The sequence below is a fragment of the Pyxicephalus adspersus genome, chromosome 10, assembly GCF_032062135.1.
Source record: "Pyxicephalus adspersus chromosome 10, UCB_Pads_2.0, whole genome shotgun sequence".
Lineage (NCBI taxonomy): Eukaryota > Metazoa > Chordata > Amphibia > Anura > Pyxicephalidae > Pyxicephalus > Pyxicephalus adspersus.
Genome location: NC_092867.1, coordinates 49616380 through 49760558, shown reverse-complemented (window position 1 = coordinate 49760558; position 144179 = coordinate 49616380). Strand labels below are relative to the sequence as shown.

Sequence of the window (144179 nt, the reverse complement as noted above, 5' to 3'; positions counted from 1 at the left end):
ATTGATTTTTAATTACAAGCACAAATCATTTTGTTTGTAAAAAAAAATTCCCATTGGGTAGTCAAACCAGAGTATACACCCAGAAGGGCCATGTATTGTCTGAGAAAATCTAAATCCCATTTATCCATAATAACACAAGGCCGATTTGCTTTGACAAGCTCTTTAATGAAATCACTTAGACATCACAACAGACATCCGTCCATTAACATCCAATATCTTCTTGATTCTTGTTTAGGGCAGTCTGAGGCATGATAGGAACAAAAGAAAAAAAGTAAAAATACATTTTTACATTCGCCCACCGCTGTAAGTTTTAATAAGAATTCTAACTTGCCTTGCTACCCAGCCAAGTGACGAGGGAGTAAAAGTAAGGTAAGATAGGTTGTCAAGGATGGAGAAAAGGGGATTTAAGTAAACCCTGTTAGGAAATTACTGGTCTAGTTGAATTTAGTTTTAAGTGGCACCCATACCACCTAACTAATTTTCATAATTAATATTACTGATTGAAACATCCGGGCTGACATTATTAAGTTTCTTTATTAAGAGTCACACTGATCCAGTGTCATCAAAACTATGTGGAGTAATGATCCCAAACAAGTATTTTTAGCAGCAAGCCTAATTGCTCAATCAATAATTGTTGAAGGACACTGACGCAGTGTATTGATGCCTTTGGGTTAGAAATCCTGAATTTATCAGATGGCCAATACCTATTTATTAGACAGATCCTCTTATGGTGGTCTATTTAGCTCTTACTAGCTGCCAATAACCATTTATTAGAAAAATCCTTCCATAGTTACTAGCTCCATAAATGTTTGATAGTTGTGGTGAAGAAGAACTTCAGAAGAGTTAAGTTTCAGGCTCTCTACAAGCCATTTACTACCTTTGGGTTGCATTAAAATGAGTCAATAACAAAAATTATGTTTACGTCTAATGGCACAAATGCCCACAGACACACTCTGAATTACTGCAGAAAGCATTTCCAGATTGATAAAAGCTAACGCCACAAAGGTAGAATTCACTCCATATTTTTGGTTATGGCCAAGGTCTTGGAACTGGATGTCCTGCAAGCTCATATGGATGTGATGGTCAGGTGTCCACAAATTTCATATATTCATGTAGTGCAACCTTGGTTAGCTTACTATAGATACAAAGGAACATATTTATAGAAAACAGGTCATTCCGTAAGCAATGCTGGCTTAGGCAGAGTATAGATTTGAGGTGGCCTTCAATGATGAAGGAACTTTCATACAATTTTGATACTATACCATAGTGTTTGTATGTTACAGTAAATGTTCATACTATAGAATGCACAACATAAATGTAGTCTAGGCAAACTGTATTTGCATGTAGATAATAGTTAATACACTCATACGACATGGCGGCAATGATTAGCAATGTCCATTTCTGGTAAGAGGTTGGATGACCAGGACATTACGCAGCCTAAAAGTGATCAAGGATCTTTTTTTGCACATTCAACAAACATTTTAAATAAGTGTATCTTTAAGTTCAGGTTTAATTTCAAGATTTAAAGTGAACATCTATGAATCATGTGAACTCACTTTACACACTATATTTTGCCATGAAAAGTATACAATTCTACCAAAAATTATTATCTCAAAAAGAACTACAACTTTAAAAATAATTTATTTTACATGTGTTTAAATCATTGCAAAAAGATAAATTATTATGTACATTCTTTTCACATAAATCTATTATCTCTAATTAATACAGTTCCCAATTTTACGGGATAAGAAAAAGGAGGTTCTCACCTTAGGCAAAGATTCCTCCAATTGTGGATGCTGTGATAATTATAAGGATTATACAGCAGATCAGAATCATTATCTTCTTCTGCAGCATGCAAAAGGTGCAAGAAGAGAAGAGACATTTGAGTGAGAGATAAATATGGGTGATTTTAATAAAATTTTAATAAAAAGGGGTCATTGTGGAAGATTAGTATGGTTTAGGCATAGCTAAAGAATAAAGGATGGCACCAGCCTAGTATTTCTGTGACAGATTGTTGATGGAAAGCTGATTAATATGTTGGCTTGTAACATCACTCATTCAGGCCTGATTTATTAAAGCCCTCAAGACTGGAAACGACAGACTATTATGGGTGAACTTGGGTGGGCTATCTTCTCCAATTTTGGACAGATTTATTAAATCAGGTCCATTGTCTCTATTGGCAAGATATCTCATTAGAGTTCCCAATTCTGGCCAAGTGCATTACAAAACCAAACAATGATGTCACACTTCACAATACCAGATGTAATAGAGTCACATCTTTGTTGAGGCTTCGTTGGAAAGGGGCAGAAACTCCAATTACTGCATGGAAATCTCACCACTGGACTAGACAATTTAAGGTTAAGGTGCCCTTTTATTTCGAAATTAAAATGTTAAGACGTTCTGGACTGAATAAAGCAGTATTCTGCTCTTTATTTATTCACCGCTGCCCACGTAATAAAAACCTAAATGTTTGGCCATGTTATATTTTTTAAAGGGAAGATCAGCCAATATGAATTTTGGCCTGTTGATATTGATCCCATGGTCATGTTTCTTGGAATTTAGACATATAACAGAACTGTAGATAGCTGGTGCATAATTTTCTCAAATATTTCAAAACTTTCATTACTTCTGATTTCAGACTGTAGGCAAAGCTCTAAGTGAACATTAAATACTAAAATTTTCGGTAAAAATTGATAATATAAGGCAGAACATTTAAATACTCAGGTATCTATTCTTCAATGCACATTTTTTTATACATTGTGCCAAATGAAAAATGTTGACATTTTCTTGGTTGCGCCTACTAATATCTCTTTACAGAATGATCAAATGATTGCCATCACTATAATTCAATCCCCAAATGGACCTTTGAAATAGGAAATCTCTAAAACATGTCTAAAAAATGTCAAGCAAAAAACAGTGGATCCTTGATTTAGTTTGGGGTGGTTTTATTACACTATTTACAAATGTCCAAAAAACTGCTTCGGGTTATGGACTACAAATGCAGAATCAGGGATGGGGGAGCCACATACACTGACCTCTTCTTTTTCTGGAGGTAAAAACAGAAGGCAACTTGTGTTTCCATGACCCAGATACTCCATGTGTATGACTTCAATTGTAACAAACTCCACACAGGGACAAACTTAGAACAATAAAATGTTTGGCTTTATGACTTGTTTCATGTATCTTTACCTTTTTAACCTATATCTTCCTCTAAATCAAACTCTTAACTCTTGGTGTCCAGCTAGTCATATACTGTAGATAAAAGCTGAATAAGGTCACTCTTACAAGAGTAATCTCATCCAAAAAACTAGATGAGAATTCTTCAACACAAAAGTGCCAATAATGCTTTTTATGTCAACTATCCGTACCCATACGATGACGGGTAGTTTCACATAACTAAAACCAGTTAACCTGGTCCATTTTCCCTTTTGACCTGAAAGATAAACTAGGATGTATTCACAAGGTTGATCGTGAAAAAGCACAAACAAGTTAAACCTCAAAAACCGGTTGGACCAGAGGATAAAGTAACTTTTAACAACCACCCAATGTACCTATGTAAAAGTTCTCATACCCGCATCAAAGAAGTCTTTTTTTTCAATTTATGTACCAACAGCAACTGTGTATTCTTAGCTTCCTGGTCAAATTATTTACCTCACACTACGCAAGGCACTACTAGGACCATGTAATCAAATACATCACACACTTCTACTTCTTTGCAATAAACAACTGGCATTGATTCTAACTTTACTTTAACCCCAAAAAAAAAAAGTTTGGCCTAATATGCACTATTTTCAGCCTTGTAACCCAACAAATCTTCTCTAAACTAAGAAAAAAAAATCTTTGAACCTTGCATATAATAACAAAAAGAAATGCAAGTTACAGGTGTTGGTAAAGGAAGACCAGTTTCCTTTAATTTGGAACTAAAAAAAAATAAAAAAATACACTTACCTTTAATCCCGCAGTCTTTAAGCCATGGTGATCGACTTAAAGGGGCAGCGCTGCACCCTTTTTAAAATAAAAAAAACAACAAACAACGACATTTTACTTTATATAGAAAGGGTTTTCTACCCTTCTATGTAAACTAAAAATGTTGAGCTTAGTACAGTTCCATAGCATTCTACTGCACTTTTGATGAAAGGTGACATTTGATTGGCGGCCATTGGGTACCACTCTTTGCCTATAGCCACTGTCCTTTTTGCCTGCTTATTAAATGTAGAGAATGAATCTATGAGGTTATTTATGCCTCCCATTTGACACATTTTAAGACAAGCAGGTCAAAAGTCCTAACAAAGAATTTGGCTTTACGTGTCCAGGGAGAAGGGAAGTAGAAGGTGTAGAGTATAGTGCAAGTTATTTTTCTTCTTATATACATTTAAAAAAATCTTTTATAATGTGCACATTTGCACATGTCTTGTCTTGTTTTTTTTTTTTTTAATGATTGTGACATGATAATTGTAACATGATTGTGTTGAGGAGTAGGTAGGGCACATGTCCAGGGGAGCCATATTGGATGAGGTCTTCAGGAAGCAAAGGGTAGGTTCAGGAAAAGATGAGTAAATGTGGGAGAAGGCTGGAGGAGGTAGTCCAGGTCTGGATATGGCATCATGGATAAAGTGGTATGCTGTAGAACAGATAAAAGGAACCGTTACAAAATGGTTTTGGGCAATTACGTTAGCCTGCTCTTCTATATGGCACTTTCAATTTCTCATTGGGGTCTTCAGCTAAACTGAGCATGCTTAACAAGTAAGATGACCCCCAAGATAATCGAATGTGGAAGCATGATGGCCATTCTAGCACACACTAGTTGGTTTCTCACTCACAATGTATGTGCCTTCCCCCTTAGTAACCCATCTCCAACATATATGTGTTCACTAATTTTGCATTCCCCTTTTTTGCTTTCTCTGGTTCTTTCAGCATTGTAATGCATTTCTTTTCTTTATATCTCATACCTTATTTTACCTTTTTTTTATTACATAGTTACATAGTAGGTTAGGTTGAAAATATTTGTGGTTGTGATGGTTAGCAGAATACAATGGGTAAATTGTCTCATTGATAGCAAGATTTACTAAAATGATGTATCTAAATATTGGTGAGCCTTTTGAAAATCATCATAAGTGACCCACCCGATTAGAATGTCTTATGTTGGGCACCATGCAGTTAGTATCCCAACACGGAACCCATTATTTGGGTGGGTAACCTTTGGTCTGGGTTCAATTATCCCCCCCACCCCCCAAAGGCTTACCAATATTTGATTGCAACATTTACTGTTTGACTTACGGGCCCATTCATTTATCATATGTTTGTGCTAAGTTAACCTTATTCCAACAAAATTGGATAAGCAATAACACCTAATGCAGGACCATCCTTCCTCAGCAAAATAAATGGAGGATAACCCACCTCTATATTGATTATGCTGAGGAAAGATACTGGATTTGATCTGGACACAATATTGGGCAAAACTATATGGAGAGAACATGTTAGGTACAGGAGTGGTTTGTAATCCACATTGAAAATAATGCCCCAAGCTTGATTTTCTTTTCCTCCCCCCTCTCCCCTCCCAAAACGTTTTTGGAAGATCCTTATTAAGGCTAATCTGGGGTCGTCTGCCTATCCTGCTCCCACCTTCCATGTGTTTTCTGATACCAAATTTTGAAGGGACAACTTGGACATGTAGGGTGTGCTCTGCATGAGTTTATGTCTTAATTCCTGAAGAAGTAAACAATTATCTTAAATATATTTTAACATGATTGTTGAATAAAAACTGTACTAAATTTGTATTAAAGTTTCCAACAATCTTACCAGGCTTCTAAAGCATCTTTTGCGAACTTCAGGACACCCAATTCCTTTGTAACAAAAAAAAAACAAAAACAAAAAAAAGAGGTGTGTATAGTCCAAATCAAATGAGCACCTCCACACATACAATAGAGTGAATGGGCAAAGTCCCCTGATGACAGAAAATGTGTATCTGCCAGAATCAGCAGGTGACAATAAAGGAAAGATCATCTAAAAGTAATGAAAGCCACTCTATCTAAGGACTGGCAAGCTGCAAAATTGATTTTAAATTGGTTTTGGGGTTTAGATTCACTTGTTGTTCAATTTCCTGATTTTTCTTCCCTAAACGTCCAACCAACTTTTGGAGTTCTTGTAATAAAAGTTTTTTCATCAAGAATCTGAAGTTCTTGTTAAGAGTTTTTACTTACAAGTGTGTATCACCAGCACAACGGGGTACCAATCTCAGTGTTTCAGTCCCACAGATAAGCCGATAATCAGTGCCACAATCGCTAGTAGGATAAGTACCACCACAATGATTATGATCATTTTCTAGGGAAGGGAACATCAAGGAGAAGGGTCAAGTACAAGGAGCAATTGTACAAAAACAGTAACATCTTTGTCTTCCAGATGTCACTCATCAGTCCGAAAAAAGCATATCTTTCCTGATAATACATGACCTGGTATAAGAGCACCTGGTAATTTTTGGTTGGCTCAGGCTATAGAGGAAGAAGATGAAGAAGGCAAGAGATGGTGGATGTTTTACCCAAATATATCTATATACCTTTTAAAGTCAGCCTTTCCAGCTACCAACATTTATTCCATCCAAAGCACTCATCTTCTAAACACTCAGCCTATGTAGACGCAAGAGCATTGTTACTAATATGCCTATTTCAACTTTTTGTTAAGTCAACAGCTAAACCCTCACCTTCATCTCTAAGTACTCCTTGGCCATCAGTTTTGGCCATGACTGTCACTCAAAATGGTCTTTCCTAAAGTGTTACAATCAACAAGCCCCCTTCAGTTTCTAAGCAAGAGGCAAAATTTCCCCATACCAGACTTGGCACAGTTCATCATCAGTCCCCTGATGATGTAGCAATTAGCTGCTTGTAATTTATAATTTAATATTTTATATTTTTAGCAGTGGTTTCTGGTAACAATAGTATTGTGGAAGCAATTGGGGATATCAAAGAGATGTTTTTAGGTTGACCTAAAAAAAAAATGTGGAAATGCTAATTCTAGGAAGCATCTAGAAATGCTAATTGATGTTAAGTAATCATACACAATAGAGGCCACACAAAACTTTATTCCATCTCTAAGAAACAGGAGCATTATCCAGATGGACACATTACTCTGTTTGCAAAGGAATTCACCCAGCAGAGGGCTTGGTCATACAGTGGACTGCTGCCTGCTTTTTTGTGTCGGTTGGCTGGAGTATAGATGGATCCCAAGTGGAACCATGCACCTGTAGCTTTTTAGGATAGATGTAGTATACAGTGGTATACCGGCACTAAATTCAAGTACTCTGACACATGTACATGTAGAAATAAATTCCTATTAAAAAAAAAGAGTAGTGGCTCTCTGTAGAGGTCAAACATGCCCTCCTGTTGAGTAACAGCAACTGTTCTTCATTTAACAAAATTCATGTTTCCTGGTGATTAGGAAACTCTGACCGAGCAGCATGTCAACTAAGGTGTTGTATAACTTTTATTATGATGTACCTGGAATATATTAGACTGGGTTCATATCTATATGACCATGGCACCATATATTGAGCACCGATGCATGTTACCACAGGTAACGTGTGGTGCTGCATCATACAGATGTAAATTGTGCCTTAAACTGATATAAACTGAAAGTTTAGTTGGGTTTTACCTTTAAACTTTAGAAATATAACATTCTTCCGTATTGAGTGGCCCAATATACTTTATCTTAACTTAAATCTGGTTGAGCTTTCTCAAGAGAATGCAAAGGATTAAAGATCATCAAGTTGTTTTCTTTATGTGTTGTGCATTCAGTCTACATAGCAAACTGACTGACTACACAAAAGGCATTGCGCAGTTTTAATGGTTGTGACTTACCCTGTATAACAATACCTAAAGGTTCTTTAACAACTTCAATAAACTAGAAAAAGAAGTTCAAAACTTCACCCTGACCATAGGAAAAATGTTACTTGTGTTCAGAGCTAAACTTTGTTGCAAAATAGTATATACAATTTATGATTTGAAAATACAAGAGACATGTAAAACTACCAAAAAAGGCAGGACCAGTAAAGTATCACCATTTACACTCACAAATCAAACTTTCTCCATATGAGCACACTAGAGCCACATGACAAAAAACGGACCATGCCAAAATTCATCAGCTAACGAACCCTGAGCTCTCAACTGTCCATTATTTAAAACCAAAATCCCTCTGTCCCTTTTCTCCTTCGTAGTTGTCCCAGTTTTTGGTCTGATGCATTAATCTCTATAGAAAAATGTGCTGTTTAACCCCCTAAAATGTTATACTTTATTCCTTTGTCCAACCTCAGAATTATTATATTTGTTATTGAGTAAAACCAATATAAAGTAAAAAGAAATGGCGACCAGGTTGTGAACGAACCATCAGTTTCTGGTCCACTAAAGGTGTTTTTGGGGTATGTGCAAAGTTTGTACCACCATTCTTTCCCATTCCAGAAATGTAGGAAGTATGAGGACGTATGGTGGTATTTTCAGGAACAAAGTCCACCACTGAAAATCTTTTGCTACAACTCTTGTCTAATATTGACTGGCATTCCATCAGAATTCTGTGACAGCTTTGCCTAAATTCATTTTTAAAAATCCATAGCTAATCCTTAGCTCTGCACAAAGCTAGGACAAAGCCAGAACACAAGTGAGTTTTTTCTTCCTATACATCCTGAGAAATAAAGATGGAAAAAAAAGAAGGAAGACATTACAGGACAATACAGTCATTGTATTGGAGTGAAGGAAAGTCTAGCACTCTCTCCTTGCAGCACTGGAGTCCCAGGTTTGAATCTTGGCTAGGATACGAACTGCAGGAAGTCAGTATAATCTCCCTGTGATTGTGTGGATTTCCTCTAATATCCCAAAAAAATTTCAGTAACCTTTAACTACTGCTATCCCCTACTACCTAATCCTTGATTCCCCTCTGCTAGAAGATGTGAAGAGGACGTATTTCCTTCATTCCAATTTTTTTTATAAATGAGCCCTGTCATATCTATATGATATGATAGGTCACTATAAGCAGAGCCTAAACCTAAATCAATACAATACTAGCATGATACAATAACACATGCAGGGATCTAGACGCTACTTGGGAGCCATCAAGTTTGCCAAGCCCTGAGTTGCTATTAAGCAATCTAAGTGGTTCTTCTCACCCGCCGGGCCTCGCTCTGATATTTTACGGCTTTCTTTGTGTCAGCCACAGCTCGTTCGACAAAACCTACTGACTCATCCATGTTATTTTCTATACGGTCTATAAGGGAACCCTTAAGAAAGCGTTATGAAAAATAAATAGACAGGGATAGGAAAGAAATAGAAGATAGAAGCCAATATACAAATGTGAATGTGGGTTATGGGATGATATTGTAAAAAAAAATATGAGGAAATGAATATTGTAAGTGTAAGTGAAGAGAGGAAAAACACAGGAAGAAGATAATAAATGGATGTTCAATGGTGAGAAGCATGAGCAGGATGAGAAATGTTCATGGTGGACATGATAGAAAGATGTGAATTGTAAGGGATGTGAGAAGATAGAGTGAGACAATTAAAAAAACAAGAAACAAGAGAAACTTTAGATTCACATAAAAAGAACCATCTAAACTTCTTTTGGTCATATTTTGCCATTTACTGCATCCTAATGCCAGATCTCATATCTAAAGTAGGTCAGTCATGTCAAAGTCCACTGGGTCTTCCCAACCTCACCTTGCGTGCCTTGTTCTGATATTTCACAGCTTTGGTTGTTTCTTCTCGAGCTTTCTCTACATGTTCCACTGCCTTCATAACATTGATTTCTATGTTATCAGTCACCTCCCCCTTTAGTAGACACAAAGGTTTAGTTAGTACACATGGGAAAGAAGGTGGGTTGTCCTATAAAGGCTAAAGTCAGCAAGAAGAGCTGTAGTTACCTGAACTAGGTAGAGCCTCAGTCTCCAAGCAAAGCATTAAAGACAGAAAATAGACACAACTGAGAAATCAAATGGCTTTCCGAGGCCATGTTAGAGTGGCTGATTATGATTCAATGAAATATAGCTATTTACATAGTATTCCTAATCCCTTAATTCAAAGTCACCCAATCCATACTGTCCGTGATGGTTACCTGGTTCTCAACCAACATGGCGATATCCATGAACATGTCATGGAGCTCCTTCAGGCTGCTCTCCAGCCGTACAATGTCCCGGTGACGAGATTCAATTTCACTAAGGGCTTGACGTGAGATCTGTGAGTCGTTAATAATCTGCAATTAAACATTTAAATTTGAATTAGGTTTTAGATACCAGAGCATCTGGCTAGCTGAGTAAGCCAAAACCATGGACATTAGTATGAACTTACCATCCGCTTCTGTCTGATTTCTTTTTTGAAAGCTTTCTACAAGATTTTGGAGTGCGTCTGCGAGAATTCATGACCATTAAATGCACTTTTTCACTTATAGGTCAAGACCAAATAAAGATTTTGGTTTTAGGACCAGATGGGAGTTCAGACATTATTAGGAGAAGATCTAAACCCTCGCCTGAGGTTTCAGCAGTCTATATATCATCATAGTCACATAAAACTAATTCTAAAGATTCTGTGACATCTTGTGTTGATTTACCAACGTACATGTGTACCAGGCAGGGTGGCTACACTGGACCTTTAGGAAGACACTGTGGGAGTTTTGAAGCCACCCTTACCAAAAAAAATAAAAAAACTACATAAAGAAACATTCTTGGTTATGGTACTTATATTGATGATCATTTTAACATTTGGGTTAATAACACTTGAGGAGTTGTCTTTCTTAAGGTTGTCTAACATCTTACCCCAGAAGTGAAGATGTTGGGGTTTCCGCTTTCCAGCATTTCTTCTAATTCGGCATCTGTTGTATTTTTGCCAGCTTGAATGGAAACAAGCAATACCAAATGACAAATGTTAGAATAAATATTTCATAACAATAAAAGTAAAATACCCTATAGAGGCTAGTCAGTACCATGGACACAGACAGAAGTTTGATGTTATATTGTCATACTAGTAACATAGGGCCATCTCCTTCTCCTATCCCGCACACAGCTTCTTTGCTGCTGTACCACCAAAAAGGAGAGAAATATGAAGGCTTCTACCAATAGTTTTCTAGAATTGCTAACTTCATGGACATCTTAGACTGTAAAGGTTTCTAAGCCAAAAGCCTGTAGAAGTTTGTCACTCAGACTGCTGTGTTGGACCACTGCAGAAAGAGTGCTGCTTTCATACTGATAGGCAGGGTCCTTCTCTGCAGCATGCTGGCAGGGAACAAACATTTACTACTCAGGTCTCTTAAGAAAAAAACTGTAACACTTGAAACATTTATTATTTTGATAAACCAGAAATAAAGCCTTGGATTTTCCCCCTTTTCTGTTGTCCATATTGTCAAACAAGTGGATGGCATGGTGGTATACTGCTGGACTTTGGAATTTAGTTAGCTAATATCTTAGGCCTAGCACACACAGATTTTTACTTCTGATCTAATTTGTAATAAAATGTAATCAGATCTGACATTAATCTGAAGTGAATTCACCAGCTCATAAGCTCAATTTATGGTTATGAAGGCAGAACTTTTTGGTGTGTTGGAAGGGTGTCTACAAACAGTTGGGCAAATGCAACCAGGAGCTTCTTTTTGACACCCCATGCCATGAACAGAAGGGGTAAATATCACACATGACTTCCGAATGATTTAGAACTGTTCAAAAAAATAATCAGACTGGCCAGTCAACAACTTAAAAATGGCACTAAATTTACTTATGTTTACCAGTCTAAAAAAATCAGATCAGTGGGCAATTTATCTATATGCCAACCAAACACAGGAATATCATGTCAGTGTAGATTAGTTTTGCATCTTTTTAACTTCTTCTATGAGTGCTTTGGAAACTAGAACATTGTTTCCAGTTCCCTTAAAACTAAACACCAGACATTCAACAGTTTCCTTCATCTGTAACTGAAGAAAGCTAACCACAAAGCATAACCCTGATGGACGTGACTCACTGATCTCCAATTGCCTCTGGATCCGTCCTTTACTCCTCTCTCTGAAGTCCACCTGCGCTTCATTGTACTTTGTCATGACGTCCACAAACTTCCGTGACAGTACAGAGTGCTGCGGAGAAGAGATGGGGATTACTACGGAAATGAAGAAAGGAGGTGTTTTCCATAGTTCTGTCCTAGGGTAACAATGCAGCACAACTAAAGCGGTCACCTTCTCTAAAGTCTGGTAAGCTGTAAAAAGTTTATCTCCTGGGTTAGCTTATCTTTACCCTTTATTGGAGAAGTTGATAGTTAAAGTCTTTAACCAGGTATACATCAGTGATTTTTTACCACTAACCTATAGGTTCAATCAGAGGGGTTCCTTGTATCAGTGGCTGATTGATGTTCCATTGGATGTTGCCTGTCTGTTTTTTAGTCTAACACTATTGGCCAGGATACCAATCATTTTTTTAGCTGTTAAGGTGGAATTGTGAACAAGCAACTGGTTTACTCAATGACAATCAATGTCAGTGGCATTCATTCTCGTTCTTCTTGACTACAAATCATTACTTTTTATAGGAATTCTCTAAGACCTAAAAAATATTCCAGAGAGTTCTTCTTGGGTAAAAAGGTTGAAAAATGCTGATCTAGTATCCTATATTACCCATTGATCAAAGACCACAATCTAAGAAAAGATATCAACCTTATTACTTTAAACAGAAGCTGGTCTCACAGGTAAATTGAGGACACAACCTCAGGGGACATCTTCTGGAATGATCTCGTTTACAGAATATTATCATATGAACAAACAATACCTTTGCAATATGTACATTACTTCCTTAACCACTCACCTGGGACTTCCGTATTCGCAGGTCTGCTGAAGACTGGCCTTCGTCATGTTCTATAGACTGCTCCATTGCTTAGAAAAAAAAGAAACAACAGATTTAAATGTGGGCCACAAATTCGTCAATGATGCAAGTTATGATGAAAGTTAGGTATTCTTGTTATATTATTTTTGTAGATGATAACCTTCAAGTCAAGTTCACATGGACAGTGAGGTTGCAATGTATTTACTGCTTCCCCACCTTTGGTCAAGAGGTTCCATTCAGTGTCTTACGTTGGCCATCTATAGGGAATGAATGGGGGCAGAAGGGGCAGTTTACTACAGATCCATGACTGCCCTTCCAAACAAAACATGAGAATATATAGACTCTGCACACTCTTGCCTTGTAAACTTAGTGTATGCTTTTTTTCTGTCCCGACAGATTTTCTTTATTACACATTCTTCCTCCAACAGCTAAATCTCCTTTATCCACTTAACCATAACATTACATGAGCACCACTCACTCTTTAAACGCGACCGTACGTTATTTGCTGCTTTCTTGATCTCCAAAGTTAAGTTTTCCAGTTCATCTTTTGTTTCTGAAATGAGATGAGCACTTTGTTAACCTAAAAACAATAATTCAATACATTTATAAATATACCTAAAAGATGTAAATTACCTCCTCATATAAACCCCACCAGCCAAGATTCCTTTATTCCTTATTTTATTAGACAGCATCATTAGCCAATAGGGAGGTAAAGGCAGTTGAGAGGGCATGAACAAGCTACTTTTTAAAGCAGCAGCCCAGACTAAAGATGTATGTTTATCTGACAATATATTTTTAAATCTTTAGATCACTTTAACAAGTTGTTTCCATAGATTTTCACATTTGTGTAAATGTTCTCACCGTATGCTCATGATACAGCACATGGGGAATTTGCATGTGGTTTACACAGATCTACTAAATACATTTTAAATTCACCCCAACAAAAACTTTGCAGCCAACACAACTGGCGCAGTGGTAGTGTAGTGTATAAGGATCAGGTCTACGGTACTGTAAAAACTGGAGATGTCCAATGATGCCCTAAATATTTTTAGTAACATAACCAAATCCATCAGATACTGAACTTATTTGAATTGCAGTCCATTAAGAATGACTATGCCATGGGACAGCGTAAGGTGTCACTTTGATTGCCTATAACATTTACATACTTTGCTCAGGGAGAGGTGCCGATAGGATGACGCTATGCAGTCTTTTGGTTTCATTTACATTTTCTGAGATCTTGTCAATGTTCTGCCGGGTCTCCTCGATCTATAGACAGGACATTGGTAAAATAATTGAAGTGTGATAAGTGTGATGGGTAATAGGAAACTGATGAACAATATTATTTAAGAACTCAGGGCCTTTAAAGTCAAATCAATTATCAAGGTGGATAGATTCTGGGGGTGTAGTTTTGTACAAGACAAAAAGCCAATAGGGGGACTGCTAAAATTATCAATACCATTAAATAAATATAATATTTCATGGTGGTTTACCAAAAAAAAAAAAGAACACATATATGAAGAAAGAAAATAAAAAGGGTTTGTAAAGTTATTCTTCTATATATTTAAAAGGCCAATTATTACAACGAAAACGGGTCTGGTTTTGTGAAAGGTGTAGACAAATCTTAGGTAACGATTGGAGTGGGAATTTTAAATCTCCAAGACTGTATGTCAAAGGTTCATAATGAAAAGTTGATTAACAAAAATTAAGAACACTTTAGTAGACACAATAATTTAAAGCAGTTAAAATGTGTTCCATAAAGCATGTTGTTGTATGTGATTTGTGAATGTTGTACCAATTTCTGTTCCTAATTTGTCTATTAGCCTTGAAAATGGACAGAATGTAGCATTAGTATTTTCCCCATTATAAACCAGGGCCATTGTCATTTCTGTTACTTTCTGTCTTGTAGACTAATTCTACATGAATTTCCTAATCTTTTAGTACTTTTGGAGTACTTTTTCCCTACCCTTAACCCATTCATGGTACACCTTGGACTAAGTCTAATTTTAACTTTACCCTAATATAGTAAATCACAAAATCTGCACTAATATTTGAAGGTGTATACATTTATATTATCATTGTCAACTTAAAAAAAAAATAAAATTGTATTTCACAGAAATATTCTCACCTGGGTGAAGAAGTCATCCATAAAGGCCACATTATCAATGGCAATGTCGATATCTTCTGGGTCATCTGTATCCTGGGTCTATGGAGGAAAAAACACTGTTAGTAAAAAAAACAAAAAAAACAAAAAAACAAAAGGACATAAGGTATATTGGTCAGATACTAAAAAAATGGACCAGTTTAATTGAAGTTCTATAAGACAGAGATGGCAGACTCTCATAATGAAACCTGGCTAAAGGGAATGAGTTTCTTGAAATAATTTGATATTATTTGGCAAATGTTTTCAATCTTGAATCAAATCCATTCCAGGGTTGGTGGATCCCCCTTGATAGTCTTTAGCTTTAATAAATCAGGCCCAATGTGTAGAGGAACATTAAGTCACATGGAGATATTGGCCCTGATTTATCAAGGAAGTGTGTGTAAGCTCAGTGCGCGTATACATGCGCGCCGATATACAAAACGTATTTCCATGAGCCTGAGTCTGAGCCGAGTGCTAGTACACTCGCCTTCACTTGTCAGACAGATTCCTACCTTGATAAATGAGCAATAGGGGTCGAGAATATGCCAATTAAGACAGTTAGTTTACAGGTGTGCGATTCAGGAGGATCTGTTAGGCTCTGTCAATGGTGAGGTCATAGCAATCAATTAGCACACAGCTGCTCTCTGTTCTGTGCGCATCTACAGTCTATTACAGGTCAATTTGAATCTTTAATGCTTCATCTTATTTTGAAAGTACTACATTTTTATGTTACATTTTACTCATTGACAAATTTGATTCATTTATTGTTACATTTGTTGCACTGTTTTGACTGGTTTGCTTTGCAACACTGCAAACTAATTTCGATCAAGCTGTATATATACTAATTATCGCTCTATATTATTTTATCACACAATAGTATGAATATCAAAAAAATGTCACCAAGCATTTGTGATCTGATTCAAATTTCATTCTAGTTTGGCTTTATTGAAATCAAATATTTGAAAAAAGGATTGTTGCCAAAGATGTTATAATACATGTATCAAGGAACATTTAGTGATTTCACTTGTAAATTATGCACATATTCCTTTTATGAATAAATTGTCATGGTTTTTTTTTCTTTGTTTTTTTTTTTTTGTTTTATTTTTCTTAGTCTGACATTTGCACTGATGTTGATTTGCTGCCACACAACTCCTCTGTTCATCTGTAGTAGTGGTAGGTTTGTTCTCATTGTGCTGTGCTGCCTGATCTTAGCCCTATTGTATACAAACACTCTTCCACTTCCTGTCCAAACAGGTTGTCAATTAGTTGCCCAGCTAAGTTGCTGACTTATTCTAACACACCAGATTGTAATGGAAGGAGGTCCAGGTTGCCAAGCACAACATCAAACCACTTTGATTGCCAAGCTCACAAGCAGGGTCAAGCAGTCTAAGAAATGAACAGATGTTCTGTTGTTGCTCCAATTAATTTTGCTTATTAAATACTGGATTGTATGCAAATTTTAGGTGTTTACATAAAACAAATAGTACTAGTATCTAAAACTTCCAGGGACAAATCCACTTTGTGCCAAAGAGATGTTCTTGGTTTTCCAGGCTTTCAGGGTGTTTATGCAGGTTTGAATGGCATTTTAGACCTTGGCCAACTATATATTGACTTACTCACCTCAGCTTGGTAGCTTGGTAGTGGAAGCACATAAAGGTGGATTCCTCCTTTAACCAGAAGCAATATCATCAATGAGTGTTGCTTGGAGCCATGACATCAGAAAATATAAGAAGATGGTCTTTCTATCCCCTGGGGAAGCCACTTTTTGGGCGAAACGTGTTGGGATTTAACGGAGACAATATGACCCTTTGAGTAGAATTCTTTATTTTTTATTTTGTGTAGATCACATGTATGGTTTATCTCTTATGTTCATGTAATTCATATGTGTATAATATTTATTTAATGATATAGGAATCACATGTGGAACAAAATTCCTAGAAATCTTTGCTGTCACTAATGTTTGAATCAAAACACATAAATAAATGCACTAAATTTACACAACATCCAGTGCCAAAAGCCTGTCTTTCTTTTTTCTTTTTCAATTTTCTCATAAGTAATTTCAGGCTTGCCAATATACAGCTATCAATCACCTCTTTAGTGAGCAAAATTTCTCTTCATTTTAACTAATACCATATACTATAAGCTGTAAACCTTTATGCACGTGGTTACAAATTTTTTGCTGTAATGAATATTTTCTTGGCGTACTATTATTTAATTTACTGACTTACCATATATGTTTTATATTGGGGTATCAGGAAACACCGACCTACACCTTCTGCCCCTCATAATGGGCACAGCAGGAATACAGATCTGGGAACTCAGCACAGTGATGGTTGGAACCCCTCCTAATGCGCACATCAGGAATACATACATACCCAGGAACTTAGCACAATGATGAAGAGAACCCATCATAATGGGCATAGAAGGTATACATACTGGGGAACACAGCACAGGGATGATCAGAACAACTTCACAACCTATAATAGGAAAAGGAGGTACACAGAACTGGGAACATAGCACAGGGATGAAGAGAACCTATCATAATTGGCACAGCAGGTGTACAGGCTGAGGAACTCAGGACACTAATAGTGGGAATTCCTCATAATGGGCAGCACGGTGGCTCAGGGGTTAGCACTCCGGCCTTTGCAGCGCTAGGTCCCAGGTTCGATCCCCAGCCAGGACATTATCTGCATGGAGTTTGCAGGTTCTCCCCGTGTCTGCGTGGGTTTCCTCCCACATCCCAAAAACATGCAGTTAGGTTAACTGGCTTCTCCCTAACAATTGACCTTAGACTATAATAAGCACATATGACTATGGTAGGGACATTAGATTGTGAGCTCCTTTGAGGGACAGTTAGTGACACGACTATGGACTATGTACAGCGCTGCGTAATATGATGGTGCTATATAAATACTGTATAATAATATTAATAGTAATAATGTAATGGTCAGATGTCCACATAAATTTGGTTATACAGAACCAATAGCCCACGCATACTTTTAAGGGTGCAATGATAATGTATCATTGTAGAGTGTGCACCAGGAACACCCATTACCTATGTCCTTCTATCAAATTCTAGACTGCAGAAGTACAGAGTGTGACTTATGACTCATTATGTATTTGCATTGTCACCTGCATATCATCACATCATGACATCTATCGCTGTGTGTTTACTGTAAAGTTATTTATAGCTTCTCTGCTCTTCTCATTTACAGACCTGTGTTACTCTACCGAGTAAAAATCTGAGCTCAGTCATTGAAGCTGAGCCAATTGTTTGATTCCATGATTTTCTGAAACCCTAAGGTAATGTTTGAAGGGAACTAGTAAATGAGGGTCTGGAAAGAGGAGGATACCAAGAATAGCAAATGAACCAACCCAGGAACTCAGAGCAGAAATTGTGAGAAAGTCTCTCCAAGTTCTATTAAACTGAAACATTTTAAGTGGAATGGCCTTTTAAAGAGGCATGCAAAGGGCAGCAATCCATATGCATCCAATCACAATTGTCAATCATACTTTACTTATCCAATTTTCATGGTTGTTATGAGCTATTACTCTTTGTGCTGTCTTTTTCAATACGCCTGATTTTGTCAATTTCGTACCTTTTAATCAGTCAGGTTGCAGCTCTTTGAACATCTGTGCTATTGGTGCAGATGGTCAGTGGATAATCCCCCTAATACCCATAACACGTTATTAAGGTTTTTACTGTTTGCTGGGGGAGGGGAGAGCGTCAGGAGACAGCTGGGAAAAGAGAAACACAAGACACTTGTTCTGATTTTATTAAATGGCAAATACCAAATTAGGATTACAATATTTCTATAAACAGAATACCCCTAGATAATTGTATTGTAAGGACCAAAGATTGATAAAGCCAAAATGGAGCCCTAGGCAAGGAAAAAACCTTGGCCTCCATCTCTTCAATTGAGTTTAATAAGGATTGCAATAATCACAAAATAAGCTTTTACTAGAAAGGATTTCCCTCATCAGACACCAAGTAAATGCAATCCTTGTGACATACAGCCTTCACCACAGCACTATTTTCCTGGTTCATTGCAAAAGTGTGTGGCTTGTACCTAGGATCCCTAGTCATTTACTATGTCCTTGGCTCCTGGCAAGGGTTGCCTTATGAATAATCTGACTGACTAGTAATAAGAGCGGGCTCAACTAGTAGTGACAAAGGTAAAAAAAAGAATGAGACAACGCCACGAGAACATGTCCTATTTAAAAGAGCTTCCTGGCAACTAGTAGCCCATTGGAGCGCTCCCCAATTATTATTACAGCAATGGGCAGAACTGTGTAGTTCTAGTAAACTAAAAGTTCTGTCTGCCTGATGTAGACACTTTCTGTTGGCTCTTTTTCTGATTAGGCCAAAAGATAATGTCATGAACAGGGGAAGGGCAGGAACTAGCCATTGTGAGAACAATTGCAATGATTAATCAGCTTTTCCCCAATTTAAAAAGGGGTAGTCATACTGGTCGGCCCTGACTGTCCATTGTTGATGACATTTTGGTCACCTGGGGAACCTGGGTGGTAGATTTAGCAGAGTATATTTTCCTTTAAAAGACCTGGTTTGATCCTGTTGAATGGAATTTAAGTGGGTGCACACAATGCCAATACTGATCAACTTAGTAAATTAATAATCATACACAACTCTCCAGAAAACAAAATATTATATAGTTGTGAGTGTTCATTAGGAAACACCAAGAGCAAAAAAAAAATTTGCTGCAGATTCAAAAAAAGTCCTACCAAAAAAATTAAAAAAAAAAATAAAACAAAAAAAGTAGGAAGTAAATGACTTAACAAATGGGTCTAGCTCAATGGCCCATGTCTGGAGGACACAACACAAGTACAAATGTTCTTATAATAAACATTTGCTTAACATTGCTTACAGTGCATCTCCAGGTATACTTTTCAGTCCAGACACCTGTATGGTTAACAACTGTCTAAAAAGTATTCCACGTACAGTGTTTAAAGATTAAGTTTGTTCTAATATTGAACACATTGCTTAATCCTGCCCTGTTTCTGTGAAGCTATTGCTTGTTCGTACACTTAAAATGCTCTGGGCTAATCAGTCATATAAGCTCAAACAGCAGATATTGACGTGAAGGACAGAGGTCAAGCAATACACCCATCATTACCTTCCTGCCAACTGTGAATACACAGATCTCTTTTGTTTAGGCCAGCATTCCAATATGGGAAACACGTACGTCCCTTTCATGTATTTCAGACGTCCATTTATTTATTTTTTTAATGTCTATCTACAGACAGGATAAGTCACGATTTTGGCTTACATAGAGGGACGCCTAAGGAGGCTGATAATCCAGTGTTTCTGAAGTCAAAGGAAGGCTGAGTAGGTTTCAATTTCAGTGAATGGAGAAGTTCAGAGAGGCGTTTGAGTCTGGTTGTATATTTTTAATATATTTCCTCCATCTTTTTTTGGTCGATTTGTGGGCACTATTGTAACACTATTGTAATCAAACAGAAGTGCCAAAACAATGTGGAAGCCTTTCTTATGGGGAACCCTTAAATAACTTTCAAATCTTGGGCAACCCTTGCCATATGTATGATATTCCCAATTCATGGTACAGTGCCTGGTGACCAATGGGATGAATGACTCTTACATTGTTGGCCATGACCAAGTCAGGCAGTTAACACTGACGTCACTGGTAACTGACTTGAAAGGCAAAAAGTGCTCAGTGCTCAAGGAACCCCTAGCAACCTCTGGAAGTTGGTAGTCAATGTCCTAGAGGATGAAAGAGATGTGTTCCCTTACTGGGAGGGACTTCCCTTCAATTTCTATCCTAGTGGTCACAGCCTCTGACAGTATATGGGGTAGCCATCAATAAAATCCTGGTAAAAGTTCTAACCCTTTTGTAAGGAGATATGGATTAAAAATGAACTAGTGAAATGGTGGCTTTACAAAAAAGGGTAAGAGGTAAGTATAGAAACACTTCAATAGCAAGTGTGGTCATTTTCCCAATGTCATCAAAATAAATAAAATATGAAGGACTATTTCTGGCACAAGAACAGGTCCAAGATAGTTGATGGAGCTTGTGTAACCCTAAAGAGCTATAAGCCTCCAGAGCCATTTGAAGGTCATTGCACCTTTCTTGTTGACACCAATGGATTTTGCTGATAAATAGGTAATAGAAATTTGACTTATCTTTGTTGATTATTTGGATGTTAAGCTGCGTACACACGTCAGATTTTTCTCGCCCGATAATCGGCATCGGCCAGATATCGGGCGAGAATCTGGCATGTGTACAGTCGGCGTCGTTCATCGTCCGTGGATCCATCCTGGCGGATCCACGAACGTTGAACGACGACCGATCATAATGCAAGGGAAGGGGGAGAGCGCGCAGCAGGGTACCGCTCCGTCACTCTCCCCCTCCCCTCTCCATAGAGCAGAACGGTGCTGTATGTACAGCACCGTTCATGCATCGTGTAGTCCTTTATCGTGAAAGATCCTTTCCAACGACAAAAATTGCACATGTGTACACAGCTGAAGTTGAGTTGTTATCAAAGACTGTTATAGAACACATGGTAGTATAAGAGACATATTGGGAAAACTTCATAGACCAACAAGACTTGGGTAAATATGTGAACAACTGCTCACTACATATGTGTAAACGTGGACTTTTCAACAGCAGATGGTATATAAACATTTTGCTGTGGTGGGAGTTTCAGCCTCCGAATTGCTCCGAATTACTTGTAATAACCTGTTCAATTCCATAATAAAGTGAAACTAAAGCCTATTTTTAACATTAGTGATTCATGCAGGTGGTAATTTCAGAAAGGGACAGGTAATGTCAGTTCTGCAATAACTGTTCTTGCTAGGTAATGGTTATACAAACCTTGCATGAGAAATGGAAGAGTTGGATTTTCGGTAAGCCCCTGGAATGGAATTTCTAGGCTGTCCTGGGCCTGTCCTAAGCAGTGTCTTGGCAGTCCAAGTAGACACAGCACAGTTATGTGCTTAACTAATGTTGGTTTTACATTTTATGTAATGCTACCAGTATCCCATGCATCTTTTATATGAGCCCACAAGACCCATACTGCATTGTTCCCAGTTGCCAGATGCCAGTTGCTATGCTTGTTGCCTATGCTTGTTGGCAAATAGATGCAAGTCATGCAAAAATAAAGTAGTGGTATAGGAGTAGAAGTAGTTTATTAACCAGATATTGTTGATCAAAAATGTGTCCCAAAGACCAGAAGAAAAAATCTAACAATTAACATATGGAAAAGGGGGCAAGTTAAGGGAGCTTGGAACATGGATATATAGCTACAGTGTATCTCACATTTTGGACAGACTGCATTTCCATAGCTTGTGGTGGAATGTCCAAGCCCGACCTCCATCTCTTCTTCTCAGGTGGTGGGGGAGCCAGGCAAGAACAACAGACATACAGTACATTACAGTAAGGTCACAGAACTGCCTTTGTTGCTGCAGGAAACCACCTTAACCCACACAGGAGAAGAACTGCCATCATACAACCACAAGACAAGCTATATTGAGTCTTGGTGCTCTTAGTCTGCCTGAATCCTTATTTTATTTTAAGAATTAGACTGGAAAAGGGTTAAAACCCCGGCACAGGTATGTATTACTATCACTGTTTTGCTCGGGGGAGGTTAGAATTTCCATTAAATTTTTGTTCTAGAAACACAGTAATGAGCCCAGTGAAGACCAACATACGTATGTGAATGGACCCTCCAATTTTGGATTGTCCCTTATTTTTTGTCTCATTAACAGCGATCAGCAGTACAAACAGAGATTAGTTACTAAAGTGAGAACACAGATATTAACCAAAAAAGTTTCCATTCAAATAAACTTCAAATCTTAAAGTGACCTGGTCTCTAGTTGGTAACATTGGTCTCCGTGCAAGTTAACTATGTATATTTACCTGTCTCATAGATCACACCAAAAACAACAAATCATAGCATGCAAAACTTTTGTCAACCTCCTAGTCATCCATTGTGTTCAGTGGTTCGATCATCTGGCCCCTACATACCATGCCCTGTAGGAATATAAATGTCAGTAGGAGGAACCACAGAAAACAGCTTGAGATCAGAAGAACGATACTTCTACAAGAGTCAAACTTACAGACCTTCTATGTTATCCTTCTAAAAATGCTATTTCCTGGCAGTTACTGCAGATTCATTGCCGGTTTTCTTCTCTACACACAACCTTCCCGAATACCTAAACCTTAAATTGACTCTTAAATGAAACCTTCTAAACTCTGATCCATAGTTACATAGTAGGTTAGGTTGAAAAAAGACATACGTTCATTAAGTTCAACCCACTAGGGAAATAAACATATCCCAGAAATAAAACCCTATAAGACATAGTTGGTCCAGAGGAAGGAAAAAAAAAACCCTGGTACAATTTGCTTGTTATTTTTACTTTAAAGCCTTAATACCCAGTTATATTCTGTGCTTCTTGAAAAACATCCAGCTTTTTCTTAAAGCAATTTATAGTAGTTGCTGAAACTACTTCCTGAAGGAGCTGATTCCACATTTTCACAGACCTTACAGTGAAGAATCCCTTCCTTATCTGGAGCTTAAACTTCTTTTCCTCCAGACGCAAAGAGTGCCCTCTTGTTCTTTGTAATGATCTCAAGGTGAATAATGGGGAAGAGAGTTCTCTATATGGCCGCTTATATATTTATACAGGGTGATCATATCCCCCCTTAAACGTATCTTCTCAAGGGAGAATAGATTCAGTTCAGCTAATCTCTCCTCATAGCTGAGCTCCTCCATTCCTTTTAATAATTTAGTTGCCCTTCTCTGTACTCTCTCCAACTCCACAATGTCCTTTTTGTGAACTGGTGCCCAAAACTGGACTGAATATTCCAGATGTGGTCTTACCAATGCTTTGTACAGGGGCAGGATAATGTCTCCATCTCAGCAGTCTATTCCTCTTTTAATACAAGAAAATACTTTACTAGCTTTAGATATTGCACCTTGGCATTGCATGCTGTTATTAGGTCTATGATCTACCAGAATCCCCAGATTCTTTTCCATTTCTGACTCCCCCAAATGTATCCCCCCTAGACAGTATGAAGGGTGCATGTTGTTAGCTCTCAAGTGCATAATTTTACATTTATCAATATTAAATGTAATTTGCCACCTGGCTGCCCAATCAAAACAGTACATCCAGGTCTGCCTGTAGATTATAGACATCCTGTATGGACTTAATTACATTACATAGTTTGGTGTCATCTGCAAACACAGAAATGGTACTTTTAATCCCAAACTCTATATCATTTATGAAGATGTTAAACAGTAAATGTCCCAACATTGAACTCTGGGGTACACCACTAATAACAATAGACCATTCAGAGTATGAATCATTAATTACAACTCTCTGGATGCAATCTTTAAACCACTTTTCTATCCATTTACAGATTGACTTTTCTAAACCTATTGACCCTAACTTGCATATTAGCCGTCTGTGGGGTACAGTGTCAAATGCTTTAGCAAAGTCCAAGTACACTATATCAACTGCTATTCCATTGTCCACCTGTTTACTTACTTCCTCAAAAAGAGTAAATTTGTTTGACAACTTCTATCTTTCCTGAAGCCAGGCTGACTATCACTTATAATATTATTTTCTAGCAGAAACTCCTCTATGTGGTTCTTTATCAGTTTCTCTAAGACCTTTCCAACTATGGATGTTAAACTAATGGGTTTGTAGTTACCTGGTAATGACTTTTTATAAAGAATAATAGTAATGGCTCCCTTTTTGAAGATAGGAACCACATTGGCCTTACGCCAATCAATCGGTACCTTGTCAGTGACTAAAGAGTCTTTAAAAATTAGAAACAATGGCTTTGAAATAACTGAGCTCAGCTCTTTGAGGACACATGGATGTAATCCATCAGGTCCTGGTGCTTTGTCAACCTTAATTTTTCCCAGCTGTTTCTTAATCATATCAATTCTGAGCAATTGTGACTCATTTAAGGCAGTGACATTGCTAATATGAATTTGGACTCGAGCTCTGCCATTTTCCTTCCTGTACACAGAGCTAAAAAAAATTGTTCAGTAAATCTGCCTTGTCTTTATCCCTAGTTACCAACCCAGTGACATCCTTTAGGAGGCCTACATGCTCACATCTGATCTTGTTGCTATTAATATATTCGAAAAAATTTGGGGGGTTTGCCTTACTTTCCTTTGCAATCTGTCTTTCATTTTAAAGTTTTGCAAATTTTATCTCCTTTCTACATCTTTTGTTATATTCTTTAAAGGTTTCAAATGATGAAGGTGATCCTTCATATTTATATTTTTGGAATGCCCTTTTCTTGTTCCTTATGGCTTTTTTAACATCAGCTGTGAGCCACATAGGTTTTAATTTTAGTCTCTTAAACGTATTACCTATTGAAATATATTTTTCAGTTTGCTTTTGTAGAACAGACTTGAAACATTCCCATTTCTGTTCTTTGAGGACAATATTGTCTCCCAGTCCAAGTCACAGAGAGCCACCCTTAATAATGGAAAATTTGCTCTCTTAAAATGAAATGTTTTTATCTTTCCTGTTTTTGCTTCCTGTTTACAGCTTACATTAAATGAAATCATATTATGGTCACTGCTACCCAGATTCTCTTTTATTTGCACATTTGTTATAAGCTCTGCATTGTTAGAAAGAACTAGGTTCAGCAGAGTATATTTTCTAGTTGGGGCTTCTATAAACTGTACCATAAAATTATCTTGTATTACAGATTTCCTTCCTTTTGCTGTTCCTGTAGTGCCATTACTCCAGTCAATGTCAGGGTAGTTGAAATCTCCCATGATTAAAACACTTCCACTTTTTGCTGCTTTTTCTATCTGTGCTAATAGTTGATTTTCAATTTCTTCCTTAACACTGGGTGGCCTGGGTGACTCCCCCAATGAAAAGTCCGCCCAGTGCTCTATGAACCCAAACCCCTCCCCTTTTGCACCAGGACTAAAGCCATGCGTTTAGCTGCCTAAGCTCTCCTTCTGCCTATCCTGTGTTGCGCATGGCACAGGCAATATTCCAGAGAATATTGCCTTGGAGGTCCTTTTCTTCAGCTTAAAACCTAGTTCCCTAAACTGATTTTTAAGGATCCTCCATCTTCTATCTATATTGTCATTGGTTCCAACATGGACCAAGACAGCTGGGTCCTGTGCAGCCCCTCCCAGTAGTTTGTCCACTCGGTCCACCACATGCTGAACCCTGGCACCAGGGAGACAGCAAACCATTCGGTTGAAGGGATCTGGGCGACAAACTATTCTATCTGTCCTCCTGATCATAGAATCTCCTATGACTACCATTTGTCTTTTCCTTCCTACGTTTCCCTCCTCACCACTACTAGATGTGCTGCTCTCCCGGGTGTTAGGGGTAGCAGTAACATCTAGAGTTGCCACCACTGGGTCTGCCACCTGCACATCTTCACATAACTTTGCAAACATGTTGGGTTTCTCAAACACAGGGCTGGCCTTCCTTTTCTGGGGGCACCTACCACTCTCTCTTGTTACATTCACCCAACTCCCTACATGCTCATCCTGATTTACCTCTCCACCCTCCACATCTAAGCCTGCTCAGTGAGCAAGAGACCCTTCTCAATGTGATCCAGTGATTTCAGTGTTGAAATGCGCTTCTCCAGCTCTCCAATGCAAGATACCAGAAAGGCGACTTGCTCACATTTGTCACAGCAGTATTCACCTAGGAGCTGTTGCCTCATTTGTTCATACATGTGACAGACTGTGTACTGAACCAAACCTTCCACCTTGCTACCACTCATTTTCCCAGTTACAATTTTTGTTTACAAGGAGTTATAAAAGTCTACTTACAGTTTGTGGTTACTATAAGGATTGAACTCTTTTTGTTTTCTAACTCCTAAATCATCTTGATTCACAAGCCAAACAGTGAGTAAGCTTAAGATGAGTGCCCCAGGAACTTAAATCACCTGTCCACTCCCCCCTAGAGGTCAGCAAGGAAAAAAGCTGTTAAAAACAAAACTGACAGAAAAACAGTCTAACAGACACAACTCCCAAATGCACAATATCAGACTCCTGTTTTTTTCCAACTCCACTTGATTAAAAATTCATTTGTTTCACAACATTAACTGCTAACCCATTCCTAATGGTGACAACATGCAACAGCAAAACCCCACAGCCTTATAGATCATTGACCAGCTGAAGCACTGGCTTGAGGCTTTTAGAGCAATTTAGATAACCCATAATATATAGAGAAAATGGGACTTGTTCTTTGAGAAGGACTCTATCCACATGTTCATAATCATTCTTGCTACATTAATCACTATACACTCCTCTTTCTGTCAATACTGCAATACATACCACCCATGGGCCTATTATTCACTGCCCACCAACAACTCATTCATGAAGATGACGCCTTTCCAAATGTCCATGCCTCAAATAGAAAGTTGTCACTACATTGCTATCCTTCCTCTCATCCCTGTTATGGAAATCTTCCACCACTCAAACCATGTCATTTCTCAGACACCTTCATTTCAATTCCAAGCAAACTCATAACCCCCCCAGCCTCATTTACCACGCTGCAGTCCAGCAATGAAATATACAAATATAAAAACATTTAAATTGTTTGCATTTTATATATATATATATATATATATATATATATATATATATACACACATATATATATGGTATATAACATGGTGAGCTCCTTAGGCTTACTTTCATTGAACAGTCTCATCTACATCTAATAAACATGTTTCAGGGAACTGCTGGAAGAGATGCAGTTAAACTCCAAACACTGAAAGGACCTCAGCATTGTGACAATGCTTATTCAAAGTATTGAGCGGATTAGAAGTTGTGTGGTGATACTACTGAAGACTAAATGGCGGTGTCATCCTCTAAATTCCATGCACCAAGGGCAGGTTAATCAAAAAAAGGTGGTTGAATAGAAATTAAAAATTTTCAGCCTGGAAAAGCCTTTTAGTTATTTAGCTGCATTTCTACTGAGTGATTTTTACAGGATTGATCAGTTGTTATTACAAGGCTATAAAAACATGTTTTTTATCATGAGAAAACAGCAGGATTCTTTATGAATACAATTCCTTCCCCTAAGGTGTTTCCTTGTTTACAGCCACTTAAAGGGTGGATTCAATGGTTGGCTATGTCACGTCATCCCGTCTCATGTGCTGCCAATACATATCTCTGGAAAAATGACAGAGAAACAGTTTTCTTTTCCTACGGAACTATCATTGTATTAGGATGAACAGAACACAAAATTCTGTGCTGACCATCCGCTGCTACTGCATCAGTGATTGGAACCTGAAAAAGAAGAACCGTCCTGCCTGCATATCAGATAGCTGAGTTATGGATGACTTAATCCCATTTATCAAATAATAATTATAATATTAATAATAAAATTAAATAAAAATAATAGTAAATGTGAATTTGAAAGCCAACTTCAAGTGATAACAAAATTGACTTTAATATGGCTTTTTGCGTCCCATTCCAACCCATTCCATAACAAAAAAATTACAAGAAATCTCTCCTTCTAAGACAAAGGAAAAATTGCCAATGTGCTTCAAAATAAATGACCAATATTGGTAGAAGACAAGGAAAGTGAGCATACTCCTTTCCCCTCACTTCTTTCTCAACCCAAGGATGGCTCCACCATTGATGATGACCACTTTGTATGGAAACGTTGCCTTCTGTATACCAAAACAGTTGTCCCACCAAATCAATATTTGCATTAACAAGCATTGATTATGAATCTGATATTGTAAGCCAGAGGTACTCAACTCCATGAGGGCTACATACATTTGGTGTTCTTAAACTCTTTGTAAACCATTCCTAACAAATTTACTAGAATTTGTAAGAGAAATACTAAAAATGCGTGCAGGTTCTGGTCCTCAAGGTACTCCAATGTACACAATGAGCTAATGAAGTTGGCTTGAACAAGTCACTTCTAAAAGAAGAAGGTTTGATTTTTAAGCTAATGTTACAATTGTCCTGATTCTAAATCTAAACACATGGAAAGAAATACCGTAACTAACAGTCATTATATGACACTTTTGTTCTTGGGTTTATATAAGATTCAGGTTGTTCAAATGAGGTAGAAAAAGGGTGAAGGACCCTTTTAATTCTTCCATGGGACACAGCAAGTCCTTGTTAAGGTGCGTACACACTTCCAATTTTTATCGTTCAAAACGAACGACGAACGATCGATTGGGCAAAAAATCGTTCGTAAAAAAGTAACCAACGACGCCAACGAACGAGGAAAGTCGTTGGAAACGAACGACCGGACCGGCGGATCGGATTGGACGACGATCGTTGAACATCGTTCGTGTGTACGGTCGTTCGGTGATCGTCCATGGGCTGAGCATGCGTAATGAACGAACGTTCGTTCACTTTCCTGTCGTGCACATAGTTCCTCTATCGCTCAAACGATCATATCTATTGTGTGTACAATATCTACGAACGATCGTGTCGTTATCTCTATGTCCAGGATCGGTGGTATACGATCGTTCGTAGATATCGTGCAGGATCGTTCGTCGTTCGTTTTCCAACGATAATAATTGGAAGTGTGTACGTAGCTTTACACCCATGTTTGTCTGCATGCATACAGGAATGAACACCATAAAGAATAATACCATACTCAGCCTTATTTATAAGAAAGCCACATATAACCACCATCCAATCACCTGGTAAAATGTTTAACTAATTCATCTCCTGCCCCTGTACACCTTGTATGGAAAAGGATACATTTTACATTTCCTCTATGTGCCTAGTGAATTAGCAGTGGCATGCTCAATACTTGTAATACATATAAAAAAACTTTTATAAAAAAGTTTTTATAGCCAAAGATATAACATTATATTGTTAGCTCTAGTTAATGACATGACTATGGACTCAATATATATGTATTGCTAAATATTTTTTTTATTATGATTTTTTATACATTTTTATTATTGATTTTTATGTATTTGTTATTATGTATTTTAATATGTATTCCTTGGAGAAACTAGTTTTATAATGTACCATTTGTACCACATAATCAACTATTATTATCATAGACAAAACAAAACAAATTCTATTCAAGAATTTATGATGACACTAAAAAATGTTTCTGCCACAAAACGCATAATAGTGACATAAAAAATCTGAAAATAGTAATAATCTGCAGTAAAATAAATAAATAAAAATATATCTGATGACCCTGTTGTGAAGGTCCACGTTCAGGCACATTATGTTGGGTGACAACATTTTCCTTCCAAGCACTGTTACATGACCTTATTGTACCTTTTAGGTCCATCGCCAACCAATAATGGGGAATTTTAGTGCTATTTTAGTTCTATAGCAGGAGCAGGGGTAATGAAATAGTGCTGGCAGGGGGTATCCGAGAGGTGTTTGAGATAAACAGAGAAGGAGATTGTGAGATTCTACTCTCTTTAGGTGGCTTCAGGTGTTGCTGGCCCCTTGCTCCCTTCTCTTCATAGGATTATTAAAAAAACTGAGGGCCCATTCACACAGTTGATGCATATTTTTTGGTGCATTGTCCTAATTTGGCCCTATGGACCCTCAACCAGTGACCCAAGCACATACTTGACTTTTTAACAGCCCAACGCACCAGAAGGAGGTTGACATGTGCTGGAGTCTATTAAATAGTCATTTGTGTGGTTTCCCATTAATAGGGTGCCCTTCAAAATGCAAGGCCATTGTGTTTTGCAAGCGAACGTCAATGCTTGCCAACACACAAGGAAATAGGCAATGAACTTTAAATGATCTGGTTTAATATTGAGGGTTATATAGGTTGTTTAATTATGTAATACACCAACATATCAGCTTTGATTGGTTTTATGTTATTGTGCATCACCTGTTTTAATGCCATGTAGTCCAATGACAAAGACTGACAGCATGAAACACAGTCATCGAAACGAGTCGGGAAGATAGCGAGAAGTGACATTAAGAATTAAAGCTGCAGGACTATCATGGGGAAACCAGAAGGTTATCCATGTTTTTTGCTTAAAACAGGTCACAAACTAAAGGTCTCTTCAGCTTATGTGTGACATGATAAGATTGGCCGCTTCATAATCCTTTCATGTCATTATGTCACATAACCACTCAAGGCACAGGTGGTGGTTCTTTGCAGAGACCATTTCCTAAAGCAACTAATGTAAATTAAATTAAAATAATTAGCAGATCTCAGCTGGCATGTTATGGATTAGGCTCAGGATTTCTGTGGATGTTATTCAAAATGACCAGGAGTAGTAACATCTTCTGAAGGGGGCTATACCAGTTTATAGGGTGCACTTCTTTTTTTCAATAGTACATAATTACATCTATTGATATGTTTATTGAATAAATTATTGGGGGGAAAAGGGGGGGAAAAGTGTGCCTTTTATTAAACAAATATAATCAGCTCTAAATATGATCAGCTTTAAATAACTTTTAATCAATAATTATCATGGGGTGTATATACTTTATCACATGGCTGTAATTGAATTTCTCTTGCATTGCTGGCCCACCCAATATTGCTGTGTAAGTGATCCTGAACAAAATCAATGGGGAACTAAGGCCCCTTTCACATCCACCGAGAAAAACTGCAAGGTTGGCCACTCCAGTGCTCAGTTCTTCAAAAAGCAAAGGCCCACCAGATTTATGCTTTTGGGAACCGCGGCATGCCCTACCACAGCCAAATACAAAAAATGGATTCCAGCTATTCCCATTTACTTCAATAGGAGGTGCCAGGACTGCAGTTGAGCCAAAGAATACTGCAGCTCACAAAGGGTCTAAAATTGCCATTTTGCAGGGTTGGCCATACTCACCTGTGACAGCACTGAGGCTTGGCAATTGGCCCTACTATCCCGAGTCCTATGCAGCACCACAGAGGCTTGGCAACACCAAGAAGAGCATCCCAGGCATTATCACATGTTCCAAACATAAAGGGGTGCAACCCTCAATAATTGAATGCCAGGGTATGTATCTGGAAATTCTTTTACAAGCTGAACCAGTACTTTAGTAGTTTTATAACCCTTATACTCCGTGACGATTAAACTTTATTTGGTGCAATGGCTCCGTTATTTCAGAACCCACAGGAAAAGGTGTTGCCAAAGTTTCATTTCCTGATACTGGTGCAGATATTTTTGGGGGACTTTTTCCTAATACTGCATGAAAACAAAGAAATGTATAATATCCATGCTGGTAAATGATGTGCTTTACATGCAGTTTTTCTACAAATGGGGAACTGCCAAAATCTGACGGAACTCAAGCTTGCCGATTACTTCCCTTCAGAGCATCTTCTTGCAATGTGTGCATGTTTGTAATTTTCCATATAGTCTTATGTGTGGAAGATTTAGATTTACGTTAGATGAAGCGAAAGAAGGCAAAGGTTGCCTGTGTGCTGCATATGTTTTTTTTTTACAATCTTTTCAACAAAACTGGTCCTCAAAAATTGAGAAGGACCATCGTGCAGAATGTTCTGCAAAAACAATCTGTGTCCAACCGTGTTTCCAACCACATTTTTGAATTAGTCAGTAAGGTTGCCATCATTTGGTTTTTCAACACAAAGCTTCTACTCTTAACAAAAGCACCTACACATGTATGCTACCATTTAGGGGCAAAGGAGGAGGGTAAGTAGGTAGACAGTTCAGAACAATAGACATACTTGCCCAAATTAGGTTCGCTTACATATTGATGAACATCCTTGACATTCTCCGATCTTGTATGTTGTGAACCAATATGGGTGAACATTAGAATGGGAACCTGGCAAAGTAGTGAACCTGGAAGGTGGTGAGCATCCTTATTAACTGGTGGTTGTTAAAGGTGGTACAGTCCCAACAACCAGCCAATAGTAACATTGCTTGCTTACTACTTTGTTACTTGCTTGGTTACTTAGTAATCATCTAGAAGCCTGTAAAGATGAGGTGTTCTCATTGGCTGGTGGTTGTTAGAGATATCATGGTCTTGAATGGAAATTTAGTGCTCTTACAGCTGTCTTTCAACATTGATGACTAGATGACCAACAAGAGCAACAGATAATAGTTTTCCAATACCAAGGATGTAGAAGAGCACCTGACACTTCTCCTGTTTTGGTAATTTTCACTGTCAACCAAATTGATCACTTTGGTTGATGACGATCAAGCATCTGTATGGGGACTCTTCAATCACTTTGTCCTATAAAATCTCGTTTGATGTAGGTGAATGTTGCCTTCCAGACCAGAGGTTCCCAGCCCCTGGTGGGCTGTGGCCATTTGGCAGGTGGGCTGCGAGAGCACAGGGACCAGTGGTAGTCTGCGGCTCAGTCTCCCATATAGATCGCAGGCTGGGGGCAGTGAGCGGGTTGTGTCCAGACACACACAATTCGCCCACCTCCCCCAGCCTGTGATCCATACTTCTGGGTTCTGGCATTATGACATCACTCAGGGGGACGTTTCTTCTGCTTTGAGTGACACGGGACTCTGGACTGCGCATGCATAGATTCAGTGGTCCGTGAGCTAAAAAAGGTTGGAGACCAGTGTTCTAAACAAAGAAATGTCATTGAATAGGCCCATCTTAGGCACTGATCCATCATCGGCCCATCAACATTGTCATTGAATTGGACCATCCAACATCCATGGACACCTTATGTTTGGTCATTCACAGTTCAAGGGCTGATGTACCACCTTGTATTATACCCGGTAATAACAGTAAATTGTCATGTGATCAGTTTACTGGTAATTACCTGGTTGGTTCATGAAGGTGTTGAGTGAATTTTATTTTATTTTTAAGGTTTATATGTTTTCATATTTACTGGGTTTACAAAACACAAATATTAAAACATAATAAAGGATATTATGGGCAGGTGTGGTGCAAATCCAGCAAGTAAGTTATAATATATTACTGGTTAAACCTGCAAGGCTTATCCCATTGATGGAACTTCCATTCATTTCCAGTCCCAGAAACACAGTAGGAAGTGAAAAAATCTTTCTTCATTAGGGTTAGTACACTTTATTAATAAAACAGGGAATTAGACATTCCCTCATGGGAATCTTCCAGGTCCATGTGTTTCAACGGCAGTAATTGACATTCCCTAGTGGGAATGAGATTCCCTGCTTTATAAACAGAGGCAACACAAATAAAAAAAATCCTAATCCTAATCATATGAAAAAGGCAAATGCTTGAAAAATTACATCAGGTACCCATTACCTAATGCAATGCGAGATAACACATGGTAGTGCATTACTACACTGTAATCATGGGCAAAATAAATGCCACCATAATGGGAGAATGCACATGTTCATTGACACACATCGCATTCCATGAAAAAAAGAGCTGTGGATTCAGTCATGTGACACGCATGTACATTAGATGATCACATCACATGCACTGCCATCAGATTTTACATAGGATGATCACATGACTCAAGTACTGCCGTCAGATTTTACATTAGATGATCACATGACACATTCTAACTGGCCACTAATTTTTTTCCGAAATGATCAAATGACACACCTCAACTCCAGTAAAATCTATTGGAAGTTGATCACATGACACATACATATTGGCCATCCTTTTTTTTTCAAGATAATCACACGACACATCCATACTACCAATAGATTTTACCAAAGATGATTACATGACACACTGGTACTTCTAATACATTTTGCCATAGGTGATGATTTTACCTGAGATGATCAGCACTGACTGTACAGAGCGTTATCCCCGTGTATTAGTCGGGTACATTGGTCCCCAGGTATCCTATGATTGGTTTCAGGGTAGGTGGGCAGCCTGTCTGATACCCCAGGGTGACCGATGACACCATATCCTGATCCATAATACACAAAGTGATACAACCTTCAAATCACAAGAACAGAGGGGTGCTGGGACCTGACATTTTAGCATCAGATAGGATAGCTGTATGATGTGGTGGGATGATGATAATAATGAAGTCTGGGCTGTCCTATGACATGCTATGGTTGCTGTGTTTATATTTCTATCCTCCAGAAAGTCACCCGACCTGTCCGACTGGTCTAACAAACCATAAGTGTCACTTACCGCTCGCAGCTGCTCCAGTCGGTCCTTCATGGTTGAGAATCAGGGCTTTATCTGTCTGTCAGTCACACGGTGTCCCGGCTCTAGAAATTCACACTGTCTCCTATTGTACACCGGATCTTCCCAGCCATCATTCTCCTCATTCAGCGGCGGACATGACTGTCATACGAGCTAGAGGTCACCACCGACTGATCCGCGTGTGTAATCGGGGTGTCCTGCAGACCGATCCGGAGAACTGTCTGTGTTTAGAAATCCTGTCAGTCACTGACACTGATCCGGGCTTACCGAGAGCTCTACACACTGCTAGGCCCCGCCCTAATCTTCTGGGGACCGACACAGGGCGAGGATTCTGATCATGTGATGTCACTGCTTACCTGACCAGGTGTGACTCTAAACAGCCACGTCTCCAGACCTGAACTACACGGGGCACAGAGGGGTGGGAGAAACAGAGAGCGGAGGGGAGACCTGTTCTATGGCACATAGAGTGGGGGGAGACCTGTACTATACAGGGGCCACATAGAGTAGGGGGGACCTGTACTACACAGGTGGCACATAGAGAAGTGGGGAGACCTGTACTATACAGGGGACTTAGAGAGGAGGGGAGACCTGTACTATACAGGGGGCATATAGAGGGGGGGACCTATACTATACATAGAGGAGACCTGTACTATACAGGGGGCACATAGAGAAGAGGGGAGACCTGTACTATACAGGGGTCACATAGAGAGGAGGGGAGACCTGTACTACACAGGGGGCATATAGAGGGGGGGGGGGGACCTATACTATACAGGGAGCACATAGAGGGGGGGACTGTACTATACAGGGGGCACATGGAGAGGGGGTGTACTATACAGGGGAAAAGAGAGGAGAGAGGACACAGGGGGCACATAGAGGGAGGGACCTGTACTACACAGGGGGCACATAAAAGGAAGGGAGACCTGTACTACACGGGGCATAAAGAGGGGGGTACCTGTATTATACAGGGGGCCCATAGAGAGGAGGGGCTGTACTATACAGGGGGCACAGAGGGATTGGGTCTGAGAAGGTTAGGGGAGAGACCTTTCATAAACAGGCAGCACATAGAAAGGAGGAGAGAGAGAGAAAGAGAGAGGAGAGGGAGTGAGACATGGGGGGAATGAGAGAGAGAGAGAAGAAAGGGGGGACAGAGAGAGGACAAAGCACAACAGAAAGCCTACCATTACGTGGACCTGTAATGGGAAATATGAGGGCTACCACCAGTTCCCCAACTGCCATATGCTTATTCAATGTCTTCACAAGTTGGTGAACCAGATACTTGGATATGGCATGCAGGGCCTTTCATACTAGATGTTATTCCAGGTCAATCAATACAATAGTAATGCCATAGGGTGAAATAATAAGGCCAATAGAGAATGAAATTACCAAAGAGAATTCTTACCAAAGAAGAAAAATTTTTCTTGGTAAGAAAAATGAAAGTCAGTTCAAGCTACCCTTAATTTTTTTCAAACAAACAATAAAAAAGAAGGAGGTAGCATACATAGGGACCATTGGCAAATATGAACTAGCCCCAATATGAACAGCATTCAAGTTTTCCACACCTATTCTGACCATTGAGGTCCCAGGGAAATATGAAGTCCCATGCAAATATCCAATGACACCCCACATCCTATAACTACACCTGTACAAGGGTCATCATTTGTAGAAGAAAATATGTTAGAGGACAATTGGTAAGGACACCAAATAAATACCAAATGGATGGAATGAATGGCAGATCAACTTGCAGGGGCAGTGTGCAGGGGTACATTGATAAGTGATGGTTGGAGGATGATGATTTACCCTCAGCACAGAGGGAGAAAGGCAGTGAGGCTTCTGTAACACTGCCTTCCTCCACGCACCCCTTCAGCTATCAGAGGGGAAAGCCAGCGACATATAATGCAAGGAAGGCATTGTTACAGAAACATGCATTCAATTAAGCTATTCACATTCAAAATCTAACAAATATTGTTGACTGTTGTTTTGGCATTATACCAGACTAAGTACGACTTAGTCTTAGGCAAACAAATTGATAAATTAAGTGACTTGACTTGAGACTCTCCTTGAAAGAATTCTTGGGGACTTGAGACTTGACGTCAATGGACTTGGACTTGAAGGGTGACGCCTTAGTCCAACCACTGGGGCTCACACTGGAGTATTTTTGTGCCTCTGGCAATGGCTGAAGCCTACACACTCCTGGGAATAGCCAGATTACCAAGGGATAATCCTTCAATCATCCGTCCTTAGATGCCTCTTATTGCAGATATCACAGTGGAAACATAGATTATCCTACCTATCCAGGGGAAGGAACTCTGTATACCAGGGCTGTGTGTTCATACCTTCATTAAAGAGGCCAAGGCATGTTGTGTGACAATTGGTAACTTTATTTTATTTTTATTGAATTTGATGAGGGTAGCATAGGGTACCAAGACATTGCCTCCAAGCCATTCACCAAGCTTTAAGGGTTCCACCTTAAACTATATGAAAGATCATAAAGGAGGTGTATTTTCCTGTAAAAGGTGGCAGCTATGTGGGTGGTGATCCAAACGTAGGGTGTGACCATCATCCTCACAGCCTCACCCCGCAACAGAGGTTTTAGAGCTTGCCAAACAATGTTTTCTGATCTCCTAACCCAGTGTTTCTCAACCTTTCTAACATTCTAACCCTTGAAATAACTTTCAGGTATTCATGGAACCCCTTCTATGATCACCATATCCACAGCTTACAGTACATTAGTGTGGTGGTCAGGGGGAAGAATGCTTTTTACATTGCTGGTTCTAGGAAGAATGTCACCAGTACAGATAGACAGAAAGATCATCTGTGTCACCCAAACTCACCCCAGGGTCACAAATGGCTCACTACTCAAAGAACCCCTAGCAACCTCCGGAGGAACCCCAGGGAAATCTGGTTGAGAAACATAGTCCTAACTATTGCCACACACGCAGGTAGTCTGGCACGCTTTGATAGAAACACAAACTGAACTGCGGTTGCATGTCCAGTCTTTAACTAATAGTATAGAGATTTCAGAAGGTAGATATAGCTCAGGGTTCAGCTAAGGGTCTCGCTAAGGGTCTCCTGAAAACATATGACTAGGTACTTAATTTCAAGAGAAGCAGACCTGGCGTCTGCTTCTCTTGATTGACTTGGGCTCATAGGAGTTGCTTGAAGGACACCAATTACTACCCTGCCTGACACCTCTAAGGGTTTGTGCAGGGTTCCTGTTGGTAAAAACTGTTACAAACCACACCTACAGAAGACCTCCAACCGTGCCTCCTTATTCAGGATCTCTATCACTAATAACCTTGTCATCACCAAGAAAGGAGTTATGGGCTAGAAATCCCAACCAATGCAATGCCATTGGTCTAGAAGTTGTATACGAGAGGGTGCTGAGAAGTTCCTGGCTTTGCCCCCTTCCAGATGAAATAGAAAAATGAGTGTGGGGGCATATGACAGCCTAATATCTTAGTATGTAACAGTGCAAATATCAGGTCTTTGTGATTCCTAAAACTGTTTTTTATTTTAGTGAGAAGCTGTGATGCCAGAGGCAGAAGCAAGTTTCACGTTGTTGGAGTTACAAGCCATCATTAAATTTTTGTTTCTCCAGGGAAAGTCAGCAAAGGACATTCACACTGACATGTTACAAACATTAGGGGAGAAGTGTCCTTCAAACAGCACTGTCAAAACCAGGATATCTCGTTTCAAGACTGGGCATTTCACCGTTGAAGATAAGCCCAGCCGTGGGCGCCCCCCAATCTCAGCTGACCCGGCAACCTGCGATGCTGTCCATGAGCTGATTGTTGAGGACCGGCGATAATCCGCAAAAAAGGTAGCCCAGATACTTGACATCTCATGGGAGTGTGTTGGGTTTATCACCACCATTCTAGACATGCGCAAGCTTTCAGCGAAGTGGGTGCCGAAATGTTTGAACAGTGAGCAGAAGAAGAAACGAGTTGAAGCATCCAAAGCCGTTTTAGCCCATTTTAAAGATGCGCACAGAACTTTTTGGCTAGGTTAGTGACTGAGGATGAAACCTGGCTCCACATCCATGATCCTGAAACCAAGGAACAGTCAAAGGAATGGCGCCACAGTGGGTCCCCGCGGCTGAAGAAGTTCCGAACCCAGAAATTGGCCAAAAATGTAATGGCGTCCGTTTTCTGGGACAAAGACAGTATTCTGTTGGTGGACTACCTACCTCAGGGCTCTAGTATCACTGGACAGTCTTATGCTAACCTCCTGGACCAGCTGAAAGAGGAAGTTAAGACGAAACGCCGTGGAAAGTTGACCAAAGGGATCCTTTATTTGCAGGACAATGCCCCTGCGCACCCGTCCAAGGCTGTGGCTGCCAAATTGAACACCCTGGGTTTCCAATTGGTCCACCATTCCCCCTATCCACCTGACCTGGCCCCTTCAGACTATTATCTGTTCCCGATTTTGAAGAAACACCTGAAGGGGCAACGTTTTGAGGACATTTCTGATGTCAAAGATGCCACTGAGAGCTGGTTTGCGGCCCAACCAAAGGACTTTTATTTGAGCGGTCTAGAAAAGCTGCAACTATGCTGTACCAAGTACATCAGTCTCAGGGGGGAAATATGTTGAAAAAGTGTTTTTTTCATAACTCTGGCTCTCTTCTTTCTCGGCAAAGCCAGAACTTCTTAGCACCCCCTTGTATTTCCTTGTTAGAAGCTATCTTCCTAGAGTAGTATAGTTCTTTGGTCCAAGAAGGTCTTGCAAAAGACAGCAGATTATGGGCTTCAATAACTCTACCTTATCAGCCTATTTGGTAGGACAAATACCAGTCTAGTGACCTTTTTGCTGAGAAATAAGTCCTCCTTGGGTTTCTTTACTACTCACTGGAAGCGCAGCAGGAATATTGAGATGAGCTTAATGTTCAAGTCAACCCTACTTGTGCCACCAAGCCAAGTTCATCTATTGAGTATTCACCAGAGGGGACATGATACTGTATTGTTTGCTTTCCTCCTGGTGGGGGAATCTTATTAGACTTCAGGAAAGTCCCGCTGGCCAAAGAAAATGATAATAAAATGATTTTTATAGTTCCCATTATTTTCATGATAACAGATAGGGGGCTTCACTAGCTACCGAAGGAGAAGTTGCAGATCTGCCCTAACACAATCTGCATTGAAAAGCACAAAGACCTAGAAATGATAATACTGGCTCCATATTCGTGCATGTAATCAAAACAGAAATGCTTTGTATAGCAGTTTAATCAGCATTTTGCTGTGAAGGAGGAAGAACCAAGGAGGATTAAATATCAGAGATTATATCTTCTATCTGGGTTATCTGGGTTTCATGCACCAGCAGGTCATCCACTATTATTTAAAGAAAACTACAACTCAGTGTTACTCATCTGTGCACAATCTTCAGTAAAAACTAGGTTTGTTTTACTGCTTGCAGTTTATTTGATAGTTTTGTCATAGATACACTTTTAGTCATACAAAGTATTATTGCTCTCTAGTGGTCTATATTAGGTAACAATTCACAGATATCGAATTTTTTAACCAAGTGTCCCAGGGTTTTAATGGTATTTTCTGAACATGTTATGGACAAATTTAAAAAAGTTAACATTTAGATTGGTCAATGCCTCAAATCATCTGCAATTAAGTCAGCCTCACATATTTAAACATTTTTATTTTTAATTACTTATTTGTGTTCAGTCTTACCTGGCAGGAGAGAAGTCCTGTTTTTTTTTCTTTTGCTGCAGCAACACTGAAAAGTCTTGTCCCTCCCCCAGCCTGTGATTGGTTACTAAAAGGAAAGCAGACTTCTGATCTAAGCACACCTGTTTTTTTTTTTTGTTTTTTTTTTTGTTTGTAATTCTGCTCTGTCCTATTAGAATTATATTTTTGATATTACATATGATGGATAAGCACTTTAGTGCAATAGGATGTCTCTCTACTCCGCTTCTTTCTCCTCCAGTTTAGGTCCTAGCTCAGTAATTAGGTTTATTTCTCTACTAAGAGAAGGAAACCTTCCCTAGGAACAGGAGGAAGCAACCAATCACAAGTAAAAAGAAGTTATCCTGTACCCAATCACTGGAATTGACACCAAATGAGGTGGTGGATTCACAATTAAGTCAAGTATCAGGAAAATCAGAAAAATGGTGAGGGGAGGTTTGTCTTAAAGATGTAATAGAGCCAGCAGGGCCACATAGCCCTGGACCTATGACCCAGCCCAGTCAGGACCTGGGTCTTAGTTAACCTGGAAGAAGATAGGTAACCACAACAGCTAGAAGGGCTTGGAGGCCTGTCAAGGTGTCTGTTGGGGAAGTTATTCCCAAATGAGGATGCGATAGAAAGACTGGGGCCTACAAAACTGTCATGGGATAGGTTGTACGCCAACTGTCATGGGATGGGTCAGCTACTACGCTGACTGTCATGGGATGGGTTGTTCACTCCAGTAAGGAAGGCTGCTGCAACTCTGGGAATTGCTAGTCAGCCAGACTAGAGGATGATGGAATAGGAGGATTATTTGGCACCACAGTTTGTGGTTTGTTTGTCGACATTGAGCACCCCATCCCTATATCCTGAGGGTGGCATTTATTCAATAAATACCCCTAAATCAGTGTTTCCTAACTAGGTTTCCTTAAGCAACGAACAATTTGTGCCTCTAAACAATTTAATTGACACAGACTATGATTTATTTTAGTGACACTCTTCCCACTAACCTTCATGCTCATGAACTTTTAAAAACATTCCAGGGTATGACCAAATATTACAATTTTATACCTTTGTAATATTTATTTTATATGCCCTCTGTTTATGTGTAACCAGGCTTGTAATTATGTACCCATTGTGTTGACCAGAAATCAGATGCAAATGATCCTGTCTTAGTGATCATGACAGAAACATCATTTGATGGGCAGCAACCTAATAAATCTAGTGTATGTGTATTGCCACATTTGGAGGGAACAGTTTTAAATCCAGTATCTTAACTACCATACCATAAAGAATCTTGATGTGGCTTCCAGTGTTGACAAAGTCGTAGTAGTTTAGGTGAAGGGCTCATGGGTTATTATGAAGTATTTTACAACAAAGAGGGGTTGTAAAACCAGGATAAAAAACAGTGTTTGGAACTCAGTGGGAGAGGAGTGTCAGGATCCAAACCCAGGGATGTTTCTGTGTCTGGCTGCAGCTCTGTATACTGTGTCACTTGAGGGTTTGCCTTTTGCACTCTGTTGCATATTTCTGTTTTGTTGTCGGATTTCTTGGACAAAAATACCTTGATACTTGGAATCTTGCTGAACCTTGAACTCCTGGCCTCTCCCATGAACTTCCTATTTAAACCATGTCTCTGACTTCCTGTTGCCAGATTATTGTGCTCTGCCAGTATCTTGCTCATTCTACTACTGTTACATTGCACTCTCCAAAATGCTACCCGTGTACTGACCCTTGGCTGCTGTTTAAACGACTACTCTTCCTGGCACTCCATCTCCAACTTACACCACTGGCTACCGACCTCGGCTTGTGCTTTGACTACGTTTGTGATTGCCCCTTATCTGCTACCGCTGATTGTGCATAGATCCTGTGTCTGCTTGCTGTTTCAGCCACTGGACTCTGAGCCTGACCCCTGATCATTACAGAATAATCTGGCCTAAAACATGGAGTCCGCTGTTGCAGCTGCCGTGGCCCCCTTCAGGCAGCAAATTGCAGAGTTGCAAAAGTTTGGTGTTACTTACCAAGAAAAGTTTTCTGAACTACAAAATGTGGTAAGAAGTCAACAAGAAGAGATTTGCAGAGGCAACTACAGGAATTACATCTCGCCACAGACTCCAACACACGTATGCCTCTACCTCTCAAATTCAATGATGATCGCAGACAATACAGAGGTTTCCTCAACCAATGTTGTATTTATTTCCAGGAACAATCTTCTGCATTTACCTCTAAGCGAAAAAAAGTACTGTTTATTATTAACCTCTTGACTGAGGAAGCCCTAGCTTGGGCCTCCCCTCATGTGGAACAGGACAGTGACCTTTTAAATGATCTTGGGGAATTTATAACTGCTATGAACCAAGTGTTTGATCCTAACCGCTGTGCTATGGCTGAAGCTAAGCTGCACAGCCTGCGGCAGGGAAAAGCTCTGTTGTGGAATATACAGCTGAGTTTCGACGTTGGATCGCTGAAACCACATGGAACCCAGCGGCACAAAAAAGTCAGTTTCGCTGTGGGCTCTCTAAACAGGTTGAGCTAAGATGAGCTCACCAGAGTAGAGACCACTAATGATCTTGAGGCCTTCATCCAGTTATGTATCCGGATTGATCGGAGAAAGAAGGAAGGAGAAGGAGAGAATTGGGTAGCTTGGAAATAATGGCGTCGGGCGTTTTTCTTTTAGTCTATCTGCACAGAGGGGCCCTAAAGTTTTTTTCTGACCCTGACACTCCTTAACCAATGCAGATTGATACAATAAGGAAATCATTTCCACTCAAGAGAAAGAAAGACTCTGGAACCGGGGGAAACTTTATGGACATTGACTTCGCTCAAACCCACAATAATAAAATGAGAAACAAAATAGCACCAATTGATATGGAAACGGTTGATGGCTTGCCTTTCTCTTCAGAGCCTATAACCCATGAGACTGTTCCTCTTAAACTTCAGGTTGAATCAGACCACCGCGAGATCATCAGCTTTCAGCTAATAGCATCACCTAAGTTTCCAATCATTTTGGACATTCCTTGGTTTGCTGCCCATAATCCTTCTATCAACTAAGGAGCACGGGCAATAATTTTTGCATCTGATTTCTGTAAAAAAACATTGCCTACAGGGTTGTTCCTTTAACCAGGACACCCAAGTTAAAGTAGCACATCCTCTGCAATATAACAAGCTGCCGTCACAATATTGCCAATTTTAGGATATCTGTAACAAGAAAAATGCTGACCAATTGCCTCCACATCACCCTAATGACTGTCCCATAGAGTTGCTACCTGGAGCTGAAATACCTTTCGTCGCATTTATTCTCTGTCTGAGCAAGAATTGAAGGTTCTTATACCCCCTAGCATTCTAATTTTGTCAGTTTTTTGGTGCAAAAAGCGATCCTATTTTTTTGGATAGAAATTTTTGTTTATATTGTGGGCCTGTAATTCTTAGGATTAACTCCCGGGTATAATAATTATATTTATTTATTATATTATAATCATAAATTATAATATAATACATAATTATAAATCATAATTTTAAAAAATATTGAAATAAACCACAACAACAAAATTTATTAAAAAAATATATTTTATCAAAAATTTCTCACTTAAATTTTCCAAACAAGGGTGCAATATTATTGATTAATAATAATATAAATTAAATGCAGATTTTAGAAAAAAAAAATATTTACATTTTTAGTAGACATTTCGGGTGTGGTAGATTTTGAAGCAGGGTGCTGCACAAAGTCCAACATCACAGTCAGGACATGTCAGACATGACCGTCAGAACATAGTTTCTTTGCGTTTTTTCCTTCCTCTGTCATCGGTCTTTGAGCAGCAAACCACGCACATCCTTGTAGGTGCCGCCTTTTTCTGGGTTGGTGGGATGTATTCAGTGACTGGTCAGGCGTTCTGGGTTGACAACATTAGAAGCAGGACGTCCAGGTCTATTCATAGCCACTGATGGTGTTTTTGTGGTTCTTGATTATAGATTTCGAAACTTGCAAAATGAAGTCCGAATGATTCACAGGCCTCTGACTATTTTTTTTTGTACAGAATGTAGGCGTTTCATAGGCACTGCTCAACTAGATGCATGAAAATCTTTTTGTAGTACTTTCTTTGCTGTTTCCTCATCGTTGGGTAGAATGTCATGGCTTTGTCAGCTCTGTCGACACCTCCCATGGTGTTGTTTTAGTCAATCACCACCTGTGGCTTCATCACTCGTGTTGGTCGAATAGCTCACTATTAGATTCGACCGCTATTCAGTCGAATACTGCATAATAATTCAGGTGAACGAATGTCGAATTCGAACTCCATTAAAGTCAAAAGGGAAAAATTCGGAAGCTTCTACAGCCTATAAATACGTTAAAAAAGACATGTCTAGACACCCCCAGCTCTGCACAATGCTTTACAAGTAAAAAAAAAATAAGAAAGGCTTTTATCTGTTCCTGGCAAGGCCATTTTATGGGGCAGTCAAGGGAACATGCCGGATTTATAGGGGTCTCCGAGTAGAGGCAGAGAGGGCCACAAGGGGGTTCCTCGGGTCCAAAAATTAGCCACCAGGTTTCACCACTTTGTTACAAGCCACACACAGGCTTCAGAGTACAGGCAGAGGTCCCTGAGGGAGGTCTTTCAGTCAAAAAATTAGCCATCTACAAAGCTCTGTTATAAGTTACAACTGACAGATGGCAGCAGCAGGAGGAGGAGGCAGTGGGCACTGAGACGGAGCGGGGACCGAATTGGTAACTGGCATCTAGAGCTGGGTGTAGTGCATCATCATCTAGATGGCTGTAATACCATATTTAGGAATGGAGTACTGACAGGTGGCAACAGCAGGAGGAGGAGGCGGTGGGACCTGAGATGGATCATGGACAGCATTGGTAACTGGCATCCAGAGCTGGGTACTGGGCAGGCAGCAGCAGTAACAGCATGAGGAGGAGGCGGTGGGCCCTGAGAAGATGAAAGGACGGCATTAGAGGTTGAGGCCATCACCTATATGAACAGTGTAGAAGCTGTATCTATTGCAGACATGAATGAATGAACGAGATTCCAATCTGGGCAGTGGGCAGGCGCCAGCAGTAACAGCATGAGGAGGAGGCGGAAGGCCCTGAGACGAAGTATGGACAGCATTGTTACCTGCCACCTAGAGCTGGGTACTGGGCAGGCGGAGGCAGCAGCAACAGCAGGAGGAGGAGGCAGTGGGCCCTGAGACAGAGCAAGGACGACATTACACTATTGACAGTGTAGAAGGTGCAGCTATTGGGATTATTGAGATTCCCACTGTCCCTACAGTGGTGGTAGGCCCTGAGACAGAGTGTGGATGGCTGTGTTACTCCTCCTGCTCCTACTGCTGCCGCCTGCCCACTGCCCAGTACCCAGCTCTAGATGCTAGACTAGACTCAAGCTCAACATGGTCCTCTTTCCCCAGTGATTCCGCCAAGCCCGTTCCCTTTCATGTGGTTTCACTACATAGTAGGCAGGGACAGATTGGAATCTCGTTCATCCATTCATGTCTCCAATAGCTACAGCTTCTACACTGTCTATATAGGTGATGGCATCAACCTCTAATGCCATCCTTGCTCCATCTCAGGGCACCTCCTTCTCATGCTGTTACTGCTGCCGCCTGCCCAGTACCCAGCTCTAGATGCCAGTTACCAATGCTGTCCATGCTGCGTCTCAGATCTCACCGCCTCCTTTTCCTGCTGTTCTTGCTGCACGCCCCAGGCTTGATCAATTTGAGCCATCAGGATGCAGGTATACTTCCGATGAGCCAGCTGATTAGAGTGGGTGGCATCTTTAACCCTGAAAGCGCAACTTGAAGCGGAAGTGGAAGTGCATGTCATTCACATCAAATTGGTGCAAATCTGCCAGATTGGCGCTGTAGAAATTCCCTTCTATGATGTCCAAGCGCACATTAGGAATTGGGTACTCTAGCACTTTACCAGCTTTTAATCCAACAGACATGGACATGTTGCATATCACCAGACATTTGGGGTTCAGCATCTCGGTGAGCCGAATAAACAGGTGGTCCAGGTTGGTTTTGTATATTTGCAGTGATTGCTCATGATACCTGATAGCATCCTATATACACGAGTTGATGATGACAACGTCGGGCTGAGGTCCATGTTCGAAGGTCGCCAGCACGCTCTCTATGTACTCCGAAGAGACACGGGTCAGGAAATAGAACTGTACAAGGTGGTGGTCAGTTGGGTAATGATGCACTTCATGGTAAATTATGCCATTGTGCATTTCACCCAGAGATCCCCCAACGTGTCATTTGCAAATGCCATCTCACCCTTCCCTTTCAGCTGCTTCTCAGTCTGAAACTCATCATTCTGCAGTATTTTCACAAGATCCTTGTTGACGGATCTTTGAATAGAGTCTCTTAGGATGGCCACATACTTGTTGTGAAGAAGTATCCGAACGTCTGCTGAGCTCAATAACTTCATGGCTCAATGTGGTCATCCAGGACCTCTCGGTTCCCGTTAAACATACCGGGGTCTCCCATCTCATCCCCCCGACATATACAGTGGGACTGCTGTCCCACTTCTCAGTTCCGGGCTAACATACACAGAAATTCAGTCCGATAAAGGGTGGTACCGATGGATGAAGCAGAAGACGTGGCCTTCTACATTCAATCACAAATTTCAGATTACACACTTGCATTACACACTTCGGGGTGTCATTAAAGATTCACTACAGCCAGCTCTAGATGCCAGTTACTAATGCCTTCCACACTCTGTCTCAGGGCCTGCTATCGTGTGAAAGCACATGAAAGGGAACAGGCTTGGCTGAACAAGCTGGGAAAGAAGACCCTGTTGAGCTTGAGTCTAGTCTGGCATGTTGAGCTGGGTACTGGCCAGTGGTAATGCGGCAGCAGTAAGAGCAGGAAGAGTAGGCGGTGGGCCCTGAGAAGTGTGGATGGCATTGCTAACTGGCATCTAGAGATAGGTACTGGGAGGAGGAGGCGGTAGGCTCTGAGATGGAGCAAGGACAGCATTAGTGGTTGAGGCCATCACCTATATGGACAGTGTAGAAGCTGTAGCTACTGGAGACATTGCTGTGCAGGGGACTACCTTTTCCTATCTGCTAGCTGTAACTTTGTAAAATGCATCATGAACAGTATTGTTAACTGGTATCTACAGCTGGGTACTGGGTACTGGTCAGGCGGCAGCAGTAACAGCAGGAGGAAGAGGTGGTGGGCTCTGAGACAAAGTGTGGATGGTATTAGTAACTGGTATCTAGAGTAGGGTACTGGGCAGGCAGCAGCAATAACAGCATGAGTAGAAGGTGGTGGGCCCTGAGACGAAGTGTGGACCACATTAGTAACTGGCATCCATATTTAGTTACTGGGCAGGCAGCAGCAGCAGAAGGAGGAGGTGGTGGGCCCTGAGACAAAGTTTGGACAGCATTAGTATCTGGCATCTAGAGTTGGGTACTGGGCAGCAGCAGTAACAGCATGAGGAGGAGGCATTTAGCACTGAGATGGAGTATGGACGACATTAGTAATTTTCATCTAGAGTTGGGTACTAGGCAGGCAGCAGCAGTAACAGCATGATTCGAAGGTGGTGGGCCCTGAGACGAAGTGTGGACGACATTAGTAACTGGCATCCATATTTGGTTACTGGGCAGGCAGCATCAGTTACAGCAGGAGGAGGAGGCGGTGGGCTCTGAGACGGAGTGTGGGCGGCAATAGAACCTGGCATCTACAGTCGGGTACTGGGCAGGCGACAGCATCAGTTACAGCAGGAGGAGGAGGCAGTGGGCTCTGAGACGGAGTGCGGACGGCATTAGTATCTGGCATCTAGAGTTTGGTACTGGGCAGGCGGCAGCATCAGTTACAGCAGGAGGAGGTGGGCTCTGAGACGGAGCATGGACGGCATTAGTATCTGGCATCTAGAGTTCAGTACTGGGCAGGTAGCAGCATCAGTTACAGCAAAAGGAGGAGGCAGTCGGGTCTGAGACGGAGTGTGGACGGCATTAGTATTTGGCATCTACAGTCGGGTACTGGGCAGGCGGCAGCATCAGTTACAGCAGGAGGTGGAAGAGGAGGTGGTGGGCTCTGAGACGGAGTGTGGACAGCATTAGTATCTGGCATCAACAGTCGGGTACTGGGCAGGAGGCAGCATCAGTTATAGAAGGAGGAGGAGGAGGCAGTGGGCTCTGAGATGAAGTGTGGACAGCATTAGTATCTGGCATCAAGAGTTCGGTACTGAGCAGGCGGCAGCATCACTTACAGCAGGAGGACGAGAAGGAGGCAGTGGGCTCTGAGACAGAGCGTGGACAGCATTAGTATCTGGCATCTACAGTCGGGTACTGGACAGGCAGCAGCATCAGTTACAGCAGGAGGAGGAGGCGGGGGCTCTCAGACGAAGTGTGGATGGCATTGGTATCTTGCATCTAGAGTTGGATACTGGGAAGGCGGCAGCAGTAACAGCAGGAGTAGGAGGCGGTGGGCCCTGTGACGGAGCAAGGACCACATTAGAGGTTGAGGCCATCACCTCTATGGACAGTGTAGAAGCTGTAGCTAATTGAGAAATAAATGGATTAACGAAAATTACACTTTCCATACCTACTATCTAGTGAAACCACATAAAAGGGAACGGACTTGGTGGAATCCACAGGGAAATACATACATTTTTTATCATTTGTGGATATCTAGCAAGTGCTATCACAGTTAAATATATGTATTTGTTTCACATAAATAAATACATTTTTATGGGTTTTAGGATACATACCAAGAGCTATCAGAATAAAATATCTGTATTTTTTTGTAGAGAAATATATAATTTTTTATGGCCTTTTGGATAGAAACCAAGTGCTATCATAATTAAATTTCTGTATTTTTTGTATAGAAATACATCAATTTTTATGTCTTTAGGGATATATAGCAAAGTGGGATCAGAACTAAATATCTGTATTTTCTGGAGAGAAATATAGAATTTTTTATGGTCTTTTGAATCGATACCAAGTACTATCAGAATTAAACATCTAGATTTTTGGGAAAGAAATACCGAATGTTTTATGGCTTTGGAGATATATATACAGCTTTTTAATTCTGATACCACTTGCTATCCATCAAAAAAGCCATAAAAATGTCTGTATTTCTGTAAAAAAAATACAGATATTTAATTCTGATACCACTTGCAATCTATCAAAATAAACAGAAACATTTCTGTAAAACATTTCTGTATTTCTGTAAAAAAATACAGATATTTCATTCTGATCCTACTTGCTATCTATCAAAAAAGCCAGCCATACATATTTTTAATTATGAATCACAGCTCCATTACAAGTGATAAATCAAAGTAGATAGAGGCTGAGGCCCTGAGGGAGATGCTCCGTAAAATTAATTTGCACAGCTTCATTGCAAGGTATAGGCCTCAGAGACAGAGTAGAGGTAGAGGGCCACGAGGGGGAAGAGTAGAAGGAGATGCCGATGGCTGTGAACGTGCTCTTCCCATCAAGGTGTCAGCAGGCTGTGCAGCAGTTGACAACTAATCAGTACACTCTGCAGAGGAGGTGTTAAAGTCATTGCCGATCCAAGCCTTATTCATTTTATTAAAAGTGATTCGGTCGACATTTTCTGTCGAATCCGCTTGTCACTCACTACGCCCACAGCTGCACTGAACGCTCTTTCAGATAACACACTTGCGGCTGGGCAGGCAAGGATCTGAATCGTATGTTCTGCCAGCTCTGGCCTCTGCTCAAACTTGGATACCCAGTAGCCCAGTGGGTCCTGGCTTTGCTGGTTGCAGATGTCCCATGTAGAGCTCAGGTATTCTTGCACCATGATTGAGTAGCGCTGCTAAGTGTTATTGGCTATTGCTGCACGACTGGCGGCTTGCTTTTGCTGAAAAAAAGCCTGCATAGTTGGGCTTAGACGACCTCTACTCCTGCTGCCACCCATGCCGCTTAAAGCAGTTGTTTGGCTCCCATGGCTGGTGGAACTGCCATAGGGATCCATGTTGCTGCTGCTGGCAGCCGGAAAGGCTGAGCACGAGTCCCTTACAAGCATTTCTTGGTAGTGCTGCATTTTAGGTCCCCTGTATTGGGGAAAGATGAGTTGTTGTATCTCAGGCTTGTAACGTGGATCCAGTAATGTAGCAATCCAATAGTCATCAGTCTTTATTTTTTTGTGTTGTATGCGCGGATCTTTGGCTATGCACTCCTGCATGAAGGCTGTCATGTGGCTCAAACTCCCCACAGGTTAGGTAATCCTGGACCCACACTCACACTGTCCACAAATGCTAGTATTACAGTTTTTGGAATGTTTCCGAGAAAGAGGTTTTCGTGGTTGGCGGGGAAAGGGGCGTGTCGACCTGTCACTTTTAGTTTGACGAAAAGTACATACGCTTTACTACTACCAAGTGTGGCATCAATAAAGTGTTCTTCTTTCTTTTTCACCCTCAACTCGCAGCCGTGTCTTGTGTTGTAGGGAAGCGCTAAAAATACTACTAGCTCTTGTAAGAGCTGCCCAACTATGGGGAATTCAGCTTGGGGAGTCGCTGGAGTAACTCTACAGGGCCACCTGGACTAGGACATCGCCAACGGCTGATACCGTTAGGCCTGTGTCTGGGACTGGGATGAAGAGGTGGTACAATCACTTGACCCAGGCTGGGTCATGTACTCCACTACCTCTTGTTCATGGTGTGATAATAATGGACGCCCACTAGCAACAGCAGCGATTCTTTTTCTTGGGTCTGCAGCTAAAAACAAACTCATACCGCTTTGCTTGCCACCCCTGCCAAAGCTGCACGTTCCTCTTTGGCCCGACATTGTAGAAATTTTTTGTGTAGCTTGACACCCTGCAAAATATTTTGTAGCTAATATGCTTCACAAAGTTAAAATTTGTACAGTAAGTGTATTTTTTTTATTGGTGGGGGGGTTGACATAAAAAAATGCATGTGCGCTGTGTGTGTTGTATGCAGCACTTTCCTGCAGCGGTGACGCTTGTAATATGCAGCACAGTATACAAAATATATCTGCAGTATACACTGCATCTGTGTGTCTGTCTCTCAGTACAAGTTTGATACTGTGCACGCAGTCAGGGAGGGTACCCTGCCTTTGGCTGCCTGTATGTTAAGCTACGTACACACTTCCAATAATTATCGTTGGTAAACGAACGACGAACGATCCTGCACGATATCGGCGAACGATCGTATAGCACCGATCCTGTACATGCAGATAACGACACGATCGTTCACAGATATTGTACACACAATAGATGCGATCGTTTGAGCGATACAGGAAGTGACGTGCACGACAGGAAGTGAACGAACGTTCGTTCATCACGCATGCTCAGACCATGGTCGATCAATGAACGACTGTACACACGATAGATGGTAAACGATCGTCGTCCAATCCGATCCGCCGGTCCGGTCGTTCATTTCCAGCGACTATTCTCGTTCGTCGGCGTCGTTGGTTACTTTTTTTACGAACGATTTTTGACCAATCGATCGTTCGTCGTTCGTTCGTCGTTCACTTCCAACGATAAAAATTGGAAGTGTGTACGCAGCTTAACACACTGACTATCTATCTATCTATCTATCTATCTATCTATCTATCTATCTATCTATCTATCTATCTATCTATCTATCTATCTATCTATCTATCTATCTATCTATCTATCTATCTATCTAACAGTGAAACACTCTACCTATCTGAGTACAGTAGATTTCAGGACTGCACCAATACAGTACAATCCAAAAATCTATCTGACTAATAGTGTGAGTGTGACACAGTCTAACTAAGTAAAGCACTTATTTTTACTTTGACAAAGCAAGCCAAGCAGCACAGAAAGGTTTCGATGCTAGCAAATCTCTGTCAGGAGTGGTAAATGCAGGCACGCCCTGGCCTTATATAGGCCAATGGCTGCCTGTGTGGCAGACAGTGACAGACAGCCAATCGGCTGCCTGCCACAACAAACATGGAGGGGAGCATCCCTGTTGTTATTGGAGGGCCCTAGGCATTATGGGGGAGGTCCCTAGACACTGTGGGAGGGTCAAATTTGGGGCTTCGAATCCAACAAAATTCGGGTCGGGTCAACCCGAATTCGAACGGTCATATTCGTGTCGAACATTAGGACGACACGAATTCGAACAACAACACCATTTATCACTTCTTTCCCAAGTTTTGTGTTTATCAAAACAGTGGAGGCATCATGGCCATTTCATGGCCTTTCTTGCCTTTCTGCCAGGCAACAATTACCCCTGTCTTCAGCTTCCCTTTTGCAAACAGTGATGGCATGTTGCGCCGGTTAGCCCTAACAGTTCCAATAGGCATCTGTTCTGTGTTGCAGAAGGAACTCATAAAGCTCAGGAGAGGTGTAGAAATTGTCAGTTGTGACACAATAGCCCTGATCTAGCAATGGCTCAATGAGGGATAGCACTGAAGATGTTGCCAATCCATAATGGCTGTATCTGGGGTTGAACTGTGTCCCTTTTCCAGTGTACAGTACTGTATTCCAAATGTAGCCAGGTGAGGATTCGAACTGCATATACATTTTCACACCAAATTGTGCTCTCTTTGACGCAATGTACTGCACCCAACTGAGCCTACCCTTGTAAGCCATTAGACTTTCGCCAATGCTGACATCTCTTTTTGGCACATAAGTTTGCTGGAAATTTTGTAAAATTGTCTGAGACACTTCCCAAATTGTCTTCAGTTTTGGTGCAGGATGGGTAGTCTCATCAAATTCTTCATTGTTTGCAAAGTGCAGGTACTTCATGATGAGGGAAAAGCGGTATTCTGGCATGACTGTGCCAAAGAATGGAGTGGCAATCATTTTATTATTGAACCAGTACCACTTCTGCATAGGTTTGCCCACAACTCACTGCAGGATCACCAAGCCAAAAAATAGCCAAATTTCATCCTTGGACACAGGTTCCCACTTTCTTCTTCTTGCAAACCTCAGGTGTGGAGCACCTTGTTGTCCAGCGTACCTGCACAAAACAAAATAAAAAAGGTATTTTAGGATATGTTCTTTTATAGTGTGACGGTTGCAAGTAATATGTTAGCAAACACAGAGCAGCATATATGTTTGCATAAAAAAATTAAAAAGTTAGCAAACACAGAGCAGCATACATGTTTGCATAAAAAAATTAAAACGTTAGCAAACACAAAGCAGCATACATGTTTGCATAAAAAAATTAGCAAACAATTTCAAAAATTTCAAAAAGTTAGCAAACAAAGCAGCACACATGTTGGCATTGAAAAAATTTAAAAAGTTAGCAAACACAGAGCAGCATACATGTTTGCATAAAAAAATCAACAAAAAATTTCAAAAAGTTAGCAAACACAAGAGCGGCTTACCTGTTTGTCTCCGCAACAATTTTTTCGATAACTTCCTTGGTCAAAAACAACTTCAGGTATGCCAGGGGGTCGTCGCATTCAGCCTTAATTTTCATCCCAGGTGCGCCGGTGAATGGAAATCTTGGCGGTGCTGCCTGGTCCACATCAAGGTCCAGAATTGTCACTCAGTTCACTTTCACTGTCTGATGACAAATTTCCTGGTGAATCACTATCGCTCGATTCCACAAGGGACTCCAAATCACTATAGCTGCTTTCAAATTCTTCCAAAATAGTGCTTGCACCGACGAGATGCCTTTTGGATGCCATGTGGTCTCCAGCAATCAGTCAGGAACAATCAAGGTCAAAGACAAAGTAATTAAATGATACATTCAGGAAGTGATTTATAAGCTATCAAAAGGTCAGATCAAGGTCAGGGCTAATAGTGGGCAAAATGTAAATCAGGTCACTGGGCAATGGTGCTTGGTGCACTAAAATGTGTTTTTATACTTTTATTTTGTGTTTTGTTGTGTATTTTACTGTGAAAAAAAATTTAAAAGCAGATTACATAGCAATCTGCTTTTAAATTTTCCGCCCCCAGAATCCATCACTCCACCACATCACCCGTATGATGTCACAGATCTTGCCGGGCGATGCGATGGGGATGTCCCCGCCCTGCTCATTCCCCTAGATCCACCAACGAAGCTGCTGGCATCACCCGGGGGCTGCGAGCGTCACATTCTCCGGGTGATGCGAGCAGCTATAGTAAATTCCGGGGGTGATGCCAACGGGAAATCGGCGCTGGCATCACCCCTGGAATTTACTATTGGTGATCACATCCGCGGTTAGATGTGATGCACCATGGAGAAATCCTGCCTGGTGCATCGCATCTAACTGCGGATGCAAGCAGCGGCGTGGCCGGGACCCGGGCGGCATTTAGAACCAGAATACTCGGTGATCTGCTTTTAAATTTCCCATCCGGCAATGCCCCCCGACAGACAGGCCCCCCGGCATTACAATGAGATCGCCGCTGGAGCATGGGGCAGAGGCAAGAGGGGCTCCCAAAGTTACCCCGAGTGTGACTCGGGGTGGATAAAACTAGCAATAAGCTGTAACCCCAAGTCACACTCGGTATTACCGCTGGGGGGGTTAAGGAGTACCTGGATGAGAATATAGAAAAAGGTTATATCAGGCCCTTGACCTCTCCAGCAGGGGCAGCTCTGTCCTTTGTTTAAAAGAAATACTCTACACTCCGCCCATGTATTGACTACAGGGAAATAAATAAGAGTACAGTTAAGAACCAGTATCCTCTACCCTTAATCCCTGAACTACTGGAAAGACTTTGTTCAGCTAAAATGTTTACCAAATTAGACCTAAAAGGAGCCTACAACCTCATCCGGAAGGACAACAACATCCTTATCCATTCATGAAGGTGATGAATGGAAGACTGCTTTCCGAACACTACGAATCCTTAGTTATGCCCCTTGGCCTGTGCAATGCTCCTGCTACCTTCCAACATTTTTTAAATTATGTCTTCATAGATGTATTGGATGTGTTTGTCATTGCTTAATTGGATGACATCCTTTTCTTTTCAGATGATCTGGAGGAGCACCGTAAGCATGTTTGTATTGTCCATGAGCGACTGAGAAACAATCAGCTTTACATCAAATTAGAGAAGTGTGAGTTTGAACAGACCCAGATCAAATTCTTTTGTTACATCATTTCTCCAGAAGGGCTGAGTATGGACCCCACTAAGATCAAAGCAATAGTGGCCGGCACCAACAAACCTAAAACAAAAGAAATTCAAAGATTTGTTGGATTTGCACATTTTTACAGAAAATTCATAGGGGATTTTTTCAAAGTTATTGCACCAATACACTTAATATTCTCGTCTACTGTCTTCAGCAGAAAAGAATTATGATATTGGAAATAAAGAACTGCTTGCCATCAAAGAAGCCTTCCTAATGGAGACACCTCCTTGAAGGGGCCAATCATCCTGTGACTGTTCTCATTGATCGCAAGAATCTGGAATTTCTCCATCCTGCCAAAAGGTTGTCAGCCCGACAAGCATGATGGGCTTTGTTTTTACCAGGTTCAACTTTGTTATCACGTACAGACCTGGATCAAGGAATGGCAAGGCTGATGCCTTATCTCGAAACTTGTCCAATCCCCTTCAAGAAAGCAACCCAGAACACTACAACCAAAGAGCTTCAAGCGCTTAATAAAGATGGTTACAGTGATGATTCACTGCTCTGCTATCCACCAACAGATATTCACTTAACCTTTCAGAAAGGGTTCTGGAATCAATCCAATCATGTATATGTTCCTGAATCTGCTAGAGTGGAAATTCTTAAGCTGGTCATGACTCTAAGTTTGCAGGACATTTTGGGGCCACAAAGCCTAGAGAACTTTTATCACGTTCCTTTTGGTGGCCTAGTTATAAAAGGGATGTTAAGAACTATGTTGCCTCTTGCCCGACCTGTGCCCGAAGCAAGACTTCCCGATCTTCTTCTGGGGTTACTTCAGCCACTCCCCAGTTCCATCTCGACCTTGGGGGTCCATTTCTATGGATTTTATAGTGGATCTACCTCCTTATAAAGACATGACTACTATATTAGTGGCTGTAGATAGTCTCACTAAGATGGCCTATTTCATCCCAGCAAGAGGAGTACCCACAGCTGAACAGACTGCTAAACTGATTGTTCAAGAAGTACTCAAATTACATGGAATACCTGATAATGTAGTGTCTGACAGAGGGGTGCAATGTACCTCAAAATTTTGAAAAAGCTTTTGCTCAGCTCTAGGCATCACTATTAATTTGTCTTCCGCCTTTCATCCTCTGTCTAACGGTCAGATCAAGAGGACCAATCAAACTCTGGAACAGTACCTGCAGTGTTTCGTCAGTTATCTCTAAGATGATTGGGTGGACTATCTCCCAACAGCAGAATTCATATCACAATTCTAAACACAGTTCCACTTCTCAGAGCCCAGGTCAACATCCGTTTTTTATGCCTGCTTATCTCAACTCCAATACCCACTGTAACTTGCAGATTAACAGCCTTATGTGATGCTCAGAAGAAATTAATTGAGATTTTGAAAGAAGCTCAGAAAAGGTACAAGAAGACTGACGATAGACACCACAGAGCAGCTCCTACCTTTCTAATAGGTGACAAAGTCTGGCTGTCTACCCTCTATTTAAAGACACATGTTCCATCCTCCAAGCTGGGACAAAACTTTGTGGGGCCTTTTCAATTTACAGCTCAGATTACCCCCGTAACATTCCACCTAAAACTCCCAGGCAGTATGAAGTTTCACCCTGTCTTCCATGTATCTCTTCTAAAAACCATTTTATGAAAATCCCTTCCCTGGAAGAGTTCTGCCACCCCTTCCACCGGTTGATGTACAGGGTAAAGAAGAATTCCTTGTTAAGAGTATCCTTGATTCCAGAGTTTACAGGAACAAACTGCAATATTTAGTTCAATGGAAAGGATATTCTTGGGAACCTGAAGAAAATGTGCACGCCCCCAGGCTGACAAAACAATTCCAGCACAGATTTCCTCACAAACCAGGTCCTCAGATGTCCAGAGGCCGTCCAGGAAGAAAGGGGGTACTGTCAGGATCCGAACCCAGAAATGCTTCGGTGTCTGGCTGCAACTCTGTCTACTGTGCCACTTGAAGGTTTGCTTTTGCCCTCTGTTGGATTCTTTGGACAAAGATATGACTCATTTCAATGAGCATTCAATAAGCAGCAATAGGAAATCATCTGCAATTGCAATCAAACACTGCTCTAAATGGACATAGGATGAGCAGCATAGGGGGATGAGTGGTGTTGTATACAAACCATGCTGTGGTGGCCCTTCAATTATCATTTTTATATTATTTGCATTAGGAATATCATTTGCATTTGGCAACAAACAATCACTATGTGTATTGCATATAAACACTGCTACCACTGGGGACACAGGGAGCAATAAATGGGATGGTATTTGGAATTGCATTCAAACAATGCTATAAAGCAGTGATGAAAGATTACTGGCGCTGTATATGAACAATGCTGCAGTGGGCTTCCAGGACCTATAAACTAATACAATTTTGTTGCATGTGAAATGTGCCTGTGTAATCATGTCTGACATTAAAGCTCCTACAAAAAAGCCAATAACTTTGCAGTTTAACCTCCCTATTGGTCTGAATAATAAGTATTTTAATGTCAAATGTGAAAGTTTAATGTCAAAGCGGTACATTTAAAAATACTTATTTTAAATTTCTGCCAGCACCGATTAAGGATGCTTCGGACACGCGGGGACCAGTTAAGTTTTAAAACTCCCTTCCAATTCCACCACTCAGGAATACCACCAGGGAGGTTAAATATGTTAATGTTCTGCTTGCTGAACTGTCTTATGGCCTTCACAATAAATGTGTGAACAGTGCTTTTTAGATTTTGAATAAACCTCAAGCACCCAGAAAATTGATCTAGAGAAATTTCATCTGATATAATGTCATTTGATATAATCCTTGGGAATTTGAATTGTGTTCATTTTAAGATAGTTTTGCCATTTTGTGGGATTGGCATGCCTCAGACCCTTTCCTCATGGATGGTTGGAAATTTTGACACAGTACTGTCTGAACCAGGAATAGAAAATAAATGTTGGCATGGTCCCTGTCTTTGTTGGATCTAGCATGGTGCCTTCATACCACAACTAAGAAAGCCTAAGCACCATTCCAAGATCACAGTAGCCTAACGACCTAACGGTTTTAACAAGCACATACGCATTGGGGGGGGTGGCAACACACAAGCTCATACACGTTAGGGGGGTGGTAACACACAAGCTCATACACATTGAGGGGTTGGCAACACACAAGCTCATACACATTGGAGGGGATGGCAACACACAAGCTCATACACATTGGGGAGGGTGGCAACACACGACTTCATACACGTTGGGGGGGTGGCAACACACAAGTTCATACACATTGGGGGGGTGGCAACACACAAGCTCATACACATTAGGGGGCTGGCAACACACAAGCTCTAATACATTGGGGGGACGGCAACACACAAGCGCATACACATTTGGAGGGGGGGGGGGGTCAACACACAATCAATACAAATATGTAGTACTAAAATACAAAGGATTTGTACTTTAAACTAAAGAACTTATATAGATATACAGATACAAATCTCTGGCGGCAAATACAATACTTACAGAAAAATACATACAGTCTAACTGCAACCCATCAGGATTAAGGGTACAAATCTTTCCTAACATTAGACACTCTGATAAGGATAAAACAGTGGGAGGACATTTTAAAAACATGTTCCAGACAATGGATGCAAATGTTTATTCACTACTATAAAATGGAACATGTAGAATTAAATAGGGAAATTCATAACATTCTTCACTAAAAAAAGGAACTAATACAATCAGAATCCTTCAAGACGAGAAATGCTGAATTTGAAACATATTTGTATAAATTGAATAATAAAATAATAACCAAAAAGGAAAGTAAATTTATGAAAGATAAAATGGCATTTGACTCTAATCGAGCATACAAATGGGACTCACACAAACCTAAATTTACACAATTTAGACCCAATTTTACTAGAAATTATGATATTCCCAGAAGTACAGAGGAGGAATCGGAAGCTCAGACTAGTTCTCAGGATCCCAAACTTAGGACACTACAACTACGTCCCAACACATATCAATGCACTAAACGTCCCAAAAGTCACTTTTTCACCCACACAACCACAACTACTAAACAACGACCGTCAAATAAATCACCTGACACTTCTAACGTTGCTGCTCCTTTGGGAGTAACTCCTTTAATGAGCAACCCCAATGAACCAGTTGCCTCACTGGATCTCCACAATATTGATAGCTCTCCGGTAGTTAAACCAAACATGCCCATACAATCTCCTTTTTTAGGACGGCACTCCCCCTACATCACACCAATTTAAACAAAATGGGACCAATAACTTAATATCTATCCAAGACTACTACACTGATACCTAATTAAATGTTATCAACTTCTCTGTTTATCAATTAACAGACATAGAATTAAAAGTACTTCAATTAGGACTTAACTTTTGTCCCACTCAACAACTTGATAAATTTACATTTATTAAAGATTTACACCTATTTGTGAGAAAAATATTTTTTCAGACACTATACAATCGGACAATGACAATGAAAATTATGAAAAGATTGAACTACCGTTAGATAGCTCCCCCTCTATTTTTTTGAATATGAATCAAAAGGCATTTTGAATAACACATTAACTATCTCTCAGAAGGCTATTCCTTCTATTACTGCCATTCCAAAGGTAAAGAAAAAATCTAGTAAATTTCCTAATTTAATATAAATCCCTTTAATTCAACATTTGTGAAAAATGTTACAAGGGACATTGCTAAATACAAGGTAAAACCTACCCAACAAAGTAACTTATCTAAAGAATATAAAACTGCTCTTTCGTCATTGCAAAATAACCCCTCAATTACTATTAAACCAGAAGATAAGGGGGAAATACAGTGGTGTTGAACAACTCCCAAAATAAACAAATGTATCAAATTTTTTTTTGCAGAATTCACTGTGGTATCAAAAGTAGAGATAAGCGAATTTCCCAAAAACTCGATTGGCCAGTTTGCCAAATTTTTTGAAAAGATTTGCTTCGATCCAAATTTGTTTGCAGCGAATCGCGTTAAAAACATCCATTTCCGGCCTGCGGAGAGCCTTGATAGAGGTGTAGAACACTGTGGCTAGCAGTAACACGCATAGGGAGTCTGCTGTGGTAGTGAAATAATACTGTGAGTCTGTATGACATGCAGATGACAGGCGTCACTATTAGAATCACGGCACACTTCACTTATTTGGGCAGTCACAGGGCCAAAACTGACCAAATAACTCAAGTATGAACTCAGCCTTACAGAACCATGATAGCGTCAAGAAGAAGCGTACTCATTTTACACCCTCGTCAGCTGCTTCCACATAGATGTCTACAGAACCTGTTCTATTAACCAGTTATACAAGTCGAGTGTCAGCAGTATGTTTGTGTTGTCGTCACTGATTATTTTGCCTTTCCTTTGATCCGTCAGAACAGTAACCCACAAAAAACGGATCCTGTCTGTGGAGCATATGCCTTCACTCGGTCAGCATTTGCTCAATAATCCATCAGTATTGCTAATGCCAAAAAAAAACAGGAGTGGATTCAAAACAGAGATGACACGTGAATGGAATATTTGCATGCCTTCTGTGTTTTGTACCCACTCCTGCTTTTGGCTACCAAATCATAGGCCAATTCTGATGGGACCATACAGGCCTTACAGCTGCTACACAGATAGGATCAGTTGTGCGTCTCTTTTTTCATTCCTTTTGACAGATCAGAAAAACGGTTAAATAAATAGTGATGTCATTCAGGCCAAAAAGTCAATGACATATGACATAGTGGTGAGGTGGAAGCAGTATGAGGAGACCACAGAGTGGCCCATTGACAGAGCCTGGAGGTGGCGGCAGCAGCAGCATCAGGAGGAGGCCACAGAGTGGCACAATGACATAGCCTGGAGTTGGCCACAGCATCAGGACGCTACAGAGTGGCACAATGACAGATTGTGGAGGTAGCGGCGGCGGCAGCAGCAGCATCAGATGGAGGCCATAGAGTGGCACAATGACAGAGTGTGGAGGTGGCAGCAGAATCAGGAGGCCACAGAGTGGCACAATGACCGAGTGTGGAGGTGGCAGCAGCATGAGGAAGCCACAGAGAGGCACAATGACAGTGTGGAGTTGGCGACAGCATCAGGAGGCCACAGAGTGGCACAATGAAAGAGTCTGGAGGCGGCAGCAGCATGAGTAGGCCACAGAGTGGCACAACGACAAATTGTGGAGGTGGTGGCAGCAGCAGTATCAGCCACAGTGTGGCACAATGACCGAGTGTGGAAGTTGCAGCAGCATGAGGAAGCCACAGAGTGGCACAATGACAGAGTCTGGAGTTGGCGACATCATCAGGAGGCTACAGAGTGGCACAATGACAGAGTCTGGAGGTGGCGGCAGCAGCAGCATCAGGAGGATACCACAGAGTGGCAAGGTGACATAGTGTGGAGATGGCACCAGCAGCAGCATCAGGAGGATACCACAGAGTGGCAAGGTGACATAGTGTGGAGATGGCAGCAGCAGCATGAGGGGACCACAGAGTGGCAAGGTGACATAGTGTGGAGATGGCAGCAGCAGCAGCATCAGGAGGATACCACAGAGTGGCAAGGTGACATAGTGTGGAGATGGAAGCAGCAGCATCAGGAGACCACAAAGTGACGCGGTGACAGAGTGGGGTGGTGGGTAGCAATACCAGTACCCGCTGGCGAAGGTAGGTGAAAGAAGGAGCACTTGGCATCTGATGTGTGGCATCAGGGGGGTGGCAGCATCAGAGTAGTAGCTGAGGCAGGTAGCCAGAAGAAACCGGTCTTTTTTGTCAAGGGTTGGGTGAGGCGGCATGGATCATCTAATCAGATGCATCAGGCATTGGTGGGTGGAAATCCTGGCAGATCCACGCCTGATTCATCTTGACAAAGGTCAGTCTCTCCACATTTTGGGTAGACATGTGAGTTCTTCTTCTTCTTCTTCTATAGGCTAACTATGGCCCCGCTGCACTAAACACCCGCTCTGATGCTACACTACTAGCCCAGCAGGACAGCTTATCCACGGCAAACTTGCTTATCCACTGGACTACTGGGCAGCCACAAATCCAGTTTGGCTGCCCAGTAGTCCAGCAGATCTTCAATGATGGCTGGCAGGGTGCACTCCAAGTATGCCACCACCTGCTGGTTCAGGTTCTGCTCTTCATGTCTAGCTGCTGGTGAGTAGTTTCTTCACTATGCAGGTGAAGAAAGTCAATTGATTACATAGGATGTCCCTCTAATAGTTCAGTTTGTCCTCCCTCTCAGTGGGTGTAAAAAAGGCCCCCATTTTGGACCGGTTCCGAGGGTCCAACAAGGTGGATAGCCAGAAGTCATCCCTCTGCCGAATGGTGACAATTTGGCTGTCACTACGCAAGCAAGTAAGCATGCAGCGGGCCAATTGTGCAAGTGACTCGGAGGAACTCCCTGCCTCCATCCCCACTGCATACTGTCATGGTGTGTCTGGGTCCTCTGCCTCATCTTCCTCATCTCCCTCTTGCTCCTCTGGCTGCTCCTGCTCCTCCTCCCCTGTCACCTGAATAGAAAAACCACCCATTTCGCTATACATTGCCTGTGCTCCAATGTCCTCCTCCTCCAGTTCAGCCCCCACAGGGCTCATGTGGCCGTGAGATCTAGGTGCCAGGTCTCCAGTCCCCTGACTAGCCAGATTTACCAGCATCTGTTCCAGGACATGAAGCAGTGGAATGACGTTGTTCATCCCATAGTCCTGGCGACTGACAAATAACGTGGCCACCTCAAAGGGCCTGAGCAAACGGCAGGTGTCACGCATGAGCTGCCACTGGCTGACATCGAAATTAAACATGGAAGTACTCCTATCCGCTTGGATCATCAAGAAATCGTTGATGGCCTTTCTCTGTTCGTATAGTCGGTCCAACATATGGAGGGTGGAATTCCAACGGGTGGAAAAGTTGCATATCAGCATGTTGGGGGATGCCGTTCTGCCGCTGCTGCTCAAGGAGAGTGCGCTTTGCGGTGTACGGCTGAAGTGCATGCAAGGTTTCCTGGCCATTTTTATGCTGTCTTGCAGATGGGTGGAAGACTTCAGGAACCGCTTGACAATCAGATTGAACATGTGTGCCTTGACGCAGCGCTGACACCATGTACTTCCTGTTGACGGTCACCATGATTCGGATTTTGAGTTGTCGCGGAGAAAGCCAGGATTCGATTTCTTGATGAATCTCACGGAGCAGTTCCTCCCCTGTGTTACTCCCTTCGCCCAGGCAAACCAGGTGCAGAACAGCTTGACATTGCCGTGCCCTGCACACGTGGAATGCTGGAGGGTCACTGTGAATTGTTACTGCAGTGGAGGCTGAGGACACGGTGGAGGATGTAGAGGCAGAGGAGGACGTTGTTGCAGAACCAGCGGCGTGAGAACATGGAGGCAGAAGTGTCACCTGGCCAAGTTGCTGGTGTGGCTTTGCAGGAACCACATTCACCCACTGGGCCGTAAAGGACATGTATTGTCCCTGACCGTAGTTACAGCTCCACACGTCGAGGCTGCCTTGCACTTTGGCAGACACTTACAGGCTCAAGGACTGGCCCACCTTCTGTTCTATACTGACAAGGAGTAGGAGGAGCAGGAGCATCTGGACCAGCAAAAATGGAAATGACATACAGCTCCCTTCGGCTGAGGTGGTGGAGCCTTGACTGCCTAAAACCCAGTGCGTGCCACTGGGTGATGCAGTGGTTGCTGCGGCAGGCTGGACCACCACATCGGAGCCACGGTTCTCCCAGGCCACTTTATGGTGACACTGCATATGTTGACGCAGGGCCGTGGTGCCAACATTGGCACCCTGGCCACGCTTCACCTTCTGCCCACATATTCTACATATGGCCATGTTAACCCCCTCTGGCAGCTTAACAAAAAACTGCCACACCGCCGAGTAGGTGATTTTCCCCCCAACACTCCGCACTGACTGACTTCTACCGCTGCTGGCTCTGTGAACCCCTGCACCACTACTTTCCCGGCAGGTAGGCTGCTGCTGGGCAGTAGCTGCTGACTGTCCTCTACTAGCTCGTCCTCGCTGTATAGTGGAGCTGAGCCTACAGCATACAATACTTCTGTGAGGGAACAGCAATGGACAGAGGCAGGTTGAGGACAGGTGAGGGCACAGGGCCTGCTCCCGGGTCATGCCAACTAAGGGTTGTGTCTGACGAACCCACGGACTGGGGTGTCTGATGTCACTTGGGATGAAGTGGTTGACCGAGTTAACCAATCAGGAGCTCAGGACTCTCGCTGCGACTCCTGCTGACAAGCCCCCTTACTCTGCTGTGACCTCTGCCTGCGCCAGAAACATTTAGGCATTCGCATTGGTTGCAAATTGAATTTTTTCTGAAATTCGGATCGAATTCCACTTCGTCAGCTTCGATTCGCTCATCTCTAATCAAAAGGTTCCTTTTTAAAGTACTCAGTGGAATTGTTAAAAATTTGAGAGGTACTGTCTATACCCACTAATGCAATATTTGTGTCTATTAATGTCGAAACACTTTACTCTAGCATTCCCAATGATTTGGGAGTACAAACAATAAAAAATTCTTATTAGAAAGATACATATCTACATGGGAATTTAATGAATTCATACTCAAATTGCTTTTTTTAATTTTATCAAGGAATTATTTTGTGTTCCCCTACCTACGCCAACATGTATTTAGGTAGATGAGAACGTAAGGTCTTTTTCCATGAAAAATATTCACCTTATATGATACATATTTTCCTATAGAAGCGTTTTATTGATGACATCTTGATATTCACCGGCACGGTGGATACATTTAGGGAATTTTTCTCCTGCCTCCAGGATAATTCTTGTAACTTAAATTTCACAATGCAGTATGATTCTCACCAAATTCTGTTTTTGGATATTAATATCATGAAACAAGACGACAATACATTAGCATCAACATTATACATTAATCCACAGTGGGTAATACCATTCTCTTTGCCACTAGTGCACACTACCGCATACCGCATTTGCAATATTTGCGAATTCGCAGGAACTGTTCCACCAATATAGAATTTACTTTTTAAGCCAAGCAATTACAACAGCGTTTACTTAAAGAGGTTGTAGCAAGAAAATGTAAAAAAAATCTTACCAAAAGGCAAGTGCAAAAAATAGGCAAGAGTTTTCTTTTCCCAAACTCATTTAGAACAAAAACAAAATACAATGAGATTTATTACAGAATTTAATGCTAATCACATTGATATTTGCAGGATTTGTCAAAAACATTGCATCTAACTGGTGATCCTACTATACCAAAAAATAGTTTTGGATAGACCTCAGATGGTTTTTAGAAAAGCTCCTTCTTTGGGAACTAAGATTGTAAGAAGCCATTTCACACCACGTATATGTTAATCGACTTCTAAAGCATTACCTTAACCTTGCCAAGCCTGCTCACAATGCAAATATATTCTACCCTCTATTTACATTAACCTCCCTAGCGTTCTAATTCCTTCCAAATTTCCATGCAAAAAGTGTACAATTTTTTGCATGGAAATTTATTTTTCATTGTAGGCTGTAATTCTTAGGCATAACTCACTGATATTTATTACATTTATTAAATTTATTAATAAACTTTAAATAACAAAACGCAAAAATCTGTTAAAAAAAAATTTCAACATGTAATGTAACTGTATAGTAGCATATATATATATAATATATATATGATATAATTATATATATATATTATGAAAATTTCTTTGTATTGGACTCAAAACAGCTATTTTGTATTGAATTCAATACAAAATTATTTGAATTTCCCGCCGATCCTCCCGCCGGCACTGACGGATGTACCAACGTCACTGGGAAACCCCGTAGATCTCGTCTCTGCACTTCGCGGCTGGAGATCGAGGAGGAAGGATGTGTTCCACAGAACCTGCAGGGACCAGCAGAATGCCAGGGGACAGCGAGGGAACAAGGTAAGTGGGTTTCTTTTTAGTTAAAAACCACCCCGAGTGTAACTCGGGGAATACAGCTAGGGGGGTTAATAATAAACTCATGTTTTCGATTTTTGAAACGATTCTGTCACGGTAATGCGGGGCAGGATGGTGGACCCTCTGTGTCACCAGCTCTGTTGGCACAGAAGTGCACAGGGCACAGAGTCTAAGCAGCTGCCCGGTCTTCACCAGAGCCTCTAGAGGTGAGAATGTTGCACTGCGGGCAACTGCCAGGTTGCGGCCTCCATGCACGCTGAAGCAGGTGACGGCTGACAGACAGACAGGAACAAAACGAGGTACCAGAGTGAAATCTAAAAAAGTAGTGAGACAAGCCAAAAAGTCAGGGCAGGCAGTAAACAAGGTTGGTGAGTAAACAGGCAACATTTCATAAGACCAACTATAATTCTTTTGGAATCATATATTTGGCTTTTTGCCAATGTGGAAGCTATTACATTGGAAAACAAAACATCAATTTAAACGTAGATTTTCTAAACACACTTACTTAATACAAAATGGAAAGATTACAACCCCCTTAAGTAGACATGTAGGCTTACAGCATAATTTTAATGCTGATATGATTTTTGTATGTTTTGTAGTTTGTAGCATTGCAACAGATACTCCTAGATACCCCGGGGAGGTGACTGGAACAAAATCATATTACAAAAGGAATCCAAATGGATCTATACAATAAATGCGACTAGTCCTCCTGGACTTACTGGTGTACTCAGTTTCCAAACCTTTTTTGTAATTAAAGGTCAATATGACTATTAGGAATTTCTCTATTGATAACATTAACAATATAACATTTTTTTGTTGAGTTACAGCTTACACTTGTTTTTTTACTAATTTTTGGGTGGTGAATCCAGTTTTTTGCTATCACATCCAGTTTGTACGATACAGGGTACCCCTAATTTTTGTCAAAAAACATACAAATTTTACATACAATGAAAAAAGAACAATACAACAATGGTCAGCCATTATATGTACATCCCATCTACCCCAATACTGTCCTTCCATGACCATCAAATCTTGGTGGAATCGTTCACCTTGCTCGTCACTGACTGCACCAAGGTTTTCCGCAAAGATGGCTATGCAGTTCCGGAAAGATGGCTATGCAGAAAATGCACTTTGATGCTCATATTGCAACCAAGCATTTTGTAGCTCTCCAAACGTTTCCGGACAATTTCTGTGTAATTATTTGCTCATGTGTTTCCAAAAAAGTCCTTGACAATGGCTTTGAATGATAACCAAACATTCTTTTCGACTTCTGACATTGTCCTAATGAAATGTTCATTTTTGATGAGCTGCCGAATCTGTGGACCATCAAACACACCGGCCTTTATTTTTTCAAATGACAGGCTAGAATATGCCAAAATGAGGTTCTTGAAACAGTTGCGTTCAGTTGGCAAAGCTTTAACGAACTGCTTTATCAGACCCAGTTTCATGTGCAGAGGCGGGTATATAATATTCCTTCTATCAACAAGTGGCTCATGAAAAATGTTTGGATCACCTGGTTTTAGGGCAGATCTTGCACAGATAACAAGGATAATTGGTGTATCTGCGTTGCTTACCAAGAAGGAAGCATACCATTTTAAGGTCAACACAGATGACCCAATTGTGTTGGTAATATTGCAATAACTCAATGACTCTCTTTATGTCTGCGTATTCTTCACAAAGGGAAACTGAATGGCCAATTGGGACTGACTCAAATATATTGCCATTGGGAAAGAGGAAACACTTTAGGCTGTGCTTTGAGCTATCAATGAATAGTCGCCATTTAGTTGAGGTATAGATTGGAATTACCAATTCCTCCATTAAACCAGGTATGTTATGGCAATACACAAAACCACTGTCAGTTCTAAAGTACAGCAGAAACGAAATTTCTCTGGTCGAAAGTACAATACCTTTATTAGTTTTTCAAGTAAGTTTTTCTCACGCAGTTTTGATGCTAGGAGTTCGGAAGCCTTTTTTGATATTCCCAAAAACATGCCAAATCACTCAACTCATGCTGATCAAATCCCTTACAAACAGAGTCCTCTTCAATTTCAAACTCTTCATTATTGTTGTCACCTAGTACATCACCATAATCATGTTCTTCAAGAGAGGGTAGTGTAACTAAAACTGGCACTGGGATTTCTTCTGAATGAGCCACTGGGCGTATAGCTGATGGTAGATTAGGATATTCTATGTTACATTTATTTTTCTTGTTATATCCCGAAGCTTTCACTATACAAAAGTAACAGTCACTGAAATGATCTCCTGGCTCTCGCCAAACCATAGGTATACCAAATGACATCTTATCACACGTTACCTTTGTCCACATCGGTAAACCCTCAACACACTGTTTACACACCTTATGAGGGGCCCAAGACTTATCATGATCACCAAGTTTAACTTGAAAATATGCCAAATAGGCTTGCTCTAAAAATGTGCTGATGTTCACCCTTTGACTGGGAATGGTGAAACTGCCTCAGATATAATAAAATTAATCAGGGTTGTGACATGATCTGAAAGAAAGAAAATATGTGTGTAAGTGGAAAAATACATTTTGCCTATTCACTACGTAGTGCAGCGCACAACCTCTGACCGCACTGTTTTGCATCTAAATGAATAGCCTATACAAATCCACGCTACAGTAATCGCATATATATAAGCGGTAGAGAAAAAAACTTACGTGATAGAAGAAAAATAACTGCACTTTCAGAATCAGAATACCTATTTTAGTGTAAATAAGCTTAAAAATTAAAGTCAACAAAAAACTTGTTCAAAATTGTTCCCAGTGTTATTTATTTAATTATATTCAGGACCATTTTTCTTAACTACCTGGAACTTTGCCCTAAATACTTTAATACAACCAAATATACCCCCTAAACATTAGGAACTTTTGGAACCTTTATGAGGATTTATAACAACCAGCAAAACTGTAAGTTCATCTTTTTTTTTAAATTCTATCATAAATATGTAGAACATTGAAAAAATATTCCATATTAATTTACATATAGTTATATAGTTACGTAGTAGGTTAGATTGAAAAAAGACATAGGTCCATCAAGTTTAACCACTAGGGAAATAAACATTTCCCAGATATAGGACCTATTAGACATAGTTGGTCCAGAGGAAGGCAAAAAAAACCTCAGTACAATTTACTTCAACAGGGGAAAAAATCCTTCCTGATTCCATGAGGCAATCGGATGTTCCCTGGATCAACTGTCACTGTTATTTTTACTTTAAAGCCTTAATACCCAGATATATTCTGTGCTTTTTTAAAAGCATCCAGCTTTTTCGTAATGCAATCTTTAGTAGTTGCTAAAACTACTTCCTAAGGGAGACGATTCCACATTTTCACAGACCTTACAGTGAAGAATTTCTTTCTTATCTGGAGCCTAAACTTTTTTTCCTCCAGACGCAAAGAGTGCCCTCTTGTTCTTTGTAATGATCTCAAAGTGAATCATGGGGAGGAGAGTTTTCTATATGGACCGTTTATCTATTTATACAGGGTGATCATATCTTCCCTTAAACGTCTCTTATCAAGGGAGAATAGATTCAGTTCAGCTAATCTCTCCTCATAGCTGAGCTCCTCCATTCCTTTTATTAATTTAGTTGCCCTTCTCTGCACTCTCTCCAATTCAACAATGTCCTTTTTGTGAACTTGTGCCTAAAACTGGACTGCATATTCCCTCTGTGGTTTGACCAATGCCTTGTACAGGGGCAGGAATATGTCTCCATCTCTGCAGTCTATTCCTCTTTAATTACAAGAAAGTACTTTGCTAGCCCTAGATATTGCAGTTTGGCATTGCATGCTGTTATTAAGTCTATGATCTACCAGAACCCCCCAGATCCTTTTCCATTTCTGACTCCCCCAAATGTATTCCCCCTAGACAGTATGAAGCATGCATGTTGTTAGTGCCCAAGTGCAAAATTTTACATTTATCTATAATAAATGTCATTTTCCCATTGGCTGCCTAATCAATCCACCAATAGTGTACACACGCTAGATACAATCGTTTGAACGATGCAGGGAGTGTATTGCAGAAACATGCATGATCGCTGAATGACTGTATACACGATAGATAGCGAACAATCATCGGCCAATCAGATCTGCCGTGACATTCGTTCATTTCCAATGACAATCCTTGCTCATCAGCGTCGTTGGTCAGTCGTTGGTCACCTTTCTTGTGAATGATTTTCGGCCGATTGGTCACTCGTCGTTCTCTTCCAACGATAATTACTGGAAGTGTGTACGCAGCTTAATACTATCCTTGGCCAATCACAATACAAGGTTCTTTGTAAATGGCCTGCGACAGAAGGCATATCAGTCAATAAGAGCCACCACTTACCAATACTTACTACTAGGCCTTTTAAAAAATTGCTGTAAGCCACTCATCACAACTAATAACCACACTCAGCTTCACCTGTGAAGCTGTGAATATAGGGAAGAAACCACTTTAACTACTGACAGTTAAAGTTGGAGGCAGTCAAGTCAAAGGACATAGCTGGCCACTCAAGGGTGACCTGAAAAAATGTGTTTAGCAGCCATGATCCACTGCAACTGCATACAATCACCTGCACAAAATGGTTCCCAACTGCTTATATTTAGTTGGCAAAGTTTGGGAGAGCAGTTGAGTCTGACTGCAGGTCTTTACCCAAAAACAACCATGGGGAGGTTTATAGCAGCCCATAGTAGAGTGCAGCAGACTAACATGGCATCCCATGGAGTGCAATGGACAGACATGGCATTCAGCAACTGATCCATTCCACTCATTGGTCAAAAGATCAGATGTTTGGTATGGGGGTACTATACTATACTATTTTTTAGCTACCCAGAGTGTGGCTCGGGGTTACCGCTTTCAGCTGTTTTTTTTACCCCAAGCCACACTCAGGCTTACCGCTCAGAAGGTTAAGGTGCATCAAGTTCATATGAGCAGTAGAGGGTGCTAAAATTCACTTTGTATTAGTTAACTCACAATGCAAGTCCTAATAATTAATTCAGTTTTTGTTTTTGTTTTTTAATCTTTTAGTAAGGGAGAGACATGCTATTTGTTCCAAGTGAAATAATTATAGTCAGAATATATCTGGAATTAAATTGGTATATTTATTAGTACATAACATACATAGGTATATATTATATTTTTTATCACAGAGGTATATTTTACAATACTGTACAGTTACAGGAACACAATAAGAAATTATGATACAAGAAAATATAATGAATTATAGAACGACAGATTATACAGGTGACCAATGAAAGGCCTAAAACACTTTTTAATGTTGTGTCCCCCTTAGGTATATCAGCTGCTGCCTTGCCCACTCAATTGTTCCCCAAATCCCCTGCTGGCATAATAATTCAAAATAAAAAACATTATAGCCAATTAGATTTCTTTTTTGATTAGGGACTTTGAACATTGATATGCACACAGGAGCTAGGATAAAGTTTGTGTAGACTGAAATGTCAGACATCAAGGGGCTTGTCAGCCATTACTCTCAAAATCAATAATCAGGTAAAGAAGTTTATTTGCTCCCTTTTGTCATCTTAAGTAACAAAAACAAATCCTTGGATTGGAGAAAATAATATTCTGATTTCATATAGTGAATAAGATTCACTGACCAAAAGAAGGCCATCATTTTGTTAAACTACAAAATGACATTAGGGGGCATATGATTTGTATTGTGTAAAAAGAACTTTAAAAAGAACCAATCACCAATCTGAATAATGAGCATATCTGCTATTATTTGGATATAATAGCGCAAGTTTACCTCTCATGTGGGGGGTGTCAATACCGTATATTCACTTGTATTCTCTCCCTCTCGCAGCAGAAATGTCAGACTGTATGTCCCCATGGAGGATGACTTGTTCTATGCCAGATCTTGAGTAGACAGCCTCTTTGTGGGCATAACCACCTGACATTCAGTTCTGCGTTGATATGATTGGAGTAGCTCTCACATTCAATACTCTTATACCCAACTTTTGCCAGGGTGTTTCCCCACAATGCTGACAAGTAACCAACACCTATTTGTTATTAGCAATCACCATATGCTGGTAACAATTCTTTTTTCTGCAGTGTCTTATATTTACCTCATGTTTAAAATCAATCCCCACTCCCTCCACATCCTTTCACTGCATATATTGCCTGCCTTAATACCTTCTAAAATATGTCTATGATCATATTTCCCTCTGAAATTCTCTTCTATACATACTACCCACCATCGTACCCTCCTCACTCCTCTCCTGTACATACTGCCAACCATCGTACATTCCTCTCTTATACATACCTCCTACCATTGTACCCTTCTCACTACTCTCCTGCACACACTGCCCACTATTGTACCCTCCTTACTCCTCTCCTGTACATATTTCCCACCATCGTACCCACCTTTCCTGTACTCACCTCCCATCTTTGTGTCATCCTTATTCCTCTCCTGCCTATACTGCCCCCCATCGTACCCTCCTGAATCCTCTCCTGAACATACTGCCACCATGGCTTCCTCCTCGTTTCTCTCCTGCACATAACTCCCACCATTGTACCCTCCTCAACTGCAAATACTGCCTGCCTTCATTCTCACCACACTCCTGTCCTGTTCTTACTGCTCACCTTTAGACTCCCCACAATCCTCTTCTGTACATAATGCCCACATTCATCCCCTCCACACTCCTCTCCTGTACCTACTGCTCACCTTTAATACAATATAAAATGAATACAATCTGAGAGATATGACTACACTATTAATCCAAGAAATAATGGAGATTCAGTTTATTACAGATGTTCACTGGTTCTTTTTAACAACCCCACATAAGTACATGAATCCACAGTTAAATAATCACATACAAGTTGGTGGGAGTATTATTTAATTACATGAGACAACAAAGAGAGTAATAGTAATGAGTCCATAGTGGTCAATATTCAGAAGAGAATCCTTGTTTTTCTTTAGAAAGCCAATGCTCTCATAGCCTGTAGAAGAAATACCTTAGTTAGTACCTAGATATAGAGGACATTACCATATTATAATGTCTGATTCTAAATTTAACCTTTTTAAATTGGACCCCAATTTATTCGCTTGGGAATAAATTGATGACCAGCATCCTTTAATCCATCTCCTGAGTCCAAGCTGTCATGGATACAACCCCCCATCAGACACAATGATATGGCTGAACATGGGTTGAATAATGTTGGTCATCATTCAACTCCTAGAGCATCTGCAGTTTTGAATCAACACACAAATCCTACTTGCACATTAGGAGAAATGCTTGTCAAAGTGAGACTAATTTTGCCATGTAGTAATATACCTTTAGCAACTTTGAATTTATTTACAAAGACCCATAGGTCTCCCTGAGGGTCAGGGGCTCAGTTTCACTTACCACTAGTGTAAGCTATTTATCTCCATACTCGTTTAGGGACAGACAGTATCCAAGTCAAAGTAATAAAATGACAGCCATTCTTGAAGAAGAGTTCAGTATTATCAGCCTCCTTTATTCTACCATGATATTGTCTCTTATATATTTACTGATTTGTCACACTTACCTCTACTTCACTAAAGCGCAGGCATATCTCTCCTGCGAATACAGGCAGTTCTGACAGTTCTGTTTTATCAGTTTGTCCCAACCCGCTGGCCAATCAGAAAATAGCTTCTTAAACATCCCTGGCTAATTAGCTAGCTCAGACACAGCACTCAGTGTTGGTGCACAGTGTCTCCTGTAGTGCTGAGCCCCTAGCTTCCTGAGCTAGTTCCTGTATACCAGTTTATTATTACAGTGGTTCCTATGTCTAGCTCCTGTGTTAACTCCTTGTTGCCCAGTCTTATGTTTCCATCCCATTCCCTTGTGCTGTTCCAGTTTACCTCTCAGTCCGTGGTTATCATCTGCCTCCTGTTGCTTCCAGTGTCTCTTGTGTTCCATTTGTCTGCAGTGGCCCCTGTGTCACTGGTGTCTGTTTCCTGGATCCCTGGTATTTGATCCCTGCCTTGTGACCTGACCTCTTTTCCTTGCTGCCTGCCTTGACTCCAGCCTTCCTTGACTATTCTTCTGCTTAGTGATTTGGTACTGTGTAACATCCCGCCCACCCTGGTGTGCCTAAGGACCACAACCTGGCAGTAACCAGCAGCGCAACATCCTTACCAGTAGAGGCTCTGGAGAAGACCTGGTTACCGCTTAGACTCTGTGCCTTGGTCCTTCTCAGGGCTCACACCACTTCCGTGCAAGCCCCCCCTAGTGGCCCTATCTCCCCAAGCGTGACACTGATATAGTCAGTAAGGATAACATTATGGGCATTATCTGATTTATTAAAGCTCTCCAAGACTGGAGAAGATAGACTAACATAGGAGAACCTGGCGGATATAGCAAATCTGGGATAGATTTCTTAAACAATCATTTGCTATTAGTTGGCAAATGTTTTCAATCCTGGACCAGATTCATTGTCGATTTGCGGGAACACCCAGATTCACCCATGATAGTCTATTTTCTCAAATTTTGGAAAGCCTAACAATTTTAAATAACATATGGTATTCACCTCATCTGGTTCCTGTAGCTCCTGGTAGTTTAGATCAGTATTCAAAAAGTCCTTAGACTCCCTCATGAGTGAAATCTAAAGAAAAAAATAAGAAAGAAGGAAAAAACATTCAATACTCAATTTGCATACCTTATATGTTACTAGATTTACATTTTCAATACACTTTGCCATGCTAAGAGTCCTTCTACTTCAGCTGATATCTTGATGAGAACAAGAACCTGTTGAAGAGCACCTGTCTTAATCTGTAGATTCAGCGAACTATGTAATAACATCTTGTTAAACGAAGAAGTTAAGAGAGCAAGATGAAGAAATTCCCAACATTATTATCATCATTCCCTACATGGAGTCTATACCACCCATCACTGTGACCCTTACATCAAACATATCCTTAAAAAAAAGAGAAAGAGTAATCATAAGGCACTCTCTAGTGAAAGAAAGGAGAAAAAGGCAGGTGAACCTGCTTTGTGCCCAGCCTGAATGTGTAGATCTCTTGGATCAGAGGTAGGCAAACTCCGGGCTTTAGGCCGGATACGACATAGCCAGTATTCCAGCCTAACGCCCCCCTTAGTTATCTATTGTTGAATCCGGTCTAATTGAATTGTCGCAATATCGCGAGTTCCCGGGATATCATCGAGTTCCCTCACAGTAAGCCCACTTACTATGCCTAAAGAAAAGAAGCAAAGCGCAGCTACCAGTCTCTGGAAGTTTGACCTTAAACGTCGTGTCTTCGTCCAATGCGGCCACAATGCGCTGTGTTTAGTGTGCAATAACACCAACAGCACTTTCAAGTAGTGGAATCTCAAGGGGCATTTCGATGCCAAGCACATGCAGACGTACAGAGACATTGTGGGTGAGCGGAAGACTGAGGCTGCTCGCTTGCAGTCACGGTTGGAAAAAACCTTTCCTTGGACACCTTGTTTTCTCTGGCTTAGTGTGCCTTCCTGACCTCCTGAAATGTCTAATAGTCCAAGAAGTTTGCCGACCTCTGTCTTAGATAAAGAATGGAAGGAATGCTTTTCCAGTGGCACTTTCAAAATATTTTAGTAGATGTCAGCTATTAACCTGTGTTTCTTTCCTATTTAAAGGGATCATGATTGTTTTCAAAGTGTATGTCAGAATATCCAAGTCTGCACTGAATCATAAGCCCTTATAGGTCAAGTCTGCATTGTAAGTGTATTCTTATTAACATCCTTTTTTGGAAACCAGATTCTTATTTATTTGGCATGTGATGCAACTTATTCCTCAACCATGACATGTGATACAACTTATATTTGATTTATTATTTTTAACTTTGACAGCGCATAATATACTGATATCAACTGTAAGGCATATGATGTTATTTATGATTAGATGTGACAGTTTTTACCTTTGCATTATAATTTTTTTTTTTTACTATGTCCCTTTGAAACCTAACAAAGGATGTAATTGCATTATTTTTCTAGTGTGTTGTAATATCCTCCATATCCCCTGAGGAAGCCCAATAAAGGGGCAAAATGCGTCGGGAGAGAGACACATGAATATAGTATTCAAGTACTATTCAGACAATTAATTTTTGGAATAGAATATAGTTTAACCAAAAATAAAAAAAATCTATACATTTTGAAAATATTTTCTAAGTGCCACTGGAAACGCCTTCTGTCTTCCTTCTATTCTTCATCTAAGAGATCTGTACATTCAGGCCTGGGAACAAAGCAGGTTCACCTGCCTTTTCCTCCTTTCTTTCACCAGAGAGTCCCTTATGATTACTCTTTCCCTTTAGTTTACTCATTGGGGTTATTTTTTAAGCGCCCCCTTTCTATTCATAAGGGTTTAAATCTCATCCTTCTGTTAATAAATTTACTTAGACACTATGAACATATTAGGCCCCCTTTGGGAAGACATTATGTCTCAAAATGAAGAGAGTTGTTTATCATCTGAATATGACGAAGAAACAAGTAAACCATTAATTCAAAAATGTAAACAATTATTTGAAAAAAGTCCATTATGTTTTGGCATATAAAATTCTTTAACAGATACATCACAGAGAAATGTAATCCTGTTGGATTACGGATTCAAATATTTCCAAATATCAAAAATCCAGAAGCAATCAAGAATGAATGGGAGTCAGCTTTGAATCACTTTCCAGAGAGTTTAATGCAAATACTCATGAATTATTACAAGAATTAGATAATCAAATTAGATTATGAACTGACATCTATGCATACTCAGTATTCTAATATCAATAATTCAGCCCCATTCCAAGAGAGATATAATTCCCTCAAAAAACATCTTGAGAGAATCAACACAGATTTTTATCACAAAAAAGATTTGAAATTTGTTAAAGACGTGGGATGTGGGAGAAAAGTGAGCAGTTCAAACTCAATTGACACAGATAACACTAACGTGAAGTGTCCATCACTACTCCACCTAGAGCCTCTGATTTGGAGGTCCCCAATGTGGTTTACAATTCTGTTTTGGACAGGAATTCCACTGATATCACATGAGAACCTCACACCTCTCATTACATCTCCCTTCCTGATCTCCCACCCACCTTACCATCCTTTCTATACTTACCTACACCTGTTGATGCAAACACACAACTAGTAGGCACCCCCAAAACCACCAAGGCTTTTTTAGACCTTCACCCACCTCCTCTCCCTTCACCTATACTAAGGACAGGTCCCATGGATAGATATGTAAAGAAACTTCCACAAACAAATGAGAACTTGATGTGATTAATCTCTCATCTTATAAACTTACTCCTGATGAAATTCAACTTCTCAAATACAATTTAATTTTTGCCTTTCCTCTAATTTGGACAAGTTTGAACTAATTAGGGATGTCAATTTATTTGCTCCTAATTTAGCATTGAAAACAATGTACAATAAATCTGTAACCCTTAATGAATTTAAGATTCCATCGGAAATTAGTAGTTTTAACACACAAGATTTTAAAACCATCAAAATCCTTCAAGAACTCTTGGAAGAAAATAGACAAATTGAAGCAGCTTCACCACCCTTGAACAGCTAACCTTTTTGGTCCCTCTACTAGACGTCCACGATCAACTTTCTTTCCTACCTTTACGCCTTTTCCACACATACAGACTTTCATCAATGTAGTCTCTCAAGATATAAAAGAATTACAAATTTCCACTGGAGATACAGGCAACAATCTTTCCCCTAACTTGCTTAAGGCATTATTATTATTATATATTATTTCTAATATCGTCATCAAACCATCAGACAAAGGGGGAAATGTAATCATCATGGATAGAAGTAAATATGAACAAATGTGTCTCGCCATCTGGATAATCCTGAATGGTAAAAACCGATTGCAGGGAACTTAGTTGACCAATTCTATAGTGAAAACTATGACTGTGTGAATCAGGCTTTTTCATGTGGAGGTATTGATAACAATATGCGCAAGTATCTATCTACTGAACACCCAGTTATACCTACCTTATACTCATTACCCAAGGTATACAAGAATTTAGAAACCCCTCCAGGAAGACAAATCATTTCTGGTGTAGGCTCTTTTACATCAAATGCAAGCGAGGTAGTGGATATTTATTCACGACCTCTGGTTATGAACCTTCCTTCCTTTCTGTGGGATACTCCAGACCTATTAAGGTTTCTATCTCAACTACAATTGTCTCTAAATGCTACATTAGTTACCATTGATGTTGAGGCGTTGTACAGTAGAATCCCCCACCACAAAGGATTGGAAATTAATAAAACAGCTTTGGACTCAGCTTACCATATAAACTCAACTTTCAATGAATGTGTTTGTTCCATTCTTATATATATGCTAACAAGGAACATATTTATATTTAACAACAAATATTATCTGCAGACACAAGGTGTGGCCAACATGTACCTTAAGGTTTGGGAAAACAAACTGTTCTCCAATCCTAAAATGAACAGCTATCAATCCTTCATATTGACCTTTAAAAGATATATTGATGACATCTTTTAGTCTTAGTGGGTCAGAAATTCTACTACAAGAATTCTTTCAGGTTTTACAATTTAATGAATATATTCCTAAATTTACTATATCTTTTGACAAGGAACGAATACCATTATTTGATATCTATATTAAAACACCGTGGGCAATACAATACTACACATGCATAGTGCTGCGTAGTGCCATTTTCTATTAAAAGTATTCCAATGAGCCAATATCTTAGACTAAGGAGAAATTGTACAAACTGGCTGGACTTTACGAAAGAATCTATAGCCCTACGACAATGGCTGCTTGCTAGAAGCTACAGCAAAAAAAATCTTAAGAGAGCCTACCAACAAGCAATCTCAAAAGACTCTGGCTTATCTTCCATACATCCTCTTCATCAGAATCCAATGTAAGAATTATCATGACATTTAACAACCAACATTTAAAAGTGCAAGAAATATTAAAAACGCACTGGGTGATTCTTCTTAGCGATCCAAAGAAATCAAAATATTTAAATCTGTATCCTAACATATAACCTATAGAAATTCTGCCTCATTAACAGACATTCTAGTATGTAGCCATTTCTCTGAATCCTTAGGTGACCTTCCTCGGACGTTGGGGCCGGGCACTGTGAGATGTGGAAAATGCTCACAGGGCCCTTGGCTCAACGAACAGAAGGGCCTCTTATTACCAAACAATAAATGGCACAAGATTAAGCATCATATAAATTGCACCACCTCAAGGGTTTATTTATCTCGTTACATGCCAATGCCAGTTATATATAGGAAAAACTAAAAGAGAACTTAAAAAAGGTATATACGAACATCTGTAACTCATCAACATAGGAAAAATGACTACCCCATTTAGCCACCATGTTGGCATGGTACACAAGTTCAATACCAACATGCTTTCCTTTTCTGTATTGGAGAAAGTCCACCACAACCCTAGGGGAGGAAACATTGATTGTAGCCCTTTAAAGAGCAGAAACTAGATGAATTCAGACTATAAATGCCACTGTCCCTCCTGGCCTTAATGATGTATTGTCAAATAACCATTGTTACTCCAATGAATTCAATATTTCTATATTTACCTGAACATTGGAATCACTTTATACGGAAGAAGGAATTGTTTCTTATCATATGTACACTTGAACATCATACTGACTTTTAGCGATTATGTTTTCGCTAGTATACCCAAAAAAGTATTTTCTCCAACTTATCTATCTTTGTTTGTCTTTTTCCTTGGCACTAAATTGGATAGCCATAATTATTTTATTGGTTAATATCAAGATTGGATGGTTATACCTATTGTGTTGGCCAATGCTAACATTGGTTAACAAAATGAAATACGCTACTATACTCTTACATTTTGATGTGTCCTAGACATGAATTTGTTAGATGATATTTGTATCTAATTTGTAAAAGAATGTGGTTTCCTCATCTATTTTACAATAACCCCCCTAGCGGTAATCCCAAGTATGACTCGGGGTGGAAAAAACTTGCAGAAAGTGGTAACCCTCACACTCGGGGTAACTTTGGAAGCCCCTCTTACCTGTGCCCTACGCTCCAACGGCGATTGGACGATCCCACTGTGATGCCGGGGCACTGGTCCTTTGGGGGCATGGCAGGGTGGGAAATTTAAAAGCAGATTACCGGGTAATCTGCTTTTATTTTATTTTTTTACAGTAAATTACACATAAAAACAAAAAATAAAAGTATAAAAACACATTTTAGTGCACCAAGCATCATTGCCCAGTGCCCTGATTTACATTTTGCCCACTATTAGCCCTGACCTTGATCTGACCTTTTGATGGCTTAAAAATCATTTCCTGAATGTATCATTTCATCACTTTGTCTTTGACCTTGATTGTTTCCAACGACAATTGTTGTTGATTTGAAAGCAGCGATAGTGATTTGGAGTCCCTTGTGGAATCGAGCGATAGTGATTCACCAGGAAATTTGTCATCAGACAGTGAAAGTGAGGACGATTCTGAACCTTAGGTCAGTGCTGTGCGCACATGGTGCTCTATTGACCTTGATGCGGACCAGGCAGCACTGCCTGACTTCCATTCACCGACGCACCTGGGATGAAAATTGAGGCTGAATACAATGACCCCCTGGCATACCTGAAGTTGTTTTTGACCAATGAAGTTATCAACAAAATTGTTGCGGAGACAAACAGGTCTTGTGTTTGGTAACTTTTTGAAATTTCTTGCTAATTTTTTTTTGTGCAAACGTGTGCTGCTCTGTGTTTGCTAACTGTTTAATTTTTTTTTATGCCAACATGTGTGCTGCTCTGTGCTAACTTTTTAAAATCTTTTGCTAATTTTTATTTTCATGCAAACATATATGCTGCTCTGTGTTTGCTAACATATTACTTGGAACTGTCACAGTATAAAAGAACATTTCCTAAAATACCTTTTTTATTTTGTTTTATGCAGGTACGCTGGACAAGAACAAGGTGCTCCACACCTATGGTTTGCAAAACATTTATTATATATATTATTTGTGAGCGTTTACCAGGAAGATAAAACACATATTAAAAATAAAAGTACATATGTTATAATTAATATTTATTATAAATATATAATAAAATAAATAAATATAATTATCATACCACAATATAAACAACACATTTCTATGCAAAAGAAATTGTATCATTTTTTTGCATCCGAAAACTGACAGAATTAGAATTCTAGGGGGGTTAACTTCCTTTTTTGGAAACCAGATTCTTATTTATTTGGCATGTGATACAACTTATCCCTCCACCATGACTTGTGATTTAATATTTTTAACTTTGACTGCACGTAATATACTGATACACTTTGTGTGGCATATGATGGTATTTATGATTAGATGTGACAGTACTTACCTTTGCATTAGAAGATGTTTTTGTTTTTTTACTATGTCCCTTCAAAACCAAAAAACAAAGATGTTGTAATATCCTCCATATCCCCTGAGGAAGCCCAATAAAAGGGCGAAACGCGTCAGGAAGGTGGACACATGAATATAGTATTCAAGTACTATTTAGACTTATGAAAATCAAAGGTGTATTTTGTTATCTGTGCAACTATATATATTTTTAATCCTTTGTAAGTGCCACTGGAAAAGCTTTCTGTCTTCCTTCTATTCTTCATCTAAGATATCCTTCAAAAATATAGAAAGAGAAATCCTTTTGTTTTCCGTGAGCCATTATAAATGATTAGTGAATTTTTTTTAAACCTCCATAAGAGAGTATGCTTAGTATGCAAACCTTTTTGGTGAATATTAGAAGAGAAGTCTTTTTATAAGACTGTGAATCTGACACTTACAACACATTCTTTGGTGGAATCTTCCAAGTCCATTTGTATTCAATGGCACTGAATAATTCTCACCCACAGAATGTTCAATGAACATCAGATTTACTGTTTTATGAATAGATGGATAGTGCTTCGAAGAAGAGGAAAAGAAGAAAAAATGTTTTTGCCTAAAGTTCAATTTTAAATGAAAAATATTTGAGGATCTACATACCTTTTCTAATAAGGGATCATGCCCAGGTTTATACTTCTTCTCCTGTTCTATATAAAGGACAGCATCATGTACCGTAAGGAAGAAGATGTCATGCTTAATTGTATCATCAAAGAAGGAACAGATTTCCAGTTTCCTGAGTACAGCATCTGTAACAAGACGCGATTAGCTCATAATAATCCATAACAACCAATCGTATTTTAGCTTTCATTAGTTTAGCAAGTAGAATATAGATTTTTATTTGGATGCTGTGTGTGAATGCACTTCAACATCCCTCTTTGGACAGCTAATTTGACTGGTGTTGTACGTACCTTCACAGGCTGCAATGTAAACATCTACATCAATTCTCTTGAATTCTTTATATATCTAGAAAAGAAATTGGACATTATTTGAAAGTTAATTATGCCCAAGAAGTACTTTTTATTACTATTTTTTGATACCTTCAATGTGCTGTTCACTGTTCTCCGTGCTGCAGAGAAGGCTGCACATAAAGACCTGCGGTGCAAGGTTCTCCCTGCCTCTACTTCATTTTCTGATCTATGCCTTATCCACCTCTTCTGCTGTTTTTTGATTATTTCTCCAGCAGACATCAGATCACCATTTATAAAGGGGAAGCTCTAACATGAAGAAGCTAATCCCTAATCCTTTACTAAGATGACAGCTTACATACCCACTTCCCTACTGTGAAGTGATGAACACCTAATCTTCAGGAGAAGAATAGAAGAGCCCATCAACTACATAGAAACCAGTCAACACACCATGCTGGTTGCTCCAATGGCTGATGCTCTTCTAGAGGCAAGGTAAGTAAGGTCGGCCAAACAAACAGACAGAAGAATTATAAAATGCACTTTACTGAATATTTTGCAATATAAACAAACTTATGGTTACAGGTTCTGAGGTATTGGATGTTAAAACATGGTAAATGCAATAGGGAAATGTAAAATACAAAGGGGATAACAATTTCCAACAATGGACACAAGGTGGCGTCTAAGGTTTGCCTGAAACCCTTGGCAAAATGTTCAAATATCAAATGTCACTTCTCTGTATATAGCTTAAGAAGTCTGCAAGCTCCTCATGATGTGTCTCCCACAATTGGATGCACACGGTGGGTTGCATAAACACCCACACAGTAGGGAATCGGCCACCCTACTGGAACTCTAGGGCAGTGACAGCCGACAGAATACACCTGATCACAGTAGCTGAGTGTTTCAGGAACCACTCATGCTTTTCTGGCCCACTGCTGCCCAAACGCCATATTGACTGAGGGCGACAACACAATCTGGCTGCAGCTCACATGCTCAGCTATTGCTGCCTCATCAGATCGGGTCACACTTGCCTCCTCCCCCCTGTACTCCTTAGCATTTATCACCTCTGGGCTTGTCCATTATCCCTGAGAATTCTGGGTAAAGCAATTAAAGTGGCCAGCACCAATACATTTAAAAGGACCACTCCTGTCAGTGGGGTCAGCACCTCTACCTCTAAAGCTACGTACACACGTCAGATTTTTATCGCCCGATAATCGGCATCGGCCAATTATCGGGCGAAAATCTGCCGTGTGTACAGTCGGTCATTCATCGTGCACTCCCTTGTCGTTGGAAAGGATCGTGAAAGATCCTTTCCAACGACAAAAATTGGCAGTGTGTACGCAGCTTAACACTCCTGCATCCTGGAGTGCTGGCCTCCCCACTACATTCTCACAAGGAGGCTCCTAAATCACTGTCTATTACATGACCTGGCCGAACTGATGTCATCTTTCCACACTCCCCCTTTTTTTTCTTCCTTCCCCTTTTACCCCAATAAAACTCTCAGTCTGCATTATGGAACAAATTGGCCTTGCTGGGCTTTTTTTAAAAAAAACAACATTATTATATGCATAGCCTTCAATAACTTCAATAACTTCCATAACCACAGCATAATTTTACAAATAACATTCCCCATCTTTAAACTAGTGGCACCCCCCTACTAGTTCCAGGTTTTTGAGAGCAGTGACTTGAACAAACACCTCTTGGGTCTTCCCCTGGAATGATCCTCCTGTTCTCAGGGAGGCGAACTGGCCTGTCTTGGGAACTAAACCACTGTGTCTAACCCTCCACCTCCTGAACCTCTGAGGCCCTACATCTAAGGTAGGTCCTCCCACCACCACCACCACTATAGTCACTCGCTTAACACCTGCCCCTGCTATTACAAGGAAGTGAGGCTCTTTACTTATTCTGGAATGTTCCCTCTTCCTAATTGACTCTGATCTAAGATAACTTCTGTTCCACCCCTTTCCAACCTCTTTTGGCCTACTCAGCCTATTGGCCCTGATTCCTATCCATTTATTTTCCTATCCTATTCCCATCTCCTATCTGCCTCTACAGTACACCCAATCATGGCCATCTTTCCCTAAACTCATTTTATTTCCTCCGGGTACAGGCTTTTCTATATTGTTCGTTTTAACAAAAGTTGTTCTCCCTTTTCTAGCTCTTTGAAATTCTGGCCTAATGGCCTGTGGATGATAGTGATATTATCAATACTTTGCCAGATCCATTGATTTTTGAAGAGGAAATTTTGAGCAATTACTAGCTGCATTACTTTTTTCAAAATAGATGGATATTTACCAGCTTTAAAACTTTTACGGCAACCACATCCAAGAATGTTATCTGGCTGAAGTCGAATATAATGCTGTGAATGGACACCTTGGGCACAGAGACTTTGACAGGCAGGTCAGCATTCCAATCTACTTGGATCTCTACTTCATTTGTTTCAATTCCATCATCATTCTCAGGTTCATAAGGGTCCTCTGGATCATCACCTGACTCATAACCCAGGTTGTCAAAGCCAACTGGACTAATGACTCCATTCTGAAGATATATGTGAGATGATTTTTATTATTATAATGAAAAATGCAATATATCATTTTGGTTAACACACCCAGCTTTTTTTTGTCCTTGATCTATGAGCCGCCTGATAATAATGATAAGCCAACAGAATAACAGTATATTTGGAGAAAGTTGTCTACCGAATGCACAAACCAAAGAACAGAAATGTAAAATAATGCAGCTTACTGGTTCCTAGATGTGATAACTAAATTAGATTATCTTTTTCAGGATGCTATTTCTATGAACCTCATGTCTGAAGGAGATGAACAGAGGCAGACATGTTTGAAGTCCAAGATATGTGTCAATCATGGCTTCCTGCATAGATAAAAGAATAATATCCACTCAAGAACCCAAAATGAAAACAAATGCATTTACCACATCTAAGGTTTGGCAAGTAAGGTTGCCAACACTTGTGTGCCTATACAGGCTTCAATAATTGGAAATCCAGTCCTGCCAATACCAATGTTGTTAGCTCCAGTTTAAGACAGGTTATTGGATTGAACTTCAACTGGTCTAACCACAAAATTCATTATAGGCTCAGGTAATCAGACTCCAGAATGTAAACTCACCTTTGTGGCTTTAAGCTCTCCTTTCTTGATAAGTTTCTGAATTTTCCTAAGGGCTTTGGTCCTTTTTGTGTAAACTCGGACACAATCAAAGCCAACCTGCCAAATTTAAACAAACAAATACAACTTTGATGAATACTGGTGAGACTGGTAATATCTTTCACTGGTGGTAATTTTGGATTTGCTGGCGAAATGAGTACACAATGACATCATTCATCTGGGTATCTGACACTGCATTGGCCTAACTATTGGCTGCTAGACCTGGAAACATGCAGGTCACATGTTGTAAAAGTGTTGGATATTCTTGTTGTTTGCAAAAAAGCAAGATGCTGTGAGGCAGACTAGGTAAGGTGTATAAATGGTGGTTAGTGGATGTCCTTTAATTCCTGACCAAATTGAGTGCAGAAATTATTTACAAAACCACAATACATTAGTTTATGTATCATGAGGAATGTATTCCCCCTTAAAAAAAAATCAGCAAATGCTATTTAGAAAATATGAAATGTGATTTGATTAATGGTGCTTTTACAGTGTTGATGGTCTGCTACAAGTATTATAAAGCTTTCAACAATGTATTTAAAAAAATAAAAATAAAATCATTCCATTTATCTCTAATACAGGACACTAGCTTAAAAATTAAATACATAAAAAGATACATAATATGTAATAGAATAAACAATGAAATACATTTTTGAATTATAATATTATTTATTAAAATATAATAACAAAAATAACAATTGTAATAATAAGAGCTACAAATAGAAAAAAGGAACCATGGGAAAGGAAAAAGAAAGAGGTTTGAGGCTCTAGGTAGTCAAAGGTTATTATGTATTAATATACTGCAGATTCATACATAATTATTTAGCACCTCCAAATGGTTGTATCCCCAGTTCTGTTAATCTTCACAGAACTGGGATATTGCATTCTATACAGATATGCACTACCAATGGTACGTTGTAAATAACTGTAATTTTCGAATACGTCCCGCAACATTTCACCACGGTTAGGCTTCTTTAGGGGTACAATACTGTATACAAGATTTGTGGTATATCAACTGACCGGTGGTGGTATCTATTGGTTTTTAATGAAGTCAAATCAATAACACATGAAGATTCAAATCAATAGGATGTGAATCAGGAGGATGAATAGTCTAGTGGTATAATTATCTGAAGTGCAGTTGCAGAGTTCCTGATTCATATCCAATTGATTTGAATTTTAATATTCTGGCTCATTAGCTGGACATGTTTAGAACTAATATGCTAGATGACTTGACCGAATACATTTTTGAAACCCCACAATTGAATATGCAACATTAGAATCAATCTTTCTACTGTTCCTTTTTTAACCTAGAGCATTTTCAGCTGTAACTTCACTAAAAATCTATAGATACCACCATCGGTCAGTAGATATACCACACATTTTGTATACAGTATTGTACCCCTGAGGAAGCCTAACTGTGGCGAAACACATTGGGACGTATACGAAAATTACAGTTGTTTACAAATTACCGCTGCTAGTGCATATCTGTATACCATGTAATATCCCAGTTCTGTGAAGATTAACAGAACTGGGGAAACAACCAATTTGATGTGTTAAAAAATTACACTGGGGAACGCATTTTTTGTTGATTTAGATCTTACACTTGTTTTTTAATAGTTTTTGGGTGGTGAATCCAGAAATGACCCCAGTTTTTTGCTATCACATCCAGTTTTTAAGATACATTGTACCCTCCATGTTTGTCAAAAAACATACAAATTTTACTTGAATATACTGTTTATTTAAATTTCTTTTGTTCCTACAAAGGATTTATTGTCACTCTGACATTTTTTTTACAGTAAAACATTTGTATTAATTCAAAAGTAATTGAGTTCAAATCTTGGTGGAATTGTTCACCTTGCTCATCACTGACTGCACCAAGGTTTTCCAGAATGTTAGAAAGATGCTCATATTGCAACCAAGCTACAGTTTGTAGCTCTCCACGAGTTTCTGGACAATTTCTATGTAATTAATCGTGTGTTTCCAAGAAAGTCCTTGACAATGGCTTTGAATGATAACCAAGCATTCTTTCCGACTTTTGACATTGTCCTGATGAAATGTTTATCTTTGATGAGCTGCCAAATCTGTGGATCATTAAACACAGCGGCCTTTATTTTTTCAAATGACAGGAAATGCCAAAGGAAAGGAAATGCCAAAATGAGGTACTTGAAACAGTCTCCTTCAGTTGGCAAAGCTTTACCAAACTGCTTCATCAGACCCAGTTTCATGTACAGAGGCGGGAATATAATATTCTTTCTATCAACAAGTGGCTCATGTAGAATGTTTGGATCACCTGGTTTTTGGGCAGATATTGGAGGCCAATAACTTTCCACCCAATACCACTCATGAGCTCTGCTGTCCGACATACACAAATAACAGGGATACTTGGTGTATCCACGTTGCTGACCAAGAAGGAAGCATACCATTTTAAGGTCAAATTAGATAACCCAACTGTGTTGGTGATATTGCAATAACTCAATGACTCTTTTTATGTCTACATATTCTTCACAAAGAGGAACTGAATAGCCAATTGGGACGGACCCAAATATATTGCCATTGTGAAGGAGGACACACTTTAAGCTCCGCTTTGAGCTATCGATGAATAGTCGCCATTTAGTTGAGTTATAGATTGGAATTCCCAATTCCTCCATTAAACCAGGTATGTTATGGCAATACACAAAGCCACTGTCAGTTCTAAAGTACTGCAGAAATGCAATTTCTCTGGTTCGAAAGTACAATACCTTTGTTCCTTTTTCAAGTAAGATTTTCCCAGCAAGACTTGATGTTCTGATGTGTTCTGAAGCCTTCTTCGATAGACCCAAAACATATGCCAAATCACTCAACTCATGCTGACCAAAACCTTATGAACAGAGTCCTCTTCAATTTCAAACTCTTCATCATTGTTGTCACCTAGTTCATCACTATAATCGAATTCTTCAAGAGAGGGTAGTGTAAGGAAAACCAGCACTGGGATTTCATGTGAATGAACCACTGGGCGAATAGCTGATGGTAAACTAGGATACTCTGTTACATTTATTTTTCTTGTTATATCCTGAAGTTTTCACTATACAAAAGTAACAGTCACTGAAATGATTTACTGACTCTCGCCAAACCATTCCCTTTGTCTACATCCGTAAACACTCGACACACTGTTTACACACCTTATGTGTGAGGGGCCCAAGACTTATCTTGATCACCAAGTTTACTTTGGAAAATATGCTAAACGGGCTTGCTCTACAAATGTGCTGATGTTCGCCCTTTGAATGGGAATAGTGAAACTGCCACAGATGAATCAGGGTTGTTTAGGCACTTACGACGAGATACAGACAAGCCAGACCAAGATCTGAAAGAAAGGAAATAGGTGTGTAAGTAGAAAAATAAATTTTGCTTATTCACTACACAGAGCAGCGCACAACCTCTGACCACACTGTCTTGCGTGTAAATGAATAGCCTATACAAATCCACACTACAGTAATTGCATTACCCTCCAGAGCGGTTAATTTCTGTCAGGTTTTATATGTCTAAAAGTGGTACATTGTTTTTCATTAAAATTTATTTTACAGTATAATAGAGTGCAGTATATATAATAGTTTGAGTATAATAAAGTTTGAAACGTCAAAAAATCATGTCAAAATAATAAATTAAATAAATTTAAAAAAAAAAATAATTTTTAAAAAAATGTTTTAAAAAATAAATTTTATACTCATACTATTATATTATACTGTAAAAAAAAATGTTCATGAAAAACAATGTACTGCTTTTATACTTGTAAATCCACTGTTTTGCATTCAATACAGTTATTTTCTATTGAATGCAATACCAATAGATTTGAATTTCCTGCCCCGTCCTGAACGGAACATCCGCACGTACCGTCGTCACAAGGAATGCCTACCGGAGGAAGGAATAAGAATCGAAGGACGATAGGGGATGCTGGCGGATCAGGTAAGCGCTTTATTTACTATTGTTTTCCATAGGTTTACTTATCCTGAGTGCGGCCAGGGGTTACCGCTTCCACCATCTTTTTTCTAGCTCGAGTAACACTCGGGGTTACTGCTGGGAAGGTTTACATAGGCGGTAGAGAACTGCACTTTCAGAATCAGCATAATCAGCCAAGAAAAGATTTGTTTAAAATTATTCCCCAGTTTTATCTATGAATCTGAAGTATACCAATACATAATTAACCTTTGACTACCTCGAGCCTCAAACCTTTTTTTTTTCCTTCTCCACGATTCGTTTTACTATTTGTAGCTCTAAAGAGGGTGGCTCCCACACACAACCTTTGGGAAGAAGAAAAATTACTCAATATATTAAAAAAGTTTGTTAAAATAAAAAAATAAATAAATAAATATATATCTTAAAAATAAATATATATTATTATTACTACAATTTTTTTCATATTTTTTAGTGGAGGGAATGATTTAGTGTTAAATTTACTTAACTTCAATTGTTGTTTTAAATTCATATGACCATGAGAAGAATGTGTGAATATTTTACTCACAATTCGTTTAATGCCATTTTTCAACCCTTCAATGTTCCCATAGAAGATACCGCTGGAAAACCGAATAATTTTTACTCCATCTGGCTCTATAAGCTGGAAAAGAACCAAATTGTTGATTTAAAACTTTGAATTTTGAATCTTTTATTAGTTTGAGTTAATAAAATATGTGTGGAATGTACGTACACTTTTGTACAGTTTTATATTTTTGTAGAGATCAGTGTTGGGCACATTTCCTAGAGAACTGCAAGAAGGGCTAAAGAAAAAAAAAAAAAAGAAAAAAACTTGAAACTGTACACAAGTTTCAATCAAAAGCAAAAACAAAAAATAAATACAATACAAATAAGAACACTATTTTCAACAAAGTACCGTAACCTAAACATGTGTGCCAAATAAATAAATAAGAAAAACCAAAAAATCCAAGCAAAGGTTAGTTGAGAATTTTTGATTTAGTAATTTAACTATGAAATACATTTAGCCAGATCACTTTGTTGTTGTCAAAACTAAAAATTATAAGAAATATGTTAATTATTAAAGTTCAAGTGAGCATAATATTTATTAGGACATATGCTAGAGCGTACTCACAACTGGACTCTCAGCACGACGGTGAGCAACCCAAACACCAACCCGGCCAATAAGCCCAAATCCAAACCCAGGATGATGGCCGCAATACAAGTGAACACCCAGATCAGCTAAAATGAAACAGAAACATTAGATATACTGTATGTGCAGGGATTACATTGATTACTGCTTATGATGACATAGATTTAACATTCAAATCTATTAAAAAAGGAAAAATAGGGTTTATTATAAAAAAAAGAATTGTAAATGGGGAAGCTGGGAATATCTTTTATACATCTCAATATACTATAGTGTTAACACTTTATGTTTCTGGCATTACCAAGTCACCAAGTCTGGTGTTACAATATTTTTTAATGCTCTACGTACACATATCTCTTCTCACAACTGCTGAACACTATCTCTCCCCAACTGAATGAAAGGAGCTGTACACACCTGTGTCCTGGAGCAACTTTTCCTATCTGGTTATTTATTTGAGACTACACAAATCAGATGGGATTCTGAACCCCACAACCTAAAATCCTAACTTTATATCTTGATTGAACTTGACCTTGAATTTTCATCCTGTCTGAGATACCTTTTCTGCTGTGACTGATGACAATAGAACACTTCCAATACTTTGAGATGTAAGTTTTAATCCTACCAGAACATATGTGTGAGTGAATTCAAAAGCTAGTACTATCTTCTACATAGTATGGGAAAGGCGCCAGGAATAGACTACTTTAAGCCTGAACCTATTTACTTACCATATCCCTACAAGGGGATATGGTAAGTAAATAGATCAACATTTTTAACACCACATTCATTTTTCACATTCCTATAAAGTGATGTCTTTTTGACACTTTACAGTTCACCAAATATTCCATCATTTTGTTTTAATCAACTAGCATGTAACTATTCCATCTAAACTGATATTTCAGTTGGGCTTAAATGTTCTAAATCTTTACATTTATTTTCAAAATTAAGGCCAGGTCACATCTATGCCCCCATGCTGGTGCTCTATGCAGCCATGGTACTGTGCGCTGTGCTCAGCTTTGCTCTGCACTTCTCATCTATTTGGGTAAACTGCACAGGTCAGTTGACAAAGTGCGGCGGGAAAGCAATCATGACAATTGAATCGATTTGTGATACTTACAGAGTCCCATTTATTTTCTCTCCACAGCTTCGGTACATCTTTGACTTGCCAGAACATCCCTTTTAGGTTGGCTATGCAAATGGCAGCCAAGACAGACTAAAAGGAAAGAAGGAAAGAAGGTGAGCTCCTCCCTTTCACTTTTCTTATACTGTAAATTGCCTTAACTCCACGCCATTCAACTCCCAGTGCCAGAACAAAGGGGTCTAATTGGCTCAAAGTTCCATCTAGTTCCATTATACCAACAAGATTCCACAATGCATGAAGCTCTTAGTATCAATGTTTTCTTACTGGGAGCTGGGGGTTATTTTTGCCCTACCAATCATAAAGGTAGTAAAACAGTGGTTTCTTATATTTTCTTGGAAATTACACTTTATATGGTCCAGGTTGATCAATGCATTTTTAGAGTCTTTTTTTTTCAATTTTTGCCCATGCACAAATAGCCTTACCTTTTGTAGAGGTTCAAGTAGCCGGCCGAGTGCCACTATTGCAATTAGCACGACTCCAGCTGAAATCAAGCTGGCCAACTGATAGAAAAAACAAAGAAGAAAGCTGAATTGCAACCATTGATATTAGGTAGTCTTTAAGGTTATTGAACCTGTTAAATGAGTAACTGTAAATTCTTTAGTTATGGGAGAAGACTGGAGTAGTCATGGCCTTTGGTTTAAGATTGCAATGATGAGATCTACCTAATTGAGTTTTGACAATGGGGTTAATTGAACCAGTAAATAGAAATTGAAAGTTATAGGTTACTTTCTTTGTTTTTGGGGTTGTCCTTTATTTCAACAGTCATGGTACATTCATTGCACAGACAGCTCTTTTTGGTATTCATCTGGATGCCTTAAGTTAGCATCCAGCCTTGTCTATTGTGGCTGTGGCCAGGCAGTTGAAGAAAACGCATGACTGATCTATACAAGCTGTCATTCATTTAAAAAGATTTGAGATGTGTTCCCTACATTCCCAAGTTTTAGGCAACAGGAAAACTGTTTTCTAGATATCAATCAGAGGTCAATATTTACACATTTTCTGATGTTCTGAATTTCAAAAATATTTACCTGGGTTTTTCCACCAGTGCCCTCCTGAATGGCAGTCCGTGACAGAGCGGTACTGGCACAAAAGCAGGAGAAGATGCCACCAAACATATTGCTGACCCCATGGGCAATAAATTCCTGTTAAAAGAAATATATGAAATTATTTAGTCCATTTGTGCTGGTTTAGGAAACAAGTTACTTTTACGTAATAGCAAATTCAAAAATATTTTTTCTAGTTTTACATTTACAAAAAGGGGTGCTAAGTCAGGTCACAAGGAGCATTTTTACTTTGGTGGTGGGCAGTTGTTAATTCCTCATTGAATGGAAATACAATAACCTGTACTGGCAGCCCAGCCTAGAATAATGGTGATCCACCCCTGTGGTGTCCATGCCCATGTAGTGTCCATGAAAGCCAGGGCTCACAGGAAGTTGGTTGAGTAATTTCTTGCAACCCAAAAAATGAACCAAAAACTGGGGATAGGGGAGGATTCAGATATACTTCCTGATTTTCATAAATGGGTAAAGGGGATAAAACTACAAGTCAATGGCAATGCTGCCCACCGTGTAAGTTAGCCACTGGCTGGAAGCAGGTTGCTCACATAAAAAATGGACAGAATTCCCATTTGTTGTTGGTTGTTTTTACTTCTAACAACCACCAACTTATTTGGACACTCCCTGGTATTTACCTTTGCTGAACACATTCAAAATTTTACAGAATAGGTTCACCTCAAACTTTAAAGAGGAATTACCAAAACTTTAGCAAATGAATCTTAAGCCCACTCACCCATTTGGTTGATTTCAGATACAGTCACATACACCTTGCAACTGTATGATGTGCTGATGTGCATTATTGAAAAGCTTAGCAGTGAATGGGCTCTCAATTGACTACCCTTGTGATGACCATTTAATTGTTCAAATCAAAATATGATCAAAAGGGATATATCCCTAAACGGCAAAGCCGGAGAAAATATCCGCCGTTTTCTTCACATTATACATTATGTGTGCACCAAGGGGGTACCAGCATTCCTCCTTAGCCTTGTCAAAAAAAAGGCGTTTGATTCAGTCCTATGGCCATACTTCATGAACCTACTAGAGAAGTGGGGATTTGGCCTGCATTTTCGCAGTTGGGTCACGGTCCTGTACCAGTCCCCTAGAGCATTTATTCAATACATGAGTCACAGGTCCTCATATTTCCCTATTGGCAGGGGGACAAGGCAAGGGTGCCAGCTATCACTTTTACTTTTTGCGCTAGCAATGAAGCCATTGGCCCAGATTATAAAAGGACACCCGGACATATCAAGCATTCAAATAGGTGATAAAGTACATAAACTTAGCCTGTTTGCTGATGACGTTCTTTTGTGTCTATCCACCCCCCCGGATCTTCCTGCCAAATCTAATCAAATCTAATCAAATATGGGACGATTGGGTAAACTGGAAACTGGTTACACCCCAATGTCCACTATTGTTGGCAATCCATTGTTCTGCTGGGATTTGAACAGCCGCAGAACTTCCAGTGGTGGAAAGAACATAATCTATATCAAACATTTCTATTTCTCAGCCCAAGAGGTAATTTTAAGGCTAAAGAGACCTTAGAAAAACACCAGGTCCAAGACTCAGAGTCCTTCCACCTGATGCAAATCATCCACTTTAAAAGCACTAAACTAAGACATTCAACCCCGGGGTGCTCCCTATCGCCCTACGACACTATTTGTACTCAAAACCCCTTAGTCAAAGGAGTGGTTTTATTATTATTAGTTATTAGTGACGGCTTAAACCTCAGCGTCACCGTCCTATGTGCCACATTGGGAGGGGGACCTCGGTGTCCCTGGGACAAGAGAATTGGGAACAAATATGGGATACCACAGCACACTGCAGCATCAATGTAGAAGTGAATTAAAAGCTATTGATGAGATGGTACATGGTCCCGATGAGACTGGCAAAAATAAAACCTGACCAGAGTCATAAGTGCTCCTGTGGCGGTGTACCCTGTACCACATTTGGTGGGAGTGTCCCAAGATACGAACATTCTGAACGAGGGTATACCAAATAGCCTATACTGTCACTGGGAGGGCCTTCCCCAAATGCCCTGTGGAAGCCCTGCTTAACTTACAACCTGCAATGAGCACCACAACACAGTTTCATTTGCTGACACACTTATTCACTGCGGCTAAACTGGTAATAGCGAGAAACTGATGGTCCGCCACCCCTAATATAGCGCAAGTCAAACATAGGATGTCATGGTTTTTGGTGAATGAAAAATTGAGGGCTACTCTCACTGACACTGTGCCACGTTTTCAGAGAGTATGGTCATCTTGGATAGAATATTATTTGCCAGTGGGCTGGGATCATACATCCCTAATGCTTTAAGGAAGTTATACTGATTATGTAATTTATAGGCTACCAGGCATAGAGTTTTCATGATATGGGTTGATCTGCTCAATTTCCCTTCCCTTAACCCGCACCCCCTAATGAACCTTCTCCATTCCCTCGTCTTTTTAATTCTCTCTCCCCCCCCCCATTTTTCACCCAGCAGCAGCAGCTACACATCATCCGCTGTTTTGTACTTAAGCCCAAAAACTTATGTGGGATCAAGTGCATAAAGAGATTGTTAGGATACATTAGGAAAGAAAATCAGTGGCCACAGCAATAATGTGCAAACAGAAAGCAGGAGAAACAGTAGGTGATTATGCTCGAAGGTTTAGGAAAGTGTGGAAGGAAGAGGCAGCTCTAGGATTAGGAGGAGATTTGAATGTGTTTACACAGTCACTGATTAATGGATTAACCCCTGAACATGCTAAAACTGCCAAAATGAATATTGATAATTGGAGCAAATTACCCCCGCAGGATATAATGGGACAATTGTTAACTAAAGACACGGCAGGCTGCTTTGAGCTACCTAAACCGTCAAAGCCCCATGTGCTCCGAGATTCCATTATTCAGGGAAACCTGGAGGGTACAGAGGAAAAAATAGAGGCAAAGGAGATAGACAGGACAGGAATGACAATAAAGGATATGGAAATGTTAAATGTTAATGTTAATGTTAGGAATCAAGCATGTTTTGCCTGTGGACAGGAAGGTCATTGGGCCAGGAACTGCCCTACACACCAACAGCAGTCAGTACAACAGCAACCACATACCACGCCAATGCACCCACATTCAGCTAACAATTACAACCACCCTGCCCCAAAGTACCCCATACAATGGGGAGGCAAACCACATCAAGCATAGGGATGCCCACAAGAAGACTGCACCACCACTATGTTACAAATCTCTGACCAGGCTGATGAAAACTCAATAATCACATTAAAAGTAGGACAGTTCCTGACAGACTTCTTAGTAGACACAGGAGCGACTTGTTCTGTCTTCCGATCCTGGTCAGGTCCTTCTACACCTGGTGGGCCCTCTGTGGAAATAAAAGGAGTCATCCCCCCTATAGGGCACACACCTCATATTCCCATATGTACAGTACATGGAGGATACATTACACATCAGTCATTCAAGGTATTACCTAGTTGTCCAGTTAACCTGTTAGGAAGAGACCTGATGGGATCTCTGGGAATGTCACTGGTTGTTGACTAGTGTTGTTGTTCGAATTCGGGTCGTCCTAATGTTCGACCCAAATATGACCGTTCCAATTCGGGTGGACCCGACCGGAATTTTGCTGGATTCGAAGCCCCGAATTTGACCCTCCCACAATGCCTAGGGACCTCCCCCATAGTGCCTAGGGCCCTCCAATAACAGCAGGGATGCTCCCCTCAATGTTTGTTGTGGCAGGCAGCCGATTGGATGTCTGTCACTGCATGCCACACAGGCAGCCATTGACCTACATAAGACCAGGCCGTGTCTGCATTTACGACTCCTGACAGATTTGCTAGCATCACAACCTTTCTGTGCTGCTTGGCTTGCTTTGTCAAAGTGAAAAAAAGTGCTTTACTTTGTTAGACTGTGTCACACTCACATTATTAGTCAGATAGATCGTTGGATTGTACTGTATTTGTACAGTCCTGAAATCGACTGTACTCAGATAGGTAGAGTGTTTCACTGTTAGCTTGATAGATAGATAGATAGATAGATAGATAGATAGATAGATAGATAGATAGATAGATAGATAGTGTGTTACATACACGCAGCCAGAGACAGGGTCCCCTCCCTAACCGCGTGCACAGTATCACACTTGTACTGAAAGACAGACACACAGACACAGTGTATACTGCAGTATATGGTTTGTATACTGTGCTGCATATTACAAGCGTCACCACTGAAGGAAAGTGCTGCATACAACACACACAGCGCACTTGCATTTTTTGTGTCAACCCTCCCCCCAACAAAAAAATCCACTTACTCTACAAATTTACAGATACATATAGCATATTAGCTACAAAGTATTTTGCAGGGTGTCAAGCCACAAAAAAAAAGTTCTACAATGTCTGGCCAAAGAGGAAAGGGCAGCTTTGGCAGGGGTGGCCAGCAAAGCAGTATGAGTTTGTTTTTAGCTGCAGACCCAAGAACAAGAAGCGCTGCTGTTGGTGGTGGGCGTCCATTATTACCACATCATGAACAAGACGTAGTGGAGTACATGACCAAGCCTGGGTCAAGTGATTGTACCCCCTCTTCATCCCAGTCCCAGACACAGGCCTTACAGGTTTCCCAAACAGTCCATGATACACCTGTTCCTCCTAGTTTATCAGCGGCTGGAAAGTCTTGTGTACAGCAGTATGTACAGGAGTCTCACTGGGGGTTGGAGAGGCGGAGCTACAAGCCTTCTTTCAAGATGCTCAATTGTTTCAGTCATCTGACGAAGAGAGTCAGTTCACAGGCTTTCCCCCCACTTACTTTTCACCAGAACACTCTGAGCCAGACGAGCCAATTCATACTGGCTCCATAAGGCCGCTGCTTCCTTTCGGCACATATAGGGAAACTGTCTCTTCTGATGATGATGATGATGTCCTTGATCCGACATGGGGCCAACAAGGAGATCATCATAGGCAGGAAGAAGAGGAGGAGGAGGTTGCAGAGTGCCCTCAAAGGTGGAGAGGGAGGAAGAGGGTAAAAGCTGCCCACACTCTGCATTCTTCAAGTACCAGTGAGGCAAGTCATAGACGTAAGTCGTCGGAAGCTGTCACCACAGCTATGCCTCAACAACTGCGGACTGCCACCACGACCACCAGCTCCAGAGCACCTTTCGGCCCAGTTAGATGTTCGCCAGTGTGGGCATTTTTTAATGTCCAAAGTGATGACAACACTATGGTCATCTGTAAACTGTGTGCTCAACACTTGAAATGAGGCAAAAACCCAAACAAACTTAGAACAAGTTGCATGAGCACTCATTTAAAAAGCCACCACCCAGTAACCTGGCGGGAACACCTGGTCAAAGCACAGAGCTCTGTGCAACCACCTCTGCCCAAAAAGCAAGCTCCAACTGCTTGATCTTCCTCTGCTGCCTTTCCTCCTTTTGCCACCAAAGTTACTCATGCTGCTGTTAGCAATTTGAGTGGGGCATGTAGCCGAGCATTACCTTTTTCAGGCTCCACCAGCGGTGAGCAGGTGCTCCAATGCAGATCAGCTGCTGTTTGTCGCATTGCTAGCAGTCAAGAACAGGCATCATTTCCATCCCCCACAACTTCTACCCCATCATCCAATCTTTCTGTGGTTAGCACTAGCAGCATCCAACCTTCCATCCCCCAGATGCTGAAGCGCAAGAGGAAATATGGCCCAACTGACCCCAAAACAAAGCTAATCAATGCGGCAATTGCACAGCTGATTGCGTTAGAGCTCCTCCCTTACCGGCTGGTGGACTCCAATGCGTTCCGTTACACATTCCTCTGCGCGAACCCACAGTACGTTATGCCTAAGCAACAGTATTTTGCAGAAAAACGTATTCCTGATTTGCATGAACACGTGCAAAGCAATGTGTCCACGGCTCTGCAGCACTCTGGCAAGGTGCACCTGACAACCGACAGTTGGTCGAGCAAGCATGGAGTGGGAAGATATATTTCCTATACAGGTCACTGGGTAACTTTGGTGGCAGCAGGGGAAGATGCAGCTGCAGCAAGGCCTGCATACCTACCTCCGCCCAGAGCACATGCTATTTCCTCATCAACCTCCACTTCCACCTCCTCCTTTGACTCTTGTGTCTCAACCTCTTCCTCCAGGGACACTTTGCCATGGAGACCAAGCACCTCCCATTGGGCAGCATCTGTTCCCCGCCAGCAAAAACTTGCAGTTTGCTATTTTGGTGCACAGTCGTTGCCACCCAGTCTTGAGGTTGCGAAGCCTGGGTTCCCTCAGCCACATGGGCGCAGCCATTTTAAGTGCCTTGCGGGAGCAGGAGGACATATGGCTAACTCCCAACAGACTTCAGCCAGGCAAGGTCATGTGTGACAACGGGGCCAATCTGCTGGCAGCCCTGCGTTGTGGGAAACTCACACGTACCTTGCCTGGCTCAGGTCATGAACCTGATAGTACAGCGCTTCCTTCGGAATTACCCAGGCCTCCAGCCGCTGTTGCTGAAGGCCAGAATGTTGTCATCGCATTTCCGCCGGTCGTACACAGCCAGTGCCAGATTGGTGGATTTACAGCAAAATCTCAACCTGCCAGTGCACCGGTTAATTTGTGATGTGCCACACGTTGGAATTCCACCTTTTACATGCTGCAGCAGCTGGCTGAACAACAGAAAGCGGTGGTGGATTACGTGGCAGAGTCTGTTCATCTCAGGTGTTTACCTACACTACCTTTCTTCAGCCCTGCGGAGTGGCTGTAAATTGAGGACTTGTGAACTGTATTGTCAGCTTTTGAAGAGGCCACCAGGATGATCAGCAGAGATCAGGCCTGTGCCAGTGACACCATCCCCATCATACGCCTGCTGGAACAGATGATAGTGGATCTCAGACACGACACAGAGCGGACGCTGCATCAAAAGATGATGTTTCAAACATCATCTCGGACATGGGTGTCTACTAGGCAAAGTGCACCACAAATCCAAGGAAGGAGGAGGTGGAAGAGGATCAGGAGGACATTGCAGGCATGGGAGAAGGGGAGGAAGGGGCAGAAGAGGATATTGAGGGTACATGGCATCCATCCACTCAAACACAAGAGGGCATGTTCCGTTGATGGCAAGACCAGGTGGAGGAGGAGGAGGACAACCCTGTGCTGCTGTTCGACCCACAGGAGTGTGAGTCCAGAATTACCTCAGCTGTGGGTAGTTTGAGCCACATGACAGCCTTCATGCAGGTGTGCATAGCCAAAGATCCACGCATACAACACATAAAAACAAAGACTGACGACTATTGGATTGCTACATTACTGGATCCACGTCGTCTAAGCCAAACTATGCAGGCTTTTTTTCAGCGGAAGCAAGCCCCCAGTCGTGCAGCAATTGCCAATGACACTCAGGAGCAGTACTCAGTCATGGTGCAGGAATGCCTGAGCTCTGCATGGGACATCTGCAACCTGCAAAGCCAGGACCCACTGGGCTACTGGGTATCCAAGCTTGAGCAGTGGCTGGAGCTGGCAGAAAATGACATTCAGATCCTTGCCTGCCCAGCCGCAAATGTGTTATCTGAAACAGCTTTCAGTGCAGCTGGGGGTGTAGTGAGTGACAAACGGATTCGGCTCTCCGCAGAAAATGTATTCCGAATCACTTTAATTAAAATGAATAAGGCTTGGATTGGCAATGACTTCAACATCCCCTCTGCAGAGTGTACTGATTAGTCGTCAACTGCTGCACGGACACCTTGATGGGAAGAACACGTTCACAGCCTTTCGGCATCTCCTTCTACTCCTCCCCCTAGTGGCCCTCTACCTCTACCCTGTCTCTGAGGTCTATAACTTGCAATGGAGCTGTGTAACTGGCTAATTTTTTTTTACCGAGCACCTCCCTAAGGGCCCTCTGCCCTTATCTACTTTGAGGCCTATATCACTTGTAATTGAGCTGTGTGATTCATAATTAAATATTAGTATTTTTAGTAGAGAAATACATACATTTTTCTGTCCTTTGGGATAGATAGCAAGTGGTATCACTTATCAAGTGGTATTTTATTTACAGAAATACAGAAGTTTTTATGACTTTTTTTGATAGATAGCAAGTAGTATCAGAATTAAATATCTGTATTTTTTAAAGAAATACAGAAATTTTTATGGCTTTTTTGATAGATAGCAAGTGGTATCAGAATTAAACATCTGTATTTTTTTTTTACAGAAATACAGAAATTTTTCTGTTTATTTTGATAAATTGCAGGTGGTATCAGAACTAACCTCCTGGGCGTTTCACTGATGTCTAGATTTCTGTACCAAAAGCGGTACACTGTTTTTCATTAAATTTTTTTTTTAAATTGTAGACCTGTAGCTTACAGAAATATGTCCAAACAAGGGTCTAGTAGATATCCTGAATATAAAAAAAAATTTGAAACACACAATCATGTAAAAAAAAAAAAAAAATTACTTTAATAATAAAATTAAAAAAAAACACAAAAATCAGCTTAAACAAGAATGAATAATCATTCAAAAATACTGAAAATTCAATAATTCTGTATACTGTATAGTACAATATTTTTCTAAAACACCTCCCTAGTGTGGTAAATTTTAAAACAAAGTCCAACGTCACATAACTATAGATAAAACCACATAAATATATTTTGCATTATTTTGTATTGGATTGGATACAGCAGTTTGTATTGAATCCAATACAAAATATTTGAATTTCACGCTACGACCCCCGTCGACGGGCGCATGCACTGACATCATCAGGAATCACCAAGGGACGCGTACACGAACACCAAGTGTTCTAATTCTTTCCGTACTTCCATGCAAAAAGTGTAAAATTTTTTGTATGAAAATTTATTTTAGATTGTAGGCTATAATTCACCGAATTACTCCATAATTACTTATAATTCACCGAATTACCGAATAACTCTAAAATTGAATACATTTAATAATAAAAAATTTTTTTTATAAAACAAAAAAAATAAAAAAATAAAAAATATTAAATGTAATGTAACTGTACAGTACCTTTTATAATATATTTATAATACAATTATATATATATATTATATAAAGATTTCTTTGTATTGGACTCAATACAGCTTTTTTGTATTGAATCCAATACAAAGTGATTTGAATTTCCCGCCCCACCTCCCGGCCGCACCAACGCTTGCAGCGACGTCATCAGGAAACCCCGGAGATCATCACTGCACACGCCAGGTGAAGACTGAAGACAGAAGATGTCTCCGGAGGAGCTGCGGGCACAAGGTAAGTGTTTTTATTCAGTTGTAATCCAATTGTAATACAATGTTGTATGACAATCAGATTGCACTGTAACGCATGTTTAAACTTTTAGCTACCCCAAACCTGGAATGGGGAAAACGCTTGTAGCAAGTTTTCTTTCCAACCGCTCAGGTGGGTAAATATCTGTATTTACAGAAATACAGACATTTTATGGCTTTTTTAATAGATAGCAAGTGGTATCAGAATTAAATATCTGTATTTTTTTTACAGATATACAGACATTTTTATGTTTATTTTGATAGATTGCAAGTGGTATCAAAATTAAATATCTGTATTTTTTTACAGAAATACAGACATTTTTCTGAATTTTTTGATGGATTGCAATTGGTATCAGAATTTATTATCTATATTTTTTTAAAGAAATACAGACATTTTATTGGCTTTTTTTGATAGATAGCAAGTGGTATCAGAATTAAATATCTGTATTTTTTTAAATAAATACATACATTTTTCTGTTTATATTGATAGATTGAAAGAGTTTGCATAAATGATTATAACTCTTGCAATCTATCAAAATAAACAGAGAAATGTATGTATTTCTGTAAAAAATACAGATATTTCATTCTGATACCACTTTTTTTTTTTTTTTTAATTCAGGCTACAACTTGCATCTTACATCTATCAAAAAAGCTATAAAATGTATGTATTTCTCTCCTAAAAATACAGATATTTATTTATGATTCATAATTAAATATCAGTATTTTTTAGAGAGAAATACAGATTTTTTTTATGGCTATTTAGATAGATACCAAGTGGGATTAGAATTAAATATCTGTATTTTTTTTTTACAGAAATAAAGAAAATTTTATGGGTTTTTGGATATATACTAAGTGCTTTCAGAATGAAATATCTGTATTTGTTATGGATAAATATAGAACATTTTTTGGCTTTTGTGATATATTACAAGAGGTATAATTTAGGGTACCTCTTGCAATCTATCACAAAAAACTAAAAATGTCTGTATTTCTGTAAAAAAATACAGATATTTTATTATGATAGCACTTGGTATCCATCCTAAAACCCAAAAAAAAATTCAATATTTTTCTCCAAAAAATACAGATATTTTATTCTGATCCCACTTTGCTATAAATCTCCAAAGCCATAAAAATGTCTATATACCAAAAATCTAGATATTTAGTTCTGATAGCACTTGGTATCGATCCAAAAGACCATAACAAATTCTATATTTCTCTACAGAAAATACAGAACTTTAGTTCTGATCCCACTTTGCTAAATATCCCTAAAGCCATAGAAATTGATGTATTACTCCACAAACAATACAGATACTTAATTCTGATAGCACTTGGTAGTTGGTATCTATCCAAAAAGCCATAAAAAAATTTCCACTCGGATTCCACCAAGTCCATTCCCTTTTAAGTGGTTTCACTAGATAGTAGGTATGGAAAGTGTGATTTTTGTTAATCCATTCATGTCTCAATTAGCTACAGCTTCTACACTGTCCATAGAGCTGATGGCCTCAACCTCCAATGCGGTCCACGCTCTGTCACAGGGCCCACCCCCTCCTACTACTGCTGTTACTGCTGCCGCCTTCCCAGTACTCAGCTCTAGATGCAAGATACTAATGCCAACCACACTCTGTCTCAGAGCCCACCACCTCTCCCTCCTCCTGCTGTAAATGATGCTGCTGCCTGCCCAGTACCTGACTTTAGATGCCAGATACTAATGCCATCCACGCTCCGTCTCAGAGCCCACTGATGCTGCCGCCTGCCCAGTACCAAACTCTAGATGCCAGATACAAATCCCGTACACACTCGGTCTCCGAGCCCACCACCTCCTCCTCCTTCTGCTGTAAATAATGCTGCCGCCTGCCCAGTACCAAACTCTAGATGCCAGATACTAATGTCGTCCACACTTCGTCTCAGTGCTAAATGCCTCCTCCTCCTCCTTCTATAACTGATGCTGCCTCCTGCCCAGTACCCGACTGTTGATGCCAGATACTAATGCTGTCCACACTCCGTCTCAGAGCCCACCACCTCCTCTTCCACCTCCTGCTGTAACTGATGCGGCCGCCTGCCCAGTACTGAACTCTAGATGCCAGTTACTAATGCTGTAAACACTTTGTCTCAGAGCCCACCACCACTTCCTCCTGCTGTTATTGCTGCCGCCTTACCAGTACCCAGTACCCAGCCAGTTAACAAGGCTGTCCATGCCGCATTTTAGAAAGTTACAGCTAGCAGATAAGAAAAGGCTGTCCCCTACAAAGCAATGTCTCCACTAGCTACAGCTTCTACACTGTCCATATAGGTGATGGCCTCAACCACTAATGCCATCCTTGCTCTGTCTCAGGGCCCACAGCCTCCTCCTCCCAGTACCCATCTCTAGATGCCAGTTAACAATGCCATCCACACTTCTTAGGGCCCACCGCCTCCTCCTCCTGCTTTCACTGATTCTGACGCCTGCCCTGTACCCAACTCTAGATGCCAGTTACTAATGCAATCCAAACTTTGTCTCAGGGCCCACGCCTCCTTCTTCTGCTGTTACTGATGCTGCTGCCTGCCTAGTACCCTACTCTAGATGCCAGTTACTAATGCCGTCCACACTTTGTTCCAGAGCCCACCCCCTCTTCCTCCTGTTGTTACTGCTACTGCCTGCACAGTACCCAGTACCCAGCTTTAGATGCCAGTTCACAACTCTGTCCATGCCGCATTTTACAAAGTTACAGCTAGTAGATAGGAAAAGGCAGTCCCCTACACAGAAATGTCTCCACTAGCTACAGCTTCTACACTGTCCATATAGGTGATGGCCTCAACCACTAATGCCGTCCTTGCTCCGTCTCAGGGCCTACCACCTCCTTCTCCCAGTACCCATCTCTAGATGCCAGTTAACAATGCCATCCACACTACTCAGGGCCCACCGCCTACTCTTCCTCCTATTACTGCTGCTGCCTGCCCACTGCCCAGTACCCAGCTCTACATGCCAGACTAGACTCAAGCTCAACAGGGTTTTCTTTGCCCGCTGATTCCGCCAAGTCCCGTTTCCTTTCATGTGCTTCCACTTGATAGCAGGCTCTTAGACGACCTTTGGAAGGTATTAGTAACTGGCATCTAGACCTGGGTGTAGTGCATCTTTAATGACACCCCGAAGTGTGTAATGCAAGTGTGTAATCTGAAATTTGTGATTGAATGCAGAAGGCCACGTCTTCTGCTTCATCCATCGGTACCGCGCTTTATTGGACTGAATTTCTGTGTATTTTACCCTGGAACCTGGGAAGTGGAACAGCAGTATGGTTCTATTTCCAGCAGGGACAGCAGTACGGTTCTATTTCCTGTTTCTTTGGAGTACATAGAGAGCGTGCTGGCCAACTTCCATCATGGGCCTCAGACCGATGTTGTCATCATCAACTTGTGTATATTGGATGTTATCAGGTATCATGAGCAATCACTGCAAATGTACAAAATTAACCTGGACCACCTGTTTATTCAACTCACCAAGGTGCTGAGCCCCAAAAGTCTGGTGATATGCAACATGTCCATGTCTGTTGGATTCAAAGCTGGTGAAGTGCTAGAGTACCTAATTCCTAATGTGCACTGGGACATCATAGAAGGGAATTGCTACAGCGCCAATCTGGCAGATTTGGACCAATTAGATGTGATTGACATGCACTTCCACTTACGCTTCGAGCTGCGCTCCAGGGTTAAAGATGCCATCCACTCAAATCAGCTGGCTTATCAGAAGTATACCTGCATCCTGATGGCTCATATTGATTAAGCCTGGGGCCTGCAGCAGGAACAGCAGGAAGAGGAGGCGGTGGGCTCTGAGACGGAGCGTGGACAGCATTGGTAACTGGCATCTAGAGCTGGGTACTGGCCAGGCGGCAGCAGTAACAGCATGAGGAGGAGGCAGTGGGCCCTGAGAAAGAGCAAGGAGAGCATTAGAGGTTGAGGCCATCACCTATATGGACGTCGAAGCTGTAGGTATTGGAGAAATGAATGGATGAACGAGATTCCAATCTGTTCCTACCTACTATGTAGCAAAACCAAATGAAAGGGAATGGGCTTGGCGGAATCAGCGGGCAAAGAAGACCCTGTTGAGCTTGAGTCTAGTCTGGCGTCTAGAGCTGAGTACTAGCCAGTGGGCAGGCGGCAGCAGTATCGAATAGTGAGCTATTCGACCAACACTATTGTTGACCCAAAGGGAGGGATTAATGTCAATACAACCTTGCAACTGCCCTCTTTGGATTTTCCAGTTCCTGACAGCACATGGTCCCACCGGACCATATGACGTGGGATTCCTGGACTGCACACCATATACAGCACTCACAAAACCACATACACCAAAATACCAAAAGCAATATCCTTTAACTAAAGACAATTCCTTTAACTATCCTTTAACTAAAGAGGATTCCTTAGCACCCATGACTCAATTTTTCTGCCAGCAAGGCATTCTTAAGAAATTCTGCTCTCCTTACAATACTCCAGTAAATCCTGTCAAAAAGCAAGATGGCTCATACCGTTTTACACAGGATCTCAAAGCCATCAATGAGTTACGCCCCTGACACCAATCATGTCAGATCTTACTACCATCCTTACAGCAGTATCACCTGAGACCCAATTTTACAGTGTTAGTGATTTGGCAAATGCATTTTTTTCCATACCATTATCGCGTGAGACTTAGCCCCTTATGGCTTCATTTTTATGGGACAACAAATATACCTGGTGCCGCTTGCCCCAGGGTTTTGTTGACTAACCCGCACTCACAGTGCTGGAGTAGTAGAACGGATGAATAGGACATTAATTGACAAACTTAGGAAAGCAACTGGAAGGACATTCCATAAGTGGGACCAATACCTACCAGCCGTGTTAGCAGAAAAAAGAATGACACCCAATACAGGTAATAAGCTATTGCCCTTTTAAATGTTAATGAGGGGCCCATTCCCCACCCCTTGGGCCAAGGAATCTTACTACAGGGAGACTTACAACAAATTCAGGATCAATATGTAGCTAAGTTAATTGAACAATTTAACAGCAACTACGGCGATATCTCTATTTTTTTTCCTCTCCCTACAGATCAACCGACAAACCCAGTCAAGCCCGGAGACGTAGTGTTGGTCAAAGCTTTGGACAAGCACCAATCCTTGGATCCACCCTTTGGACCTCCGGTCACCGTGCAAGCCATGACTAGAACAGCCGTGCTTACCAGTGGAGGACCCACCTGGATATACACTTCAAGAGTGAAAAAGGCACAGTTGATCCAGCACCAAGATGATGCTTCTTGATCCACAAGTATCAGCCCGGATGCTTGTCTGCAGTTTTGGAGCCCTGATGGTCATATTCTGCCTTGTTTGGGTCACAACACTATCACTCTCAAGATTTGCCCTTCATTTGTCTCCAATCAAGCCATAGCCTAAAGAATGACTCTACCTTGTCCATGCACTGGTGAGAATTTGAGTATAGTGACTGGACTGACTTCCGTGGTAACATATGGGAACATCTTGCCAAAAAAATATATAATAGCTCTAGTTTTTGCTTATCTGATATGCATAGTACTCAAGATATGTTAACTTCTTGTTTGATTGCTGTCTCCACTCCAGTCAACATAACCCGTATAACTTTTGCAACAACTGTAAAACCTATGATTCCTGGGAAAAATGTATGATACTTACACATACTATAAATATTACCCAGGGAGATGTATGTTACCATATCACTTGTAACCCCTCTGAAATACCCCACTGTAGGATGCCTGTACTAAGGAGAATCACTCAGCTTCCTCAAGTTATGTATGCCCATGTACCTGAAGCTGTCTATTTGTATGTAAAGGAACAAAGGTAAGAGGTCCTTTGTAGTTATGTAGAGTAGTTATCCTTTGTTGAAGGATAAAAAGAGGGAAATGAAAGTAGCCGAGGAATTTTGCTGAGTCTTGAAGTGAAATATTTTTGTACTTTTGTCATGTTTTGTGGATGATTGAATTATGTTGAAACTAGTTGTACTCTTCTGATCAGTAAACTAACTTCGGCTTCCCCCCTTTTTGCCTTGAAACTCCCCCTTTCCTCCCTACGGCCATATATCTGTTACTTTGACAAAAATATCCTGTTCTAAGAGAACCACAAGGACATTTGTCATGTCTGCTAATTGTCTGTAGTCATGTGATCATACACTGATCATCCCTTTGAACTGTTATATAAACTGTGTGCAAACAATAAAGTTTTTAGAGTGATCTAACCACACATTAGGTTGCGTGTGTTACGCTCTTCCAGCGCTGTAAAATGAAGCTATTCAAACGAGGGAAAATTGATCTGGGATCAATAGGAGATCGCCTCACGCATAATTTTTCTGGCATCTTTTGTTGAGCTTCAGAATGGAGATAAATTTAATAGATTAAAAAATTATGATTCAGTTTAGATTATGGGTATCAATATTCTTCCTACCTTAGAGACTTTACGAATGCCAGTATGTTGATAGGTTTTGATGACTGTCCTTTATAATGTATGGCAGGGAGTCTTGTGCCAAGAAGCCACCATAATTACTTTTTGTGCTTAAAAATGGCTTCAATGGATTATTTAACATTTTTATCTTAGCCAACTGTATTGAATGCCTGATTGGCACAGAGTGATGGACCCAAGTTATGATTACCATGCATCCAGTTCTTAATAATGACCCTTACCTGATTTCCATCTACTGGATAGTTATGTTTGGTGCCATAGACCTTGGCCACAGACACAGCCACAGCATAGGCCACTATCCCAATGGAAAATGCAGATCCAATCATGGACTGAAACATAGACACATCAGGAGCGATGGGACTTATAAATCTAAAACAAGTAAAAGGAGTCACATATTAAAATGAAAAAAGAATTTCATGGGACAACAACCATTTATAGAATTGGAAAAGCATAAAATACATCAAAATATGTTATTTATAATTTTATCACTTAATGGAATCAAGCATTGACAGATGAAAACTATTGTATAATATTTGTATACATAAATATAAAATATTGCATATGGATATTTTATTTTTTCTTTTCCAACCAACAGGAAAAGCTAGTTTTTTTTAGAAGGTTAATCTTAAACGGACATCAATAGACAGGAATTCAGTCCAACCAAAAGACAAATATTCTGACTTACCCACTGGGGATGCTCTGGACGATGCCAGCTTTGTACCGCTGTTCAAAGTTTGCTCCATAGGACACCCCAGTCGCCACCACAGTCTTAGGAAAAAGAAAAGGAAAAATAGTCAAGTGTATAAATTCCTACCTTATAGGACAGGTTCTAGAGCAGGGGTGCCCAACAGGTGGATCGTGATCTACCGGTAGATCGCAAAGGCAACACGAGTAGATCACGGAGCCCTGCCTTTCAAAATAAACTCTACTGAGGAGTTATTAAGTCCAAGTTTTTATTGTTGGCAGATCATTTTGACTTAGTCCCTTAAAAGTAGCGTGCAAGCAAAAAAGTGTGAGCACCCCCTGTTTTAGAGTGTTTATTGAATTTTCAAATATTTCATTACAATGGTAGATCATAGTGTGGCTTTTGCACAAGTCATTTCAACTTGGTGTCAAGGCAGGAAGTGAAATTTCCCCAAAAGGCACACAGACATAACACATTTTAGGTGTAGGAGAATAGGTAGAGCTTGGAAAAATGTTTATTGACTACAGGACCCAGCAGGTGCTAGGGCAAACAGTGATAAATCACTGAAGTGTCAAGGCCTGAAATGACTACCACCAAGTATAATGGGCAGCAATGTTAACCCCCAGCTAAAATCCTAGTAACAGTCAGTGCAAGCAAACCCAAAAATAAACCAAAAATAAAATAAATATGGTTTCTTAGGATTTATTTGTCCTGGTTGTAGCACCCAGAGTAGCACCCAGTTTTCCTTCTACCTCTGAACACTTCATTCCCTGGCCACTCTTTTTTTTCTCTGGCTGGGAGCAGGGATTAATGTGGCCTAAAGGGGCAACAGACCTCAGAGGGAGCAGGACTAGACTCTCCCCAAACAGATGTCCATGAACATAGCTCATTTATATACCAAAAATCCAGTTCTTATCTAGCCGAATGACATTTTAGATTAGTGTTTCTCAACCTTTTTAACATGGAGGAACCATTGAAATAAATTTCAGGTCTTCAGGAAAACCCTTCTGGAAATTACTATATCCACAGCTAACAGTACATTAGTGTGGTGGTCAGTAGAAAGAAAGCCTCTTACATTGCTGGCCACTGAAAAGCATGTCACCCTTACAGATAGCCAAAAACATCATTGGTATCTGGTAAACTTATCTGAGAGATCCAAATTGCTCATTCCTCAAGGACCCCTAGCAACCTCTGGAGGAACCCAAGACTTACACAGAACCCTGGTTAAAAAACACTGTCTTAAATCCTCTTTTTTTCTCCTGTGGCCTGAGAGTTATCTAAAAAAACGCCATAAATTATCTTTTATTTAAAATGAAATTCAAGTCTATTTCCCTGCTTACCACAACAATCTCAATTGGAATAGGAACTCTGAGTTTATGCTTATACCGTTCATTTATTTCCTTCACCACAACACATACAAAGAAAGAGATAAGTCCAGCAATGAGGTCACAGATATTGGTTTTTGCAATATTCTTGAAGATGTCTATAATGGTCTACAAAGTAAAAAAAAAAATTGCATTAAAAGTTAGTAGATCTTGTAACATTAAAACCAGTGGACATCTAATCAAAATCTATCATGCACTAGAAAAAACTACCAGCCTGGCCAGGTTTAGGGTGAGGTGGTGCACTTAATAGATCTGGAGAAGACTGTGTCATCAGGAAGGATAAAGTAAGGATACAGATAGCAATACAAATGTAATTGTAATTAAGACCACCATATGAAAGGTTTGGGAGTCTTCAGGTCTCAAAAAGGTGCTGGTAGGAAGGCTAGGTGGGCAAAAAGATCAGATCATTACAAGTCTGTGGGCATAGTCCTCTTTCCCACTATAGGGAGCACCTAGAAGAGTAATAGTAATAGTAACTCCTTACTTAAGCCACAAAACATTTTACCCATGGTTTCTAGTTAACCATGAGGGGGCAAAAAGTAATTGAAAAAAAATCCTTATTTTCCAAGTAGTGTTGCTGTTCATATTTGGGTCAATTAAAAAAATGTTCCTAAATATATTACAGATATGCCAGCGTTTTACAAATGCATCTGTCCTTCTGTAACAGAATTAGCAGAAGTGTAATTTGAATGTAATAAACATTGTAAAATACAATACTTACATAAATAATTGACAGCACTCCATTGTAATTTTTTGTGGGAACATTCAAAAGTTGTTTTATTTGTGACACCAGAACCTGAAAGGCTGCAGCAGTTGTGAAGCCACCAACCAATGGCTCTCCGAGATATCGTACAATAAACCCAATCTGAAGAACGCCTAGTGCAAGCTTCAGAAAGAAGAAATACATAAACAAAAGTTATCCTTTTGGCTTTAGAAGCACAAAAACAGAGGAAAAGATAAAAACTGTCCCCACAGCCCACCCCCCATGACCCCCAGATCATACCAAAACCCTGGATCATATCAGACGACAACTCAGAATATAACACTGCTCCTACAGGCTAGGGAACATTTTTTTTGGTCAGGCAGCATATAGGGATGAGCGAGAAGGCCTCTGACAGTCTCGCAAAAATTTCCTCGAACTTCCGGTGGGTTCCCGAAATTTCGACAAATCGATTTCGCAAATTCCATCAAGGTCAAAGGGACGACTTTAAACATTAATAGCAAAGCCCCTCTACATGTTAGAACCACAAAATTTATATTTTTTTATATATATATATATATATATATATATATATATATATTATATATATTTTTTTTCTTACTTTATAGGTACTTAATAGGCAAGTGAAAGAGAACAGTGTCAACAAGGAAAAACACAAAAGTTCCAAAAGACCTTGTGGTTTTCCAGAAAATGGCAGGCAAAGTGACAGCTGCATAATATCTTAACGCTATATAAATCCTGTTTATTAATAATAATAATTGCTAGCTGGCATCATTACCTGGATGACATGTGTTAGGAATGCCACCCATAAAGTTGTGGTTTTCCAGAAAATGGCAGGCAAAGTGACAGCAGGCAAATAGGATTTTTGCATGATGGACAGCGTCCAGAAGGCAGCATAAACATTAGGACATTGAGAAAGAGTGAACTCAACCCATTAGCAACAGTCTCTGCCATCAAAACAGCAGGAAAATGCGTTGTTTTTTAATCTACGCACCCCTTTTGAATTTACATAGCTGCATGATATCTTAACGCTATATAAATCCTGTTTATATTTATAATAATAATAATAATAATATTAATAATTCGTAGCTGGCATCATGACCTGGATGACATGTTAGGAATGCCACCCATAAAGTTGTGGTTTTCCAGAAAATGCAAGACAAGGTGACAGCAGGCAATTAGGATGTTTGCATGATGGACAGCGTCCAGCAGGCAGCATGAACATTAGCACATTGAGAAAGGGTGAACTCAACCCACTAGCAACAGTCTCTGCTGTCAAATTTAATGTACCCCTAATAAATTTACATAGCTGCATAATTTGTTAACGCTAAGAAAATCCTGTTTATTAATAATAATAATTGCTAGCTGGCATCATTAACTGGATGACATGTGTTAGGAATGCAACCCATAAAGTTGTGGACAAGTAGTGCGGTGGCATTAGGCAAAAGGATGGAGGACCAGAGACGGAGCGTGGGTCAGCAAGAGCAGTAGCAGTGTGTGGCCTCTGGTCAGCTATCGCCAGGGAGACTGCATTGGTAGGATCATGGAGAGATGGGTGTAGTGCATCGTCAATGACACCCAGAAGTGTACAATTTTAGTGAATAGAGTACTGACCAGCGGCAGCAGCAGCAGCAGGAGGAGGAGGCGGTGGGCCCTGAGAAGGAGCGTAGACTGCTTTGGTAACTGACATCTAGAGCTGGGTGTAGTGCATTGTCAATGCCACCCCGAAGTGTGTAATACAATTTAGGTGAATAGAGTACTGACAGGGGGCAGCAACAGCAGGAGGAGGCGGTGGTCCCTTAGAAGGAGTGTGGACCGCATAGGTAACTGACAGCTAGAGCTGGGTGTAGTGCATCGTCAATGCCACCCAGAAGAGTGTAATACAATTTTTGTGAATGGAGTACTGACAGGCGGCAGCAACAGCATGGGGAGGAGGCGGTGGGCCCAGAAAAGGAGAGTGGACCGCATTGGTAACTGACATCTAGAGCTGGGTGTAGTGCATTGTCAATGCCACCCCAAAGTGTGTAATACAATTTAGGTGAATGGAGTACTGACTGGAGGCAGCAGCAGCAGTAGGAGAAGGAGGTGGTGGGCCCTGAGAAGGAGTGTGGACCGCATTAATAACTGACATATAGAGGTGGGTGTAGTGCATCATGAATGGCACCTGAAGTGTGTAATACAATTTAAGTGAATAGAGTACTGACAGGCAGCAACAGCAGCGGGAGGAGGAGGCGGTGGGCCCTGAGACAGAGCGTTGACCGCATAGGTAACTGACATCTGGAGCTGTGTGTAATGCATCGCCAATGCCACCCCGAAGTGCGTAATTCAGTTTAGGTGAATGAAGTACTGACAGGCGGCAGCATCAACAGCAAAAGGAGGAGGCGGTGGGCCCTGAGACGGAGCATAGATGGCATTGGTAACTGGCATCTAGAGCTGGGTATAGTGCGTTGTCAATGAGACCCAGAAGTGTGTAATACAATTTTTGTGAATGGAGTACGGACAGGCGGCAGCAGAAACAGCAAGAGAAGGAGGCAGTGAGCCCTGAGATGGAGCGTGGACCGCATTGGTAACTGACATCTAGAGCTGGGTGTAGTGCATCGTCAATGCCACACCGAAGTGTGTAAAACAATTTAAGTTAATGGAGTACTGACAGGCGACAGCAACAGGTGCAGGAGGCGGTGAGCTCTAAGAAGGAGCATGGACTGCATTGGTAACTGGCATCTAGACCTGGGTGACGTGCATCATCAATGTCACCCAGAAGTGTACAATTTTAGTGAATGGAGTACGGACAGGCAGCAGCAGCAACAGCAGGAGGAGGGGGCGGTGGGCTCTGAGACAGAGAATGGATGGCATTGGTAACTGGCATCTAGAGCTGGGTGTAGTGCATTGTCAATGTCACCCAGAAGTGTGTAATACAATTTTTGTGAATGGAGTACTGAACAGGCAACAGCAGCAACAGTGGAAGAAGGAGGCGGTGGGCCCTTAGATGGAGCATTGGCCCCCATTTGTAACAGGCATCTAGAGCTGGGTGTAGTGCATCGTGCATCGGAGTACTGGGCAGGCGGCAGCAGCAACAGCAGGAGGAGGAGGCGGTGGGCCCTTGGACGGAGTGTGGACCGCATTGGTAACTGGCATTTAGAGCTGGGTGTAGTGCATCGCTAATGACACCCAGAAGTGTGTAATACAATTTTTGTGAATGGAGTACTGGGAAGGTGGCAACAGCAACAGCACGAGGAAGAAGCGGTGGACCCTGAGACGGAGCGTGGACGCCATTAGTAACTGGCATCTAGAGCTGGGTGTAGTGCATTGTCAATGCCACCCCAAAGTGTGTAATGCAAAATATATGAAATTTGTGAATGAATATATGAATATGAAATATATGAATAAATGTAGAAGGGCCAGACCAAGAGGTTTTGTGTGCCAGCACTGTTGCTGTGGTCTGTGGTGCGTGGTCTGTGAAGCGTTAGGAAGGTAGACAATATTGCTAGTTTGCATCATGAAGTGGATGACATGAATGCCAACCCTCAATCTTACAATACTTATCTGAAAAATTAGGCAAAGGCAATGGTAAATATTAGTGTGGCATTACTGGGGGTTTTCCTCTGCTGTTGGCCTCCCAGAAGCAGCAGAAATGTAAAGAAAATTGCTAGCTGGCACAATGGCAGGCATGACACTGGCGAAGAATGCCACCCTTGGACGTTGCGATAACTATCGGAAAAATTCAACCAAGGCAGGCTCAGCTGACAGGGTGTTTGGTGATAGACAGCCACAGACTGAGCACAGGAGCAGTGTGGGTTCACAGAGGCATCTTGGTTGGCCAGTGGGTACTTGTGTCAGTCAATCAGTGACATCTGTAGTGGGGATATGATAGTTGTTAGTAACCCACCTTCCATTGATTTTCAAGAAGGTGAGGAGATTGACATTTTCCATTGACAGTCATGATCGGTGGTCCATGATCGGTTGTGACCACTTAGCCAGTGGCACTGAGGGTTCTTTCGGAGAGAACACTGGATGCCGGGCACGAAAGAGGCTTGATGGCATATTGTGCCAACTGCGGGCAGATTTCAAGCCTGTTTACCCAAAAATTAATGGCATCACTACTGTCAGGATAGGCATCCTCCTCATAACTGCTGTCGTCAACACCACCAGCCTGAAAAGAGCCAACGTAATCGTGCACCATGCGCTTCATCAGTTCTCGATGGCTGCACTTCACTTGTTTGAGGTGGCTGCATCAGGTTTCGTCAGGCATCCAAAAACCCCCCCCCGCCTTGGCCTACACTTTTGGATGTGTCCGGCCTGCTGACACTACTGCTGATACTGCTGCTGCCGCCACTACAGGAGTATATGGTGGAGGCGGTGTTCTGAGCTCCCTGTGTGGAACATGGTGCATGAAACTCCTCACACAGCCGGTTGCATAAAGGCGGGTCACCTTTTCTTTATCTTGCACTGGGTTGGGTAGAAACTGTGACATTTTGTCTTTGTAGCTGTGATCCAGAAGGGTGGCTAGCCAGTAATCAACCTGGTTTTTGATGCTGCAAATGCGGGGGTCCCTCCGTAGGCATTGCAACATGTGGACACACATATGAAAGAAGGGTTCCCTGGGCTCATCCTCCTCCAGTCCCTCAGTAGGTGCCAAAACATCTTCCTCCTCATCACCCACCTCCTCCTCTTCAAGCTGCAGCAGTTCATGTTGTTCCATTGCCGGCACAATGCGTGGGGCGTGACAGCACAAATGCAGGTTAGACGGGTCCTGTCCAGCAGCCCCAACATGGTCTCCCCATCATCATCATCATAATCATCTTCCTCCTCCTCCTCTTGAAACTCCTGATGCTGGCCTGTGTCCCTTCTTGCTCCTCCTGATGCTGGCTGTGTGCTATAGAGTGTAATGTCACCCTCATCCTTTTCCCCCATTTCTTCCTCTCCTCTCCCATGGCCACTTTCCATCAGCCCACACAGGGTATTATCAAGCAGAAAGATGATGGGTATGACATCGTTCCAGCTTGACCGCTCCCGACTCACAATGTTTGTGGCCTGCTCAAAGGGGGCCAGTACCTTGCACAGTGTCTCCATCTGCAGCCACTGGTCACTGCTAAAATAGCTCGGTTGTGTGGCTATACCAAGGGCCCCGCTGTCTTCATGCACCACGCTGACCAAGTAATGGCGGATGGCCAGCTTTTGCTCACACAGATGCTGGAGCATGTGCACGGTGGAGTTCCATCTAGGTACAGTGTCACAAATCAGTCTATGCGGTGGCAGCCTCTGTTGGTGCTAGATCTTGCTAAGCGCCGTGGCGGCAGTAGGGGAGAGGCGGACATAACTGCAGATGGAGCGAGCCTGTCTCAGTAAGTCCTGCAGTCCTGGGTACGTGCGGAGAAACTTCTGTACCACCAGGTTCAGTACGTGCAGTGCACATGTGTTATGCGTCCCATGCGCAGCGCGGCCACAAGTTTGGCCTTGTTGGTGCACACTACGTTGCCTGTTGTGATCCGGGGGGGCATCAGCCAAGCCTCAACCTCTCTATGCAAAGTGAACAAGAGTTGTCTGGCCGTGTGACTTTTCTCCCCCAAGGACACCAGTTTCAGCACTGCCTGGCAACACGTGTGCTTGAGGGAGCCGTAGTGGCGTGCCTGCTTAACCACAGTGTCCTCCGCTGCTAGCCTTTCAGGAGGAGTGTCGAAAAGAGAGGGTTTGCAGGTAGAAGGAATGAAGGAGGAGGAGGAAAAGGACTGGGGTGGCCCATGCTTTCCCACCACACCCCTTGGCGGGGGTACCAGGTGCTGCAATGCCTCTTGCAGACTGCCACCCACTGAGCAATGCAAGGCCACCCAGTAAGCAGTGAAGGACAGGTAGCGTCCCACTCTGTGCCTGGTTGTCCAGCTGTCCATGGTGACGTGGATTTGGCTGAACACCGAGAATGCCAATGCCTGGGAAAGGTTACCCATTAAATGTGCATGTAAACTGGGTACAGCTGTGTGGGAGAAGTAATGCCTGGTTGGTATGTTCCACCACCGCCCGGCACAGGCTATCAGGTCACGGAAGGGACCCGAGTCCACAATGCTATACGGCAGTAGCTGCAAGGCCAATAGTGTGGCTAGACATGAATTGAGCTCAATGACTCTTGTTGGTTGGGCCCATAGCCTGATGCCTTGAGCAGAACTCTGATAGAGTGAGCTGAAGGGACTGGAACCTAGGGGAGCTGAAGCCGAAACCTGCGGCCAGAAGCTGATACTTCCTCGCAGCTGGAAGTCTGGCTGGCACCAACCTCCTGAGACCTAGTAGCAATGACAGTTGGAGGAGTCAATGGAGGTGGAAGAGGAGATGATGATGTGGTTGCATTTCCTTCGCAAGTACTTTGGTTTGTGGTCCTTGCGCATGTGGGAAAGCAGGGATGTTGTACTCAAATGTGATCTAGCCTGTCCTCTGCGAATCTGCCTGTGGCACAGGATGCACTGTTCCACTGCTTGTGCCTACTCGTCTGTGTGTTCTTTGGGACTAACATGAGGCAGATTTGCATCCCCTTCCATCCCCAGTCTGTTGCTGCTGTTGCTGCTGCCTTTCCTTACATCTGTTTCAGAACTGCTGGTGGTTCCCAGGTAACATCATGGTCATCATCATCCTCATTTTCATCTAAGCCAACCTCTGCAAATGCAGCCACTGATGCAGAACCCTAGCACAGCAAGTGCTGACCACACTCTCTAAGGGGCTCAAAGTCTGCCTCCTGCTCTGAAATTCGCAATGACAGATCCTCAGGTTGTTTGTCAAACAACAAGGGAGAGTCATCGGGAGGTTCAGGCACCATAGCCACGCTAACTCCTGTCTTTGCTCCTGTCATGGCTGTGCTGGAAAGAAGAGTCAGCTGCAGAAGAAGAGCCTGCTGCACTTGAGGTCCCTGAGACCCAGTCCACAATACTCTCCACATGAAGTGGCTGTATGATTGTAGTCTGCCAGCATACTGGTGCTCCACACACATCCCTGACCTGTTTGACATTTTGTGCTGCTGCCTCTAACAGTTTGCTGCTGCTGCTGCTGTCCCACAGTTGCAGACTCCCGGGGTGTATGGCCCCTGTCAGATGCGGCAGGTCACCCAACGCCACGCCGTCTCCTGCGTCTACCTCTCATCTTTTATTTATTTGGGCAAAAATGCACCTGTACCAAACGGTCTTCTTTGGTAAATAGCAAGAGGTATCAAACAATTAAATATCTGTATTTTTTGAGAAATACAGACTTTTTTCTGGCGATTTTGATAGATAGATAGATAGATAGATAGATAGATAGATAGATAGATAGATAGATAGATAGCAAGTGGTATCAGACTGAAATATCTGCATTTTTGTTGAGGGTAATACAGACAATTTTCTGGCTTTTTTAATAGATAGCAGATGGTATCAGAATGAAATATTTGTTTTTTGTTTTTTTTAGAGTAACACATACATTTTTCTGGCTTTTTTGATAGATAGCAAGTGGTATCAGAATGAAATCAGAATGAAATATTGGTATTTTTTTTAGAGTAATACAGAAACTTTTCTGGCTTTTTTGATAGCAAGTGGTATCAGAAAAAAATCTGTATTTTTTTACAGAGAAATACAGAAATTTTTCTGGCTTGTTTATTAGCAAGTGGTATCGGAATTAAATATCTGTATTTTTATTTTTCGAGTAATACAGAAATTTTTCTAGCTTTTTTGAGAGCAAGTCGTATCAGAATTAAATATTTGTATTTTTTTGAGAGTAGTACAGACATTTCTATGGCTTTTTTGATAGATAGCAAGTAGTATCAGAATGAAATATCTGTGATTTCCTGGGAGAAATACAGAATTTTTTCTGGATTTTTTGATAGCAAGTAGTATCAAAATGAAATATCTGTATTTTTTTTAGAAGTAATAAAGAAAGCTTTTTTGATAGATAGCAAGTGGTATCAAAATAAAATATATGTATTTTTTGAGAGTAATACAGAAATTTCTCTAGCTTTTTTTAAAGCAAGTGGTATCAGAATGAAATATCTGTTTTTTTCTGAGAGTAATACAGACATTTTTCTGGCTTTTTTGATAGATTGCAAGTGGTATCATAATGAAATATCTGTATTTTCCTGAGAGAAATACTGAAATTTGTTCTGTTTTTTTTTTAAAGCAAGTGGTATCAGAATTAGTGTTGGTTGAATAGCTCACTATTCGCTTCGGCAACTATTCGCTCGAATATAGCAAAAAATTTGGGTGGTCGAACATCGAATTCGAACACAATTAAAGTCAAAGGGAGGAACAATTAGGGTTTTTTTTCAGCACTGTGTAGAGCTTCTAGAGCCTCCAAACAGATGTAAAAAGGTACATTGTAAAAGGATACATAAAAAGATACATTGTAAAAAGATACATTGTAAAAGGATACATAAAAAGATACATTATAAAAAGATACATTGTAAAAGGATACATAAAAAGATACATTATAAAAAGATACATATTACTATTACATACCCCTGTACTTCACATGAAGATTAAAGAGCACCTGTCAAATCAAGCAAAGGCATCATCAGGATTTCCCTTTCCTCAGCAACTCAGGGAGCAGAGCAATCAGCAGAGCTTTACTATGCTGACAGCTCTGCTCCACTGATCCTGGAGGCAATACGAGGGCAATAGAGGTTGAATGGAGATACTATCTCCATTCAAACCTCTACTGCTCTGTGATTGGTTGAGGAAAGGGAAACCCTGATGATGCTTAAGCTGTCATCAGGGTTTCCTATTTCTCAGCCAATCACAGAGCAGTAGAGGTATGAATGGAGATAGAATCTCCATTCAACCTCTATTGCCCTCGTATTGCCTGCGGTTACAGCTAATTGAAGTCACCTGCTTTCAATTAGCTGTGACCGCACAGTTCCCACGGTCCAGGAATCCCACAATGACATTAGGATTCACAATGTCATTGTCGGATAACCTGTAAAAAATAAAAAAAGAACAAGTTTAAAATAAAAAACACATAAGAAATTAATAATTTAAGAAAAAAAAAATTTTTTTTTTTTTTTCCTCCCGAATTTTTGCTGTCGAATCCCGTTCTTTTCGGGTCGGGTCTACCCGAATTCGAACAGCCATATTCGGGCCGAATATAGGGACAACCCGAATTGGAACATCAACACTAATCAGAATAACAAATCTGTATATTTTTAAGTGTAATACAGAAAAATGTCTAGCTTTTTTGCTAGATAGCAAGTGGTATCAGAATGAAATATCTATTTTTTTGAGAATAATACAGACATTTTTTCCTGTCTTTTTTGATGGACAGCAAGTGGTTTCAGAATGAAATATCTGAATTTTTTTAAGTGTAATACAGAAATAGTTCTGGCTTTTTTGCTAGGTAGCAAGTGGTATCAGAATTAAATATCAGTATGTTTTTGAGAGAAATACAGGGTTTTTTTTGGCTTTTTTGATAGATAGCAAGTGGTATCAGAATGAGATATCTCTATTTTTTTCAGAGAAATACAGAAAACTTTCTGGCTTTTTTGATATATAGCAAGTGGAATCAAAATGAAGTATCTGTATTTTTTGGAGAGCATTACAGAAATGTTTCTGGATTTTTTGATAGCAAGTGGTATCGGAATGAAATATCTCTTTTTTGGAGAGTAAACAATAATTTTTTCTGGCTTTTTTTGATAGCAAGTGGTATCACAATAAATTATCTGTATTTTTCTCAGAGAAATACAGAATTAAATATCTGTATTTCTTGAGAGTAATACAGAAACTTTTATGGATTTGTTGAAACATAGCAAGTGGTAATAGAATGAAAAATCTGTATTTCTTGAGAGTAATACAGAAATGGTTCTGGATTTTTTGAAACATAGCAAGTGGTATCAGAATGAAATATCTATATTATTTTCACAGTAATACATAATTTTTGTTGGCTTTTTTAAAAGATAGCACGTTGTATCAGAATGAAATATCTGTATTTTTTTAGAGTAATACAGAAATTGTTCTGGCTTTTTTGATAAATAGCAAGTGGTATCAGAATGAAATATCAGTACTTTTTTTGAGAGTAATACAGAAATTTTTCTGGCTTTTTTGATAGCAAGTCATATCAGAATGAAATATTTGTATTTTTTTGAGAGTAGTACAGAAATTTTTCTAGCTTTGTTGATAGCAAGTCGTATCAGAATGAAATATTTGTGTTTTTTTGAGAGTAATACAGACATTTCTATGGCTTTTTTGATAGATAGCAAGTGGTATCAGAATGAAATATCTGTGATTTCTTGAGAGAAATACAGAATTTTTTTAAACTTTTTTGAAAGCAAGTGTTATCAAAATGAAATATCTGTATTTTTTGAAAGAAATACTGACAATTTTTCTGGCTTTTTTGATAACAAGTGGTATCAGAATAAAATATCTGTATATTTTTAAGTGTAACACAAAAACATTTTTTTGGCTTTTTTGCTAGATAGCAAGTGGTAGAATGAAAGATCTATTTTTTTTAGAGTAATACAGACATTTTTCTGGCTTTTTTGATAGATAGTGTTAGCACTGCGGGTCATGCCGGCGCCGCTGCTTCTAATTGCAGGAATGGGCGTCGGGTCCTATCTTTCAGGTAGCGTAACCCCACTATCTGTGTTCCATGCCAGAGTTTCCTTCCTGCTGGAGACTTGCACTGGTGTTTGAGCTGGCGTAGGTGTGTCTCTCTTCATCTATGAGGCAACACATACACGCCCTCTGTTTCTACAGCCTATGGCTGGATCTCTGCAGGTATTTAAAGGCACTTCCTACAACAGGAAGTTGCCTGAGCAATCTCATGGTTTTAGCCTGTCTAACTCCTGGTGCACAGGTGCTTCTTTTGTCTGCTTTGCTGTGTACTGGACCTTGTTTATTGAACCCTTGGACTTTGCTTGTTTGCCGCCTGACCCTGACCTCGGATTATGTTTATGGTTTTTTGCCTGATTGCCGCCTGACCCTGACCTTGGACCTTGTTTTTGGACTTTGTCTGATTGCCACCTCCCTCTTGACCACGCAAGCCCCCTTGGCGCTTGCACCGAGTACCCTGATCCCTCTGGTCAGCTGCCACTGACCCAGGGATCGCTCCAGAGTGGCACCTGGCAGCTACCCTGCGGCCCAAGCCTATCCTCACCATCAAAGGCTCTAGTGAAGACCAGGTAGCGGCTTAGTTAAGCCCCTCCGGAGCATACCCAGTCAGTGGCACGGTGGGTCCACACCCGCGTGCATTACAGATAGCAAGTGGTGACAGAATAAAATATCTGTATTATTTTCAGAGAAATAAAGAAAATTTTCTGGCTTTTTTGATAGATAGCAAGTGGTATCAGAATGAAATATCTTTGTTTTTTTGAGAGTAAGATTTTTTTTCTGGCTTTTTGATATATAGCAAGTGGTATTAGAATGAAATATCTGTATTTGTTTTGAGGGTAATACAGAAATTTTTCGGGCTTTTTGATAGCATGTGGTATCAGAATGAAATATCTGTATTTTTTTGAGAATATTACAGAAATTCTTCTTGCTTTTTTGATAGATAGCAAGTGGTATCAGAATGAAATATGTGTATTTTCTTGGAAGAAATACACACCTTTTTCTGGCTTTTTTGATAGTAAGTGCTATCTGAATTAAATATCTGTATTTTTTGAGAGTAATACTGAAATTTTTCAGTTTTTTTGACAGATAGGAAGTCGTATCAGAACAAAATATCTATTTTTTTGAGAGTAATACTGAATTTTTTTCTGTATTTTTGATAGCAAATAGAATTAAATATCTATTTTTTTTAAGAGAAATACATACATTTTTCTGGGTTTTTGATACATAGCAAGTGGTATCAGAATGAAATATCTGTATGTTTTTGAGAGTAATACAGAAAATTTTCTGGCTTTTTTAATACATAGCAAGTGGTATCAGAATGAAATATCTGTATATTTTTTTAAGAGTATTAAAAAAATTTTTCTGGCTTTTTTATTAAATAGCAAGTTGTATCAGAATTAATATATCTGTATTTTTTTGGGAGTAATTCAGAAATTTTTCTAGCTTTTTCGATAGATGGCAAGTGGTATCACACTGAAATATCTGTATTTTTTTAGCGTAATACACATATTTTTCTGGGTTTTTTGATAGCAAGCGGTATCAGAATGAAAAATCTGTATGTTTTGACAGTATTAAAGATTTTTTTTCTGGCTTTTCTGATAGATATCAAGTGGTATTAGAATGAAATATCTGTATTTTTTAAGAATAATACAGAAACTTTTCTGGCTTTTTTGATAGAAAGCTAATGGTATCAGAATTAAATATCTGTATCTTAATAAGAGAAATACAGATTTTTTTTCTGGCTTTTTGGATAGCAAGTGGTATCAAAATGAAATATCTGTATTTTTTTGAGAGTAATACAGACATTTTTCTGGCTCATTTTGTTAGATAGCAAGTGGTATCAGAATAAAATATCTGTATTTTCTTGAGAGACATTCATAATTTTTTTCTGGCTTTTTTGATACATAGCAAGTGGTATCAAAATGAAATATCTGTATTTTTTGAGAAATTATTTTGGCTTTTTTGATACCAAGTGGTATCAGAATGAAAAATCTGTATTTTTTTGAGAGAAATACAGAAATTTTTCTGGCTTTTTTGCTAGATCGCAAGTGGCATCAGAATGAAATATCTGTATTTTTTGAGAGTAACTGAGAAATTTTTCTGGCTTTCTTGAAAGACAGCAAGTGGTATCAGAATGAATTAACTGTATATTTTTGAGAGTAATACAGAAATGTTTCTGGCTTTAAAGAAAGATAGCACGTGGTATCAGAGTGAAGTATCTGTATTTTTATGAGAGAAATACAGAAATTTTTCTGGCTTTTTTGATAGCAAATGGTATCAGAAGGAATTATCTGTATTTTTTGAGAGAAATATGGAAATTTTTCTGGCTTTTTGATAGCAAGTGGCATCAGAAAGAAGTATCTGTATTTTTTTTTAAAGAAATACACAGATTTTTCTGGCTTTTTGAAAGATAGCAAGTGGTATCAGAATGAAATACCTGTATATTTTTGAGAGTAATACAGAAATTTTTCTGGCTTTAAAGAAAGATAGCACGTGGTATCAGAGTGAAGTATCTGTATTTTTATGAGAGAAATACAGAAATTTTTTTGGCTTTTTTGATAGCAAATGGTATCAGAAGGGAATATCTGTATTTTTTGAGAGAAATACAGAAATTTTTCTGGCTTTTTTGATGGCAAGTGGTATCACACTGAAATATCTGTATTTTTTTTAGAGTAAAACAGAAATTTTTCTGGCTTTTTTGATAAATAGCAAGTGCTTTGAGAATGAAATATCTATATTTGTTTAGAGTAATACAGAAATTTTTCTTATTTTTTCGATAGATATCAAGTGGTATCAGAATGAAATATCTGCATTTTTTGAGAGTAATACAGAAATGTTGCTGTTTTTTTATAGCAAGTGGTAGAATAAAATATCTGTATTTTTTTGAGAGAAATACAGAATTTTTTTTTGGCTTTTGTGATAGATAGCAAGTGGAATCAGAATAAAATATCTGTATTTTTTTGAGAGTAATACAGAAATTTTTCTGGCTTTTTTGATAGATAGCAAGTGGTATCACAATGAAATATCTGTATTTTCTTGAGAGACATACAGAAATTTTTCCGGCTTTTTTGATAGTTAGCAACTGGTATCAGAATGAAATATCTGTATTTTATTGAGAGTAATACAGAATTTTTTTCTGGCTTTTTTGATAGCAAGTGGTATCAGAATAAAATATATGTGTTTTTTAAGAATAATACTGAATTTTTTCTTGCTTTTTTGATAGGTAACAAGTGGTATCTGATTAAAATATCTGTATCTTCTTGAGAAAAATACAGATTTTTTTCTGGCTTTTTTGTTAGCAAGTGATATGAAATGTATTTGTATTTTGTTGGGAGTAGTACAGAAATTTTTCTGGCTATTTTGATAAATAGCAAGTGCTATCAGAATGAAATATCTATATTTTTCTGAGAGTAATACAAAACTTTTTCATGTTTTTTTAATAGATAGCAAGTGGTATCAGAACGAAATATTTGCATTTTTTTTTTTGAGAGTAATACAGAAAAGTTGCTGTTTTTTGATAGCAAGTGGTAGAATAAAATATCTGTATTTTTTGAGAGAAATACATACATTTTTCTGGCTTTTTTGATAGATAGTAAGTGGTATTAGAATTACATATCTGTATGTTTTTGAGTAATACAGATTTTTCTGGCTTTTTTGATAGATAGCAAGTAGTATTAGATTGAAATATCTGTATCTTCTTGAGAAAAATACATATTTTTTCTGGCTTTTTTGATAGTTAGCAAGTTGTATCAGAATGAAATATCTGTATTTTCTTGAGAGACACAGAAATTGTTCTGGCTTTTTTGTTAGCAAGTGGTATGAAAATGAAATATTTGTATTTTGTTGGGAGTAATTCAGAAATTTTTCTGGCTATTTTGATTGATAGCAAGTGGTATCAGAATAAAATATCTGTATGTTTTTCAGAGAAATACAGACATTCTTCTGGCTTTTTTGGTAGATAGCAAGTGGCATCAGAATGAATTATCTGCATTTTCATTTGGAGTAATACATCATTTTTTTCTGGCTTTTTTGATACATAGCAAGTAGTATCAAAATGAAATATCTGTATTGTTTTTGAGAATTTATTTGGCTTTTTTGATGGATAGCAAGTGCTATCAGAATGAAATATCTGTATTTATTTGAGAGTAATACAGACATTTTTATGGCTTTATTGCTAGATAGCAAGTGGCATCAGAATGAAATATCTGTATTTTTTTAAAGAAATACACACGTTTTTCTGGCTTTCTTGATAGATAGCAAGTGGTATCAGAATGAAATATCTGTATATTTTTGAGAGTAATACAGATATGTTTCTGTCTTTTTTGATAGCAAGTGCTATCAGAATGAAATATCTGTACTTTTTTAGAGAACTACAGAAATTTTCTGGCTTTTTTGATAGATAACAAGTGGTATCAGAATGAAATATCTGTATTTTTTTTTTTGGAGTAACAAAGAAATTTTTCTGGCCTTTTTGGTAGATAGCAAGTGGTATCAGAATGAAATATCTGTATATTTTTGAAAGATATAAAGACATTTTTCTGGCTTTTTTGATAGATAGCAAGTGGTATCAGAATGAAATATCTGTATTTTTTGGAGAGTAGGATAGAAATGTTTCTGCCTTTTAGCACCAAAAACTGCAAAATCTATATTTTTCCAAATATACAGTAGGCTCCCAACCTGTCCCTGTCTCTCCCTGCTTCTTTCCTTCACACAGAACACAAGATGGAGTGACAAACCCCTCCCTCTTTCCCTGTATATATGCCTGTGCTCAGATCTCTCCTGATTGGGCTGCTGGGCCTTGCTGTGCATCCTGGGAGCAAATGATTCACCGGAAATAGTCGCCGTTCCTGCCCCCTGCATTCTTGCTCCCTCTGTTGTTTGGTGAGAACACGAGCTCATGGCGAATCACAAGGTCTTTCTTGCTTAAATGTTCGGTAAGCGAGAAAGGCCCGATATGCCGCGAGACCGAACTTTTAAATCTCACTCATCCCTAGCAGCGTGTTTAGACTGCAAGGATTTTTTTTTCTTTTACAAAACTCCATGACAAATAAACACTGTTGTACTCAATATGAGGTGTCCCTGCCATTACAAATGATTTTTTACTCTAGTTTTCCTTATGTAAAAAGGAACAGGAGGAGCAGATGAACCAAAATGGTCAGAAACAGAGGTTTTGGGTAGACTGACCCTTTACAAGATGGACCTTTTTTTATTCTTAGTTCATCAGACACTTTACCTGTATGATTCCAATTAGGAAGCAGAGTGTTCCAGATACTAAAACCCTGTATTCATTCATTTTTTCATTGTCCAAATCTGTGCTGTTCTCTCCAGCCGTGCCATTGTTCAATTTAAAGTCAGATTCTGGAGCTAGTTGAAGAACTACTGCACCAACCATCAAACTGACCACTGGGAACGGCCCTGTTGAATTATTAAAGGAAAACAAAAGTTTAATAAGCTGATATTACCACAACATTATTGCATTGTATGCCAACAAATATCTTTTTATTAAAATCAGACATTCATGAAGACTCAAATGATTGTCTCTGTCAACGTCTGTCGATTGTCTCCCCATTTTCACTTTATTAGCTCTGTCCCATGGACAGCTTCAAAGGGCCTGATTTAATAAAGCTCCTCAAGACTGGAGAAGATACACTTTCATCAGTGAACCCGGGTGATCCAGTGAACCTGGAATGGATCTGGTTCAGGATTGAAAACCTTTGCTAACAAATAGCAAATATTTTTCAGGAAATCCATTCTAGGTTTGCTGAATCATCAAGGTTCAATGATAAAAGTGTTTCTTCTCCAGTCTTGGCGAGTTTTATTAACCTCCCTAGGAGTTCATTTCTTTTTGGTTTTATATGTCTAAAAGCGGTATATTGTTTTTCATGAAAATTTATTTTACAGTATAATATAATAGTATGAGTATAAAAAAGTTTGAAACACAAAATCATGTAAAAACAATAAATTGAATAAACTAAAAAATCCATATATTTAAAAAAAAAACATATTGTACTCATACTAATATATATATACTGTAAAATAAATGTTCTAGAAAACAATGTACTGCTTTTACACATATAAATCCAATATATTGCACTCAATACAGTTATTTTGTATTGAATGCAATACAAATGGATTTTGAATTTCCCGCCCCGCCTGCAACGTACACACACACCGACCTCACCGGGAACTCCCTGGTGACTCATCAGATGCAGAAGCCGGCCGGAGGAAGAAGAAACAAGATGGAGATCGCAGCAATGGACAGCGCAGGACGCCAGCGGTTCAGGTAAGCGCTCCATTTATTAACCTTCCCATAGGTTTACCTACCCCGAGTCTGACTCGGGGTTACCACTTTTAGCAACTTTTTTCTACCCCGAGTCACACTTGGGGTTACCTCTAGGGAGAATAAACCAGGCCCAAAGTTTGAACATTTGTCCTTAAAATACATTTCCCTTTTAAGCCCTTTCGCCTATTTTGTCCCAAAGCCAAAACAGAGAGTTCAAAAGTAATGTGTTATAGGCAAACTCTAGATAACCTTATTTGGAAAAATCAAAAACAATTGCCTTATTTTTTTTTTTTTTTAATAAATTGTTCTATAAGTATTCCCCTAGGGGTACGTAAGCTAGCAGTGATCTGTCCACCACCATAAAGTCATTATATGATCCAGCCAAAACATGGTTGTATGCAACAACACTTGTGCAATGTCCATGGGATTTTTACATTTACCAAATAGGAGAATAATATTACCAAACTGATTTACGCACCGATGGAAAGATGTCTGGATGTCCCCAGGAACAGGTATATTATTACAGGGAAGAAAGATGAGTACAGACCATATCCAACAGGAACGGATGCCAGCAATGCAAAAGACAAACCTAGAATTAAAAAAAACAAAATCCAGTGAGAAAGTAATCTAAATCATTACCTATAACATTCATAAGACTTTAAGGCAAAGTATTCAGTTTTACTTTGAGTCATTTATACTGTTTGTCCTAACTACCACCTGATCAGCCTACGCTAGACTCACTTCATACTCCTTCTTAGAAGATCCTGGGGAAAGATCCAGCATACAGATTTTAAACAACACCAAGTTTGATAACATCTACATTTACTCCCTGTTTGCCCCCCCCCCCCCCCCGGGTAATGTATTACTATTCATTTTTAAGGTTTGCATTCTGAAAAACAATCATTTTAAATACATAGATAGGCTTTAAAGACATTCCAATGTCAAAGATTTGTTTACTACAGCAATTTGTATGTCTGCTTTCTAAGAATGATGTAAGAATGAAGAAAACCTTTAAAAAATAAAATGAAAAATTATTATACGTTCTGCAGAGCTAATTGCATAGTTTTATCTGCTTTTGTTCTGAAGAATGAAACCTAAGGCTTGATTTGATGTAAGGCATGGTTGATGAAGATTTCTCAACTCAACATATCAGTCTCACTGTTTTAGTAACCACACTATCTCTTTGTGCAAGTGTAAGTATAACTAGAAGATGAACTTATTTTTTAAAATATGGAGCACAGAGTAATGCATGGTATGAGTTACTGGTAAATGAACAAGCCAATATCAAAAAAACTGTTGTTGCTATCGGTGTATGATTTGGAGATGAAAGTCTGTGGTAGGGGACCAAAGCTATTAGTATTTATTAATATTTAGCTGGACGTGTTCTGTGATGGTAAATACAATATGTAACATCTCCAAACAGCTTCCTGACCTTATTTTGGCACCAAACTCTAGTTAACAAGAAACAGATCCAATTAACTGGAGTATGTAGGGACTGGGGTTTGGGACTGCCAAGTGAATACTGTTCTGCCTAACCTTTCAAGAGACACTGGGACTAAGTTGATAAAGCTCTCCAATAGTAGAAAAGATAGGCCATCAAGGGAGAAGCTGGGGGGTCCAGCAAACCTTGAATTGGTTGAATTTGCTATTATTTGGCAAATGCTTTTAATCCTTGACCAGATCCATTCTAGCTTTGCTTGATTACCCAGGTTTTCCCATGATAATCTATCTTCTCCAGTCTTGGAGATCTTTGATAAATAAGGCCCAGTAGTGTGTCTGCCCATGGTCCAGGTTTTAGAAGAGCCATAATTAAGCGATAATTTAAATTTAAAGCATTTTAAACACTTTTTCACTGATGTATCTACTTCATGTAGACTTTTTTTTAGACTAAGAGAGCTTCATTTACTACTCCATTTACTAAGCTAAGTGACATATTCATTAAAAAGGAGTAAATCACTTTGCTATGTGAACAGCTAATTTCCCTTAGTATGTGTCTTTTGTTAAGTTTGTGAACAGCTAACTTACCTTAGTATGTGTCTTTTATAGTTTTGTACTACAGCAGTGTTGATCTATATTTTAGTTTAGGGTTACCTAATACCAAACTTACACTGTGGCATCCAAGGAGAATATGAAGTGAAACATATCCTTGCATTGGGAAATGTGCACATAGAATGTGAAACGTGACATTTAGTTGCTTTTATTGGTGAATTTATAGACTGTTTAAATACATAGGTCCTGAAGGGATTGAAGGCAATAACACCCATTAAATTTAAAATAACAAACACTCCCATCATATGTAACCCTGGTTTACTAGAGTGAGATGAAATCTCAATGAATTGAGACATTTCCCTCGTAGATAGTTGTCATCACAACAGGTGCCTTCACTTGAACATTTACCACTTGGAGAATAGTTTTCTTTCTCAGTGGCAATAGTCACCATCAATAGAACAACTAGTTTAAAGGAAATGCAAATATATTATGAAAAGGGGGTTTTAAAGAAACATCAGGCTGAAAATGAAGGTATCACAATGGGTCTGATTTATTAAAGTTCTCTTAAACTGGAGATCACCCAGGTTCTCCTATGATAGTCTATCTTCTCCTGTCTTGGAGAGTGTTAATAGATCAGACCCAATGGAATCTGAGATCAGGAAGCCCATCTACAGAGATAATAAATAACATTCGATCCACTCGAATAGGCACAAGAATAGGAAGGAGCCTATGATCTGATGAGTTCCTGTCCAAGAAGAAGTAACATTTGAAGTTGGTCATGTTCAGAAAGAAAAACAGTAGAGATATTTTTGAGACCTATATGGGGAGGAGTGAAAAATGTGACTCTAAGCAAAAGTTGACTCCAAGCAAAAGTTGAATGCAGCTGCCGCTGCATTTATTGTGAACAGTGTGCAATCCCCAGCGCACTAGAGGTTAATTAACCTCTAGTGCCCGGGGATCTTCTTAATGAATGCATCTGCATTAATTGAGAACAGTGTGTGATCCCTTGGGCACTAGAGGTTAATTAACCTCTAGTGCCCGGGGATTGCAAACAGGAGGATTCCCAGGGTATCCTGTGAATCCCCCCTTGAATCCTCCTGTTATAATTTCCTTGATCTTCCGATGGTTTCGCGATCCGGTTTGCTGAAATTTTGCAGAACCATCGAGGAAATTTTGTTGGGAAATACAGATACCATAGAACACCTTATCCTGGTTAATGATAAAACTTTTCCTACACAGGTATTTGTTCCAGAATGATAATTTCCCCCTTTTCCCATTTTTTTATTATTATTATTAGAGAAAGCAGAGAAGGGTAAAACCTGTGTAAAAAAATAATTTCCTTCTGTGCCAGACACTTACTGTCAATAGGTACACCACAGGATGAGAAGAAATTTCACCTCTGACATTTGTTACCCGAACAGACTTATTTAGACAATGCCTCCTAAAAATTTTTAGATTTCACTCACCGACAAAAAAATCAGGTCATTTGTCCCAAACAAGGACACAAGCAGTAATAACCTGATAAGGGTTATAAATCCTCTATTTCTATATATAAATCTATTTAAAATTAGAATAGCTTTTCCCTACCACTGCGGACCTCTGCATATTCAATATTATATAATGATTAGTTATGAACAAACCCAGACAAGGAACCTTCCACCTATAACACAGAACATGGAAAGCTTTGACTCACGTGCATGGACACTTGATGGACCATATAACTGAGATAAGATAATAAAATTCTAGGACTTTTTATTGTGATGGTTCAAATTATAGTATATGAATGTGACCTCTGGCAAGCTTGGACTGAGCCGACCGAGTTGTCTGTATTATAACCAAAATATATATATCAAACATTTTATGTGGGTATCAGGTGTTCAAACAACCATTTTTTTAAGCTGGTGGGTTTTAGGCAGGTCGTGGCCCATGTATTTTGACACAATTTTTCAGTAACCACCAAAAAATAGCCGGGTTGTTACTGAAAAGTGCCGGGTGGTGCATCCGGATAAAAGGGGATGGGGAGATGGGGACTGTACTGGAATGGGGAAGGATCTAGGATTCCTAAATTATATTTTTTCATACACATGCCCTGATTTATTATATAAATATATATATATATATATATATATATATATATATATATATATATATATTCAACTATATGTAGTTTGTATATAGTCTAATTACAAAGCTCATGAACCTAGTATTGTCTCAAAAGTTTCCCCATTATACTTTAATGTAAAAAATGACAAATAATAATAATAAGAAGAATAAAACAATTTTGGCAATGAAACTGTGTTAGTGGCTTTTAAATGACCTTAAAATTATGCCAATGGTATATGATGTTAAATCACCAAAAATTGCCCAATCATTCCTAGTATCCAGCGATATCTTGAAACAAGTTTCAACATCTGACACCAACATAAAATGATTAGATAGGGCAATAAACAGAAAATACTATCAGGAGAATCCAAGCTTGCTGGAGGTCACAGTCATTTCACATTCTATAGTTTATAGTATTATCATAAAATGTCCTAGAATGCTGTGTTATCACTGGTATATGGTCAATCCATGTTTGGCAAGTGTCCAATGTGTGAGTCAAAGCTTTCCATTTTTTAATCCTAGCTGCTGAACATAGTATATAATATATATATTTGATCCACCATAATTTTTGTATGGATGTTCCTAAGAACACATATCTGCCAAGGCCTTTACTATTGCCCATGGTGAATCAAATGGCACTACAGCTCAGGAATTTGTTAAAGTAAATGAAGATTCGGGCTCAATATTGCAAAAATGTGAAGACCAAGAGTTGTCATTTCGATATAACTCACCCTGCAAGGTAGACACAAGTCCTGTGCTGACCCCAGAGATGATATCATGGACGATCCATTCTTTCCATCGATATTTTGGAAACCAGTCTAGTATCGGGAATAGGGATTTGATGATTTGGAGTACCTTTTTGGATGAACAGCTGCATACATTGAAAGAAATATATTGGAACATAGTAGTAAGTTATTGTTTTGACTACAAACCATTGGTGGTTACATTTATTTAAGGCTTTATTTTGTTACCTGTGCCTATTGTTCAATTTTATCATAAAAAATACAATCCAAGTGTGTAGGGTTTCATGCATTTTCACATAATCCATAAGACAGGTCCCTACTTTTCTTTTCCCATCTGTATTCATGGTTTTATCAGTTGAGTGTACCTTGTTTTACACCCATTGGGTTTTGGGTAATTGGATGCCTGTTCTGAATTTATGCTCATATGCCTGTTGAGTGCTCACACAGTATCTGCAACTGGTTCTTCTGCAACCCAGTATGGTTGATTTGTGTGGACATTGAAATAAAATTTGACATTTAACCTATTAATACTATAGCTTTGTCATTTTTCAAATAGTTTTGGCAAAGCCCTTTTTAAGGGAACAGAGGACTGTTACCTTATGGCTTCTCAGCTTCTCAGCATTGTGGATTTCAAACTTGTACTTATTTTATTAACATTTGCCACCCTCCAGCCATTGTGCCTCTTTAATACCTCTATGCCTCCCCCCCCCCCCCACCATGCCTTTTCATTGCCTCTGAAGCTTTTCTGATCTCTCTTAAATTTATGTAACCTTCTGCATATATTCTATATCTTCTCTCCAGATGTGCAAGAACCCAAACTCTGTCATCTGTCTCCTTCTCACCATCTGGACCACTAATGATCACCTTGAGGAACAAATGTGTGTCTAAATAAGGCTAGGCAATTCTCTTTTACACTGTCCACTTTCTGTGGTATATAGATGACTTCCACCACTGCTGCATTAAAATATGCAAAAGTGCTGGCTTTTATATGACTGACAGTCAAATCTTGACCTTATACACAATCCTCTTTCCAGCATTAGAGCAATAGAACAGACATGCTCCCTGCTTATATATGGCATTAGCAATGCACATTCTGTGTAAGAACTGGATGGGTACAGTGGAGGAGAGGGTAAGAAAGCAAAGGAAAAGATTCTGGCACCTGTGCAATAGTCTTATAGGAACTAGTGTGTCCAAAGAAAAGTCAAGCCCTGATGTTTTTCTGTGTTTCTATGCCATAAACAACCTTAGTGTCTTTTTATGTATTAACTTTACCTCTATGCAAAAATAGAGACAGTTATGTGGTCGGTTGGTTTTAAATAAATTATCTTTTTTATACTTGTTTGTTACTCCTTGATGGGTATATGATAGCCAATAAACAACTTTATAGGCACTTCAGAGTTATATATTAACCTAATCATTGTATGTATTCCTTGCAGTCCAACATTCTTCTCTTCAATGAGTTTGCTATACAATTTTTATTGTTAAAAACAAGCACATGAAAACCACATAGCTTGAGAAACAGTGAAATTCTCCATTAGTACATTCTATGTATATTATAAATTTCTTGTTTCAATGAAAAGTTGGCTAAAAAGTTTCTACTGACCCCATAGCCTCTAGGAGGCTTGGGGGTGAGTGAAGGACTATGTAAGATTTATCCTACCTCTTTTGTGGTCTTAGACTGAAAATAATAGAGGCACTGCCATTTCTCAGTCTACTCGTAGAAGGTAGTGCCATGTCAACCATCTACACTGTGACAGTGTTTTGTAAAGGATTTCATAGGGTAGCTTTGGATTGGAGGAGGATCTCAAAGTTAGTGTGCAGTGGGGCCTTTTTGTACCGCTTGTACATTTGCTCCATCAGTGGAAGGGAAATCAAACTGTATAGGTTATCTTCGTTAAAATAATGGTGGGCAAAGCAGTAGGTTCACCTATCTCAGTTACCACATCCTCAATTCCCCCCCCCCCCCCCCAATACTACTTTGTCAAGTTATTAGGATCCACCCTGTTTTTTCTACTAGTACTTATATCATAGGTAATATGGGATTATAACCTCTCCCTGTGTGGCTATTTCTTACTTATTTAGTTTTTACTTTCTTACTGATTGGCCTAGCACTGTTATATAGAATAAGTTACATAAGTCATATGGCCATTTAATGACTCACATTCTTCCTCGTATCCAGAACTAACCTGCTTTAGGCGGCTGGATGGTGTAATGTAGTAGCAGAAAAAATATGAATAAGAGCTATGGGGGAAGGGAGCATCCATGTTGCTTTTTGGGGAATCTGTCAAATGCATATTTCATTGGGTTCATAGTAAAAATTTCAAATTATAGGACAAATTGGATCAAAGCCAAAAATGAAGTCAAATGTTCACTGTGACAAAGTCAGTTTATTAAGTGGATTTATCCTCAACACATGGGGACTAATTTATTAAAGTTCTCCAAGACTGGAGACTTCATGGGTGAACCCAAAGAATTCAACAAATCTTAAATAGATTTCTTAAAAATCATTTGCTATTAGTTGGTTTATAGTCCTGGACCAGATCCGTTCCAGGTTTGCTGGTTTACCCATGCTTTCAGTCCTGAACCAGATCTATTTCATGGTTGTGGAATCATCTTTTCCAGTCTTGGGGAGTTTCAATAAATGAAAGCCTTAGTTGGGTAACTATATCACTTACATTATCACAACATTATATGTTGATATAAAAAATTTCTCCTGGTTTAATAAAAAGTCCTGCCTCTTGAAATTCTGTTACTTACCTTTTCAGTGTTTATCAATTTCCTGAGGAAGAGGATGCAGGTATGTGAAACGTGTTGTAACAATACATTACTAAGAACGGCTTTACTATGATATGTTATCACTCATAATTATCTTGCTACAAATACAATTGATGTTTAATTGTTGATTTCAAAATCCCATACTTTTTAAACTACTTTTATTAGATTTAAAAACTCTTTGATACTTGCACAATAAAGTTGCTCATATATCTTTATACCAGTGGGTTGTATGGCCCCTCAGAAAATAACGTAATCCCCTACAGCAACAGTAAAACATAGAGGGGGGTGGGGGGGGGGAGGACTGGGAGCCAATCTGGTGTAAAAGGAAAAAACTGTATATTATATGCTAATAGAATGAGAGAGCAAAATGCATTGCCTAAGTAGTCTGCTGCTTCTCCTTCAGTTCACAGCCAGCAGTCTTGGGGTGGAAAGATCAAAATGCATTTTTTGATGACATGACCTAATCCTCTTCTCTTCTCCCTATGTGCGAATATTTTGTCTTTGTATTTCCCAATTTTCCTAGAATTGTAGAATTTTCTGTATCAGGAGTCAAGGAGGACTTGACAACTTAAAAAAAAAAAAAGAACATATAGAACATTGGGCTCTTTAGGGGCCCACACATGTTAATACTTTACCTTTGTTACTAGAAGTAATTTTTTATTTTATTTTACTTGCTGTACTTTTATTTATGTATTTATTTGTTTTATGTTTTACTAAGCATATTTATGTTTTACCAAAGGGCTGGTCTACTCAATAGAGATATTTTAATTATAGGTAGAAACTCTTTAGTCATCCCCTAAGTCCTTAAATCCTGCAATTCAATACTTTTTACAAAAAAGGGTGAGGGTGAAGGAATTGGTGTTCCCCTATATTCCTTACGTATACCAAAAAATATAAAGGTTTGGAATGGACTTAGTGTTTATATTAATAATAATATAATATACATTCTAAATTCTTAAAAGAAAAGCTTACCTGGAGCTATTTCTCACTCTTTCACGAAATGTTTTCTGGATATTTTCTTTCTTTTCATTTTCTTCCTGAAAGTTTGTCTCGGTATAGACCGTCCTTTTCACTAAATATTGTTTGTACCCAGTTTTGGGTATATCCATATTGGCCGAAACCATCTGTCAAAGAGTGAATAACACCAATTAAAGTCAAACAGATTTTTTTCTTATAAACATTTATTTACAATATCAGTTTATCCTTTCTAGGGAACATGAATTTTAATACAAGGAATTTTGTTTCTAATAGGGACAATGAAATATTTTCTATTTTCCAATGGACACATAAATTCATAAAAAATAGAGCTTGTGTATGCCAGTCCACCCTGCTTAAATAATGCCACTGGGCCAGAAAGTGGAAAGAGGTCGATAATGGTCACCTCATGAAGGAAAGGAAAAACGTTCTAATGGCTAATCATGTTCTGAGGATATTGTCAAGCTTGGGAAATATATCCATTTACTTTCTGCATTTTTATTCTTGAACATAAAGAGAAGTGGGCACAAAGAGAAAAAAATGGCTTTATGCAGACTTTAAAACAGCAAATCTAATAACTATTATTATTATTATTATTAATAAACAGGATTTATATAGCGCCAACATAATATGCATATTATGCAAATAACAGACGAATACAGACAGTGATACAGGAGCAAAGGACCCTTCCCCGAAGAGCTTACAATCTAGTAGGTGGGGGAATGTACACACAATAGGATGGGAGGTATGTAGTGGTGGGAAGTAGTGATGGTTTCAAAAGACCGAAAAAGATGGGTAGGCAAGTTTGAAAAATGGGTTTTGAGTGCTTCTTTAAATGAGCAGAAAGTAGGAGCAAGCCGAATAAGACGAGGAAGACCATTCCAGAGAGTTGGGGCAGCTCTAGAGAAGTCATGTATCCGTGTGTGTGATGAGGTTATGAGTGATGAAGTCATTAGTAGGTCATTGGAGGAGAGGAGAGAGTGGGACAATACCTGTATAGGGATTTGAAGGCAAAGCACAGGAGCTTGAATTTGATTCTAAGGTGAAATGAAAGCCAGTGTAGAGATCTGCAAGGAGAGGGGAGGAGGGTGGGAAGGATGGATAAGTCTGGCTACAGCATTCATAATAGATTGTAGAGGAGAGAGTAAGGTTAGTGGAATACCAGAGAGGAGGAGGTTACAGTAGTCCAGACGAGAGATGATAGGAGCATGTACAACGAGTGTAGTGGTCACAGGGGACAGGTAGGGGCGGATTTTGGAGATGTTGCATACCAGTATTGTTAACAGTTAAAAATATGTCAGGGGGAGATTTGGAATTTGAGGGGGGGATGATGATGAGTTCTCTTTTATCCAGGTTGAGTTTCAAAAATCGGTCAGACATCCATGATGAGATGGCTGACAGGCAGCATGAGACCTTATCAAGGAGTGAGGGAGACAGGTCAGGGGTGGACAGAGAGATTTGAGTGTTATCAGCATACAGATGGTACTGTAAGCCAAAGGAGGATATGAGACTACCGAAAGAGGAGGTGTGCAGAGAAAAGAGAACCAGTCCAAGGACTGACCCTTGGGGGAACACCAACAGAGAGGAGAGTGGGCGAGGAGGAATTAACATTGATAGAAACTTGAAAGGAGCCATCAGACAGATAGGAAGCAAACAAAGAGAGAGCAGTGTCACTGATACCAATGGAGCACATGATTTGTATTAGAAGGGGGTGATCAACAGTGCCAAAAGCAGAGGAAAGATCAAGGAGAAGAAGCAGGGAAAAGTTGCCTTGAGACTTAGCTCTGATGAGGTCATTGGCCACTTTAGTAAGGGCTGTTTCAGTGGAATTGGCAGCTCTAAAACCAGACTGGAGAGGGTCAAGGAGAGAGATGGTGCTCAGGTAATCGGTGAGTCTTTTGTAGACAAGGGGTTCAAGAAGTTTGGAGACATATGGGAGAAGGGGGATAGGACGGTAGTTATAGAGTAGGGAGGGGTCCAGTGAGGGTTTCTTTAGGATAGGGAGAATTATGGCATGTTTGAAAGCTGAGGGGTATTTACCAGTAGAAAGGGAGAGGTTGAAAAATTCGGTTAGGGCAGGGGCCAGGGTGGAGGAATGGGCACGGAGTAGATCAGAGGGAATTGGGTCAAGTGGACAGGTAATAGATGGAGATGATGAGAGAAGAGACTTTGTCCACAGTAACAGGGTGGGTATGGTTGGAGTGGCTCGGTGAGCAGAGACATCATGTCTGATTTTGTCTATTTTATCTCTAAAGTAGGTGGCAATGTCTTGGGCTGAGAAGGTTGTTGTGGGGGGAGCAGGTGTGGGGTTTAGGAGGGAGTCAATTGTTGAGAAGAGGTTGTGTGGGTTTAAAGTAAATAAAATAGAAATCTAATTTTCCAAGCATGAACGAAAGCAGGTTAGAAAAGCAACAAGCACAACATAAATACTACATAAAAATAAATAAACCAGTATAACTTTAAGAACATTACCTGGATAAGCTAACTGTCCTTTTTTAAAATCTTTTATCGTCTACTTTTATTCAACTTTACTTGCAAAGGGTCACAAAAAATAAATAAATTAACCAAAATAATTATAATTTTACTTAATAATAGTTTATAAGTAATTAACAAATGGGGAGATGACAGTCTAAACATAGAAAAAATAAAAATATATTTTTCAAAGATTTTTTTTTTTAAAAAGTCTCTGTGAGAATGTCAATTACTTTAGGGTAGAAATTGAATCTTACCAACCAGCAGTTTCTTACCTGAGCTTGCTCTGTTCAAGACAACCTTGGAAGATGCTAAGATGTTTGCTTGGCTGGTTATATAGTGCCAGTATGTCAAGGGAAGATCTTTTACGAGCTTCGTATCTCCAGTTTTAACAAGACAAAATGTGACAACTGGTTACATATAAAATTGGTAAAGAGCAAGTTACAAAGATTTCCTGTTACCCATTGTTAGTGACTGAATTGATTCTGGATATATATTTATACTGGGAAGACCTGGCTGATCTGAATATTATGTAATATCCTTGGGAACAATGGGAAAAATGTAGATCCTTTGGGCATTCTTCATTGGTAAATACTGTAAGTTTTCAAAACAAAACGAAAACAGCAAATAATAAACAGAATACAGTATTATTTTTTGTACACACACACACACTATATATATACAATTATGAAGTATTATAAACAATTTGTTTTGTTCAATTTTTACATCAACTATCAAACATTTATTATAGGAAAATAATTGAATACATTAGTTAATAATATAATTGATCTAGATATACTGTGTAAAGTAGTACTATGAATAATTAAATAATATTAAAACAAATAATAATAATATTAATACAATAGTATCTCCAGCTGCCCTATGGCTGTCACGATGCTGAAATATAGTAAAGAATAGCATTTGTTGAGTGTCTGTCTTTGGTTTCACTCCTATCACTGTGGGTGATCTCACTGCCTCTCAAACTGAGTTTGAAGTTGGGTGTACTCACTGGCTTTTTAACAGAGGTTGAGGTGGGTGCTCTCCAAGAGAATTGAAGATGGGTATACTCAATGGCTCACCAGAGTTGTAGGCTAGCATGCTCAATTGGCTTGATTTGATAAGGAAGTTGATAACAGAGTTTGATGTAGGTGTATTTGATGAATCTCCAACAAAGTTTGAAAAAAGTGTACCCTGATTTATTAAAGCTCTCCAAGGCTTTAGAGGATACACTTTCATTAGTGAAGTTGGATGATCCAGCAAACCTGGAATAGATCTGGCCCAGGATTGAAAACATTTGCTAACAAATAGCAAATTACTTTTAGTAAATCCAGCCCAGGTTTGCTGCATCACCCAGCTTCACTGATAAAAGGGTATCCTCTCAAGCCTTGGAGAGCTTTAATAAATCAAGCCTATTGACTCACCAAGAAAGTTTGAGCAGGGAATATTCATTGGCCCTCCAACAGAGTTTGAAATGGGTGTATTCACTGTCTCTCTGACAGAATTTGAGTTTGGAATATTTACTGGCTCTCCAACAGATTTTGAGGCTGGCCTATTCAATGTCTCTCCAACAGAGTTCGAGGTTGGCGTATTTACTTGCTATCTAACAGAGGATGAGGTGGGTTTATTCATTGGCTTTCCAACAGCATTTGAGATGGGTATACTTATTGGCTCTCCAACAGAGTTTGCAGTGGGTAAACTCATTGGCTTTCCAAAAGAGCGTAAAATTTTATAGTGAGGGTTGATGAATTTTGACTCATTTTAATGGGAGCAAACTCTTTAAACTGCGTTATTTCCCATTTCTGCTGATAAAACTGTGAAATATTGGCCAAATTGTCTGGATTTGCACTTGAACCATGAATTTAAAGATTTTAAACCTCACGCAAAACAACAGAACTTTGATCATTATAGCAAATGACTGATTTTGTGTATTGCATCGTAGCTTCCTATTTTTTGGCTGAGAAAAGGAAAGCATTTTCTGAACTTGGTGGTTGCAGTAGTACAATAATACATATCATACATTTACAATTTTTAAATTATGTTTAGTGGGTCATGTGTGGCTGAGAAACTGAGTTTTCTATTATATTTTTTTCCCTATTCCCTCAAATTTCTACAAGAGTATATGTTTTTGGCAAATTTCAATGGAGTGAATGTTACAATAGAGGGATGGGAGTATAGACTTCTCTCTATTGTTCTATTTAGTTTGCCACACCCCACTCACATCAATGTGGGTTGAAATAAATTACATAACTAAAAGAAAGAAGAAAAGTTGGGGTGTTATTGATTGGCAATATGATTTGTATTATTATTTCCAGGTTACATATAACAAAACACATATAAATATAGTATATATTATATGTAACCTCAAAATAATAATACAAATCATATTGTCAATCAAAAACACCCCAACTTACCTTCTTTCTTTTGAAAATGAAGTGAATTGTAAAATTAGGGTTATTTCCCAAAGCCTTTACAGGTACAACAAGGTTAGAAAAGCTTTTTGTTACACTTGGGGAGACAGGGCCACTAGGGGGTGCTTTGGCTTGGACAGAAATTGTGTGAGCCCTAAGAAAGACAAGGCGCAGAGTCTAAGCAGTAACCAGGTTTTCTCTAGAACCTCCAGGGGTGAGGATGTTGTGCTGCTGGTTACTTTCAGGTTGCGGTCCTTGGGCATACCAGGGTGGGCAGCAAGATTCACAGTACCAAATCACTAAGCAGAAGAATTGTCCAGGAAGGCCAGAGTCGAGGCAGGCAGCAAGCAAGAGAGGTCAGGTCACAAGCCAGGGGTCAAATATCAGGGATCCAAGAAATAGACACCAGTGACACAGGGGTCACTAAATACACAAGGAGCACAGGAGGCACTGGAAGCAACAGGAGGCACAGATGACACATGAATATCCACAGACATAAACACTGGAACAGCACAAATGAATAGGCTGGGAAACCACAGGGTGGGCAACAAGGGGTTAACACAGGAGCTGGACTGGGGGAACACTGAATTAACCAACAGGTGTTGCTCAACAGAGCTAGGGACTTGGCACTAGTGGAAACACAATGCATTTCTTCTATCTCTTCTATTTATGGAATTTTACCAAGGTGTCACACCTTTGTGTAATTAGTGGTAAACTGCAGACTATAAAGTCACGGTTCCTAGACCATGTTGAAAGTTGCCAAATTATGAAAGCCGGTTTTGACTTTTGCTACCAGATTACTTGGATGATGTATCATAATCTGTATAAACTGGGCTATGTTAAAGTGCACCTGTCATTAAATTGAAAAAAAAGATCACATACCCCAAAAGAAAGGAAGGGAATAGAGGTATGTTGCTAATGTTTTAAGGGTGTTGCCAGCCAAAAGCAGATAATGCTAGGAATTCATCAGCTTAAAGCAGAACTAAACTCTTTGGTGGGATCCTGTCACCACTGTATACTCCAGTCGCCATCTTCACTAATGACTCTTTTGTTCCACTTCTATCATTTTTGGCCATGGAGTTCCCACTGATATAACTCTTGGACATGTAAAGCTACATTGTCATCAGCATCTATGTCTATATCTATCTATATTTGCACTGCTAATACTATACCCAGACTCAATAGTGGATTACCAGTGGCCTCTTGTGCATGCAGAACTGACTGTCCCCCCATTGAATTTAGATTGGGACCCTGTGGGGGCCTCCTGCAGCAGCACACTTGGCACCTCCTTGTGTCCGCCCCTGGCTAGGCTCTACACTACAATAAACAAAAAGCCACCAAGACCAAACAATTTTTTTTTTTGCAAAATACTTTGCATATCTTTTCCGGCAAAATCATGTTTACGGGCTTACTCCCATTTTAATAAAAGGTGCTTACAGGTAGTCATTTTATTCTTTCAGCACATGTCCCAAAATTTTCCAGAATTCAAGGTTAAATTAAGGTCAGGGAAATTTGTCCTATCCTGCATCCTTTTATTGCAGATTCCAATTGGTTATACGAGCAATCCTAGCAATTTGGTGACAATATGTCCAGAGATTTTGCAACTATCCTAAAAAGTCAACACAACAAAAATGTTTTGTTTCTAACTTTTTTGTTCCTACCAGTTCCCCTGATTTTGTGGTAAAAGAATATACCATGGGCTCCAGTAGCTTTAAAATTAATTGGCAAATGGTAAAAAGGTACACTTAAAAAATATCATAAATCTTTAGAACAGGTTGGGGTAGTACACACATACAATGACACCTTCTTCTCCAACTTCCGTGTAACAATAGTCCCTGGTGGTAACTCCTAATTCTGGAAATAAGCCAAAATGAACATGCTGCATTTAGGAGGGAATGGGTCAAGGTTTAGCACCAAATATGGAAAATATGTCATAGTTTATAACAGGGCCAGTTCTAGGGGGTAAATACTGAGCAACTGCCCGGGGCCCAAAATGGCAGGTGGTTGGAATGCTGTGTGTTTGGGGCACCCAATATATATTTGCTTAGGGGCCCATTTTGCTAGATGGGATAGCCATGAAATCTCTTCTTCATATACCACTGGAACCTGCAAAAGTAAATATTAGTTAAAAAAGAATAACTGAAACTATTTTTGTTGTGTCTTCATTCTTAGATACAACTATGTACCTTATGTACACTTATTACCGAAGGTGAGGGGGTGGATATCTGGAAGCATTTTTATTAAAGAGATGCCCCCTGCCTGCAG

General features: G+C 40.0%; 2 protein-coding genes across 12 annotated transcripts; both read right to left on the bottom strand.

Moving 5' to 3' along the window:
* Positions 1-144: 144 nt before the first annotated feature.
* On the bottom strand, positions 145-35261 carry LOC140340041 (syntaxin-3-like). Of its 11 annotated transcripts, none has more exons than XR_011922573.1 (12): positions 34947-35258; positions 14952-15029; positions 13993-14092; positions 13305-13379; positions 12809-12876; positions 11982-12090; positions 10787-10860; positions 10090-10227; positions 9696-9806; positions 6201-6321; positions 5800-5843; positions 145-4621 (listed from the first exon to the last, which is right to left on the bottom strand). XR_011922573.1 is itself a non-coding variant. In XM_072425012.1 (12 exons), exons 1-11 carry the CDS (start codon positions 34974-34976, stop codon positions 6235-6237), a joined length of 981 nt encoding a protein of 326 aa, XP_072281113.1. In that variant the 5' UTR covers positions 34977-35261; the 3' UTR covers positions 145-4621; positions 6201-6234. The 11 variants fall into 11 exon arrangements, 9 of the variants coding, with proteins under 9 accessions (XP_072281113.1, XP_072281109.1, XP_072281106.1 ...); XM_072425012.1 differs by lacking the exon at positions 5800-5843 and adding an exon at positions 9149-9259 and having other exon boundaries at positions 34947-35261; XR_011922572.1 differs by lacking the exons at positions 5800-5843; positions 6201-6321 and having other exon boundaries at positions 145-241; positions 1767-4621; positions 34947-35259.
* Positions 35262-71582: 36321 nt separating this feature from the next.
* Positions 71583-139806, bottom strand: LOC140339416 (pendrin-like). Its single transcript, XM_072424118.1, has 21 exons — positions 139782-139806; positions 137032-137183; positions 133273-133412; positions 128928-129038; positions 127400-127581; positions 111620-111784; positions 110854-111006; positions 109514-109596; positions 109050-109197; positions 93168-93281; positions 92562-92639; positions 92116-92211; positions 90987-91093; positions 90588-90657; positions 90405-90497; positions 85874-85969; positions 85044-85286; positions 82755-82809; positions 82447-82592; positions 75011-75085; positions 71583-73456 (listed from the first exon to the last, which is right to left on the bottom strand). Exons 2-21 carry the CDS (start codon positions 137181-137183, stop codon positions 73433-73435), a joined length of 2331 nt encoding a protein of 776 aa, XP_072280219.1. The 5' UTR covers positions 139782-139806; the 3' UTR covers positions 71583-73432.
* Positions 139807-144179: the final 4373 nt, after the last annotated feature.

Bases quoted from the DNA above. Each gene is read 5' to 3' on its own strand.
- LOC140340041 (XM_072425012.1), bottom strand. From the start codon at position 34,976: ATGAAGGACCGACTGGAGCAGCTGCGAGCG. The intron at 12,091-12,808 runs GTGAGTGGTTAA...TCTTCTCCGCAG, and splicing joins TGCGAATACGGAAGTCCCAG to CACTCTGTACTGTCACGGAA. The intron at 10,228-10,786 runs GTAAGATGTTAG...GTTTAATTGCAG, and splicing joins CCAACATCTTCACTTCTGGG to ATTATTAACGACTCACAGAT.
- LOC140339416 (XM_072424118.1), bottom strand. From the start codon at position 137,183: ATGGTTTCGGCCAATATGGATATACCCAAAACTGGGTACAAACAATAT. The intron at 91,094-92,115 runs GTAAGTATCACA...GTTTCATTTTAG, and splicing joins GAGAAAATAAATGGGACTCT to CTGATCTGGGTGTTCACTTG. The intron at 85,287-85,873 runs GTGAGTTTACAT...ATATATCTTCAG, and splicing joins GAGAGCTTAAAGCCACAAAG to AATGGAGTCATTAGTCCAGT.